Raw genomic sequence first — 144,179 nt, forward strand, 5'->3', positions numbered from 1 at the left:
TGGCTGAGGGTTTGAAATGCTGCTGCTTCAGATGAAAAGGGACCATGGACCTGGACTGAGGCCTGCCTTGGGCATGGGATTCCAGCCTCATCTGGATCACCCAGCGCCATGTGTGAATAGCATGGACAGATAGAACAGAGACTCGCAGTTCTCATTCAATTCTTTATTTACTCCTGTGGAGTTTTGTTGTACTTTATTAGAGCCAGAGAGTGCTTTTGAGTGTTCCTGCAGTCTTGGCAGCTCAGGGATTGGGGTTGTTCTTGAACTGCTCACAGAGGGTACATTTGTAGTCTGAGGACTCCTCCTGCTCCTCTGCCTCAGGGGCCTCATTTTGGGCCACAACTGAAATGGCCGCCATCATGATGCAAAAATTGGTGTGGTACATAGTCATCACTTAACCATAACCTGGGTACTCTGAGGGGCTCTGGGGCAGTTCCCCTGTGCTATCCCTTTCAGCAGTAGCGGGGGTAGAGATGTGGCCTTGCTGGATGTGCCCTCACCACTGGGGCTGCCCTGCTCGCTGGGGAGATGGTTTGCCCCAGCCCACATGGCTACACTGCCCATAAACATAAGGACACAGAACAGAAATGAACACTGGCCAGGGATTCCATGAGCAGTTGGTGTTCTCTTCTGGGCCTTCTTATCAGCATTTTTGTGGACTTGTGATGGAATCGAGGAGAGTGTCTGGTCGCCACTGCATGCTTCTTTCTCTTTGGGTTCATTGTTGCACCGATGATGGGCTGAGCAATTTTTCTGGGGTCACCTTTTCTCTGGATGTTCTGCAGGAGTAGAGGCTTGTCTCTCTGAAAGTTGGAGTTGTGATAGATCTAAAAGGAAATTAATCACTTCAGCCATCTTTGGGGAGAATAGTTGTTCCTCGCTGCCCTCCTCACTACCACTGTCCAGACCTTGCCTAACTATGAAGACAAGGTCTCTTCACTCCTGGCAGGTTATGAGGCCCTAACAAGTGTGCTCCCTAGAACTCCCCTGGGGCCAGCCTCGCCTTGAGGTGTTACTGGCACTCCCTGACATCAAGTGGCCTCTTAGGGTCTGGAGTCACCCCTGTGGATCCTGTCTAAGGGGGTTCGTGGAACACAATAGGCCCTGCTTTCGCCTCTTTCCTTTACCGGTCTCTCACAAGAAAAAAATTCTCCTAAGAAATGAAATCTGTCCAGCACTTGGCTCTTCAAGTCTAGTCTCCCCGGAAGGACTTTCTACATTACCATCATCTTCTTCTTCCCTGCAGAGCAACCCAAAGGGTGAATTTTACTGAACCCGTACAGGATCAGTTCACGGATGAAGCTCTTGATGCTGTCTGTCTCGAAGGTCCTGTTTGCGCCTATGCACTGGAGGACCTCCGTCTAGAACAGATCAGCCCTGATGACCACCGTGTCTCCCTCATCATTCCAGTGCACAGAGATGAAGTCTGCATCCTCCACGATCATCCAGAGCTTCCTGGGGAAGGACAGCCTGAGGACAGCATTGTTCTCTTCCTCACTGGCCCTTACTGGGTTCAGGCCCTGTTGGGGTGGGTTGTCTTGGGAGCCTGGATCTGAGCCCACGGGTTGCTCCCTCTGCTTCTCCAAAGCCTCCCCTGAATCGATGTTTGGATCTGGGGGAAAAAAATAATGTAAGAGGCTGTTCATCTCTCACCAAGAGAAAACTCCTGTAACATTTCAGCAAAAAGAACAAACAAACAAAAAACCCTTAAATATCTTATTTTGCAAGTTCTCGTGGGTTATACCAAAATTTTTCTCTTAATATGCAGTTGTTTTGAAAAAAATAAAAAATATAGAAACTAAAACTCATCCATAAATGTGTAAGGAACACCAATTACTGCACCATCTGGCCACCACACACAGGAATGCACGTGTGTGTTTTTCTTCTATGAAAGCTTTCAGTCTCCACCCACCTTCCCACCCACCTCTGTTTTGCTCACCATGAGCATTGGCCTCATGAATGGGGGGTTTCTCTTGAACTCAGAGGGAGGTGGAGGAGTGGGACTGTGAGGTTGTGGGCACCGTCTGGCCTGAAGTGAGGAGAAGTGCGAGTGCTCCCCCTCTGGGTCCAGTTATTTCAGGGACCTCAGGGGAGATGCCCATGAAGAAGCCTCTCAAACACCTTCCCTGCAGTTTCCACACTTACAGCACGTCCCAGGTCTCGGGTTCAGCTGTTGGTTAACAAATCCTCTCCTGCTGGACAAGAAAAGTGTTTCCACAGAGAACCTGCCCAGATCTTGGCCTCAGTTGGTTCGCTTGTTGGACATGAGAAGTGTTTCCACAGAGAATCTCTCTGGGTCTTGGCTTAGTTTGGTCCTCTTGTTGGATGTGAAAAGTGTTTCCACAGAGAATCTGCCTGGATCTTGGCCTCAGTTGGTCCTCTTGTTGGACATGAAAAGTGTTTCCACAGAGAATCTGTCTGGATCTTGGCCTCGACTGGAACAGATTTAACAGGCAGTATGTTCAGGGTTCAGGAAAGTTAGTTCTCAAGTGTAATTTAGGGCTACAGCACCTCCACCCCTCCACCCCTCCTGTGCTCATGGAGCCTTCTCTTCAAGAGGAAGGTGTTTGGCAACAACAGCCACAAAGACGCATACTAAAGAGGAGAAATGCCATGGCAGATAGGGCTGGGTATCCTTGGGGGAGCAGAGGGGCCTTGGACTCTCCATGCTGGACCCCTGCCCCACCTGCTTCTCCTTCTTCTAGCTGCTCATGCAGCTATCTACTCCTGAGTGCCTGCCAGCAAGGGGCTCCCAAGACACCTCAAGCTGGGGATGGAGATGGGAGAGCTGGATGCCAGGGAAACTGAACCCTGCTGCAGGTCAGCACACTATGGACAAGGGCCCGCCTCACTGAACAGTTAGGCCCTGTCCATTCAGGACACCCTATCTGGACTCCAGGTGGCAGTACTGCTGCCCCCAGTGCCCACCTGGCTCTCAGGAGATGGAAGAGAGACTGGGTTGTAGTTTCCACCTCCTGCCCAGAGAATGACAAAGGCCAGTTCCCCAAAGTCAGAGCAGAGTGGTCAGAGTGAGTGCTTGGGTCTCACAGGGTCCCTGTGAAGAGGGGTTTACTCCTGACTGGATCCTTATTGGCTGATTCTATTTCTTTTTTGTCTTCACATCAAATCTCACAAAGACAAGTAGTCCAGGTGCCCACAACATCACTCACCTAGGTGCCGACAACCCTTCTTATTTATCATGGGCACGGAGACAGGCTGGCTGGAATGAAACTCCCCTGGACCAGAGAAGAAACACCCTAGGTTATGTCACTTTTACCTCCTGTGACCCAGGTGGGCACTGGGGGCAGAGCACATGAACCTGGGGTCTGGAGAGGGTGTCCTGAATGGACAAGGCCTAACTGTCCAGTGTGGCTTCAGTGGGTACGGGCAAGAGGGGCACTAACTCCTTTATAAATATTTCAGACAACGACTGAGTTCCTTTTGGTTTTTGGTCTCAGATCTTTTTGATATGGTCCATTTTCAGTCTTTATTGAATTTGTAACATATTGCCTCCATTTTATGTTTTGATTTTTTGACTGCAAGGCATGTGGGATTGTTACCAAGTCCAAGCTCGCCCTGCTTGCCTCACAACAGGCCAATTAATCAGAGGTGAGGTGCTGAGGCAAGGAACATGACTTTACTTGGAAAGCTGGCTGACTAAGAAGATAGAAGGCTAATATCTCAAAGAAACCATCTTGTCAGGGTCTGGATGCCAGTATCTTTTATAGAACACAGAGCTGGGGAGGTGAAGAAATAAAATAAAAAGGACATTTATCTGGCAAGTATCTCCTGGAATGGACAGTCTCGGGAGGAGATGTGTTACTTTATCCCTTCCTGTAGCCATCCACAGGTGGACAGGTACTGAACAAAGGCAGAGGGGCAGGGTTTCCTGAAGCAGGCCATTATGTATGGACAGTATCCCTGTAGAAAACAAACCAACAGGAAACAAAGGTTAAAGTAAAACATTCAACATGGAGTCAGATTTTGATTTTCCCTTTAACAATTCCCCAGTGTCAGTGTCCATTCCACAATCCTATTGAAAAAGGGGTCATGACTATTCTAATTGCTCCATTAGTTGCATATTTTTGGGAGTGTCCACCACTGGTGTCAGTGTACCAAATGTTGAGATTTGTCTTCTTTTGTTTTTCTTTGAAAGTCTCTACTTCATATGTGTAAACATAAAAATATTCATAATCTGGGTGTTGAGAGTTATGTTTTATTCAGTAAGAATCTTTTAGGATTTCAAAACCAAGAGGCAGCATCTAAAGTTTAGGAATTTAGAACTTTTCTATATATGGGAAGATGCACCAGCCATCTTACTGAAATCAATTGCTTTGATACCCACCTTACCACCTGGGACCAGTATCCTGTCTTCTTCCCGAGTTTCTTCACGGCTCACCATGAAAAGTGGCTGAACCTTGGTGGCTTCTAGAGGGAAGGTATTCTCTTTCCTGAGTTTCTTCAGGGATCACCATGGGGAATGGCTGCAGTCTGATGGCTGCTAGAAAGCAGGTATTCTTTTCCTTCCCGAGTTTCCTCAGGGCTCACTATAGCAAGTGGCTGCAGTATGATGGCTTCTGGAGAGTAGGAGGGGGGACCTGAATCCCCACAGAGATCATCTCAGCAGAGACAGCAAGCACATCCTGTGACTCCAATCTTCCAATGTTCAGGGTTCAGCATTCAGCCCACAGGATGCACAGCCATCAGCTCAGCCACCACGCTCTGCACTTAGTTGCTATGTAGCCCTGAAACCTACACTGCAGGAGGCCCTCTAAATGTGGCATCCTGTCCAGCAAACTCTCGGTCACATTCTCCAAGCCTAGCCAAGGCCCAGCTTTGCTGAGACGATCTCACTGGGGACCCAGGTTCCCCCTCCTGCTCTCCCACATTCCATACCTGAGTGGGGAGATGGCAGGGGATGGGGGCACAGTTCCTCCAAGCAAGTACGGCACAAGTTCTCCCACCATCTCTTGTGGTCCATCCCTGGGAGCACCATCTTGTGTCACTTCTAGAGGCAGGGGACACGTGTCCCCAGCTCACGCACTCTGTCTAGAGGACATAAGCAATGAGCATTAATGTAGCAAACCCCGAATGACCTGCTTAACCTGGAAGACTAGTTCCTGGGATGAGACATAAAGTAGGAAAGTAGCTTCTTGGTGGGACTGGCATTCGCCAGACCTAGCTTGGGGGCAGCAACAGTAGGCTAAGGGGCCCACAGCTGTGGCAGCCACACAGTGCCTCTCAACAGCCCTGTGGTAACTGTGTGGCCAGAGGGACCATGCATCTGCACTCAAACAAGGAATGGCCTCTGGGAGGTCTGTGACAGAACAAAGTGACCATGAGCCTGCATTCACCCAGTGGACAGCCTCTGAGAGGTCTGTGACAGGCCAGAGTGACCATGAGCCTGTGCTCAACCAGCAGACAGTCTCTGAGAGGTTTGTGACAGACCAGAGTGACCATAAGCACGCATTCACCCAGTGGTGAATTCTTGTCTGGAGAATCCCATGGACAGAAGAGCCTGGTGGTCTACAATCCATGCGGTCGCAAAGAGTCAGACACGAGTGAGCATGCACACATGAAACAGAAATGGACTCATGGACAGAGAGAACAGACTGGTGTTCTCCAAGGTGGAGAGGGCGGTGGGGGGATGGTGTGGGAGGTTGGGGTGAGCAGATGTAGCTTTTAAATAGAATGGATAAACAAGGCCCTGCTGTACAGCAGAGAACAATATTCAGTATCCAATGATAAACCATAAAAGAATGTTTTTTAAAAAGAATGCATATATGTGTGTAAGTGTATCCCTGAGTTGTGCAGCAGAAATTAACACATTGTAAACCAACCATACTTAAAAAAAAAAAAAAATCCTGATTAAAAGAAAGAAAGAAAGAAACAACAGACCCTAGCCAATTACAACAGAAACTCAACCCAGGAGCACAGACTTCTGAGCAGTCAGAACATGGACCAACCAGTCAGAAGAGGGGCCAACAGGAAATGGGGTCTCACAGCAGGCCACAGGCTGGCTGTGAGCCCCAGGCACCATAAGCTATGAGTGTCACTGGAGGAAATGAGAACTCTATCCACAGGACTCCTCTTCCAGCTCAAAATGAAGTGGTTCTGCTTCCCCTGACCACATAACTGAAGGGGCCCTGGGACGCCCTGGCTTGGTGCTGGGAACAGGAATGTACTGGTGAGATCCCAATCCAGGGGGAGTCTGTGAGGCCAGCTCTGGTGCACGGTGAGCCAGGATGAGCGAGGAGGGCAGCAGCTCAGCCAGTTCCTCGAAGGTTGGGCAAAATAGAGTCCAGGAGGCCAGAAAGTGTTCTAATGGAGGGAAGACCCCCCACGTTCAGTGCCTCCCCTCTGACTGAGGCCCAGTGCTGCCCTCCCTGTGCCGGTCTGCAGCACATTCTGCACACATCCTGACAGCTCAGCTGCTGAGCCCCAAAGTGAAGTCTTGTGATCGCAGCCATGTCCACAGGCACCAACAGCACCAACCACCTGGCTCTTAGTCCAACTGCGAGGTCTAGCTGAGACCAGCGGACACGTTGTTAGCTGTGCTCTAGGGTGGCCCACGTGTCACCTGTAAATGGCAGTGTCACAATGCAGGCCAATAAGACTCAGTCTGGAGGATTGCTAGAATCAGTGGGCACACACCAACCCATGAACACTCCTGGTCCTGGGCCAGGACCTGAGTAGAGTTTTTGCTTCCCAAGGACTGAGGTTATTGTCTGTCTCCTCACAGCTGTCCTGTGCCTGGAACACGACCTGGCCTGTCTACCTGAACAGGTAGACAACTGCAGAGAGGAGAGTCCATGGACCAGATGAGGTGCATCCGTCCCCAGGCAGGGAAGGGGCCCCATCTCAGGGGGAGCCCTTGGGATCCCCCAACTTAAGCATAACGAGGCTTCAGGCACAGGTGTTGGAAACAGACTCGGAGCCTCTTTAAGTCATGCAGGGCAGGACACACAGGTGAGTGAAGGCTGGAGGGAATTTACCATAAAAAACAGAGTGTCTGGGAGAAAGATGGGCTTGGGTTGAGCTGAGCCCAAGGGGGCTGGGAGTCTCGGCTTAGAAACCCTGTATGCCTCTCTCCCGTCTCTGTCTCCTAATCTACTTAACCCCCACTCTGCAGCCTGATGACCTCTGTCCTGTGCATCTCCACACTCAAGACTGTTCTCACTCATTCCCAGATACTTGTTTAGAACTTGTCTCTGGCCAGGTTGTGTTCCAGGCACAGGACAGCTGTGAGGAGACAGACGATAACCTCAGTCCTTGGGGAGCAAAAACTCTACCAGAGGCCAAATGCACCCCTCCTGTGGCCGTCGCCCCCAGCCTTGCCCTCCTCAGCCCACCGGCCGGCCCTGCTGGAGCTCTGGCCCCTGGAAGCAGTTCTGTCTGAAAATTCTCCCTCCTCCAAGAAGACACTTCTCTGGATGCACCGCCCGTCAGCCTCTGCCACCTTGTGCCCTGTGTCCTTCTCAGCACCTACCACCATCTGAAATGGCCTCCCCGACACCTGCATCACCTCAGTGTACCTGGCTATGGTAGGTCCTCAGTGCAGGAAGGTCCCAGCTGCCTTCAAGCCCTTTCTGTTAAGTTCCCACCATAGATTCCCATCACGGTGGCCTGGAAGGGCTCTCCAGATGGGTGTGGAGCAGTGGCTTGGCAGGGTCCGAGAGGGTGGACCCACCTGGCTGCTCCAGTGGTCAAGGTAGGCAGGGACCTCCCAGCACTGGCTCATACCCGGAAGGCAGGCAAACCAGCATCCTTCTCCCTGTAACCATAACGGGGTAAGTCTCTCGTCACTGCTCAGGGTCATAGCTGCCCAGAAGGACTGTCAGTTCCATAGTACTGAGCACCCTGTGTGCTGTTACACATTTTACCTGTGTGATCTCAACTCCCTCAGCCAGAATGCTTTGGGCTACATGCTTGGAAGAGTCAACAGGAGTGGTTTAAGGTCACTCGAGGTAACACAATTCAGAGACAAAAGGCCCCACCACCCGCCAGGAGGCCCAGGGACAACATCTGAAAGGGAGCTGCTTGTCTCATGACTTGTTTAGCATGAGTCGTGCCCTCCTGGTGCCTGGGGGGCTTCTGTGCCTCCAGCATCACATCACACAGTCATAAGGGGGTGGGAGAAGGAAGGCAAGCTCAACAACAGAGCTTCACTTTGCTCCCAGGAGCCTGAAGGTGCTGTGTAGCAGCTACCACGTGCGGATCACAAGGTGAGCATGGCAAGGCTGGCCCTGGAACTATTAAGCTGGATCCCCTGCCTGGCCTGCTCTTAGTCAGGTCACTGCCCTCTCAGATACCTGGTGAAGCCTGCAGGATGGGCAGGGACCCTGGTGAGGACACAAGCAACTGTGGTAACACCCTGCCCTGCACTCTCCCAGGACTAGGTTCCCTCTTAGGGTAGAGAAGGCGTCAGGGTTCTAGATGGAGGAGGTGACAGGCAGCCACCACAAAAGGGCTGATTTTTGTTTTTGGTAGCTTGCTTCTGACACTTGAGATTATAATACTGGAATGGGTTGCCATGGCTTCCTCCAGGGGATCGTCCCACCCAGGGATTGAACGCAGGTCTCCTGCATTGCAGGCACATTCTTTACTATCTGAGCCACCAGGGAAGCCCAAGAATATTGGAGTGGTTAGCCTATCCCTTCTCCATGGGATCTTCCCAACCCAGGAATTCAGCCAGGGTCTCCTGCATTGCAGGTGGACTCTTTACGAGCTGACCGAACAGGGAAGCCCAGAGGGAAGGTTGCAGAGTGAAAATGATCAGCCCATTGACATTGCTCACCCTAGACGTGGTCCTGGCATCACTCTTCTGCGTCCCACACCAGAAGGTGTTCCAGCACACAGCCCCTCTGCACCTCAGCTTTGGCCTCTTGGACAAGGGGACTCTGACAGCTGTACCATGAGCCTGTGCTGGTGAAGAGGTGAGCGAAGCCTTCTAAAGGATTGAAAGCTGCTGCAGATTCAAACCACAAAGCTATATTACCGCTCCCCAAATTACCAACTGGTACTCACTGCTCACCTTACACCACCAAACAGCTCACTCTCTGCATTCAGCTGCACAGCTGCCAGTGTGCAGAAATTGTCCCTGATGGTGGCAGTATGCTTCTTTTTGGTCCTCTCCCCATGTTGTTGTTCCGACTCTTTGCGACCACATGGACTGAAGCACATCAAGCCTCCCTGTCCATCACCAACTTCCGGAGTTTACTCAAACTCATGTCCATTGAGTCAGTGATGCCATCCAAACATCTCATCTTCTGCCGTCGCCTTCTCCTCCCACTTTCAATCTTTCCCTGCATTAGTCTTTTCTGATGAGTCAGTTCTTCATATCAGGTGGCCAAAGTACTGGAGTTTCAGCTTCAGCATCAGTCCTTCTAATGAACATTCAGGGTTGATATCCTCTAGGATGGACTGGTTGGATCTCCTTGCAGTTCAAGGAACTCTCAAGAGTCTTCTCCAACACCACAGTTCAAAAGCATCAATTCTTCTGTGCACAGCTTTCTTTATAGTCCAACTCTCACATCGGTACATGACTACTGGAAAAACCATAGCTTTGACTAGACGGACCTTTGTTGGCAAAGTAATGTCTCTGCTTTTTAATATGCTGTCTAGGTTGGTCGGAGTTTTTCTTCCAAGGAGGAAGCATATTTGAATTTCATGGCTGCAGTCACCATCTGTAGTGATTTTGGAGCCTCCAAAAATAAAGTCTGTCACTGTTTCCATTGTTTCCCCATCTATTTGCCATGAAGTGATGGGACCGGATGCCATGATCTTTAGTTTTCTGAATGTTGAGTTTCAAGCCAGCTTTTTCACACTTCTCTTTCACCTTCATCAAGAGGCTCTTTAGTTCCTCTACACTTTCTGCCATAAGGGTGGTATCATCTGCATATCTGAGGTTATTGATATTTCTTCTGGCAATCTTGATTGCAGCTTGTGCTTCATCCAACCCAGCGTTTCTCATGATGCACTCTGCATATAAGTTAAATAAGCAGGGTGACAATATACAACCTTGACATACTCCTTTCTCAATCTGGAACCAGTTTATTGTTCCATGTCTGGTTCTAACTGTTGCTTCCTGACCTGCATACAGGTTTCTCAGGAGGCAGGTAAGCTGGTCTGGTATACAAATCTCTAAGAACTTTTCATGGTTTGTTATGATCCACACACTGAAAGGCTTTGCATAGTCAACAAAGCAAATGTTTTTGTGGAATTCTGTTGCTTCTTTTATGATCTCACAGATGTTGGCAATTTGAACTCTGGTTCTTCTGCCTTTTATAAATCCAGCTTGAACGTCTGGAAGACCCTGGTTCAATTCCTGGGTTGGGAAGATTCCCTAGAGAAGGGATAGGCTACCCACTCTAGTATTCTTGGGCTTCCCTGGTGGCTTAGCTGATAAAAAATTTACCTGCAGTGTGGGAGACCTGGGTTTGATCCCTGGGTTGGGAAGATCCATTTGAGAAGGAAATGGCTACCCACTCCAGTATTCTGGTCTGGACAATTCCATGGACTCTATAGTCTATGGGGTCACAGAGAGTTGGACTGATCAACGTTCACTTTATAGCAATGGTTAAAGGGCAGAGTTGTTGTTAAGGAAGAGGGTGTTTATAGGGTCCGAACTCCCTTCAGCTGGCCTCAGGTGATCTCTTGGTGAGCTTCTCTGGAAGGAAGAATGCTACAATTTTCCATTTTGCCAGAGACGGTTAGAGTTTAGAGATATTTTCATGTGTATCCCTTTTAAAAGAAACAGGACCCTTACCCAAGACAAAATACTCTTTCTTGACTGCTCTTTCCTTCTCTCTGCATGCCCTCCCTTCCCTTATTAGCACCTCTTCCAATCTGCCCTTTGGAGCTCATGGTAGGTTATGGAGCTGGGAGTCTATTCCCAGCAAAAAAAAAAAAACAGGGGACATAGGAAAGGCTTCTGGGTGCAGAAGCTCCACAGGGTCCTGCTTGATTCCACTACTGGGCCCTGACCCTACACTAACTATGGCCCTAAGCTGTTTATGATGGCCTGAGTTTTCCCAAACTGTCCTCTTAAATCTCTCCCTAACTAAGGTCGTGATGCTGGTCCTAACGAAAACCCTGACAGTGTCCCTGGGACACTAAAGTGTCTTTTACTTAAGGTCTTCGAGTTTTCTCTGAGGCCCTGACACTATCCCTAATTAAGTCCTTAACTCCATCTTTGTGAAGGCCTGATGCACTCCCTCACCCTGGCACTGATACTCTTACTAAGGCCTTAAAAAAGCCTCTACTGAGGGGCTGATACTGCCTATAAATAATTCTCTGACTCTTTCCCCAACTAACATGCTCATTTTGCCTCTAAATAACACCCTGAGACTCGACTCGTTCTAATGCCATGATGATGTTTCTAATAGCCCTTAATATCCCTACTTTTGCCATGACCCTGTCCATAAATAAGGCCCTGAATATGTACCGAAGTAGGTGTCTGATGCTGTCCCTAACTAACACCCTGATGCTAGCCTTATTAAGGTCCTGACATGCAGCTCAGTAACAGCCTGAACTTCTTTAAGGCCCTCAAGTTATCTCTAACTGAAGCCTTGAAACTGTGTTTAACTAAGACCCAGAAACTGTCCCTAGCTAAGGCCTGAACTATGCTTTATGAAGGCCCTAAGCCCATCCCTAACCCTGACGCTGTCCCTAATTGAGGCCATAATAATGTGCCTTATACCTTAAGCTGTCACAAAATAACATCCTGATACTATTACAAAGGCCCTGACAATGTCCCTAAGAAAGTTACTGAACTACATCTAACTAATAGCCTTAACTATCTCTTACTCAGCCCATGAAGTTATCTCTGAGGTCCTAACACTGTTCCTAATTAAGGCCCTGTTGCTGGTCCTAAATAATGTCCTGCTGCTGAATCTGAGTCCCTGATGCTCTTCCTGTTGACCTTTGCCCTGCTAACAGAGTTCTGCCAAGAGAACACACTGGTCATAACAAACACCCTCTTCCAACAACACAAGAGAAGACTCTACACAGGGACATCAAAGATGGTCAATAATGAGATCAGATTGATTATATCCTTTGCAGCCAAGAAGCTTTACACAGGCAGCAAAAACAAGACCAGGGGTTGACTGTGGCTCAGATCATGAACTCCTTATTGCCAAAATCAGACTTATATCAAAGAAAGTAGGGAAAACCACTAGACCATTCAGGTATGACCTACATAAAATCCCTTATGATTATCCAGTGGAACTGACAAATAGATTCAAGGGATTAGATCTCATAGACTGAGTGTCTGAAGAACTATGGACGGGGTTCATGACTTTGTGCAGAAGGCAGGGATCAACACCATCCCCAAGAAAAAGAAATGCGAAAAGGCAAAATGGTTGTCTGAGGAGGCCTTACAAATAGCTTAGAAAAGAAGAGAAGCTAAAGACAAAGGAGAAATGAAAGATATACCTATGTGAATGCAAAGAATAGCAAGGAGAGATAAGAAAGACTTCCTCAGTGATCAATGCAAAGAAATACAAGAAAACAATAGAATGGGAAAGGCTAGGGATCTCTTCAAGAAAATTAGGGATACAAAGGGAATATTTCAGGCAAAGATGGGCTCCATAAATGGCAGAAATGGAATGTACTTAACAGAAGGAGAAGATATTAAAAAGAGTTGGCAAGAATACACAAAAAACTATACAACAAAGATCTTCACAATAACAATGATGGTGTGATCACTCATCTAGAGCCTCACATCTTGGAATGCAAAGTCAGGTGGGTCTTAGGAAGCTTCACTATGAACAAAGCTAGTAGAGGTGATGCAATTCCAGTTGAGCTATTTCAAATCCTCAAAGATGATGCTGTGAAACTGCTGCACTCAATATGCCAGCAAACTTGGAAAACTCAGCAGTGGCCACAGGACTGGAAAAGATCAGTTTTCATTCCAATCCCAAAGAAAGGCAATGCCAAAGAATGATCAAACTACCACATAACTGCACTCATCTCACACCCTAGCAAAGTAATGCTCAAAATTCTCCAAGCCAGGCTTCAACAGTACGTGAACCTTGAATGTACAGATGTTCATGCTGGATTTGGAAAAAGCAGAGGAACCAGAGATCAAATTGCCAACATCCGCTGGATCATTGAAAAAGCAAGAGAGTTCCAGACAAACATCTACTTCTGCTTTATTGACTATGCCAAAGACTTTGAATGTGTGGATCACAAGAAACTGAGGGAAATTCTAAAAGAGGTGGGAATACCAGACAACCTGACCTGCCTCTTGAGAAATCTGTATGCAGGTCAGGAAGTAACAGTTAGAACTGGACATGGAACAACAGACTGGTTTCAAATCGGGAAAGGAGTATGTCAAGGCTGTATATTGTCACCCTGCTTATTTAACTTATATGCAGAATACATCATAAGAAACGCTGTGCTGGATGAAGTACAAGCTGGAATCTAGACTGTCGGGAGAAATAGCAATAACCTTAGATATGCCAAAGACACCAGCCTTATGGCAGAAAGTGCAGAAGAACTAAAGAGCCTCTTGAAGAAAGTGAAAGAGGAGAGTGAAAAAGTTGGCTTAAACCTCAATATTCAGAAAACAAAGATCATGGCATCTGGTCCCATCACTTCATGGCAAATAGATGGGGAAACAGTGGCAGACTTTATTTCTCGGGGCTCCCAAATCACTGCAGATGGTGACTGCAGCCATGAAATTAAATGACACTTACTCCTTGGAAGGAAAGTTATGACCAACCTAGACAGCATATTAAAAAGCAGAGACATTACTTTGCTGACAAAGGTCCATCTAGTCAAAGCTATGGTTTTTCCAGTAGTCATGTACCGATGTGAGAGTTGGACTATAAAGAAAGCTGAGCACCAAAGAACTGATGCTTTTGAACTGTGGTGCTGGAGAAGACTCTTGAGAGTCCCTTGGACTGCAAGGAGATCACACTAGTCAATCCTAAAGGAAATAAGTCCTGAATATTCCTTGGAAGGATTGATGCTGAAGCTGAAGCTCCAATACTTTGGCCACCTGTTGCAAGGAACTGACTCATTCAAAAAGACCCTGATTCTGGGAAAGATTCAAGGCAGGAGGAGCATGGGACGACAGGGTATGAGATGGTTGGATTGCATCACTGACTTGATGGACCTGAGTTTGAGCAAGCTCTGGGTGTTGGTGTTGGACAGGGGAGCCTGGTGTGCTTCAGTCCATGGGGTCGCAAAGTGTTGGACACGACTGAGCCGCTGAACTGAACTGAAGCTTTTCCTAAGGTCTTGATGATGACTCTACCTAAGGCCCAGACACTGTCATTAATAACCTAACTCTTTACTTATATAACACCCTAATTGTGGCCCTAACTCATGACCTGACAATGGTCCTATTTCCCTGACCTTGTTCCTTCATAAGGCCAAGAACCTCCTCTTCACTAAGGCCCTGACATTGTCAGCAATAATCACCTGACTTTTTCCCTATGTAGCACCCTGATTTTGTCACTAACTAATGCCCTGCCACTGGTTCTAATTACAGCCCTGCCACTGGTCCTATTGAAAGCCCTGAGATATCCCTAAGGAACAACCTTAAGTGAAGACTTGACACTGTCCTTAGCTTTGGCTGTGATGCTATCCCTAATAGTCTATGTTGTCACTAAATATCCCTCTGATCCTGTCCATAACCAAGACCCTGAATATGTCCCTAAGAACGTCTCTGAAGTGTCCCTAATGAACAGCCTGAACTGACTCTTGCTAAGGCCCCTAAGTTATCTCTAAGGCCCTGATGCTGGCACAAAATAATGACCTGACACTGACCCTTACTAAGTCCTTGCCCAGGAGTTGTCCCAGGGTGCTGGGCAACTTTCTGTTTTCCTCATCTCTTGCCTGCTGCCTGCCATTGAGCAATCTAAGATTCTGTGATGCAGTGGTCCCACATAGGATGTGCTTGAGGAGGCTTAACTACAGGAGGATGATCATGGCCATCCACCCTCCAAAGGACAGTGGCTCAGGGTGGTAGTCTCTCAGCCAGTGTCTGACCTCAGGTTTTGTGTCCCTGTTTGTTGTAAAACCCTCAGAGTTACTTCAGTAACATTTTTAAATGGATCTCCCCCTTGGCATATTTATAAGATAAATTTTTACTGAATTAAAATTGAGGAACAATATTATTAGAATGAGCAGGAAGACACAGGATGCCCTCCAGTGATCTATTACTTGGAGGATTTTACAATTCTCATGAGAAAACACTCACTCTCATCACCCTCTAGGCATCAGCATGAAGTAGGAATTATCTGCATTCTTTATTTATCCCTCTGATTCTTACAAAACCTTTCCTTAGGAGAAATCTCTGGGCTCTGCAGGAACTGTGAGTGGTGACTATCAGATAAAACTGAGACTGAAAAGCAAGAGGAAAAGAGGAGGTGAGGAGATGAGAATTCTTGATGGAGAAGCAGGGGCATCCATGTTCAATCTCAACCTGAGAGTCTGAGTTGGTATCCAGTGAAAGGAAGGACCACCAGGACCTGGCCCCATTGGCCTTGTCACCTGGTGTGGGGACTGGAGACACCCAAACTGCCCTGGCAACTTTCAGAGAAATAAACAAGGTAGGAGAACACCACAGGAGCCACACTGGAAAAGGTCCCTGCGATGAAGTAAGATGCAATTTTCAAGAAAGTGAAGGATGGTCTCTTGGTTCTCAAAGACTTGCAAAGACTCTGTGTTCTTCTGGAGACACGTTGAAGCCTCCAGTCTTTGAGGACAGTGATGAGAAGGAACCGGGCTCAAAATCATCCAGCACTCACTCCTTGAGGGTTCTGAAGATGACCAGTGTCCAGCTCAAGGGTGTTCTGGGGCCTGAAACCCCCTTATCACCTGCGACGGGAGAGGCTGCATGGGCACCCGACTGGACCAGCAGGGGGTTTGGCTGGTAGGCTACAGACCTTCATCAGCTACATTATCTGCAAACATGTTGTGCTATTTTAGATGGTGGATCTCTTTCCTTACTCCTTTTGTACACAACCAATTCACCTCTTTTGTCTTTTTTTGTTTGTGCTTTTAGTAGCACATCAAAGAAATCATGATCAAATCCAAGGTCATGAAGTTTTTCTCTCATGCTTTCTTCTTCAGGGTGTATAATTTTGGTTCTTATATCTAGGCCTTTGATCCATTTTGAGTTGATTTTGTATATCAAGGGAAGTAGGGGTCCAACTTTGTTCATTTGCATGTGGGATCTGGTTGTCCCAGCACCTGTGCTAATTACTGAGGAAAAATATTTGCAAGTTATGCCACCAAAAAGGTCTAATTTCCAAAATATACAAACAGCTTACACATCTCAAAAAAAAAAAAAAAAATGGGCAGGTCTAAATAGACATTTCTCCAAAGAAGACATACAGATAATCAACAGGCACATGAAAAGACACTCCACACTGCTAATTATCAGAGCAATGCAAATCAAAACCACAATGAGCTATCACCTCATAGTCATCAGAATGACATCAATAAAATGTCTACAAATAACAAATGCTGGTGAAGGGGTGGAGAAAACGAAATCTCCTACACTGTTGGAGGGAATTGGTGCACTCATTGTGGAAAACAGTATGGAGGATCCTCAAAAAACAAAAGAGTGTTGCCATATGAATGAGCAATCCCACTCCTGGGCATATATCCACACGAAGCTATAATTCAAAAAGATACATTCACCACTATGTTCATAGCAGCACTATTCACAACAGCAAAGATGTGAAAGCAACCTACCTGTCCAAAAACTGGTGAATGGATGAAGACGTGTGTGTGTGACTGTGGTGTGTGTGTGTGTGTATGTGAGTATCTCAAATGCATGCATGAGGTACACACATTATTTAACTTATTTGTGCGACTATGTGAAAGTAATTAATATCATAAAACTGTATACTTAAATGAATTAAATGGTTAATGCCATGTTTTGTATTTTGAATTGTATTTTGAATGACAATGAGAAAAAAGTGTAGTGGCCATAACTGTTATAACATAAGTGAATATTAAAAACATCCTTAGTGAGAAAGGCCATACCATAAAAGGCCACCCAGATCCCATACTCATTTTGTCTGCTTTAAATCCGTCAAAGCTGTCCAAATGAGGGGAAAACACAGTAATGGTTCCAGGAAAAGACACTGGATCAGGATGGAAAAATATATCTTCACACAGTTGGGACAGCAGGTGAAAGTGGAAGTGGGCCTGCGTACTAAATTATAACACAGAATTCATGATTTCCTCACAGGGAGGGCTAGGTGTCATTTCCTCAGGAGAGTGTCACTGTTTTGGTTAAAACACACTGAACATTTTGTGTGAATTGGCAAATATGAGTACTTTTTGCCATTATTAAAAGCTTTCCGTACATTTTAAATTAGTGGAAAGTGAGTTACTTTTCAAAACAACCATGATAATACCATTCAAGAAATCAGATAAGACAGGCATCAAACTTTGTTATACAGGCCAAGACTTACCAGACCAAGTGCAACCAAAGTTTTGACACTTATTTCCCTTGTAGGAGCCCATATGATATTACTATTAAAAAGCATTGTGGGAAGAGGGTGTTAGTAGCCACTAAGTCATGGGTCCTGTGGATGATCTGGATTGCAGGAGAAACAGTGAGACAGTGAGGTTTTAGCTTCACAATCTTTTACATTACTTCAAAAATATGTTGAAAGATAAATTCAGCAGTTGCAAAAAGTGGAATACACACAAATCAATTTTGTTTCTATACATGAATAACAAAGCATCAAAAAGAATAAGGAAAACAATTCCAATCACAACTCAAGAAAAAAAAACTATATAGGAATAAATTTAACCGAAGACATAAAAGACCTATAATCAGAAAACTATAGGGCGTCAATAAAGAAATTGAAAACAGAAAAGAAAAATATCCTATACTCATGCATCAAGAGAAATATTTTAAAAATATTTTCTACTGGGCCCAAGAGCCTAGAAGCCCGTGCTCCACAGCAAGAGAGGCCACTTCCAAAAAAAGCCCACATACTGTAACTAGGAGTAGCCCCACCACCACAACTAAGCAAAGCCTATGCACAACAAAGACACAATGGAGCCAAAACTAAAAATAAATTAAAAAAATAACTTTTAATAAACAAAGTCTATCAACAAAAGAAAAAAATAATGTGGACTTAACAAAATTAAAAATTTCTACTCTATGAAAGACCTTATTCAGAAAACCAAAAGACAATGCACATACTGCATGCATGCTCAGTTGCTTCAGTCATGTCCTACTCTTTGTGACCCTATGGGCTGTAGCCTTCCAGGCTCCTCTGTCCATGGGATTCCCCAGATAAGAATACTGGAGTGGGTTGCCACACCTTCCTCTAGGAGATCATCCGAGCCCAGGGGTCAAACCCACATCTCCTATGTCTCCTGCCTTTGCAAGTGGGTTCTTTACCACTAGTGCCATTTCTAAAACACACATCTGAAAAGGGATCTGACTCAAATTATACCAAACGACCTCATTAAAATTTGGTAAAGATTGAAATACACACCTGGCCAAAGAAGATAAAGAGAGAGTAAACAAGCACACAAGAGGTCACTCAAGAAGCTGGTGGAATGCATGAACAGTCAACTTTGGAAGACAGTTTGGCACTATTCTCCAAATCTAAACAGTCTCATCTTAGGATCCAAGAAGTGTACCTCTTGTATTTAGACAACTGCTTTTCAAAACTGTGAAGCAAATAGCCTCAAGTAAAGTACAGGAACTCTATTCATAATAGTTAAAAACTTAAAGATATTAGGATGTCCTTCCACAGATACATTCATAAGTAAATTAGGACACAAACATGTCAAGGGGAGCACAAAACAGGACACCCAAAATATGCCCATTTGACAAAAGAATCATTTTGGACTGATTAATTAAAAAAAAACAGCAGCACCAGGAGAATCTTGGAAAACCAAGTAGAAATGCCATTTTATGAAGCAGATTTACATTTATTAATGATATCTCCATCTGTAAGGGTGTGTCCCTCTCTGAGTTAGGAATTGGATGATGACAAAATATCAAGAAAGCTTGTCTAAGGAATGGACCTGAATGTTAATCTTCAAAACCACCATACACTTATTTACTGTGCTTTACCTAATAATCTCCCTTAAATGGCTTCTTCCATTCCCTAACCTCCTCCTTTCATTCTTAGTTGATGACAGCATTTAAAGCAAAGTCTTGGGCAGTTTCTTGGATCAGTCTTGGAATGAAAAAGTCAAGAGATACCTAGAGTAACAGGCAAACTTGGCCTTGGAGAACCAAATGAATCAGGGCAAAGGCTAACAGAGTTTTGCCAAGAGAACGTACTGGTCATAGCAAGCATCCTCTTCCAACAACAGAAGAGAAGACTCTACATATGGACATGACCAGATGGTCAATACTGAAAACAGATTGATTTTATTCTTTGCAGCCGAAGATGGAGAAGCTCTTTACAGTCAGGAAAAACAAGAATTGGAGCTGACTGGAGGCCAGATCATGAACTCCTTACTGCAAAATCCAGACTTAAATTGAAGAAAGTAGGGAAAATCACTACTCCATTCAGGTATGACCTACATCAAATCCCTTATGATTATCCAGTGAAAGTAAGAACTAGATTCAAGGGATTAGATCTGATAGACAGAGCGCCTGAAGAACTATGAATGGAGATTCGTGACATTGTTCAGGAGGCAATGATCAAGACCACTCCCAAGAAGAAGAAATGCAAAAAGGCAAAATGTTTGTCTGAGGAGGTCTAACAAACAGCTGAGGAAAGCAGAGAAGCTAAAGGCAAAGGAGAAAGGAAAAAAATACCCATTTGAATGCAGAGTTCCAAAGAATAACAAGGAGAGATAAGAAAGCCTTCCTCAGTGATCAGTGCAAAGAAATAGAGGAAAACAATAGAATGGGAAAGACTAGAGATCTCTTCAAGAAAATTAGAGATACCAAGGGAACATTTCATGCAAAGATGGGCACAATAAAGGACAGAAATAGTATGGACCTAAAAGAAGCATAAGATATTAAGAAGAGGAGGCAACAATACACAGGAGAACTATACCAAAAAAGATTTTTATGACCCAGATAACCACGATGGTATGATCACTCACCTAGAGCCAGACATCCTGGAATGTGCAGCCAAAGGGACCTTAGGAAGCATCACTACAAACAAAGCTAGTGGAGGTGATGCAATTCCAGTTAAGCTATTTCAAATCCTAAAAGATGATGCTGTTAAGGTGCTACACTCTATATGCCAGCAAATTTGGAAAACTCAGCCATGGCCACAGGACTAGAAAAGATTGTCAGTTTTCATTCCAATCCCAAAGGACAATGCCAAAGAATGTTTAAACTATCGCACAATTGCACTTATCTCATATGCTAGCAAAATGATGCTCAAAATTCTCTAAGCCAGGCTTCAACAGTACATGAACCATGAACGTCCAGATGTTTAAGATGGATGTAGAAAAGGCATAGGAACCAGAGACAAAATTGCCAACATCTGTTGGATCATCAAAAAAGCAAGCGAGTTCCAGAAAAATATCTACTTCTGCTTTATTGACTGCACCAAAGCCTTACACCAGTTGATGCTTTTGAACTGTGTTGTTGGAGAAGACTCTTGAGAGTCCCTTGGGCTGCAAGGAGATCCAACCAGTCCATCCTAAAGGAAATCAGTCCTGAAGATTCTTTAGAAAGACTGATGCTGAAGCTGAAACTCCAATACTCTGGCCACCTGATGTGAGGAACTGACTCATTTGAAAAGACTTCGATGCTGGGAAAGATTGAAGGAGGGAGGAGAAGGGGATGACAGAGGATGAGATGGTGGGATGGCATCACTGACCAGATGGACATGAGTTTGAGCAAGCTCTGAGAGTTGGTGATGGACAGGGAGATATGGCATGCTTCACTCCATGGTGTTGCATAGAGTTGGATATGACTGAGTGACTGAACTGAAACACAGAAAATCTACATGACCTTGGGTTTGTCCTGCGTATTATGAGCTTTGAGTTTTAACACACAACCTGTCAGTCCATAAAATAAAAATATTGTGGACTTTGTAAAATTAAGGAGATCTATTCTGAAAGACTTTGTTCAGAAAATCAAGAAAATAATCCCACTTAAAATTGCATCTCCGAGCAAAACTAGGAAGTCAACCAAGGACTTCAAAGACCTACAAGGTAAAAACTGCAAGACACTGATCAATGCAACTGAACAACACAAAGATATATCCCCAGCTAATGGGTGAAAATTTCTTTAAGATGTCCATTCTAACCAAAGCAATGTACACATTCATGCGATCACTACCAACATTTCAGTGACATTTTTCACATAAACAAACGCAATCTTAACATGTGTGTGGAGTCACAAAGGACTCAGAAAAGCCCAAGTGATCCTGAGAAAGGGGAACAGGCTGGCATTATCTCCCTCCTTGACTTCAATCCACATTACGCACCTAAAGGTACCACAGGATGTGTGGAATTGGCTCAGAAACAGGCAAAAAGACCAGAGAGCTCAGAAATAAATCTATAGGCAAGGCATGTGGTTAGTTAACTCACAAGAAAGGAGTCAAGAACATACACCCAGGAAAGGGCAGTCCCCTCAATAAACTGCTGGGAAAAATGGATACCACACACCAAGAACAACACTGGATATCATTCTATACCACAGACAAAAACTGAAAAAAAAAAAAAAACCACAACTTTACACATCAAGCCCTAATAGTCCTGGGTCCTCTGAAGACAGACAGTCAGCAACAGCCACACACAGAAAGCTTCTTCCCAATTTTCCTCACCTTTTCCTTCAGTGGCACCACCTCAGGTCCCGAGGAAATCAGACTCCTGTCAGACTCGACGGAACCCCACAATGTACCAAAGATGAAGCCCCAGCAGGTCCTGAGGAAACCAGGCTCCTGTCAGCCTGAACTGAAGCCCACAATGTCCCAAAGCCATAATGGGTCCTGAGGGGCCAGACTCCCATCATCCTGGATTGAACCCCAAAATGTATCAAAGCTGAAACCCCAGTGGATCCTGAGAAGATCAAACTCCTATCAGCTTGAACTGAACCCCACGATATACCAATGCTAAAGCTCCAGTGGGCCCTCCATGGCCAGACTCCCATCTCTCTGAACTGAACCCCACAAGGTCCCAAAGCTGAAACCCCATTAGGTCCTGAAAAGACCAGACTCCTGTCAGCCTGAACTGAACCCCAGAAAATCTTAAAGCTGAAACACGAGCAGGTCCTGAGGAGACCAGACTCCCATCACCCTGGATTGAACCCCCAAATGCATCAAAGCTGAAACCCCAGTGGGTCTGGAGAAGAGCAGACTCCTGTCAGCTTGAACTGAACACCGCAATGTTCCAAAGTCTAAGCCCCGGTGGGTCCTCAGTGGCCAGACTCCTGTCTCCCTGAACTGAACCCCACAATGTCCCAAAGCTGAAATCCCAGTGGGTCCTGAAAAGACCAGACTCCTGTCAGCTAGAACTGAACCCCACAAAGTCCCAGAGCTGAAGCACCAGCAGGTCCTGAGGAGACCAGACTCCCATCAGCCTGAGCTAACCCCACAATGTCCCAAAGACAAAGACATAATAGGTCCTGAGTGGCCAGACTCCCATCACCATGGATTGAACCCCAAAATGTATCAAGGCTGAAACCCCAGTGGGTTCTGAGGAGACCCTTCTCCCATCAGATTGAACTGAACCCCACAATGTCCCAAAGCCAAAGCTGCAATGCGTCCTCAGTGGCTAGAACCCCTCAACCTGAACTGAACCCCACAAAGATCCAAAGCTGAAGAACCAGCAGGTCCTGAGGAAACCAGACTCCTGTCTCCCTGAAGTGAACCCCACAGTGTTCCAAAGCCAAAACCTGAGCAGGTCCTGAGGAGACCAGACTGCCTGTCTCCCTGAACTGAACCCCACAAAGTCCCAAAGCTGAAGCACCAGCAGGTCCTGAGGAGACTAGACTCTTGTCTCCCTGAACTGAACCCCACAATGTCCCAAAGCTGAAACCACGTGGGTCCTGTGGTGACCCATCTCCTGTCAGCCTGAGCTGTACCTCACACTGTCCCTAAGCTGAAGCCCCAGTGGGTCCTGAGGAGACCAGAGTCCTATCAGTGGCAACCCACAGCCACTGGAAGTGCTCCAGCAGAGTGGGGAGTTCCCCTAGGGGTGAGGGGAGTGTCACGGACGCGGGCTCTGCATTATCATGGACAGGCATGATTAAGCAGGTTTGCAGGGGCCAGGACAAGGGCGAGGGAGACAAGCACCAGCTCCGAGTATTGTAAATCCTCACTTTCTGAGACTATGTGACCTAGGTGATCCAGACTTTGCAAGAAGCAAGCTGAGTTACAGAGGCAGTAGGAGCAGGAGGTGATGTAAAATTTTAACATTTCCTCTTCAGGTTCAGGAACACGGAGGCCTCCCAGGTTCCTAGTTCCTTGTGTCCCAGTGACTGTCAGCTCCTCCTCCAGGGCACATGGCCAACTCCCACACTAAGTCCACTCTATACCCAAGGCCCTGGCCCAAGCCTAACCCCTCCATCAGGCCCTCATGAAGCTCCCTGCCCCCACGGTGCATCTCACATCCCACTGCAACGTGGTCTTTTTGAAGTCTGAACAAGACCATGCCCCTCTACTCCCTGTGATTCCCCTCACCTGATGAAGCCAGGCCTTCATCCGTTCCAGGGGACTCCAAAGACCTCATTCTCTCCAGACCCCACCTGTGTGGCCGCTGTCTGTGCCTGTCTATATGGGCCTGTGGTGATCTCCTAAAATGAGGGTTATTTTATACAGAGAGAATGGGGTGAATGATGGCCAACAAAGATGTGTCCCCCCAGAACAGGGCCATATCTGGACAAAAGTTCTTTGTAGATGTAGTTAAGGATCTCAATGTAAGCTCATGTAGGGTTAGGGTGACCTTCAATCCAACTGACGGAGTCCTTCGAAGAGATGAAAGAGGACACAGAGGGGAAGCCTCTTAAAGGCGGAGGCAGGGATGGGAGGGAGGGGGCCACAAGCCCAGGGTGGCAGTGAAAATGAAAAAAGAGAAATGATTTTATTTTCTTTCCTGAGAGCAAAGAAGATAAAGAGAACAGTGAGCAGGCCAGATCCCTCCTAGATTTTCCTTACTGCTCCTAATTTGTACTCTTTAACTAAGTTTGCTTTTCTGCCCCCTAATTCTACTTGACCAACACCCTGCACTTATTCTCCTTTAACCTCATGCTACTTACACCATGGTGCTTGCCTTTCCCACCCTTGTAGTTTTCCTACCCTTGTAGGCCACCCTTTGTAGTTTTCCTTCTTTTTGGATTTCATAAAGAAAGCAGCAGTGCAATGAACCAGAGACAAACAGACCTAGTTACCAGGCTACCTGATACCAGCTCTGCTTTTTGTGGAGTTTTATTGCTGTTGTTATTTCATAATTCTGTTTGTTTATTGTCTATTTTTGGCTGTGCTGGGTCTTAGTTGCTGCATGGACATTCCTCTAGTTGAGGAGACTGTGGGCTTCTCCTGTTGCAGTGTGAGGGGTTTCTCATTCAACTACTGAGCCTGTGCTTGAAGCCTGGGAGCCACAACTGCTGAGCCCATGTGCTGTAACTATAGAAGCCCACACATCCTGAGCCTGTGCTCCACAAAAAGCACACACACCACCATGAGAAGCCCTCACACTACAAAGAAGAGTAGTCCCCACTTGCTGAAAATAGAGAAAACCTGGGCACAACAACAAAGACAGTACAGCCAAAAATAGATAAGTGAAATAAAGAAGTAAAATCAACACTTTAAAAAATGAAAGTAGTGCCCATCTTTAGATACTACATAATGATCAAAGGATCATTCTAAGAAGAAGATATAACAATTATAAATATATATGCACCCAACATAGGAGCACCACAATATGTAAGACAAATGCTAACAAGTATGAAAGGGGAAATTAGCAATAACACAATAATAGTGGGAGACTTTAATACCCCACTCACACCTATGGATAGATCAACTAAACAGAAAATTAACAATGAAACACAAACTTTAAATGATACAATAGACCAGTTAGACTTAATTGATATCTATAGGAAATTTCACCTCAAAACAATGAATTTCAACTTTTTCTTAAGTGCACACGGAACCTTCTCCAGGATAGATCACATCCTGGGTCATAAATCTAGCCTTGGTAAACTAAAAAAAACTGAAATCATCCCAAGCATCTTTTCTGACCACAATGCAGTGAGATTAGATTTCAATTAAAGGAGAAAAAATGTTAAAAAAATTCCAACATATGGAGGCTGAACAAAACGCTGCTAAATAACAAAAAATCACAGAAGAAATCAAAAAAGAAATCAAAATATGTATATAAATGGATGAAAGTGAAAACACAACAACCCAAAACCTATGGGACACTGTAAAAGCAGTGCTACGGGGAAGGTTCATAGCAATACAGGCTTACCTCAAGAAACAAGAAAAAAGTAAAAAAAAATAACCTAACTCTACACCTAAAGCAACTAGAAAAGAAAGAAATGAAGAACCCCAGGGTTAGTAGAAGGAAAGAAATCTTAAAAATTAGGGCAGAAATAAATGCAAAAGAAAAAAAAAGACTATAGCAAAAATCAACAAAGCTAAAAGCTGATTCTATGCGAAGATAAAGAAAATTGACAAACCATTAGCTAGACTCATCAAGAAACAAAGGGAGAAGAATCAAATCAACAAAATTACAAATGAAAATGGAAAGATCACAAGAGACAACACAGAAATACAAAGGATCATAAGAGACTATTATCAGCAACTATATGCAAATAAAATGGACAACTTGGAAGAAATGGACAAATTCTTAGAAAAGTAAAACTTTCCAAAACTGAACCATGAAGAAATAGAAAATCTTAACAGACCCATCACAAGCACAGAAGTTGAAACTAATCAGAAATCTTCCAACAAACAAAAGCCCAGGGCCAGATGGTTTCAGAGCTGAATTCTACCAAAAAGTTAGAGAAGAGCTAACATCTATACTACTCAAACTATTCTAGAAAATTACAGAAGAAGGTAAACTTCCAAACTCATTCTACGAGGCCACCATCAGCCTAATACCAAAACCTGACAAAGATGCTACAAAAACAGAAAACTACAGGCCAATATCACTGGTGAAAATAGATATAAAAATCCTTAACAAAATTCTAGCAAACAGAATCCAACAACATATTACAAAGATCATACGTTATGACCAAGTGGGCTTTATCCCAGGGATGCAAGGATTCTTCAATATCTGCAAATCAATCAATGAAATACACCATATTAACAAATTGAAAGATAAAAACCATATGATTATCTCAATATATGCAGAGAAAGCCTTTGACAAAATTCAGCATCCATTTATGATAAAAACCCTCCAGAAAGCAGGAATAGAAGCAACATGCCTCAACATAATAAAAGCTATATATGACAAACCCACAGCAAACATTATCCTCAATGGTAAAAAAATTGAAAGCATTTCCCTTAAAGTCAGGAACGAGACAAGGGTGCCCACTCTCATCACCACTATTCAACATAGTTTTGGGAGTTTGGGCCACAGTAATCAGAGTAGAAAAAGAAATAAAAGGAATCCAGATTGGAAAAGAAGAAGTAAAACTCTTACTGTTTGCAAATGACATGATCCTCTACATAGAACACCCTAAAGACTCCACCAGAAAATTATTAGAGCTAATCAATGAATATAGTAAAGTTGCAGGATATAAAATCAAGACACAGAAATCCCTTGCATTCCTATACACTAACAATGAGAAAACAGAAAGAGAAATTAAGGAAACATTTCCATTCACAATTGCAATGAAAAGAATAAAATACTTAGGAATAAATCAACTTAAAGAAACAAAAGACCTATATATAGAAAACTATAAAACACTGGTGAAAGAAATCAAAGAGGACAGAAATAGATGGAGAAATATACCATGTTCATGGATCAGAAGAATCAATAAGTGAAAATGAGTATACTACCCAAAGCAATCTATAGATGCAATGCAATCCCTATCAAGCTAACCTAGAACAAAAAATTTCACAATTTGTATGGAAATACAAAAAACCTCGAATAGCCAAAGCAATCTTGAGAAAGAAGAATGGAACTGGAGGGATAAACCTGCCTGACTTCAGGCTCTACTACAAAGCCACAGTCATCAAGACAGTATGGTACTGGCACAAAGACAGAAATACAGATCAATGGAACAAAATAGAAAACCCAGAGATAAATCCACGTACCTCATTTTTGAAAAAGGAGGCAAGAATATACAATGGAGAAAAGACAATCTCTTTAACAAGTGGTGCTGGGAAAACTGGTCAACCACTTGTAAAACTATGGAACCAGAACACTTTCTAATACCATACACAAAAATAAACTCAAAATGGATTAAAGATCTAAATGTAAGACCAGAAACTATAAAACTCCTAGAGGAGAACATAGGCAAAACACTCTCCGACATAAATCACAGCAGGATCCTCTATTACCCACCTCCCAGAGTATTGGAAATAAAAGCAAAAATAAACAAATGGGGCCTAATTAAAATTAAAAACTGCACAACAAAGGATACTATAAGCAAGGTGAAAAGACAGTCTTTAGAACGGGAGAAAATAATAGCAAATGAAGCAACAGACAAAGGATTAATCTCAAAAATATACAAGCAACTCCTGCAGCTCAATTCCAGAAAAATAATCGACCCAATCAAAAAATGGGCCAAAGAACTAAACAGACATTTCCCCAAAGAAGACAACCAGATGACTAACAAACAGATGAAAAGAAGCTCAGCATCACTCATTAGCAGAGAAATGCAAATCAAAACCACAATGAGGTACCATTACACGCCAGTCAGAATGGCTGCTATTGAAAAGTCTACAAGCAATAAATGCTGGAGAGGGTGTGGAGAAAAGGGAACCCTCTTAAACTGTTGGTGGGAATGCAAACTAGTACAGCCACTATGTAGAACAGTGTGGAGATTCCTTAAAAACTGGAAATAGAACTGCCATGTGACCCAGCAATCCCACTGCTGGGCATACACACTGAGGAAACCAGAATTGAAAGAGACACATGTACCCCAATGTTCATCACAGCACTGTTTATAATAGCCAGGACATGGAAACAACCTAGATGCCCATCAGCAGACGAATGGATAAGAAAGGTGTGGTATATATACACAATGGAGTATTACTCAACTGTTAAAAAGAATTCATTTGAATGAGTTCTTGTGAAGTGGATGAAACTCGAGCCCATTATACAGAGTGAAGTAAGCCAGAAAGAAAAATACCAGTACAGTATACCAATGCATATATATGGAATTTAGAAAGATGGTAACGACAACCCTGTATGTGAGACAGCAAAAGAGACAGAGATGTATAGCACAGTCTTTTGGGCTCTGTGGGAGAGGGCAAGGGTGGGATGATTTGGGAGAATGGCATTGGAACATGTATATTATCATATGTCAAACGAATCACCAGTGCATGATACAGGGTGCTCGGGGCTGGTGCACTGGCATGACCCAGAAGGATGGGATGGGGAGGGAGGTGGGAAGGGGGTTCAGGATGGGGAACACATGTACATCCATGGTGGATTCATGTCAAAGTAAATAAATAAATAAATAAAACTGAAAAAAAAATCAGTCCTACCAATGAACACCCAGGACTGATCTCCTTTAGGATGGACAACACTTTTTAAATTGTTTCCAGTATACTGGGTATAAAGTGATAGCTCTTTGTTTTGTCTAATTTTCGTTCCCTGACAACCAGTAAATTTGAACATGTTTTCTTGCAATTAAAAAATAAATTAAAAAATAAAAAATGAAAGTAAAATTGATAATCAACAAGGACCTAATGCAGAGCATAGGCAACTACACTGAACCCTTTGTAATAACCTATAAGGGGAAAGATGTCGGGGTAGAAGGAGGTGCAATCATCTTGTCCTGCGAGAACTCCAAAATTGCAACTCGCTGCTAAACAACCATTGACAGGATAATGTGGATCCCACCAAAAAAAGATACCCCACGTCCAAGGGCAAAGGAGAAGCCCCAACATTATGGTAGGAAGGGAAAAATCGCATTTAGAATCAAACCCCATGCGTGCAAGAGACGCCTGGAAGACTCAAACAAAACCTTGTGTGCACCAGGAACCAGAGGCACCACAGAGACTGACCAGACCTGCCTTTGAATGTCTGACTGTCTTCTGCATAAGCACGGGTCAGCAGTGGCTCGCTGCATGGAAAGGGGCTCTGGCTGAAGCAAACCTGGGGCACATAGCATGTGGCATAAGCTCTCTTGGAGGACGTTTCCATTAGCTCCACCACAGAGCCGCTGAGCAGAGGACCCACAAACTGCAGAACAATTATACCAAAGAAATTCTCGCACTGTGAAGAAAATTCTAGGATCCACAACAGATTTCCCAACCTGGGGATCTGGCAATGGGACTGAGAACCTCCAGGGAATTAGACTTTGGAAGACAGAGGGATTAGATTACAGAACTTCCACCAGACTGGGGAAACAGACTCTTGGAGGGCACAAACAAAACCTTGTGTGCAGCAGGAGCCAGGAGAAAAGATCAGTGTCCCCACATGTGACTGAGTTAGAATTGCCCGTGAGAATCCAGGAGCCTCTGGTGGAAGCGTGGGTCAACACTTTGGCCTCAGGCCAAACAATAGGGAGGGAACACAGCCTCCCCCATCAACAGAAAATTGGATTTAAGATTACTGAGGATGGCCCCACCAATCAGAGCAAGGCCCAGTTTCCCTCACAGTCATTGTCTCCCATCAGGAAGCTACCATAACTCTCTTATCTTTATTCATAAGATGGCAGACAGAATGAAAAACAAAATCAGAGAAAACTAACCAAACTGATCCCATGGACTACAGCCTTATCTAACTCAATGAAACTGTGAGCCATGCGGTGTAGGGCCACCCAAGTTGAACGGGTCATGTTGGAGTGTTCTGACAAAACATGGTACACTGGAGAAGGGAATGGAAACCACTTCAGTATTCTTGCCTTGAGAACCCCATGAATGGTATGAAAAGGCAAAAAGATGTGACACTGAGAGATGAACTCCCCAGGTCGGTAGGTGCCCAATATGCTACTGGAGAAGAGTGGAGAAATAACTTCAGAAACAATGAATAGACAGAGCAAAAGTGAAAACAATGCCCAGTTGTGAATGTGACTGGTGATGGAAGTAAAGTCCGATGCCAGAAAGAACAATATTGCATAGCAACCTATAATGTTAGGTCTATGATCACGGTAAATTGGATGTGGTCAAATAGGAAATGGCAAGAGTGAACACTGACATTTTAGGAATCACTGAACTAAAATGGACTGGAACGGGCAAATTTAACTCAGACGATCATTATATCTACTACTGTGGACAAGAATCCCTTAGAAGACATGCAGTAGCCCTCATAGTCTACAAAAGAGTCAAAAATGCAGTTCTTGCATGCAATCTCAAGGACAGAATGATTTCTGTTCATCTCCAAGGCAAACCATTCGACATCACAGTAATCCATGTCTATGCCCCAACCACTAATTCCAAAGAAGCTGAAGCTGAATGGTTCTATGAGGACTTACAAGACCTTCTAAAACTAATACCAAAAAAAGGTGTGCTTTTCATCATAGGGGACTGAAATGCAAAAGTAGGAAGTCAATCAGACTATACTACAAAGCTACAGTCATCAAGACAGTATGGTACTGGTGCAAAGAGATAAATATAGATCAACAGAACAAAACAGAAAGCCCAGAGAAGAATCCCTGCACCTATGGACCCCTTATCTTTGACAAAGGAGGCAAAAATATACAATGGAGAAAAGAAAATCTCTTTAACAAGTGGTGCTGAGAAAACTGTTCAACTACCTGTAAAAGAATGAAACCAGAACACTTTCTAAGACCATATACAAAAGTAAACTCAAAATGGATTAAAGATCTACATGGAAGACCAGAAACTGTAAAACTCCCAGAAGAAAACATAGGCAGAATACTCTCTGACATAAATCACAGCAAGATCCTCTACGACCCACCTCCACAGTAATGGAAATAAAAGCAAAAATAAACAAGCAGGACCTAATTAATTGTAAAAGCTTTTGCACAATGAAAGAAACTATGAGCAAGGTGAAAAGACAGCCTTCAGAATGGGAGAAAATAATAGCAACTGAAACAACTGACAAAGAATCAATCTCTTAAATATACAAACAGCTCACGCACCTCAATACCAGAAAAATAAGTGACCCAATCAAAAAATGGGCCAAAGAACTAAACAGACATTTCTCCAAAAAAAGGCATACAGATGGCTAACAAATACATGAAAAGATGCTCAACATCACTCACTATCAGAGATATGCAAATCAAAACCACAATGAGGGACCATCTCACCCTGGTCAGAATGGCTGCCATCTGAAAGTCTACAAACAATAAATGCTGGAGATGATATGGAGAAAAGAACCTTCTTACACTGTTGGTGGGAATGCAAACTAGTACAGCCATTATGGAGAACAGTGTGGACATTTCTTAAAAACTGCAAATAGAACTGCCATAGAACTAAGCAATCTCACTGCTGGGCAAACACACCGAGGAAACCAGAATTCAAAGAGAGGTCCATACCACAATGTTCATTGCAGCACTCCTTACAATAGCTAGGACATGAAAGCAACCTAGATGTCCATAGGCAGAAGAATGGATAATAAAGTTGTAGCACATATACACAATGGAATATTACTCAGCTATTTAAAAGAACACATTTGATCCAGTTCTAATGAAGTGGATGAAACTGGAGCCTGTTATTCAGAGTGAAGTAAGTCAGAAAGAAAAACAATGATACAGTATATATGCATATATATGGAATTTAGAAAGATGGTAACACCAAACCTTTGCCAACAAAGTTCTGTCTAGTTAAGGCTATGGTTTTTCCAGTGGTACTGTATGGATGTGAGAGTTGGACTGTGAAGAAAGCTGAGCACCGAAAAATTGATGCTCCAACACTGTGGTGTTGGAGAAGACTTTTGAGAGTCCCTTGGACTGCAAGGAGATCCAACCAGGCCATCCTAAAGGAGATCAGTCCTGGGTGTTCATTGGAAGGACTGATACTGAAGCTGAAACTCCAGTACTTTGGCCACCTCATGTGAAGAGCTGACTCACTGGAGAAGACCCTGATGCTGGGAGGGATTGGGGGCAGGAGGAGAAGGGGACGACAGAGGATAAGATGGCTGGATGGCATCAACGACTCAATGGACATGAGTTTGAGTAAACTCTGGGAGTTGGTGATGGACAGGGAGGCCTGGTGTGCTGCGGTTCATTGGGTTGCAAAGAGTTGGACATGACGGAGCGACTGAACTGAAATGAACTGAACACCAACCCTAAACACAAAAGCAAAAGTGACACAGATGTAAAGAACAGACTTTTGGACTCTGTGGGAGCATGGGAGGGTATGATGAATTGACAGAATAGCACTGAAACATGTATATTACCATATGTGAAATAGATGACCAGTTCAAGTTTGATGCATGAAACAGGGTACTCAAAGCTCATGTGCTGGGACAATCCAGAGGGATGGGATGGGGAGGGAAGTGGGAGGGTGGTTTGGGACCGGTGGACAAATGTACAACCATGGCTGATTCATGTCAGTGTATGGCAAAAACCACCACAATATTGTAAAGTCATCATCCTCCAATTAAAATAGATAAATTATTTTTTTAAGTAGGAAGTCAAGAGATACCTGGAGTAACAGGCACGTTTGGCTTTGGAGTACAAAATTAAGCAGGGCAAAGGTTAACAGAGTTGTGCAAATAAAACACACTGGTCATAGCAAACACCATCTTCCAACAACCCAAGAGAAGACTCTACATGTGGACATCACAAGATGGTCAATACTCAAATCAGATTGATTATGTTCTTTGCAGCCAAAGAAGGAGAAGGTCTATGGAGTCCACGAGCAAACCCAAGACCACGAGCTCACTGTGGCTCATATCATGACACCTTTATTGCAAAATTCAGACTTCAATTGAAGAAAGTAAGGAAAAACCCTAGGCCATTCAGGTATGAACTAAATCAAATCCCTTATGATTATACAGTGGAAGGGACAAATAGATTCAAGGGATTAGATCTGGTAAACAGAGTGCCTGAAGAACTGTGGACAGAGGTTCCTAACATTGTACAGGAGGCCATGGTCAAAACCATCCACCAAAATGAAATGCACAAAGGCAAAAGTATTGTCTGAGGAGGCCTCACAAATAGCTGAGAAAAGAAGAGAAGATAAAGGCAAAGGAGAAAAGGAAAGATATACCCATGTGAATGCAGAGTTACAAACAATAGCAAGGAGATATAAGAAAAACCTTTTAGTTGAACAATGTAAAAAGATAGTGGAAAACAACAGAATGGGAAAGACTAGAGATCTGTTTAAGAAAATTAGAGATACCAAGGGAACATATCATGCGAAGATGGGCACAGTAAAGAAATTCTATGGGCCATTTCTGAAGCAGTAGATATTAAGAAGAGGTGGCAAAAATACACAGAAGAACTATACAAAAGAGATCTTAATGACCCAGATAACCACGATGGTGTTATTAGACTCCTAGAGCCAGACATTTGGGAATGCGATGTGAAATGGTCCTTAGGAAGCATCACTACAAACAAAGCTAGTGGAGGTGATGGAATTCCAACTGAGCTATTTCAAGTCCTAAAAATAATGCTGTTAAAGTGCTGCACTCAGTATGCCAGCAAATTTGGAAACCTTGGCAATGGCCACAGGACTGGAAAAGGTCACTTTTCATTACATTCCCAAAGAAAGGAACTGCCAAAGAATGTTCAAACTATTGCACAATTGCACTCATCTAACATGTTAGCAAAGTAATGCTCAAAATTCTCCATGTGAGGTTTCAACATATGTGAACCAAGAACTTCCAGATGTTCAAGCTGGATTTAGAAAAGGGAGAGGACCTTAGATCGAATTGCCAACATCCACTGGATCATAGAAAAAGTAAGAGAGTCCAGAAAAACATTTACATCTTATTTATTGACTATGCCAAAGCCTTTGACTGTGTGGATTACAACAAACTGTTGGAAAATTCCCAAAATATGGGAATACCAGACCACCTTACCTGTCTCCTGAAAAATCTGTATGAAGGTCAAGAAACAACAGGTAGAACCAGAAATGGAACGACAGACTGGTTCTAAATTAAGAAAAGCATATGTCAAGGCTGTATATTGTCACCATGTTTACTTATGTGCAGAGTACATCATGCAAAATGCCAGACTGGATGAAGAATAGCTGGAATCAAGATTACCAAGAGAAATATCAATAACCTCTGATATGCAGATGACACCACCCTTATGACAGAAAGTGAAGCAGAATGAAAGAGCCTCTTGATTAAAGTGAAAGAGGAGAGTTAAAAAGCTGAGTTAAAACTCAACATTCAGAAAACAAAGATTGTGGCATTCGTTTCCATCACTTCATGGCAAATAGATGGGGAAACAATGGAAACAGTGAGAGACTTTATTTTCTTGGGCTCCAAAATTCCCTGGAAATGGTGACTGCAGCCATGAAATTCAAAAACGCTCGCTCCTTGGAAGAAAAGCTCTAACCAACCTAGACAGCATATTAAAAAGCAGAGACATTACCTTGCCGACAAAGTTCCATCTAGTTAAAGCTGTGGTTTTTCCAGTAGTCACGTATGGAAGTGAGAGCTGGACTACAAAGAAAGCTGAGTGCCGAAGAATTGATGCCTTTAATCTGTGGTGTTGGAGAAGACTCTTGAGAGTCCCTTGGACTGCAAGTAGATCCAACCAGTCCATCTTAAAGGAAATCAGTCCTAAAGATTCATTGGAAGGACTGATGCTGAAGCTGAAGCTCCAATACTTTGGCCAGCTGATGCAAAGAACTGAATCATTGGCAAAGACCCCAATGCCAGGAAAGACTGAAGTTGGGAGGAGAAGGGGATGACAAAATATGAGATGGCTGGATTGCATCACTGTCTCTATGGACATGAGTTGAGCAAGTTCTGGCAGTTAGTGATGGAAGCCTGGCGTACTGCAGTCCTTGGGATCACAAAAAGTCGCACACGACTGAGCGACTGAACTGAACTGATAAGGGGAAAGAATACGAAGAAGAATATATATACATATAGATACCAGACCAGCTGGAATGTAAGGGATGCTGATGGTGACTAATTCTGACTCTCAAGACTTCAATCATCTGAAGCTTGGAGTCTCCCACAGCCCAAGATCCTTAATGAACATGCCTATAAAGGTAAAGTGTTAGTCACTCACTCGTGTCTGACTCTTTGCAACGCCATGGACCACCAGGCCCCTCTGTCCATGGGATTCTCCAGGCAAGAATACTGGAGTGCACTGTCATGCCCTTCTCTGGGGATCTTCCCCACCTAGGGATTGAACCCGGGTCTTCTGCTGTGGGTGGATTGTTTACCGTCTGAGCTACCACGGAAGCCTGAACATGCCTGTTCCCATAGATTAAAGCTTCCCCACCTTTGCAGTTTAGAGAGACACTGCTCTGGAAAGCTGCATGGTGTTCTCCATGGTCCTGCAAGTAATACCCTTTTCCTTCCCATGAGCTTTGGCTGGATTTTATCTTCTGGCTGAACACCACCAAGAGGTAAACTCACTTTTCTGGTAACATTTCTCCATCCAGACTCCCAACCACCACTTGATACTAATTCTACAGTCAGTCCTCTTGCTTCTAATACATGGAAATCACCTTATTTTTCTGTGAGCAATATAGCTAAGGGCCAGAAACAGTGTCCCTATTTTATCTTGAGAAACCAGTAGGTGTCAAGCAAATTCATCTCTGTGGATCCACTGTCCTCCACTTCAATGCCTCATTTTTCAGAAAACACTTGCAAGGGTGTGCGTTTTTATTTATACCTTATTTCTGAAGGCTTTTGATACCTACATTAAACATACAGACTACTCATCAGTGCCACTTCTACTTTGAGATTAAAAATCCTCCAAGTTTTTTCTAACATACTTATTCCATGTGTTGCATTTAAATCTTTGACCATATGTTGTTTATCTTGTGTCTCATCAGAATTTAGTTAATTACACAGTTTTCCCCTGAATAATACAGTACTCACCACAAAGAGGAGAAGGCAATGGCACCCCACTCCATTACTCTTGTCTGGGAAATCCCATGGACGGAGGAGCCTGGTAGGCTGCCGTCCATAGGGTTGCGAAGAGTCAGACACGACTGAGCGACTTCACTCTCACTTTTCATTTTCCTGCATTGGAGAAGGACATGGCGACCCACTCCAGTGTTCTTGCCTGGAGAATTCCAGGGACGGGGGAGCTTGATGAGCTGCCATCTATGGGGTCGCACAGGGTCAGACACGACTGAAGTGACTTAGCAGCAGCAGCAGCACCACATAGAATTCTTCCCCAAACTAGATTTGACCAGGTATGGCACAAGTGGACCTAGGAGAAAATCCGGGAGGATGACTACAGTCTGGTGGAGCCGAGATTCCAGTTGAGGGCACTAGAAGGAAACATCCAGCCTGAGGACAAGCCACCCACTTGAGGATCCAGTCCTAAGAGGCCATGCCTGAAAACAAAGAAAGAAATCGGCCAAGATGCGCCTGCGCACTGGATGCTTCTTAATAGACACGCCCCAAGAGCAGCCATTCCTCAGCTTTTGGGTGGGGTCCACTTCGCTCTCCGCACCCTCCCGTTGCCTATTGGCCAGACTGCCTCGCTCACAACACTGATTGGTCGCTTGTGCCTGGCACCTTACAAGACGGCTGAGCCCCATACGCTCTGCCTCAGCGCGGGAGGACTAGTTGCTGAGCGGGAGTCGGAAGCACCGCAGGACAGCAGAGAGACTGACTGGAACGCACCGTGCACAACCCTCTTAAATCCTCAGAGTGACGTCTTCTAATTCCAGGGTGAGAGGCCCCAAATCCCATCAGCTTTGGGGAACCTAGGTCCTAACCGGAAGAGAGCTTGCAGCTCGTCAGCTTCAGGGACTACAAGTCCCTTCACTGGCAGAAACACTGAATCCCCTAGTGCTGCAACTCTCAAATACCTAGAGTAACCCCAGTTTCCCTCAGCCTGCAGCATCCTCAAAATAGCACCTGCAGAGAGACCAAATTTCCTTAACCTCGCAGACCCTGAATACCTCAGCCTGGGAGCCCTTAAAACTCTTTGTCCTCAAGACCCTCACTGTCCTGCTTGTCAGAGACCTAAAGCCCCTTAATAAGAAACCTCCGATTTCCTCAGCCACAAAGATCCCAAGTTCTCTCACCCTGCACATTCTACATCAGCTGAAAGATCCCCAGTCCCCTCTGTCTGAGGATCCCAGTTCCTTCAGCCCCTGTGTCCCAGATCTCCTCGAGCTGAACGAATTGTCCCTTAAACGTAGAACCCATGTTGGCCCAGATTTTTCCGAATCCCCAGGCGGAAATCCTCAAAACACTTCTTGGAGAAATATTCCCTCTCCTGCAGTGGAACAGAGCCCTGATTTCAGCCTGACCCTAGGCCAACAGTTAGGGGCTTCCTGGTCTTCTCAAGACTCCCTCTGTCACCCACAGACACATCCCTCCAAGTGCCTTTCCTCAGAGGCGCTGAATTGTAGGGCAACCAAGAAACAAAATCTAGTTCACATTAGGGTGGCCTGTCATAGCTGGTCAGGATCTGTCCACCCCAACACCTTCATTCCAACTTTTCCCACACCTTCCTGCCCTGGACACTCCACCCAAGGAAGAAAGACCAGGCTTTGGATAGTGGTCTGGGCTATCCCAGCATCTTCTCCTTCCACAGGCACCTTGGCATTGAGGCATTCCCAATGGCCATGAGCCAAAACAGGTCTCCAGAGGAGAGCACTGAGGGAGATGCTGGGAGAACAGAGTGGAAGCCCACGGTGAAAGGCAGAGGTGGCAAAGCTAGGCTCTAATCCAGCTCTATAAGGAAGGACACGGCACTCGTCCCTAAAGGACAACAGACTGCTTGCCTGGGCAGCTGAGTGAAATTCTCTGTGAACGGACACAGGATGGAAATGCCTGGTCCTGTCTGAGATGGTGGTGTGGAGAGGGACTAAACAGGACACTAGCATCATCAGCTGCTCTGTGTCCAGCAAGAATTAGGAAAAATGCTCAGTGTTTGTTCAGTTAAGTAGGACACAGGCGGGAAGGAAAGTCTTTATCCCTGTCTCACAGAGAACATCCAGTAGCTTCAGGCTACCCCTTGCACAAAAGTTGGAGGAGAAGTCAGCTCTAAGATCTGACTTATATTAGTAAGTCCCTGATTAAATCTATTATTTTCCTTAAGCCAAAGATGCTTTCAGACATTTCCATATACTTCTCCAAGGAAGAATGGGCAGAGATGGCAGAACGGGGAAAAATCTGATATAGGAATGTGAAAAGGAACTACGAAGTGCTGATTGCTATAGGTAACAGGAAGTGCTGGGTGCCTGTGAGCCTGGGCAACATGAAACAGGTCTTCACCCTCAGTGTTCACTTGGCCCGCTCTTAGGTGGTTTCATCTGCTCACAGTTCCCTTTTGTGTGGAGACTAAACTGGAGGAAATGTTTACAGTTTTGTACCAAAGTGGGCCAAAGTGGCAGAGCAGAGCTCACCTCTTGCCTTGTCCTACATTCTCCCAGCCCATCCTACTGATTTCCCTGACCTTGTGACACTTCCCATTGCTTCTGTGCTTAGTGCCTCCTTCTTAGAATGTATATTTTGCTTCTTTCCAGGTTTCAGAGCCACTCGACCAGCTCTCATGCATCACCGCAGGCAGGTCATCAAACCCAAGGTACATGACACTGACGATTCTGATGAAGAATGGACACCAAGGCAGCAAGGTGAGGGGCCAGGAGGATGTAGTTGTGTCTTCTTGAAACCAGCCTGGGCTAAGGTATTAACTGCATCTCAGCCATTAGCAAAGAAATAATTTTCAGCATTCTGAAGTGGTTGTGGCTGAATATTGACATAAGCCTGAATGAAGATGAATGTATAGGCTTTCCAGTGTAATTCTCAAAAGTTTTTTGTTTAAAATTTATGATTCTTTTTAAAAAGAATTATTTTTGCTAAACATTCTTTTTTTTATTTTATTTTTATTTTTTTTCAATTATTTTTATTAGTTGGAGGCTAATTACTTTGCAACATTGCAGTGAGTTTTACATGTAACTCCATGGCTGATTCATGTCAATGTATGACAAAACCCATTGCTAAACATTCTTAATGAAAGGCAATTAAAGATAGCTTAGGCTATAAATTCACCAAAGAGATTTCTAATACTAATCTCATAATAATTCGGTTATTGGAGTAAATCTCTTAGAAGAGGAAATCATTAATATATTATGTCAAGATACATTATTTATGTGTGTATAAAAAATAACACCACGTGATCTTCTTACCCTAAGGTGAAACTATTATTTGTTTTGATTCTGGGAAAGGGTTTGAGAGAACTATTTATTCTCCCTGATCTTTCCCACATTTCACTGATCAGACAACCTCAGGTAAATGAAAATGAAGTACACTCATTGTAATATAGAAGTGAGCAGCTCACTTCCTCTTCTGCTGCTCAGAGAGCTTAGAAGAGATATTCTGCTTAGATTGAAGAAAACAATTTAGATAGTTCTAGGATTCTCCATCGATGGATTTCTGCTCCCAGATTTTTAAAAATTATTTATTTAATTTTGGATGTACTGGGTCTTCGCTGCTGTGCAGGGGCTTTCTCTGGTTGCAGTGACTGGCTTCTCATTTCAGAGCACATGTAGAATCAGTAGTTTGTGACACACAGGCTTAGTTGCCCAACAGAAAGTGGAATCTTTCTGGACCAGCGACTGAACCTGTGTCCTCTGCATCAGCAGGCAGATTCTCATCCACTGTGCCACCAGGGAAGTCCATCTGTTCCCTTGGGTTATGAAAAGTAGTGTAAGAGACATGAAAACCAAAGGTTTTGACATGGAGAGAGATTTTTCATAGGGAATACATACCCCAAGGTTCACCATACCTCTACTGCTGCTAAGTCGCTTCAGTCATGTCCGACTATGTGCGGCCCCATAGACAGAAGCCCACCAGGCTCCCCCATCCCTGGGATTCTCCAGGCAAGAACACTGGAGTGGGTTGCCATTTCCTTCTCAAATGCATGAAAGTGAAAAATGAAAGTGAATTTGCTCAGTAATGTCTGAATCTTAGAGACCATATGGACTGCAGCCTATCATGCTCCTCCTTCCATGGGATTTTCCAGACAAGAGTACTGGAGTGGGGTGCCATTGCCTTTTCCCACCATACATCTACACATCTTTATTTACCTTCTTAATTTCTGAGTGTATGGTACACTATTGCTAACTATGTACACCTTGCTCTACAGCAAATCTGTAGAACTTTTTCATCTTGCATGACTGAAGCCTTACACACACTGAGCAACAATTCTCCAATTCTTCCTCCTCATAGTCCTTGGCAACCACAATTATATTTTCTGTTTCCATGGATTTGATTAATTTAGGTACCTCACAGAAGTGGAATCATGCAATATTTTTCTTTTTTTTTTTGATTGGTTCATTTCACTTAGCATAATATCATCAAGGCTCATCCCTGAGGTTGCATATAACAAAATACTTTTTTAAGGCTTCAAAACTTTCCATTGTGTGCATGTGTATATAATATATATGATATATATAATCTTTATCTGTTTATCCACCAATTAACATTTAGATTGCTTCCACATCTTGCCAACTGGGAATAATGCTGCAATGACCATAGATGTGCACACAATTTATTCAAGATCTTGCTTTCAAATTTTTATGGAAATATACTCTGTAGTTGGATTGCTAGATCATACAGTAGTTCTAATTTTCTGAGGAAACTCCATACTGTTTTCTGTAAAGGTTGCAAAATTTTACATTTCCAACAATAGTGTATAAGGGTTCCAATTTCTTCATATACTTAGCAAACTTGCTATTGTCTTTTTATTTATATTGGCCATTACAGAAGGTATGAGATAATTTCCATTGTGGTTTTAATTTGTATTTCCCTATTGATTAGTAATATTGAGCATCTTTTGGTATGTTTATTGGCCATTTGTGGATGTTCTTTGGAGAAATGTCTATTCAGGTCCTTCTTCCACCATGTTCGTCAGCTCAGGCTGCCATAATGAAACAGACTGCATGGCTTAAACCACAGAAATTTGTTTTCTTCCAGTGCTGGAGCATGTAAGTTTGATATCAGGGTGCCATCGTGGTCAATCAGGTTCTACTCCTGGCTTACAGGTAGCCTTCATATTGGTGTATGCTTATTAACCCCTTATCAGATACACATTTTACAAATATTTTCTACCATCCTGTAGGTTGTCTTTCACTCTGTTCCTTTGTTTCACTCTATTCGTCCATTTCACTTTGTGTCCTTTGCTGCACAGAGGTTTTAAGATTAACATAATCTCATTTGTATATTTTTACCTTGTTACTAATACTTGTGCACTTGGTATCATATCTAAGAAATCATTGCTGATTCAATGTTATGAAGCTTCACACTCATTTTCTTCTAAGAGTCTTATCAAGTCTTACATTTAGGTCTTTAATCCATTCTGAGTTGATTTTTCTTCATGATGTAAGATCTTAATTGTTTTGCATATAGATATTTTGTTTCCCCAGTGCCATTCATTACAGGGATTAAGCTTTCCCTGTTGTCTTGACACCCTCGATAAAGATCGTTAGACCATGTATCCAATAGTTAATTTCTGGCTGTCTGTTATGTTCCATTGATTGGTACATCTGTCTTTATGCTAGTGGGCTTCCTTAGTGGCTCAGCAGGTGAAGAATGTACGTTCAGTGCAGGAGACACAGGAGATCCGGGTTCAATCCATGAGTTAAGAAGATCCCCTGGAGAAGGAAATGGCAACCTCCTGCAGTATTCTTGCCTGAGAAATCCCCTGGACAGAGGAGCCTGGTGGGCTCCAGTCCAAAAGGTCACAGAGTCAACACGACTGAGCAACTAAGCATGCACTTTATGCCAAAACTACACTTTTGGTTTACTGTACCTTGGTAATATGTTCTGAAATCAAAGGCCTCCAGCTTTTCTGTTCTTTCTAAGATTGTTTTGCCTATTTGGGGTCCTCTGAGATTCTGTATTAACTGTAGAATGGACTTTCTATATCTAAAAAAAAGTTCCATTGGGATTTTAATAGGAATTGCATTGAATCTTTAAATTTCTTTGGGTAGTATGAGCAGCTAAATAATATTAAGTCTCCAAATCCATAAATGTGAGATGCCTTTCTATTTACTTCTATCAGATTCCTTTTGGCAATACTTTGTAGTTTTCTATTTTGTGTTGTTGTTTTTTTTTTTTAATTTAAATTATTTATTTATTTTACTTTACAACACTGTATTGGTTTTGCCATACATTGACTTGAGTCCGCCATGGGTGTACATGTGTTCCCCATCCTGAACCCCCCTACCAACTCCCTCCCCATCCCATCCCTCTGAATCATCCCAGTGCACCAGCCCCAAGCATCCTGAATCATGCATTGAACCTGGAATGGCGATTGATTTCACATATGATAATTTACATGTTTCAATGCCATTCTCCCATATCATCCCGCCCTTACCCTCTCCCACAGAGTCCAAAAGACTGTCCAATACATATGTGTCTCTCTTGCTGTCTCACATACAAAGTTATTGTTACCATCTTTCTAAATTCCGTATATATGCGTTAGTATACTGTATTGGTGTTTTTCTTTCTGGCTTACTTCACGCAGTATAATAGGCTCCAGTTTCACCCACCTTATTAGTACTGATTCAAGTGTATTCTTTTTAATGGCTGAGTAATATTCCATTGTGTATATGTACCACACCTTTCTTATCCATTCGTCTGCTGATGGGCATCTAGGTTGCTCCCATGTCCTGGCTATTATAAACAGTGCTGCAATGAACATTGGGGTACACGTGTCTCTTTCAGTTCTGGTTTCCTCAGTGTGTATGCCCAGCAGTGGGATTGCTGGGTCATATGGCAGTTCTATTTCCAGTTTTTTTAAGGAATCTCTACACAGTCTTCCGTAGTGGCTGTACTAGTTTGCATACCCACCAACAGTTTAAGAGGGTTCCCTTTTCTCCATACCTTCTCCAGCATTTATTGCTTTTAGACTTTTGGATAGCAGCCATTCTGACTGGCGTTAAATGGCACCTCATTGTGGTTTTGATTTGCATTTCTCTGTTAATGCGTGATGTTGAGCATCTTTTCATGTGTTTGTTAGCCATCTATATGTTTTCTTTGGAGAAATGTCTGTTTAGTTCTTTGGCCCATTTTTTGATTGGGTCGATTATTTTTCTGGAATTGAGCTTCAGGAGTTGCTTGTATATTTTTGAGATTAATTATTTGTCCATTGCTTCATTTGCTATTATTTTCTCCCATTCTGACAGCTGTCTTTTCACTTTGCTTATAGTTTCTTTTGTTGTGCAGAAGCTTTTAATTAGGTCCCATTTGTTTATTTTTGCTTTTATTTCCAATATTCTGAGAGGTAGGTCATAGAGGATCCTGCTGTGATTTATGTCGGAGAGTGTTTTGTCTATGTTTTCCTCTAGGAGTTTTATAGTTTCTGGTCTTACATTTAGATGTGATCTACTCTGGAGAAGGTTCCGTGTGCACTTGAGAAAAAGGTGAAATTGATTGCTTTGGGTGAAATGTCGTATAGATATCAATTAGGTCTAGCTGGTCCATTGTGTCATTTAAAGTTTGTGTTTCCTTGTTAATTTTCTGTTTAGTTGATATATCCATAGGTGTGAGTGGGGTATTAAAGTCTCCCACTATTACTGTGTTATTGTTAATTTCCCCTTTCACACTTGTTTGCATTTGCCTTACATATTGCAGTGCTCTTATGTTGGGTGCATATATATTTATAATTGTTATATCTTCTTGGATTGTTCCTTTGATCATTATATAGTGTCCTCTTTGTCTCTTTTCACAGCCTGTATTTTAAAGTCTATTTTATCTGATATGAGTATTGCGACTCCTGCTTTCTTTTGGTCTCCGTTTGCCTGAAATATTTTTTTCTAGCCGTTCACTTTCAGCATGTATGTGTCCCTTGTTTTGAGGTGGGTCTCTTGTAGACAGCATATATAGGGGTCTTGCTTTTGTATCCATTCAGCCAGTCTTTGTCTTTTGGTTGGGGCATTCACCCCATTTACATTTAAGGTAATTATTGATAAGAGTGGTCCCGTTTCCATTTGCTTTGTTGTTGTGGGTTCGCGTTCATACAACCTTTGTGTGTTTCTTGTCTCGGGAAGATCCTTTAGCATTTGTAGAAGAGCTGGTTTGGTGGTGCTGAATTCTCTCAGCTTTTGCTTGTCTATAAAGCTTTTGAATTCTCCTTCATATCTGAATGAGATCCTTGCTGGGTACAGTAATCTGGGTTGTACGTTATTCTCTTTCATTACTTTAAGTATGTCCTGCCATTTGCTTCTGGCCTGAAGAGTTTCTATTGAAAGATCAGCTGTTGTCCTTATGGGAATCCCCTTGTGTGTTATTTGTTGTTTCTCCCTTGCTGCTTTTAATATTTGTTCTTTGTGTTTGATCTTTGTTAATTTGATTAATATGTGTCTTGGGGAGTTTTGCCTTGGGTTTATCCTGTTTGGGACTCTCTGGGTTTCTTGGACTTGTGTGACTATTTCTTTCCCCATTTAGGGAAGTTTTCAGCTATTATCTTCTCGAGTATTTTCTCATGGCCTTTCTTTTTGTCTTCTTCTTCTGGGACTCCTATGATTCAAATGTTGGGCATTTCTTGTTTTCCCAGAGGTCCCTGAGGTTGTCCTCATTTCTTTTGATTCTTTTTTCTTTTTTCCTCTCTGCTTCATTTATTTCCACCATTTTATCTTCTCCCTCACTTATCCTATTTTCTGCCTCCATTATTCTACTGTTGGTTCCCTCCAGGGTGTTTTTGATCTCATTTATTGCATTATTCATTTTTAATTGACTCTTTTTTATTTCTTCTAGGTCCTTGTTAAACATTTCTTGCATCTTCTCAATCCTTGTCTCCAGGTTATTTATCTATAACTTTATTTTGTTTTCAAGATTTTGGATCATTTTTATTATCATTATTCCAAATTCTTTTTCAGGTAGATTCCCTATCTCCTCCTCTTTTGTTTGGCTTTGTGGGCATTTTACCTTTACCTGCTGGGTATTTCTCTGCCTTTTCATCTTATTTAGATTGCTCTGTTTGGGGTGGCCTTTCTCTATTCTGGTAGTCTGTGGTTCCTTTTTATTGTGGAGGTTTCTCCCAGTGGGTTGGGTTGGACGATTGGCTTGTTGAGGTTTCCTGTTAAGGAAACTTGCGTCGGTGTTCTGGTGGGTGGAGCTGGATTTCTTCTCTCTGGAGTGCAATGGAGTGTCCAGTTGTGAGTTTTGAGATGGGTCTATGGGTTTGGTGTGACTTCGGTCATCCTGTATATTGACACTCAGGGCTATGTTCCTGCATTGCTGGAGAATTTGTTGGGTATATCTTACTCTGGAACTTATTGAGGGTGGTGGTTGGTTTCAGTGTAGGTATGGATGTTTTTGGATGATCTCTTATTAATTAATGTTCCCTGTAGTCAGGAGTTCTCTGGTGTTCTTAGGTTTTGGGCTTAAGCCTCTTGTCTCTGGATTTCAGTCTTATTCTTCCAGTAGCCTCAAGACTTCTCCATCCATACAATATTGATAATAAAACTTCTCGGTTAATGGTGAAAAGATTCTCCACAGTGAGGGACACCGAGAGAGGTTCACAGAGTTACATGAAGAAGAGGAGAGGGAGGAAGGAGATAGAGGTGAGCAGGAGGAGAATAAGGGGGATTCAAGAGGAGAGAGACAGATCTAGGCAGTACTCTGTTCCTTAAGAGTTCTCCGCAGCCCAGAACACCCAAAGAGATTCACAGAATTGGATAGAGAAGAAAAGGGGGAGGCAGGAAATAGAGGTAATGTGGGGGAGAAAAAGAGAGTCAAAAGGGGGAGTGAGTAGTCAAACCAGTAATCACACTCCTGAGTACAAATGGGTACTGAAGTTTGGATTCTTAAATGTCCAAAATTGATATCAAATACTGAAAAACAAAGATTAAAATTCTAGAGTAGAGGTTAGACTCTTAAAAATACAATAATAAAAAAAATTTAAGGAAAACGTATGAAGTTTGATTTAAAAATAGGGTCCTTTTTTTTGCAAGGTTATAGTGGGTTATAAAATGAAAATTAAGGAGTAATAGAGGAATAATAGAAGACTTTAAAAAAAGAAAAGAGAAAAATTTTTTTATTAAAAAAATAATAATAGTAAAAATATCTAGGAATTTCTCTGGAGCTGTTGTGGGCAGTGTGTGTTCGGTTCAGTTTCAGATAGTTCCTTTTTCTAGCTTATACTTCTCAATATCTATAGGCTCCTTCCAGTGCAGTCGTTGTTAACTACAGGGATTTTAATCTGTTGCACCTGTCACTTCTAAAGCGATTCCTTTTGTTTATTTGGCTTCTGTTTGCAGGTCTCTACAGTGTCTAATTTCCGCCCTGATACAAGGGGGCGGAGGTGGTCTCTTGTTTAGTTTTGCTTGTTCAGTCGTGCTGTGGAGAGGGAGGGGCAGTGTAGACAAATATCTCTGGCGTGTGTGGGGAGCACTCACAGTGTTTCGGCCACACTGGGTTTGCCCCCACTCACCGCATGTGTGCTTTTCCCGTCTACACTGCTCAGGCTCCAGGCTGCTCTACATGAGCGGGCCCTGCGTTGTGTGCACTTCCCAAGTCTAAGACGCTCAGGTTCAGGTTTTCAGGTATTCCACAAAGGCACAGGCTCCGTTGGGTCTGTGTTTTGTGCCTTCCCCGGCCAGAGCAGCTCAGGCAACCAGCAGCTTGATGAACACCCTCTCTCCAGGTGCAGTGCGCCTTATCCCTTCCGTGGTCCCAGCCTCAGTTTCCGGTGCGCTGGTCCGGTGCATGTTGTGTCTCTTCTGGGGAGCTGATCTCTGACTGTGACCCTCCTGGCAGATGTCAACCATCCAGAATCTCAGGAAGTCTTTGGTTAGAGACTGGAGGCCTGTTTGCAGTTTGGTAGGGGATGCCGTCTCTGGGCATGAGTTTGCCCCTTTCCCCTCCCCACTGCCTCCTACCTCTGGCGGGGGATGGGCCGGTCCTCAGCTGTCTAGCTCTTCTCTGGTATTTGCTCCGTCCTTTGTTCTGGGAACTGGCGGGTAGTGCTTTAGTTTAGGGCTTTTTGCAGGTTAGTTCTCTCTCTCTTGCTATCCCACAGTTTAAGTTGCTATCTCACGTTAGCTCCCTCCGATTGCCCTCAGGGCTTTCAGGCCCAGTCCTTACCCTAAGCAATGCTGCCTCCTCCTCTCCGTTCAGCCCCCACTTGCTGGTGGTAGATGTGAGCGCCTGGGGTACTTTTCTGCTGGGAGTTGCTTTTAGGCATGTAATCTGTGGGTTTTATTTATTTTTCCTCCTGGTTAGGTTGCCCTCTGAGATTCGAAAACTTCCCCCAGACCTGCCAGTGAGAGGGTTTCTTGGTGTTTGGAAACTTCCTCTATTAAGACTCCCTTCCCAGGAGAGATCTCCATCCCTAACTCTTTTGTCTCTCTTTTTATCTTTTTTTTTTTGCAAGTAACTTAAAAAAATTTTTTTTAATTTATTTATTTTTTTCATTTATTTTTATTAGTTGGAGGCCAATTACTTTACAATATTGTAGTGGTTTTTGTCTCTCTTTTTATCTTTTATATTTTGTCCTACCTCCTTTTAAAGACAATGGACTGCTTTTCTGGGTGCCTGATGCCCTTTGCTGGTGATCAGAAATTGTTTTGTGGAGTTTGCTCAGCGTTCAAATGATCTTTTGATGAATTTGTGGGGGAGAAAGTGGTTCCCCGTCCTATTCCTCCGCCATCTTAACTCGTCCCCCCAACTTGTCTCTTTTTTAAGACTGCCTTCCCTGGATGGATCTCCTTCCCTATCTCTTTTGTCTCTCTTTTTATCTTTTATATTTTGTCCTATCTCCTTTTGAAGACAATGGGCTGCCTTTCTGGGTGCCTGATGTCCTCTGCCAGCGATCAAAAGTTGTTCTGTGGAATTTGCTCGGCGTTCAATGTTCTTTCGATGAATTTGTGGTGGAGAAAGTGGTCTCCACGTCCTATTCCTCTGCCATCTTAGGACCGCCCCCTACTTTATAGTTTTCAATGTATAAGTCTTTCATCTCCTTATGTTTACTCCCAATTATTGCACTCTCTTTGATCCTATTATAAATAAGAGTATTGGGACTTCTCTGGTGGTCCACTTGCTAAGACTCCACACTCCCAATGTGGAGAACTTGGGGTCAATTCCATGTCAAGGAACAAGGTCCCACGTGCCACAACAAAGACCTGGTACAAATAAATATATAAAAATAATTTTTTAAAAATTCAAACTTAGCTCTTGACTACAGCTTTAAAAAATAAATAGGATTGTTTTCTTATTATCCTTTCTGGAATATTCGTTGTTCATGCATGGAAAGGTATTTGAATATTGATTCTGTACTGTGCAACTTTCTGTGCAGGTTTTTTTTTGCCTGTGGAATCTTAAAGATTTTCTGCACGTAAAATCATGTCCTCTGTGAACAGACATAATTTTACTTCTTTCTTTCCAAATGGAAGTCCTTGGTTTCCTTTAAATATTATGTTGAATAGAAGTGTTGAGAATGGGCATCCTTGCCTTCTTTTCCTTGATCTTAGAAGTTTTCAGATTTTCACTGATTACTGTGATGTTAGAGATTGACGTTTCATATGACTTTTATTATACTGCAGTCACTTCCTTCTACTTCTACTTTGTGGAATATATTTGTCATGAAAGGCTAGTAAATTTATTAGATACTTTATGGACCTCAGATGAAGCACAAATGGAGTTTCTTTTTTTTTAATTTTAAGAAAATTTTGTAATGCTCCCAGTGGAAGCATAGGAGTTGATGATACAGAAATCAGTTTCCGTTTCTCCTTTGCTAAATCCTTGTCCTTGTCACTCTCTGGCTCAGAATTCTGTGTCCTTAATTAGAATGCCCAGAGGTTGGAAACATTTACCAACCAAAACACTGTTTCTCACCATTTTCTAGGTAAATCTTCTAGGATGGCCTTCAGGGTGCGGCACAGTAAACACCAGAAAGTGAGTATTTCCCAAATCCTGTTGACAAAAAAATCCTTCTCATGGACCCAGTCACAGGTGAGAATAGCAGTAAACAGAGATCCTGGAGACTACTGCCTTCCTGTCCTGAATCTTTAGCACAATGTCTGATATCATCACCATCTTTATAGTTAGTAAGAATAGCAACAACAGTAGGCTGTTCTATTTGTTACATTATTTTCACAGTATTTCAGACTTTAAGCATTTTATGTGAATAAACTTACTGAAACCTTAAAACAATCCTACAGTACCTATAAGTAGGTACATAGCTATCACCATTATAGATCAAGAAACTGAGGTAAAAAAAAATGTTTCATTATGTATCATTGGTAGTGCAATCTAGTCCAAAGGACCTTCTCTAAAACCCTTATAATCTGGTTAAAACTTTCATAGCTTAATAAAGTTTATTCATACATCTTTATATAATTCATCTGAAAGATGTTTTCAACCTCAGTTTTTTTGTTCTGTGCTAGTGAGGGTGGACTCCGGCAGTTGGTGATGGACAGGGAGGCCTGGTGTGCTGAGGTTCATGGGGTCGCAAAGAGTCAGAGACGACTGAGCGACTGAACTGAGTGAGGGATATGTTAAGACATCTGACTAAGGGAAGCCTTAGGACATGTTGGGCAGTTTGTAGAGTGGGCGGTCCAAGATGGAGAAGGTGAAGGACATGTTGGACAGTTTGTAGAGTAGATGGTCCAAGATGAAGAAGGTGACAGACATGATCCCTATCTCAGAGCCTCCCACTCCAATAAGAGGAAGCAACTCACAGCCATGACAAACCTCAGGTTTATGACTCAAAAACAATAAATAAGAAAATAACTGAGGGACTTCACATAGGTTACCTGATTTTGAGTAGAAACTCATCTGTGTTTGGACATGATTTCAAACACTCATTCTTGTAGGAGGAAGTAACAAGGCATTCCTCTGAGCTTTGATTGGGCAACTCTCTCGTTTGGAATCATTTGTTTAGCTTGCCCCTGTGTTGTGAGCTTTGAGAGTCTACCCCATACCCATTAATTCTCAGAAGTCGAGGCTCAGCTCAAAGCCCCCCAGGGCCCCGTGAATGTTTTGTGAATGACTGACTCCACATTTAAACATTAATCTAGGAATAAGAAGGTCAAGGAATGCTGAAGATAGTATTTGTGAGCTAGACTTCAATTATAGAGGCAGTTGAGGGGATATATTGACGGTAAGGGTGTACGCTCAAATTCATACTCTATTAAATAGCACACACAACGATTTGTTGAAAGTTATTAAATTTCATGTCCACTGTAACATTGAGAATTAGAATGTATACCTATTTACGGATCAGGAAACTGAGGAGAACCAGCTCGTCGTACAGCCTTCTTTAAGCAGGATTGATGAGGCCAGCTATTTTAATTCTAACATTGTTTCTAAGACATGGCAACCTGCAACATTCAGCTCATTTTCTTTATTGTCTAAATGTGCTTCTGCCGATCGTCTTTTCTTTTCTCAATCTCACTGCTTTGTTACCTTACTTTCCAGATGTGTTTTGTCCCCTCTATAATTTTTCATACTTCTTTGACCATCAAAGATCCACTAATTAATAGAAAAAACCCAGGATTTCTCTATGAGCCCTTACCTTCTTCTTTCCCTGACCACCAGCTATGCTCCCTGCCTTGCTCTTACTTTTACACAGAATGTTGAAGGGGAAGAACCTTAAGATATGAATTCTAGTTTTGATTCATTACCCACTTAGGTCCTTGTTTTACACTCCAGTGTTCAGACCTCCCCTCCACCAGGTATTTCCAAGAATTGTCAAAGTATTAACTAAAGTCATGCATGTGAAAACACTTCATACAGTCCTAAAGAACTAAAGAAATGCATGTTGTCTTTTACTCACACGGAAGGGAATGTCCCGGGGACCATTAAATAAGGTGTCCAGTTTGAAGAAATTGCCGGGAGCGGCAAAATTGTTGAAGAAAAGTGGCTCCAAGTGGGCTCAGAAACCAGTGTACACTCTCCAAGAAACAAGGACCCCTGGACAGCACTCCAGACAAAAAGTCGGTAAGAGAAAATTTGGGGAGTTGCTTTAATTAGTTCCTCTAATCCCTGTAGAAAAGGTAACAAGTATAGCCTAGGTGTATGGTGTGGACTTTGGGTAGGCATGGGTTTAAGGTGGATTGATCTGAGACATGAAGCTAGCAGTGGGGCCTGAGGAAAATCTTATACATTTTCTGAGGTCCTGATTGTCCATCTGTAAAGTGAAGATAAGGATACATAACTCATACAGTGTTTGAAAGCATTACATTAAATGCAAAACTGCTGACACATACAAGTGGTTCAATAAATCCAGCTGTGATAATAGGTACCATGCTTTGTTAGTGTTTATGCCCAGACCTCTGCTCAATGCCTCATGTGTCATGTGCCCTTACCATTTATCTTCTGAGTAGATGTGTCAGTGAGCTATTTCTTAAGTAAGAAGTTTGGCAATTAAAAGCTACTAACAGGAAGTACAGGAAGCTAACACTGAACTGGGCATCTGTGTAGCCTCAGTCTCCTGAACCAGTATTTAAAGACAGAACAAACAAAGTATAGAGAAGGGATTTCCTGGTGGTTAAGTGGTTAAGACTCCATGCTTCCACTGCAGGAGGTGTGGGTTCCATTCCTCGTCAGGGAACTAAGGTCCCACAAGTCATGCAGTGTGGCCAATAAATAAATAATGTAACATCAAACAAAAAAATACAAAAGTAAAAGTTTGAAAAATAAATGGAAAAAAAAGGTTTTGACAAAGTGTATAAATGGACAAGTATGAGATCTCACAGTTTCTGATAAAACCATGACTAACTCTCCATACCCCACCAGCCTTGCTTAGCTTCTGTTCTCCATCTTAGAACTCAGAAAAAAGGAGGCTGGAGTGAAGAGGTACAGTTTACGGGAAAGAAAGGACCATGTGTACAAAGAGGTCAGCGAGCCTGAGGATGATGACTACCTCTGTGAGTGACCCCGCTGGCCCACTCACGTAGAAGGGGTTATGAGGCCTTGATCCAATAAACTTACTTCACCATTTGGTTCCCCAATCATTCCCTTCTTCTATGACTTGGGGTACAGGATCGAGGCCAAATTCCGTGAGTGCCCCCATTCTTTCTGAAGGTCTTTATGACCACCAGCATCACTATACCTCCCCTCATCCCTGTTGCTCTTATCTCCAGATTGTCAGGAATGTGAGGACTTCTTCATTGACCACTGTGCTGCCCACGGCCCCCCAACTTTTGTTAAAGATTCTGCAGTGGAAAAGGGGCATGCCAACCGCTCAGCCCTTACTTTGCCCCCTGGGTTAAGTATCAGACTGTCAGGCATCCCTGAGGCTGGGCTTGGAGTATGGAATGAGGCATCCAATCTGCCTCTGGGCCTGCACTTTGGTCCCTATGAAGGCCAGATCACAGATGATGAAGAGGCCGCCCACAGTGGATATTCCTGGATGGTGAGAAATAACCCTCTTTCCCTGTCCTCTGGCCGCTAATTGCTTGTGTGTGGTGGGAGTGCTTCATATCTACATGCAAGGATGTGGATGGTGATGACATGGTCAGCAGTGACACAATCAGCCCTGTGTACTGTGTGCACTGGGCATGAACACAGATTCAGTTCAGTTTAGTTGCTAGTCATGTCCGACTCTGTGACCCCATGAACCACAGCACGCCAGGCCTCCCTGTCCATCACCAACTGCCAGAGTCTACCCAAACCCATGTCCATTGAGTCGGTGATGCAATCCAACAATCTCATCCTCTGTTGTCCCTTCTCCTCCTGCCCTCAATCTTTCCCAGCATCAGGGTCTTTCTAAAAGAGTCAGCTCTTCACATCAGGTGGTCAAAATATTGGAGTTTCAGCTTCAACATCAGTCTTTCCAATGAACACCCAGGACTGATCTCCTTTAGGATGGACTGGTTGGATCTCCTTGCAGTCCAATGGATTCTCAAGAGTCTTCTCCAACACCACAGTTCAAAAGCATGAATTCTTTGGCACTCAGCTTTCTGTATAGTCCAACTCTCACATCCATACATGACTACTGGACTACATGAACACAGGATTTCTATCTAAAGATCAGAGGAGAAGTGGGAGACAGTGGTACAGGCATACAGAAGTGACTCCTCCCTTGTGGAGCCCTTGCCTTCAATGTGCCAATAGACTCAGACTTAAAATTATGATTAAGGAGCTTACCATGTGGTATGACTGGCAGCTGAATCCATGCAGGCTGAGGAACAGAATGACAGCAGAGGGAAATAGTTCTTCTATTACTTCTACCAAATAAATAAATAAATAAATAAATAAATAAATAAATAAATAAATAAATAAATAAATAAAAGAGAGACAAAAGCTTGTATCTCTTTTCTGACACTCAGATCACCAAAGGAAGAAACAACTACGAGTATGTGGATGGAAAGGACACGTCCTTGGCCAACTGGATGAGGTGAGTGAAGTGAGTCTGCAGTTCCTAGACATCGCTCCTCCCTCAAGCCCACACTCGTTTCCTTCTGAACCCGTCTCCTCAAATAGCTTTCACATCTTCTTTTCTCTTTTCCCTCCATATCATGCTCTTTCATTTCAAAATACATTAGAAAGAAAGAAAGAAAAATATAGCATGTGTCCTCAAAATATAAGTCTATATGCTCAACAAAACTGAGGTGCTTGAAAACAACTTGTGGAGTCTAGATTCACCAGGGACACTTTAACTCACTTAGTTGACACTTACCTAGCACCTTATGTCCCAGGTTAGACAGTGAACTTCATTATTGAAGCAGATCACACAACCCATGTCCTTTTGGAGAAAATACTGAAGACAGGCATGAACCAGTTGATTTTAGGGATAGTTTCCTTAATTTTTCTATTTTTGAATAACTGCACAGCACCAGGATAACCTAACATGGGAGACTTTGAGTCCATGTGGGCAACAACCTCCCTAGGCTCGGTCCCAGTGAGAAGTGGGCCCTGAGGCCTGGGAAGGAATGTGGGGCAGGATGGCTGTGAGCATGCTCCTTCTCTGAGGGCCTCTCCTTTCATCAGGGCAGGCAGAAAGTGAATAAACTTTTACTGTTGTGTGTCTCAAGCTATGTCAGAACACTCTGCAAGTTTCCATGGGAGGGGGTGGGCAAGTGAATAGGACCCTGGATACACATGGGGAGATTGGAGAAAAGCCTTGGGAGAAAAAGCAGGTTGGGGTGAGTGCTGAGGGGTGCATGCTAGCCTAAGAGCACCAAGTCCTGTGGAATGAAAGAGAACTTAATTCAGAGTATAGAGGAGCTGGAGGTCACCTGTCTTACAGATAGTCCAGGTGGACACAAGTCTGGAACTGGGCTCTGTACAATGGCTAATTAGGTAAGGAGAGAAAAGCATTCCAGCCAGGAAGAGGACCAGAAACAGGATCTGGACATAGGAATTCACACGCCATGGTCAAAGGTGTGAATAGATGGTCCCCATGAGGGGTGGTAGGAGCCATGGTGGCCTCAGAGCCTGAAGGCAAGGAGCTGGGCATGGTCTGGCAGTGGAGGGGACTCATCACCTGTGGTTTCTTTCCCTTTCCCGGCCTCGACCACAGGTATGTGAACTGTGCCCGACACTATGAGGAGCAGAACCTGGTGGCCTTCCAGTATCACGGGCAGATCTTCTATAGAACCTGCCAGGTGGTCAGGCCTGGCTGTGAGCTGCTGGTCTGGTACGGGGATGAATATGGTGAAGAACTTGGCATCAAGCGTGAAAGCAGGGGGAAGAGCATGCTCGCAGCCGGGAGAGGTGAGGGCCACCCCTCTTCCAGCACCCCACCCCATCCTGGGGAGCTTACCTGGTCCAATTCTGAAGCATAGTACAAACCAGTTTAAAGTCAGTGAAGTCGCAATTAAATGTGTCAGAATTTGGTTCATTTCATATGACTGTTATGAAAAATATTTATATTAAAAATGTTCTAATTTTCAATATTTCATGCAAAAAATATGTAATATCACCTTCTGCTGGAAGGCTTAGAAGCTAAAAGCAAGTTTTCTAGCACCTACCAGCTCTCTCACCTTTACCTGTTTCTTCCTCATTTCCTCCACATTTCTAAGTGACGTGTACAGTAGTTTGTATTCAGTTACTTTTTCAAGTTGTTGTCATGTGAGTTCATACTCTGTGCCAGACAGGGCTTCACGCACTGAAACGGACAGAACCACTGTCTTGGGGCAGCATGGGTTCATACCAGACAGGAGCTGGTGCTCTGAGCAAAACTGGTGCAGGAAAAGTGCCTCAGATTAGCATGAGCAGAGGGTGGGGTGTGGAGGAGAATGGTGGAGCAGGATCTCTGCAGAGATAACACCTCTGGGAAAGGACTTCATGCAGGGGAGCAGCCAGTGCTGCAACCCCAGGGCTGGGAAGAGAGGCCATGGCAGTGGTCATAGGAAGAATACAGAGGGAGAGAAAGGAGGCTGGAGAGAACACCAAAGCCTCAGTGCCCGTGTCCATGTGCAGGCCCCAGGGGTGTTCCTGGGTGGCACAGAACAACCATGTGGCTTTCAACTGCAAGCAGTATATTCTTTGTGCTAAGATGATGATTCAGTTCATTTTTGGGAAGAGACAGCAGCGGGGAGTCCCCTCAGAGGTCAGTTCATCACCAGACATGAGGGGAGAGTGGGCTGGCTGAAGATGTATGGGACTGAGGGTGTGAGGAGTCTGGCTGGAGATGTATATTTAACCAGGGCTTCCTAGTGCATGTTAAATGGTCTAAGACTGAATCAAATAAATGAACCTTCACCCAGCAGTCACCCAGCACATGGCCTCTAAGATGTCTATGACAGACCAGAGTGCCCACGAGCCCACAATCACCCAGCAGACTGCCTCTGAGAGGTCTTTGACAGACCAGAGTAACCACGAGGCTGCATTCCCACAGCAGATGGCCTCTGAGAGGTCTATGATAGACCAAAGCGACCATTATTCTGCATTCACCCAGTGAATGGTCTCTGAGAGGTCTGTGACAGGTAAGAGTGACCACAACGCTGCAGTCACCCATCTTCTTAATATCCCAGCCTTAAGGAGAGAGTTTGCCCAGTGGTTAGTGGTACAAACAGGCATGTACAGCTTTTTAGAGCACATGGCACGCCAGGGGATAATTAAAGTAAGCAGGACACACCTCAGTGATTGGCGTCCTCAAGATAATATCCATCAAAGAAAGACCCCGTGGAAAGAGTCACCCATTGAAGCCAAGTGGATCAAAGTCATTGAGTCTCCACCCTCAGGAGTGTGGGTCCAGGTGAGTAGGTGACAGACTACCCAGCTCATCTCGATGGTAGCCAGTGGTGTCCCTACTGCCCAGAAGAAGTTTGGCCCAAGTCTAAGAACTTCACAGGGGGCTACCAAATCACTTCATGTGTGGGACCTCAGGTAATGTCCCTGATTTATGGCTGGGAAGTCTGAAGAGGGGGTGCACTCAGAGTTTCTGGTCCCCTCCGGCATTTGTCACTCAGACTCACTGTCCCTGTCTGAGAAAAGCTGAGATCTGGGTAACAGTGCTAGCAGGACCCATGCATGCAGGAGCTCTGTCCCCCAACTCTTTCAAAGGGCATGTTTCACAAGGTGCTAGTAAGGCTTTCAAGAGCAGAGAATGTTACATGCTGAGAGTCTGGCCTGACTCAAGAAGAAAACTCAGAGCGACCCCTTGTCCCCAACACAGTCAAGACAAAGTGCTTGGAGCTGAGAGGAAAGGGAGAGCGAGGGCCAGGCTCCAGGAGAACTCAGGGGCTGGACCCCGGCCCTCCTCCTTCTCTTGGTTTCAGCCCTCCCAATAATCAGATGTGGGTTATGTAAGATCCCCTGAGAGCCACATGCACCCAGTTCATGGCTCTAATTCTGTGCAAGGACATATGGGGGTTCTCAGAGTACCAGCGAGTGGCCAATGGGCAGGGAATCCCAGAAGATTTAGTCACCACAGAGTGAGGGCCCATGACAACACTGCCTTAACCTGGGGCTCCAAGACCCAGGGCTCTTGTCTGAGTCACACTTGTGTGGTGTCTGCTGTCTGCAGGCTGCACTGCATCTATGTCCCCACAGGCCAAGCTCTGACAGAGCTGTGGGCTTGGCCGGGGAGCTGGGGATGCTCAGTACAGAACAGACGGTACCAAGGTCAGAGCACTGCACAGGAAGTCTCTGTGAGTGGTTGAGAAAGGCCAGAGCCCCACCTGCCCCTGCTTGGAGGACATGGATGTTCACCTGAGAGACCAGAGAGGACCCCACACCTCTGACAATGGCCCCAGAGGACAAGCTAGCAGCACACTGCCAGAACAAGGGTCGCCCAGGACACCAGGCAGGATGTGCACTGGGCAGTGGCAGCAGAGACTCCAGCCACAGGCAAGCCTAGTGACCCTGGGCAGGCATAGATGGCTTCAGACTGTGTCAGCACCCTGACTTCAAGATCAAGGGGCTCCTGCATGAGGGAAGGGTGGGGTCTCCCAGCACCTTTCAGACCTGGGCCAGCTTGTACTGCAGATCCTTTATGGTGCTGTTCTTCTATTCCAGAATGACTGAGAAGAGGAAGGTGTCAGGGAAGTGTGGCCTGGCTCCACCACAGGGACATCCACACAGGAGGGACTGCCGTATGAAGGCTTTGGAGGGAGACACTGGTGTGTGTCCACCCCCAGACCCCGAGGGGACCTAGCCTTGGGGCTGGCTGCCTCAGGTCACCTAGCTGGCCAGGACCCCAGAGCCAGGCCTGACCACATCACCCACTCTTTCTGTGACAGCTCCCAGGTCAGAGGGCAGAGAGACGAGGTCTGGCTCCAGGCAGGGTCTCTGCCAAGTGTGGTCCGGCCTTCCAGCTCCTGGGCACTGAGGCCTCGTCTGTCCCTTCCCAGCAGTGCCCAGTGACTGAGACACTCCAGCCCAGGGGAATGCCACACACCACCACGGACACACCAGGGAACAGATGCTCAGCCTGTGACCAGAAGTGCCTCCCAAGGAAGCCTTCCCAGCACCCACCACACAGGCCACTGTGGGCCTTCCTCTCCTGCTGTGGCCTCTTCCAGGTCATCTTAGTGTCCAGGCAGACAGCGGCTGTGGCCTTGGCTAAGAGGCCAAGCTGCAGTGGGCAGTGGGCTCAGGCTAGGACGGCTGGAAGGCCAGGGAGGGGCTGGGGAGACCTTGAAGACACAAGAGCCAGGAGACCACGGCACACACAGGCCTGGGTGCTCTAGCCAGGAAACCACCACTGCCCCTCCCCGAGGCTGACTGAAGGTCTGCACTACAGGGATGGAGCCCCAACTGCAGCCCTCAAGGCCTACCTCCAGCTTATGGGACATGAGTGTCAGGACTGAGGGGTCCAGGTTGGAGGCCGCCAGCACCTTGCTGAACTGCACCTCCTCCTTCGAAAAGGCGGTGGCCCGTACCTAGATCTTGAGCTCCAGGATGAGGTCCTTAGGCCTCCCTTCTGTTGAACCTCCAGGATGCCCACAGTGAACATCCAGGGACCCTTTCTTCCTTCCTTCTACATAAACACAGAAATCCATATCTCTAACCCAGAAATGTGTAACTCTAGGAAAGCATCCACAGAAATAATATTTCATTGTACACACAAAACCTGAATCTCACATGCATAATCCACAAGGACCTGATACTCAGCCATCTGCTTGACTTCTAGGGCCAAAAATCTAGGAAAGGGTATAGATCTCCCATAGATTCATTATACCTGAATCAAGTGGCTGTATGCTGACAACAGTCACAGCATTGCAAATCGACTATACTGTAACAGCATAGGCGTGATATTAAAGAGAAGGAAAGAAAACCAGTCCCTACTTTATTCCCCCTGGCTTCCTGAACTGGGGCTGCTACCCCATCCCTGGAGCGTAACCAGGCTTGGATCCCACTGCTTGACTAGGGTGGGTTCGGGAGAGGCTGGCAGGGTACCCAGCATTGAACCCTTTTTAAACGTTTACTTTCTGCTTTGTTCCGGCTTGGACCAGCCTCCCCAGTGGGATCCAGGCCTCCAGGGACTTGGGAAAAAACACGTGCCTTGGTGCTGGGCATTCCAGCTCAAGCCTCCTTCCCAGAAAACTGTCACCCCTCATTTTTTTGAAAATGAAAAATACCTTCCATGAAGTTGTGATGCTGTGTGTTGGAAATATAACTGAAAATTCTGTGATAAATGTGCTGATTATGGAACACACTTAATCCAGCTTTCTATGAAACACCAGTGACAACAATACTTTACATTTGTTTCACACTTTAGTTTACATCAGGTTTTTGTTTGTAGTCTTTTCAGTGCTGCTTCCTAATAACCAATTTCAGAGGTTTTTCAAGAAATCCTCTGCGCTCCTTCTTCAGAAGCTCTGGTCTGGCCTCTGGCCCTGGGACCGATGGCCTCAGCTCCTTGGAGCCAGATTAACCCCAGCCTTTTGGTCCACTTTCCAGAGTTGTAACCAGTCATTAAGAGCACTCCACATCTCACACACACCTGCAAGCAGACAGCTGTGTCTAGAGCCCAGCAAGTACCACAGTCTAGACCCCAGCACTCCTGGAAAATGTGGAGCAGGGCAGACAGACGGCAGGGAGAAGGGGTGTTGGGCAGTGTCCACAGCCAGGCCTGGGGACTGTGGTTCCTGCCCAGACCTCATGTAAACCTGAAGCTTTCTGACCCTCATCCCATCCTCGTGGGCCTTCCCATCCCTCTGTCCTCAGAGGTCTCTGTCCATGTACTGTTTCCCCAAACCTGGCTTTTTTGTGTGTGTGGCGGGGGGCGGCGGGGGGGCTTGGAAATCTCATGGATAGAGGAGCCTGGTGGGCCACAGTCCATAGGTTCACAAAGAGGCTGACATGACTTAGCCACTACTCTACAACAACGAGTAGATGAGAAAGCGAAGGAAGGTTAAAAAGAGAGAGAATACAAAGCAATGAAAAATCCTGTCACTATCTTTAGTAAGTAATTTAGGACCTGCCATCAACCGTAGAAACTCTCAGATGAACACACAGTTGGAAAGTGTACTGTGTTCCTACATCCTACCATACACACTCCTGCTATAATCTTGACAGCAAAGACTTGTGAAATAAGAACAATAATCATCATGATAATCAATCTCTGCTATTCATGACTATACTCTTCATTTTCAACATGTATTTGTTGGATATAATCAGTGTTAGGCATTCTCTAGGGGCTTCCCTGGGGGGCTCAGACAGTAAAGAATCTGCCTGCAATGCAAGGGACCTGACTTCGGTCCCTTGGTGGGGAAGATCCCCTGGGGAAGGAAATAGCTAATGGCTAATGACTCCAGGACTTTCGATCACTAGAGAACTCCTGGCCCCATAGAACATTAATAGGTGAGTGCCCTCCCATAAGCCTCCATCCCAACACTAAGACTAAGCCACACCCAAAAGCCAGCAAGCTGTAGTGCCAAACACCCCTCGCCTATCCTTCAGCCAAATAGGGGCACAACCTTGCACATCAGCAGACAGGCTGCCCGAAGCCATACTGAACCCATAGACACCCCAAACCACACCACTGGACCCAGCCACTGCCTTGCAGAAAGACAAAATCTAGCTCTACCCACCAGAACACAAATAAAAATTCCTCCACCCAGGAAACCTTCACAAGGCATTTGTCCAACCCCACTCAGGTCAACACTAAGACCACACCAGCTTTGTCCATGCCAGGTCAGCACACCAACATCCGACCTCTATTCATACCAGGTCTTCACACAGACGACCCAATGTCCATTTGTGCCAGGTCAGTACACAGACCACCGAACCTCCATCCATGCCAGGTCACCACTAAGACCACCCCAACTCCATCCATGCCAGGTCAGCACACAGACCACCCCACGTCCATCCAGCAAGGTCAGCTTACAGACCACCCGACCTCCATCCATGCCAGGTCAGCACTCAGACCACCCCACATCCATCCAGCAAGGTCAGCTCACAGATGACAGCACCACTATCCCTCTGACTGATAATGATAAGAGGCTTATAGAAGCTTCCTCATGGGAGAGACTCACTGTAGGGGAAACAGGGTCTTGTTTTGATAGGTGGGGCTATGCTTAGTAAATCTAATCCAAAGTGACAAAATGGCAGAGTAGAAGGGCATGTGCTCAACTTCTCCTGTGGGAACTCCAAAATACAACTCACTGCTGTACAACCATCAACAGGAGAATATTGGGTCCCACCAAAAAAAGATACCCCACATCCAAGTGCAAGGGAGAAGCCCCAGCAAGACGGTAGGAAGGGTGAAATAGTGTTTAGAATCAAACCCTATACCTACCAGAGAAACTCAGAGTGCTCAAACAAAACCTTGTGCAATCAGGAGACCCCACAGAGACTGGCCAGACCTACCTTTGAATGTTTGAGTGTCTCCTATGGAGGTACGGGTCAGCAGTGGCCTGTTGCAGTGGCAGGGGCTCTGGGTGCAGCAGTCCTGGGTGTGGCATAAGCTCTCTTGGAGGAGGTCACCGTTAACCCCACCATAGAGATGCCGAGCAGATGACCCAAAAACTGCAGAACAATTACACCAAAAAAATTCTTGCAGTGTTAAGAAAGTTCTATGACCCACAGCAGATTTCCCAACCTGGGGATTGGGCAAAGGGACAGAATCCCCAGGGAATTTGAGTTTGGAGGCCAGTGGGATTTGATTACAGAACTTCCACAGGACTGGGGAAACAGACACTTGGAGAGTACAAACAGAATCTTGTGTGTACTAGGACCCAGGACAAAGGAGCAGTGTCCCCAAAAGAGACTGACCCAGACTTGCCTGTGAGTGTCTAGCAGTCTCTTGCAGAGGCGTGTGTCGGCAGTGGCCTGAGGCACTGAGTGCAGCAGTGCGTGCATGGGATCTTTTGAAGGAGGTCGCCATTGTCTTCATTACCTTCACCATAGTATGGTCTCAGGTCAAACAACAGGGAGAGCCATAGCCCCAACCATCAACAGAAAGCCATGTTGATGGGCATTCAATATTCACAAGGTCCAAGGGTTTCTAAGTAAACAACTGATCTCCTGGAGTCTCCTGGGGAGTCATCAAAAAGAATTCATAACTGGGTAGACCACCACAAAACCAATTTTAACAGGTACCTTTAACTCACACATTAAAAAAGAAAAATCACATGAAAAGATGTCAACACTGCTAAATATTAGGGAAGGGTGTTCAGTCTCACATCACACCACCAATCAAAATGGTGACTGTCAAGCACTCTATGAAGGTTAAATCCACCAGATGCCATGAAGAAAAGGGAACCCTCCACCTTCGTTGCTGGAAATTAAAATAGGTGAAAGCCACTATGGAGAAGAGCATGGACGTGCATCAACAATGAAAATGAGAGTGAAATTAGAATATCCCTCAAACCATACACAAAAGTAAATGTCAAAGAAGATAAAGATCTAAATGTAGGATGGATACTATGCAAATTTGAGGACAATATGGGGGGGCAGGCTGTAACCCCCGTCAGGAGGGGTCAGAGCCATCACACGTCTGTTATTTCCTCTTGGGCTACTGGGTTCTTCTGCCTCCCAGACAAGCTACCACATGTTGACAGGATATTTTACTGTGTTTTAGAATTATTTTCTAAACCAAGTTTTACTTCCATAAATAAATCAAAAGTCTCAAAGGTAGAAAGCCTTAAAGAAGAATTAACAGAAGCCCTCCTCCCATCCAGGTGCCCCATCTTTCCACATCAAAGAAAAGTGAAAGTGTTAGTTGCTCAGTCATGTGGGACTCTTTGTGACCCCATGGGCTACAGCCCACCAGGCTCCTCCATCCATGGGATTTTCCAGGGAAGAATACTGGAGTGGGTTGCCATTTCCTTCTCCAGGGGATCTTTCCAACCCAGGGATCCAACCTGTGGTCTCCTGTATTCCAGGCAGATTCTTTACTGTCTGAGCCACCAGGGAAGCCCAGATCTGCATCAAATGTCCTCACAAAATATGTACCTTTGTATTTCATCCCTCCCTTCCTTCCTCTTATGTTTCCCTCCAGAGATTTTTTTTTTTGAGTGCACATACAACATTTTATAGAAACGTATTTTTTTTAGTCCCAAGTTTTTGCACAAATGGTAAAATACTCTATGTACTATTTTACACTTTTTCACTTAAGGATATGTCCTGGAGAGCTTTCCAGATCAGTAGAAAACTGCATTTTTTCCTTTTAGCCAAACATTTCATTATAGTACCATCGTTTGCTGTACATTTCAAGTGGCTGCTTCCAAACTTTTGCCATTATAACGTGGCAGTGAGTCATCTTGTGTCACACAGCTGTAATGGGTATCACTTGCAGGGTGATTGCCCCACAGTGGAACTGCCAGGTCAGAGGGTATCAGGCTGGTACTGATAGGCAGTGCCAGGCTGCCCTCCATAAGGGCTGTGCCAACTTTAATTTAAATAACCCCTGCCTTTCCTGTTAGTTAAAAACAAATACATTGGATTTCCTTAAGAAAATTTCAACCTCACAGAAACAGAGGCAACAGAGGGCGAAGAACCACTGTGTACAGTCTCCATAACGCCTCTGGAAGGACCTTGTTTAGGTCTGAAAGGCCTTTTCACATTATCCCCACCTACCCCTCTCTGCTTGTCTGGTTCCCTCCACCTCACCCTCCAGGCTGGAGCTGCGTGTCCCCCGCCACACCCCCTGACTGACATCCCCACTGGAGTTGGAGGAAAGGGTGAGCCTTCATCTCAACAGCAACCCTACACAGAAGGGCCTGTGCTCAGGGCATCAGAGCAGCCAGGTGTGCAGGGCAACTGGCGCGTGGGGCTGGTGTCTACTCTCAACCCTGACACGTGAGGCCTGGCAAGGCCTCGGCCATCAAGGATGTGCAGAAGACAGAGGCAACACCAGGACAGGGCTGAGGGTAAAGACGGTGGCCTGTGCTGGTCACGGTAAAAAGGGCAGCTGTGGCCTAGTTGCTCACGCCTTCATCCCTCTCCTTCCAGCTCGGGGCACTGCCTGGCGCTGTATATGCATCGTGCTAGAAATATGCCCCCAACACTGGAAAACCAGGAGAGTTCAGAGAGAAATCTGGCTGTTTGGTTCCTTGCAAAAACACCTGCTGACCCTGGGCCCACAGACCCAAGGCAGCCTGGGTTGCCTGACCCCACCGCCCCTTGGCCTCACCACACAGCCACTGTACCCCAGCCTGCCTTGGAGCCATCTCAGCATGCTGCTAGGCACTGACCTAAGGCTCTGGACACTTCCTCTTCCCACACGCCCTCTGTCATCCCTGGGCTGAACCACAGCAGTTATCTGAGTGTCTCCCTGTGTCAGGTGGGGCACCATGGAAACAAACCCCATGTAACCTCTGCCTGCTCTGGTGCCACCATCCAAAAGCAAGCAGCTCAGCTCCCAGGGCTGTTGATTTACAAACCCGGGCCACAAGCCAGTGCCCCGCACATGACACCTTGACCCACGAGGGAGGAGGCAGGTGTTTGCTGAGCGAGGACTTGTTCCATTAGCAGCTCAGTCAACCAGGGTGTGCAGGGCCAGCACTGGGGTCTCCTCCACACACCTGGGGGACTGTCTTTAGTGATAATTGATAATGTTCAATGAGACCAGAGAGCTGATGTGGTCCGCAAAATCAGCACCTCCACAATGAGCAAAGGCAGTGCCTCACTCAGTGAGCAGAGCTTCAGGCTGAAGACTGCCTGGACTGAACTAAGACAGTCCAGAAAAAGTACCCATCCCTCCCATGACCTACCGCGATACCACATGCACACTTCCCAACTTCATGGCCTGCTGGCTTTCCATTCGGCTGTGCCCATGACTTTGGCCCACCTGGAGCTGACTTTGTATTCTGAAAGAAGGAAGGGAATGAGAACAGGGCCAGCCCAGCAGCCTGCTCTCCACGCCCCGACCATGGCAGAGCAAGGTGCCCCAAGGCTACACTGCTGTACCCACTAACACCAGCCAGGCAGGACCCAACCACACGTGGTTGCCACATAGCCCTCCACTCAGGAAGCAGCCCGGGCTCAGGAAGCACTGGCCACATGACAGATGAGGAGAAGGCCAGAGGGAAAGCAGCCAGCCCAGGGTCACACCCTGGAACAAGTGCCACCACAGAGCTCTTCTATCTTGTTCCAGGGACAGGACCAGACCCCAATTCTAGTGCATGCTTTAAAAACTGTGCTGCTGCAAAGAGAACACGTGTGGGAAAGCTAACATGCCTGCTGTGTTGCTGGCCAGCCCGGCACCACTTCCCACGGCTACTGTCATCCTCCAAGGCCCAACTCTGCAAGCCCAGCCTTCCGCTCCCCCCTCATCTGGGCTCGCCAGCTTGGCGCAACTTTGCTGAAAGCTCCCTACATGCAGGCCAGTTTCCAGGCACACTGGGGTCACCTGGGTTAGACACTTAGCTAGGGAGGGAGGACCAGGACTTGTCCCCACCCTGCTTGGGTCCAAAGTCCCTTCAGGTCCCCAACCACTTAGCTCAGCTGCCTCTTCCAGCAACATGCCTTAACAACTGAAGATAAAGATACACAAAACCGAGCTGATGCAGCAAGACGTCTCACCACTTACTGGACTGGATTCCAGATCAAATAATTCCCTCCTCCCATCCTCCCCTGGTTGCCACCTCCACTCACACTCAGGGCAGACAGCGGTCTCTCCAGCCTTCAAGGCAGAGCTGACCGGGAGCAACAACACATTTAACATAGACTTGCCCTGAGTAGCCTGGAATGCCCACAGGCCCTGGTGGGGATGAAGAGCTGGGAATGCAAGGGTGGGCCCCCAGACCAGGAGGCAGAGGCCCCGGGTCACTGTTATTCCACACCCACCCCTTGGGGTCTGCAGTCACAGGACCCCTGGCCCTCACCCACCAAGGGCACTAAAGTGGAAGAGAAGGCCTACGGGGCCAGCCAAGGAAGGCTTAATTACTATGCCCAGAGTCGAACTGCCTCTGAGATGAGGTTTCAAAGCTAGAAAACAATGGGGGTCTCTTCCCGTCACCATCTCTGCAGGCCAGGAAAACCAAAGCACCAGTCTAGGGGCCATGGGTTGACTCCAGGACAGGGCCTGATCCGACTCCTGACAGTCCCATAGAACCCGTTCTCCACAGGAGGCCAGGCCCTGTGTGATGGGGACACAGTGAGCTCATCTCTAACAGACTCACAGAGCCAGCTCTGATGTAGAGCCAGGGCTGCAGAAACAACCAAGACCCCTTAACCGCACTAGGTTTCAAATCTGGGCAAGAGACACAAACTCCACGCTACCCACTAATTCACAGGCCCCAGTGGACTTAGGCCAGTGAACATGGAGTCTCACACACATGTGGGTGTTTTTCTTCTTCTTTTCCTTTGACTGGAAAGCACAGTTCAGTGTTGGCTGGAGGAGGGTGTCCCTCTGGCAAAGCCATGAATGATCCCCCCAGAGTGGTTCTTTTCTAGAAAGCCAGTGAGTGCCCAGTATCTGTCCAGATTTCTAGCTATCACCTGCTGGCCTCTGTAACCCACAGATGCTAACAGACCGAGTACAATACAAGCTCTTGATTAAACCATGCCTTTCTGTTTAGAGAGGTGTCTGAAATGCATGGAGAAATGAAGGATTAGAGCTCAATAGTCCACACAGCTTGTTCTGAGAAACACTAGTCCCCAGAGATAGTCTGTTAAAAGATATTTCCAATGACAACTAAATTTGGGGACTGCAGTCCACAATGTCCTTCCCCTGGAGACCCACAGGACACACCAGCATACTGAAGACACAGAGAGAAAGTCTGACACTAAGAAAACCCAGTGAAGGTGCCTGCTTTGTTTCATTTTCCAGACTCACCAGACTGTTGAACCTCCTGTGGCCTAATGCTGGCTATCTCCTTATGGCTCTCGCTCCCAGGGAGACACTGAGGGCCCCGATTTAGCATGAAGCTGCCCAGGTTACTCACCTTGAGCTATGCCAACGGGAGTCAAACTAGACATCTACATTCTATCCTGAATCTGGGGTCTTTCTTGAAAGTCATTCTTCAGGTTGGCCTCTGGAATGGGCACCTCACATGGAGCCATCCTTCTCAGTGATGGTGTCCCCAGCACCTACCTCCTGACTGATCGACTGTGTCGGCTTCTGCAAATTGGAGACAGATTTCTGCAAACCTGGCTGTGGCAGCAACTCCAGTGGCTGAGAGGCCATCACACTGGAACTGGTCAAAGGCAGGACACACGTGAGGATCAGACAGGCCATGGCCTCAGGGTCCCTCCACATTCCAACCTCCTCTGGCGGATAAAAATGCCTCCCCCCAACAGACTACTAGGCTGGCCAAGTGAGTGAGAAACTGGACAACATGTGAGGTCTGCTCACCGACCCCTAACAGGACTACCAGTCTTTTGCCTTCCTGCAGAGCCCTCTGCCTGCAAAGACTGAAAGCTCACTGTGAACAGCAAATGGGTGAACAACAAAGTGAAGGAGGATCTCCCATGAGGGTGGCTATAACAGTGGGTGGAAGGGCCCCAGGCTCTCCCTCCTGATCAAGGGTTCACAGCTCCTCAGGGGCTGACCACTCTGAAACAGGAGACTTTTTTTTAACCTTCTTTTGGTTTATGAAAAAAAAATATATGCTCAAGGTAAAAATAAACACATACAACACAGAATGTGTCACCATCTCATCCTCCAGAGAGAAACTCAAGTAGATTTTTTCTACACACATCAGCATAGTAACACCACCCATACACCTCAGTAACTTGTGTTTTACTCAATCCCCGACATCTTTCTATGACAACACACGTGAATCCACCGCTTTCTTCTAACAACACAGGAGGATGGCCTAGAATGTGCCAATCTCCAGATTCTCTTCCATGACAGATAAAACCACAATGGACTTTTCTGTGTACTTCTCTGTGTACACTGTGTGTAAGCAGTCCTGCAATCTAAGTTTTCAGAAGCTGGACAGCTGGATTGAAAGACATATTAAAGTTTACAAGATTCTGTGGGGCTGCCCTCCAGCAAAGGTGCCTTATTTTTTGAGTGATCAACACAAAAAGGTTCTGAAGGAAGGTTTCTGCTGACTTGTGGCCATCTGGTCACTCTTTCTTTTCAACCTTCTACCCGACAAGCTTCAAGGAGGGTAGCGAGCCCCTGGCCAAAACTCCACTCTGTGCTGGTGGCTCATCTGTAAGTCAAAGCCAAATTCTAGGCAAATCCAAGGTTACTCAGCCCAGTCATCACCACAAGTGAAGGCCAGGGACGCTCTGCTCACATCACCTTCTATCTGAAATAGACACTTCATTGTGATGTCACTTCTGGGTTCTCCAAACACGGAGTGCAGCAGGTGAGGCCCCCCCACTGGGCCACTTTCCACACCGCCAGGGAGGGGGCAGCAGAAACACAGTGCCAGCATCTGCTGCTGCCACTAACGCTCTTCACCTCTTGCTGGCAAACAAGCTTTAGCACACTGGCCTCATTCAAGTTGCCTGATGCTATGCTGATGGTGCGTTAAGACTGGATACAAGGAGAGAGCAAGGTTTTATCCTCTCTCTCTAGAACCAGCAGTAGCAGAGGTATTTCACTGCTTACATGGAAACATGTAGCATCAGTTTCATTAGAGGCTGCAGTGTCTATGATTGACAGGAATGACAACAGTAACACTGACATCTGCCATCCACCAGTCCCTGGGCGAGGCCCCGTGCCAACCATGTGACCGTGTCTTCTCATCCATTTCCTGTAGCCACCCCTGGAGCCAAGGGTTATTTGTACTTCACAGGAGGACACTGATGGTCAGAGTCAAATGGTTCCCCAGCTTCCACAAAGCTAATAAACAGCCTGGCTAAAAATCACACAGCAGTGTCTGATTCTACAAGTCACACTATACCATGAATCATGACGATCCCTATACAGACTGTTAGGAAATGTTTACAATTTTTGGTCATTACTGATCAATCACCTGGATGAATTATCTGTTCATTCTCTACATCTTGTCTGAAGTAACTACAGGAAGCTTTGGGCCATTTTCAATTAGAGAAAAGGACCCTGGTTGGCAGGCGGTGATCTGGGCCACCTTTACTTTCTGGGTCCAGAGTATCAGCAGACGGACCTCAGGGACACAGGGCACAAAGGTGGATGAGGCCAGACTGCTCCATTTCCACAGTCTTCACATGGCGTCTCTCTCTCTCTGTGTTCACATGGCTTTCTTATAAACACACCAGTCATTGGATTATAGTCACTGTAAAACAGTGTGACCTCATCTTAACTAATTATATCTGCAAAACCCTAATTCAAAATTAAGTCATATCCACAGGCTCCAGGGGTTGGGACTTCAACATCTGTTTTGGGGGGACACAATCCAACCCACAGCAACCCTCCACCACCTCCCACTTCACTCTGAGCACAAGCCCTCAGCATGTCCCGAGGCCCTACACATTCAGTACCTGTCAGCCCTCAGGCCCTGTACTGCTGCTCTCTTCTTCACTCACTCTGCTCCAGCCACACTGGTCTCCTCACACTCCCAAACCTCCTTCAAGTCTTCACTCAGTCTCTGCTTCACAATGAAGCCGACCCCAACCACCCGGTTGAAAATGGAAAACCTCTCCTCCCCGTGCTCCCTCTCTTTTCTCCTGCTGCACTTCCAACCAGATTTCTCACCACCTTCCCATAGGCTACCTAGTGTAGTTGTTTTTTTGTTTCTTGACAGTCTCTCCCAGTTGGATTGGAACCTCCATGGGAGAATGGAATGGTGTCCAGCAAACAATGTTCCTTGAGTTACCAAATAAATAGAACTACTATACAAAATGTAGTAAAATATCCTTGTAAGTTAGGAGCAGGGAAATACTTCCTAAATATTGTTTCAAGCCCATAACAGATTAATATCAAGAATATACCAATATTTTAAATAATCTGCTGATCATCAAGAAGATAACTACAATTCTTAGCTTTGGAAATGAAAAAAGGATACAAATAGGCTAGTTATAGAAGATAAAATCCCCAAAGGTCGCAGGATATGGTAGGAGTTCAGATGGGTGCAGCGTGCCAGGGAGCAGCCAGGCACAATTGAATCCAGTAAAGCCTGCACATCCCTGAACTCCAGCAGTTCTGCTCCTGGGAAACTGTGACCAGTCCCCTCAGTGGGGGTGTATGAGGGTGTCCTCACGGTGTCACCTGTAAAGGTGGGAGTCAGAGCCACCTAGACGTTCCACTGACTGTCCTTCTGCCCTAATATCTGACCCTCAGGTGAGTCTGCTCAATTCATGAGTTTCCATTTATGTATGGATGACAGCAGAAGTCAACATGCTAGACCCTTGCTCGGTACTTTCTTTGGGCTTTCCTCGCACATGTCTGACCAGAATGTCCACACCTACTCTATGTACCCATGTGACTGTGGTTTTGCCTTGACATGGTGTTTCTCCAGGGATGATGGCGAAAATCTATTAATATTTGCTAAATCTACAACTAAAACCATTAACAATGTGTGCTCATGGTTCCCCCTTTGTAGCACCCACAGGAGAACCTGGGACAGAGAGCTCATTTAGTCATCTGTAAGCAACTGCAAGGCTTTACTTCCCACTTGCCTTTCATATAGGATCCTTAGCCCAGCGCCACACTGCCCTTAACATGGAGAAGCTGACCTGCTCTCTGCTCATCATGTTGACTTTATTTATATATTTTTGTCTGTGCTTAGTGTTTGTTGATGCACATGGCCTTTTTCTAGTTGTTGCCAGGGGCACCTACAGTCTAGCTGCTGAGCACAGGCCTCTCATTGTGGTGCATTCTCTTACTGCAGAACATGGGCTCTAGAGCACAGGCTCAGTAGTTGTGGGGCATGGGCTCAGTTGCTCCGTGGCATGTTGGATCTTCCCAGACCAGGCACTGAACCATGTCCTTGCACTGGCAGGTGGATTCCCATTCACTTAAACCCCAGGGAAGTCCTCCTCATGTTTTATCTTGCTCTGTCATGAACTGTAACCACTTCTCTAACCTCTGCTTTCTCCTAAATTAAAAGTATATGTGTGTATGGACTCAATCGTGTCTGACCCTTTGCGACCCATGGACTGGAGCCCACCTGGCTCCTCCGTCCATGGGATTTTCCAGACAAGAATATTGGAGTGGGTTCCCATTTCCTTCTCCAGGGGATCTTGCCCACCCAGGGACTGAACTTGTGTCTGTTGCATTTCTTGTGTTGGCAGGCAGATTTTTTACCACTAGCGCCACCTGTCTTTCGAAAGCCTGAACTAAACTGTGTGGCTTTATAAACTGGACAACCTGAATCATTTCCTCTACAAGTTCACTGAAACCATCCACTCACACCAGCTGTAAGTCCTTTCCCACTCCTTTCAAAGCGGTCCAGCTAAGCATCTGCAGCCTTTGACACATCCCACTTGACATGTGTTTCAACCTAAATATCAGCTTTATTACTGATGAAACTGATTGGGAAGAACGTGGCTTGGACTTCTGAGCCAAGTCAAGTTTCTGACTTCCTCCAGACTGGCTGAGACCTGGGGATGGCTGACCTCAGGGAAACATGGGCCCTGAGGATTGATCCACCTTTCCAGGCTGCTGCCTCCCATGGTCAGCTTCATTCCCTGTCACACTCTGACATGTGTGAGAGACCCATTTTTTTCCCATACATATTATCTCTCAGATTTGCTTTCTCATACTGAGTCAGATTATCTGTCACATGCACCCTTTCTGTCGTATTCCCATGTCACTCTATAATGCTTTTTCCATCACATTTATTCTCTCTCACACCTGATCTCTCCTAGATTCTGACACTCTGTGTGCCACACACTCATGCTGTCATGGTATCTGTGAGAGGGTTAACTTAGGTTGCTAGGGAGACCAAGGCTCTTTAAGGAGGAAGTGAATATGAACATTCTTTGTTTTTCACATTCTTTTTCCTAAGACACGGAGGCGTGGTAGGCAGCAAAATCTCTTGCTCAAGGACATGCTCTTTTGAGCTCTGAATGTATGTTATGGGAGAAGGTCTGGGTAAAACTTCCATGGCTTTGAGCTCTGGGTTAACCCATTTCTTCTGGTTAATATCCTGCAAATGTCATCCCAGGATGTATGTTACAGAAAAGGGTCTGGGCAAAATTTTCATATCCTTAAGACATTATTTCATCTGTTCTCAGCAGCTAGCAGAAAAGTATATAATGCTCTGCTTATACTAGAGAATACTGGAGTGGGTTCCCATTTCCTTCTCCCAGGGATCTTCCCCACCCAGGGACTGAACCTGTGTCTGTTGTGTCTCTTGCATTGGCAGGCAGATTCTTTACCATCAGTGCCACCTGTCCTTTGAAAGCCTGAAAGAAAGTGTGTGGCTTTTCAAATTGGACCACCTGAACCACAGGTACTATTTCTGTCCCGTTCTGATATCTATGTCAGAAGCTTTTCCTATCATTATCACTAATAAAATTTCTACTAAACAAAGCTCTGAGTGACTGAAATTGTGTCTCTTTGTCTGGGAATTAAATTGTGTCTCTTGGTTCCGGAATTAAATATTCTCCTTTGGAGACCACGAATCTGGTGGCAGCGTTCACCATTCACTGTACACGATAAGTTATCATCTATCATCTTGGGGGCTTGCTACCACTATCACTATCATCTGCATCTTAGTCGCTTCCCATCATACTCTGTCCTTTGAAATTCCTGTCCCAATCATACATCCCCTGTCACACTCACTCAAAACCATCCACCTGTCACCATGGTAAACTCCCTGAGAAAGTCATTCTATCATACACTGTCTTTCCTTCATACTTATTTCACTCTCTTGTCATACATATTATTTGTCATTGGCATTATCATTTTCCTTTGCAGATCTCACAATTCAGACACAACTTAAGTCCCATGCCTAATGGAGCACTGCAGTCATCAGTTTTGAGAAATGGAGAAGCCAAAACGCACAAGACTTTGAGCCACTGGTGTTGGTGAATGAGAGGGTGTGTGTGATTCGTGTGGAAGAGAGTCGCATACCAACATGGCAATACTGTCTGAAAATTGACTTGATGGACGAACACATGGAGAGCACATGCATGGACTGTAGCAAGTGTGAGCTATCACTATGAATGAAGAGCACAGGTACAGATGTGGAGTAGGCAGAAGGAGGACACTAGTGGGTTGTTTGTCTTGACCTCTTGCCCTCTACCCCATTGTAGTCTAGTGAACTCCCTTCTATAGCACGACTATCCTTACAAATGTCCCCCAAGCCTGGCAGTGGGGCCCCTGAGGGAGAGATGTGTCCAGGCCCCCTGCTGGAGTCCTCGTGGCCACAGAGCAGGAGACAGACACAGGCAGTAGACCAGGTCTTCGCACATCCTAAAACTGACTGGGACTCAAAATCGACAAAAACTGGGAGGGTGGGAAGGTGGGACAGGGACTTCCCACCCACAGGGAAGGGTCAGCCACTGCTGATGCCTCTCCCCTTCCACTAGGGGTTGGGGAAGGCTGCTGGCCTTGGATTTGGAGGGCCGAGAGGACTCTCCAGCCAGGGAGTAGGGGTCTGGGGCCAGATTGAAGTGCAGCCCCTGATGCAGTCACCTCCTGTGGCACCAGTGGTCCCTGGCAGATGTCCCCCATGCCCAGGCAGTGCTGCCCCAGCCCCGTCGTCACTCCTGGATGTACCTTGCCTGTTGACTTGACCCCCTTCCAGACCCAGAGGCAGACCAGCACCCAGCAGGCCAACAGAAACGGGGTCACCTCCCAGTTGAGGGCCCCTGGCACCTCCAGCCCTCTGGAGAGCCTCAAGTCTGTTCCTGGAGAGGGAAAGCCCATGAGCATTGTGCAAGCAGAGGGCAAGAGATTGGGCAGTGTTTAGGGGGGCCCTTCCCTCAGCCCTGGAGTCTAGCCAGTTCCTCCGGTGCTTCTGAGGGGCTCGGGGCATGCCCACAGCCTGGAGTCCTTGCAGTCTGTGTGCCCAGAACCCCAGGAGGCCCTGCCCCATGCCATCCTCAGTGGGCCCAACAGCAGTCCCTGCCTCCCTCCCCAGGTGGGCAGGCACAGCCTGCTCTGCATCCCTGGTCTCAGGACTCCAGGGCCGGATCCCGGTGCACACCCATGTGCATGTACCTTTCTACCGACTGACTGCTGAAGACGATGGCCAGCTCTGAATTTCCATCATTTCCTGTCTCAAGCAGCTTTTCCTGTTGCTTGGGATCAACCAACCAATTACAGGGCACTTTGTGCCCCTGGTTATCCCTAAGCCTAGGCCAAGAAAGAGCACCTAAGATTAACCTAGGCAGTGCATCCTTCCCCAGGGCATTGATTTCTACACTGGTTTCTGATTTATTATGGGGGCCTAACTGTTTGCTTATATTGGCCTTTGGTCACTCTTGGCCCTGTTGTTTTTCTTTGGCTGGAGGAGGAGGGTGTTTCAGTATTTCTTATAGCAAAAAATAAAGCTGAACTATCATTCTGTGTCTGAATATATTTTCAAATATTGCACCTCCACAGTTTGCTGCCTTTTTCCTTGGTTTCAAGGGAAGGTTCTGGGTTTCAGATAGTCTAGTAGTACACTGTAATTGAAGACAACTTAAGAAATGGGAGAAAATTAAAATGTACTATGTCCTGTCATTCAGTATTAACTGCTGTCAGTATTTTGGAACATTTTCTTAGTTTTATAGTGGCATTTATATGTAACAATAATTAATTTTTGCAAGTTCAGGATGAACTTTTTCATGAATTATTTTTATTTAACATATAAGCTTTTTCTAAAATTTCTTCAAAAACAAGTACTTAAGTGCATAAAAGAAGTTTCATAATTTAAGAGTTAAATGGTTAATGTTTCCATTTTTCCCTATTAATGATTCAGTGCAATTCTTCTGTATAATCCTCTGCCTGACTGGTTATGTCCTCAAGATAGATTGCAAAGGGTAGAATAACTTAGTTAAAAATTCACTTTTCTACTGATTTTTTAAAAGTCTATTGGTCTAGAGTAGGTGGTTGCTACTCAAAAGTGTGCCCTCCCACCAAAATTCTAGTTTGCCCACCACCATTTACCAGTAGGTCTGATTCCTCCCAAAGTAAAAATCTTAACTTGCAGAAGGTCAAACAACTCAGAAACACTAGAGCTGTAACTTTATGGCCTACTGATCTTGTTTCAGATCAATGTAGAAAAGTTTGGGGACAATTAGTTAAGTCTTTGGGGGAGGATTTAATTCCCACCAATGTTAACTGTTTCCTGCTACCTCACCAAATTTGCTGGTAATTTTAGTAGTTCTGTGAGCTACATCATATTATCTACATATATGATCAGGTTATCCCCTGAAGAAGGGGGAAAGGCTACCCACTCTAGTATTCTTGCCTGGAGAATTACATGGACTGTATAGTCCACGGGGTTGTAAAGAATAGTATTAAAAGGTAAAAAGCTAGGACACTGAAAGATGAAATCCCCAGGTGGGTAGGTACCCAATATGCTACTGGAGATCAGTGGAGAAATAACTCCAGAAAGAATGAAGAGAAGGGGCCAAAGCAAAAACAACACCCAGTTGTGGATGTGACTGGGGATGGAAGCAAGGCCCGATGCTGTAAAGAGCAATATTGCATAGGAACCTGGAATGTTAGGTCCATGAATCAAGGCAAATTGGAAGTGGTCAAAAGGAGATGGCAAGAGTGAATGTCAACATTTTAGGAATCAGCGAACTAAAATGAACTGGAATGGGTGAATTTAATGCAGATGACCATTGTATCTACTACCGTGGGCAAGGCTCCCTTAGAAGAAATGGAGTAGCCCTCATAGTCAACAAAAGAGTCCAAAATGCAGTACTTGGATGCAATCTCAAAAATGACAGAATGATCTCTGCTTGTTTCCTAGGCAAACCATTCAGTATCACAGTAATCCAAGTCTATGCCCCGACCACTAATCCTGAAGAAGCTGAATTTGAACGGTTCTATGAAGACCTACAAAACCTTCTAGAGCTAACACCCAAAAAAGGTGTCCTTTTCATTATAGGGGACTGGAATGCAAAAATAGGAAGTCAAGAAACACCTGGGGTAACAGGCAAATTTGGCCTTGGAGTACAGAATGAAGCAGGGCAGAGGCTAACAGAGTTTTGCCAAGAGAACACACTTGTCATAGAAAACACTCTCTTACAAGAACACAAGAGAAGACTATACACATGAACATCACCAGATGGCCAACATCAAAATCAAATTGATTATATTCTTTGCAGCCAAAGATGGAGACACTCTATTCAGTTGACAAAAACAAGACCGGGAGCTGACTGTGGCTCAGATCATGAACTCCTTATTGCCAAATTCAGACTTAAATTGAAGAAAGTGGGGAAAACCACTAGACCATTCAGGTATGACCTAAATAAAATTCCTTATGATAAAACAGTGGAACTGACAAATAGATTTAAGGGATTAGATCTGATAGAGTGCCTGATGAACTATGGACAGAATTCTGTGACATTGTAGAGGAGACAGGGATCAAGACCATCCCCAAGAAAAGAAACGCAAAAAAAGCAAAATGGCTGTCTGAGGAGGCAGTACAAATAGCTGTGAAAAGAAGAGAAGTGAAAAGCAAAGGAGTAAAGGAAAGATATACCCATTTGAATGCAGAGTTCCAAAGAATATCAAAGAGAGATAAGAAAGCCTTCTTCAGTGATCAGTGTGAAGGAATGAGGAAAAAAACAGAATGGGAAAGACTAGAGATCTCTTCAAGAAAATTAGAGATAGCAAGGGAACATTTCATGCAAAGATGGGCTCAATAAAGGAGAGAAATTGGATAATAAGGAGAGAACATGGACCTACCAGAAGCAGATGATATTAAGAAGAGGTGGCAAGAATATATAGAATAACTGTACAAAAAAGATCTTCAAGACTCAGATAATCACGATGGTGTTATCACTCAACTTGAGCCAGACATCCTGGAATGTGAAGTCAAGGGGACCTTAGGAAGCATCACACAGAACAAAGCTAGTGGAGGTGATGGAATTCCAGTTGAGCTATTTCAAATCCTAAAAGATGATGCTGTGCAAGTGATGCACTCAGTATGCCAGCAAATCTGGAAAACTCAACAGTGGCCACAGGACTGGAAAAGGTCAGATTTCATTCCCATCCCAAAGAGAGGCAATGCCAAAAAATGCTTAAGTTACCACACAATTGCAGTCATCTCATATACTACTAAAGTAATGCTCAATATTCTGCAAGCCAGGCTTCAGCAATATGTGAACCGTGAACTTCCAGATGTTCAAGTTGGCTTTAGAAAAGGCAGAGGAACCAGAGATCAAATTGCCAACATCTGCTAGATCATTGAAAAAGCAATAAAATTCCAGAAAAACATCTACTTCTGCTTTATTGGCTATGCCAAAGCCTTTGACTGTGTGGATCACAATTAACTGTGGAAAATTCTGAAATAGATGGGAATACCAGAATATTTGACCTGCCTCTTGAAAAATTTGTATGCAGGTCAGGAAGCAATAGTTAGAACTGGACATGGAACAACTGACTGGTTCCAAATCGGGAAAAGAGTACTTCAAGGCTGTATATTGTCACCCTGTTTATTTAACTTAAATGCAGAGTACATCATGAGAAACATTGGGCTAGATGAAGCACAAGCTGGAATCAAGATTGCTGGGACAAATATCAATAACCTCAGATATGCAGATGACACCACCCTTATGGCAGAAAGTGAAGAAGAACTAAAGATCCTCTTGATGAAAGTGAAAGTGGAGAGTTAAAAAGCTGACTTAAAGCTCAACGTTCAGAAAACTAAGATCATGGCATCTGGTCCCATCACTTCATGCCAAATAAATGGGGAAACAGTGGCAGACTTTATTTCTCGGGGCTCCCAAATCACTGCAGATGGTGACTGCAGCCATGAAATTAAGTGACACTTACTCCTTGGAAGGAAAGTTATGACCAACTTAGATAGCATATTAAAAAGCAGAGACATTACTTTGCTGACAAAGGTCCATCTAGTCAAAGCTATGGTTTTTCCAGTAGTCATGTACCGATGTGAGAGTTGGATTATAAAGAAAGTTGAGCACCAAAGAATTGATGCTTTTGAACTGTGGTGATGTAGAAGACTTCTGAGAATCGCTTAGACTGCAAGGAGATCCAACCAGTCCATCCTAAAGGAAATCAGTCCTGAATATTCATTGGAAGGACTGATGCTGAAGCTGAAACTCCAGTACTTTGGCCACCTGATGTGAAGGGCTGATTCATTTGAAAAGGCCCTGATGCTGGGAAAGAATGAGGGCAGGAGGAAAAGGGGATGGCAGAGGATGAGCTGGTTGGATGGCATCACTGATTCAATGGACATGAGTTTGGGTAAACTCCAGGAGTTGGTGATGGACAAGGAGGCCTCTTGGACAATTCTGAAGTGACTGAACTAAACCGAGATGATCAGGTTATCTGCAGATAAGGTGTGCTCACTCAGTTGTGTTAGACTCTGTATAACCCCAAGGATTATAGCCTTCCTGGCTCCTCTGTATATGGAATTTTCCAAGTAAGAATACTCGAGTGGGTTGCCATTTTTACCTCCAGGGCATCTTCCTGACCTAGGGATCAAGCTTGTGTTCCCTGCATTGGCAGGCGGATTCTTTACCACTGTGCCACCTGGGAAGTGGTGCAGTGTTAAAATTGAAAGAAAGTAAATGTGCATCTTCACTGATTAAAGGTTCAGTAAATCAGAGTAAGCACATCCCTTGTTGACTCAGGGGTAAAGAACCCACTTGCCGATGCAGAAAACTCGGGTTCCATCTCTGATTCTGGAAGATCCCCTGGAGTAGGTAATCCACTCCAGTATTCTTGCCTGGGAATCCCATGGACAGGATTCTGGTGAGCTACAATCCATAGTGTTGTGGGGTAGAACACAACTAAGCAACTAAACAACAAAACAATAAAAGAAATCATACACGTTGATAATCCGTGTGAGGATATGATACATTCCTGTTCTTAAGAGTATGTTCACACCATGTGATTGTGGGTATTACTTTTGACACTTAAAAAATTTGACTGTGTGGGTCTTAGTTGCAGCATGCAAGATCTTCAGTGAAGCATGTGGGCTCTTATTTATTAGTTGCAGCATGTGGCATCTAGTTGGCTCACCAGGAATTTAAACTGGGCCCCCTGCATTGGGAGTGTGGAGTCTTAACCACTGGACCACCAGGGAAGTCCCTGACATAAGTATTTTCTTTATTTTGGAAAATAATAGTCTGCACTATTAGATTAATGGGCTTCCCAGGTGGCACAATGGTAAAGAATCCACCTGCTAATGCAGAAGATGAAAGAGATGCAGGTTCTGTCCCTGGGTGGAGACGATCCCTTGGAGAAGGAAATGGCAACCCACTCCAGTATTCATGCCTGGAAAATTCCATGGACAGAGGAGCCTGCTGGGCTATAGTCTATGGGGTCTCAAAGAGTTGAACATGACTGAGTGACTGAGTATGCACACACTGTTAGGTTAAGAAATAATCTTTCCCAGTCTTTTTCCTTTAAACATTGGAATCTGATTATGAATTTGATGAAAAGTCTATACCACTGTCGAGGACTTGTATGGGTTTTGTAACCCAGTGTCCATTTTCCTTCTCTTTGTACTGATATACTGTCACTCTGGAAAATTGCCCCTTTCCTTTTCTCTAGGCCATTGTGATTCTGAGAGAGTTGACTTCACATTTGATTCCAGAAGTGTGCCTGTGGCTCAGGCCTGGTCATTGGAGGACCACTTTCCTCCAGTTGTGGTGATATCAACCAACCAGTGACATTGTGGTTCTCTAGGGGACGCAGGCTGGCAAAGGACAAAGGGGGAGTTGGAGCAAGAAGGCAAATTTCAAGGACAAAATTCTGGATTCCAGCCATGCCAGAAGACAGTGGCTGTCAGAAGGACAGACAGCTGAACTTCACCTCCCAGGGCTTCCAGGGCCTCATGTGGCTGTGGATACACAGAACCACAAAGGTCAGGAGCCTGACACAGAAGCCTCCAAGCTCACAGACTGTGCCGGACCTCAGCCCCACATGGCCGAGCATCCTCCAAGCCTGCTGACACAGAATGTGGAGGGGGGGGTCAGAGAGGTCTGGCTCTTTCCATCTGTCTCCACGCAGTCCACTGATAGGGGGGTGGCGACCCAGAGGACCCGTCCATCACATGCAGTCTGTGGGGAGGTCAGCAAGGAGGAGGAAAGGACAGCGGGAGAGAGGCACGTGGTGAGTTCCAAGTCACAGGGCACCAAAACCCTGGAAGCACTGAGGAGGGAGGGTGGGTTCCCTGGCTTCACAGTGCAGTGACCAGGCTCTGGTTCTCTCCCAGTATAGATGGGCACTGTCCTGGGCTTGGCTTCACCCATCCCCAGTCCCCGCCCCACCCCTCAGCTCCCGTGCCCATCCCTGTCATTCCAGGCATCTCTGGAAGTGCCAGGGCTCAAGATGAGGACCTTGAGAGAGGACACAGGGCATCCCAAGGTCCCAGAACCTGCTGTCATCCCAGGGCAACTCTGGTGGCTGCATGAGCACAACGTCTCAAGGACACTGGAGACTTGATATAAGGGGCAGGGCCTCAGAGACTGGAGAGGAGATTCTTAGGTTCTGAAGCAGTTTAGGTGAGGACCCGGATGGAGAACTTAGGGGACCCCTCAAGAGGAGACTTTTAAGTTGCCTGTGTCAAACCATCCTGGGTCTGACCTTTCTTGGCCAAGGCCCATGGTCCTGATCTGTTCCCCTGTGTCACTCCTGTCTGTGGTTTGATCCCAGGCATCATGCTTGTGGTCGAGATGAGTGACCCGAGTAAGCCAAGCAAGGCCAAGGAAGACCTTCAGGACCCAGGCGAGGCCCAGGGCCCTGTGGAGGTGTAGCTCTTGGGGTTTGAGGCAGTGGAGGCTGCATCCCCCTCAGCCTCCTCTGCCCCTGGGGAGGGCAGCCACTCTGCCTGCTGTAAGTTCCTGTGGGGTCCGCAAGCCTAGGCAGAGACCAGCAACTGGCAAGTCATGGTGTTTCTGCTCAGAGTCAAACAAAGTGCTTTGGGGGCCTTCCCACCCCTGTCTGCAGTGGTGACAAGGGAGGAGGAAAAGGGGGCCTGAGTCAGAGCAGCAGCCAGGCGATCCTTCCCTCTGTGACTGAAGACTGAATGGATAGCCTCCTCAGAAGTGAGGGCCTGGGCCAGTTGGCAGAACCACTGTGTAGCATCTTTGGGTTCCTATTCTCTACAATGACATGGAGATTCGTCTCTGCTTTCTTTAAAAAATTTCCAAACTTTGATAGTTTAACAGAAGGCTAAATAACCTTTAATGTCCTAGTTTGTGAATGATGAGGATCAAAATGTGTTTGTGGTTACCCAGTTCAAGTACAAGAGTTTTGCTCTTTTGTAAAAGAGACTGGGCACTCTTCCATTTTGATTTGTGACCCTGAAAGGGGTACATTGGAATTGGAATTAGAACTGGTTTGGAAACGTGAGCTTACTTAGTAGCAATATTGATGGGGAGAGATTTAGATACTAATAAAGGTGATCATAGTGAATTCATGTTACTGTCCTTTTTGGGTATCAGTCTCAAAAACTAAGTTATCTCTGTTTCTTTGGATTTGTCTGGGTTATTTAAGGGCATAGCAGACAATTAATCTGAGCCCTGTGCCCACTGGCTCATTTATTCCGAAGACTTTTGCTGAGCCTCTGCTCCCTGAAAGGCCTTGTTAGCAGTGGGGACACTAGGAGAAGCAGGACACGCCCCACTCCTACAGCAATGGTCTAGGAGCCAGAGTCACACGGGGAAGTTGGAGAGACATCCCCTAGTCCCATAGAACAAGGCAACACAGGGCAAGGCGGTGGGGCTACAGGAGGGACACCCTGGGGTTTGTGCTTGAGCCAGGGTGGTCTGGGGCTTTGGGAAGCTGGGTTCCTTCTGTGGGATGTGATTGTGATGAGGTTGGGTGGTGGCACCCCTCAGTACTGCATTGTGTCTTGGGGGTGATGGGAACGTCTGAAATGGATCATTGCTGTGAGGTGTCCTTTTGCATCTTGGATAAAGCCCAGAGAGATCTCTTTCTGGGGCAGGAAGGAAGGGGCCCTGGCTCTCGTCACATTGCTGTTGACCACAGGGGCAAAGGATGTGTTTTCCACCCCACATCTGCAAGGAATCCTGCAGAACTTTGGTCACACTCCCTTGAAGTGATGCCCCAAAAAATCCATGGAACTGCCCTCTCTTTCCTGGTACCGAGGATCCAGAACCTAAGGTGTTATTGAGCTTTAAATGATCTCTTTTTGTAATTGGCCATTAATCAACAACTTGATCTTTGTTGGGGCTGCAATGAAGGAATTTAATGGTTTGGATGGAGGACAGGCTGGGACAGAGGCAAAGAGTGGCTCTTGCTTTTCCTGGAGCAGCTTTCTCCTGCTGGAACACTCCTCAACAACCAAATGTAACAAGCCCTCTAACTGGAAATGGGGCTGCTGGGGTAGCTAAAAGGATAAAAATCTGCTTGCATTGAGGGAGACCTGGGTTCAAGCCCTGGGTCAGGAAGATCGCCTGGAGAAGGGCATGGCAACCCACTCCAGTATTCCTGCCTGGAGAATTAATTGCAAGGACAGAGGACACTGGTGGTCTACACAGTCCATGGAGTCTCAAAGAATTGAACACAACTGAGCTAATAACACGATGGTCCACTATGGTCTAACTGGAAAAGTTAACTAGTTTTATTTATGAATCATGATGTTTGGCTGATTAGCTATTCCACATCCTATTGAAGTGCATATTCTCTGACATGGCCTGGACCACAAAGCAATCAACCACTTCCCACAGTGGGGAGTGGAGGAGTGTCTGCAGGCAACAGTGTGAGAGATTCGTGCCCCACCATCACAGTGCCAACAAAGGCCAGGCCCTGCCAGCTGCACTGCGTCCCTCAGGCGTACCCTGCAGCCCAACACATGGGGCTCCTCATACCAGCTGTGGTGAGGGTGGGGAGCAGCTGGAGGGCCTCTGGGCTGGGGACATCAGAGTGGGGACGCCAAGGGCAGGGGCAGTAGAGCGAGGCTGAAAAGGGCAGGCCCTTGACGTCATGAGGGCTTGTGTGTGCACAAAGCATGTGTCTGAGCCACAGCTGACAAAACTACTTGGTGCCACACAAACCCACTGCCAGGGCCCAAATGGTGCCTGGAGGAGGGGGACCAGAAAAGGCAGCTTCCTCTGGACCCAGGGAGTGAGGAGGGGCCCCGAGTTGGGGGGAGTGGGGGCAAGAAAGGCCATCTAGCCAGGCTGCAACAGATACCATGGTCTTCGGTCCCCTTCAGAGGAGCCAGGGTCCCCCACTGATGATCACAGCCTTTAGGGTCGTGTCCCAGTCAGATGAACTGACCTGAAGGAATGCTTTGTCAACCTGTTTAGCAGTGCAAAGGCAAGGGAGCAAGCACCAGTCGAGGCCTGCAAGCTCCATTCTGATCTCCAGTCCTCAGGCTGAAAGGCCCCTGGGCGAGCCTCTTACACACCCTCTTAGCTCTCCCCTTTCAGACACCAGGCAGTGGCCCTTACACTGGGCAAATGACCCTGCTGAGCAGCAGAACTTGGAGAACACTGTCTCTAGGGGGACAGTACCATAGGGTCCTCACACACGGGCCTCTCCAAGGTGCCGGTCTGTTCCCTACACAGTGATTTTGAAGAACAGTGTCCCACCAAGGTCAGAGAACACACATCTCCAAACCCACTGCCCTATCGCCCATGTGCAGTGAAAACAGGTGACTCTCACTGGAGTTTTGTCCACTCCCACACCTGGGCTCTCATCCATTTTCAAATACAGGTAGACAGGGGCTTCCTCTGGTCACATCTAGCTCAACAATCAGACATGTCTCTGGGAGTGAGTGTCTGCAAAGGACGCCCCTTGAAAGGCACCTAACCAGTGCCAACAAAACCATTCGATGTACCTGCCATCTGGGTAAGGGAGAACAGGTCCACAGAGACAGGGGCAGGGGCGGAGAAATCAGAGCTGGCTTTGGAGAGGACCAGTGAAATGCTTGCTTTCAACAGGACAGGCTGTACCTTGAGCCCCGGCTCAAGTCCTTCAAGGGGCAGGTATCCACAGACACCCAAGTTGGACATGGGAGGCCAGGATCAGGGGTAGCAGAAGCCCAGGCAACCCATTGATGAAGGAAACAGTAATTTTGAGGCAGCCTCCAAGGAGACTGAATTTGAGGCTCTGGGCAGGGGATAGGAGGAGCACACACACAGGTGTTCCCAAAGTGAGGACTCTAGGGCCAGGAGAGCAGTCTTTATGGGAAGAAATGGAAACTGAAGACAGCAGCCTGTGATCTGCAGTGGGATGGTATCTGGGGGTGGGCAGAGCTCGGGAAGCCGCAAGCTCAGCAGAGCACCTGGCTGTGCCCTCCTACAGGGCGTCCTGGGGAGTCTGTGTCTCAGGTGCTTGGGGAACAGTCAAGTGGAACCTGAGGTCCCTCTACTGTGCTCGAGCACAGCCCTACTCTGGGGAGAGCTCAGCTTGGGTGGCAGGACAACAGGACTCTGACTTTGGGGCCATCTGAGCGGGACCTAACAACTGGCAGCACCAGCCAGAAGACAACAAAGCCAGAAGAGGGGCAAGGCCATGGCCGGTGGGGTGGGAAGATGGGACCACCAACACAGGCTAGGCTAACCAGCCTGCTATGGATCCCATCTTCTGGGAGGGACAGCTGCCAGGGGCCCATCTGACCCCTGGGATCTCTCTCGGTGGTGGCCAAGCCGGGACTCGCCAAGGCCTGGCCCTTAAGCAAAAGCCAGCCACAGGCCTGCCCATTGGTAGGGAGGGGGGTGGGGCCAGGGGGACGTTTGTCAACCCATCCAGGGCCTGGCCCCCTGAAACAAAGCACCTGGCAGCAGATGGGAGCCTTTCCAAGCAACCTGAAACATACTTTTCTGTACTTTCAGACAAGAGATCAGCCGGGGATCCCATCTCTGTCACCAGATCCCCTCACCCACACTGAGACAGGGTTGCCTCTCCACATCACCTCTGTGACATCATGAAACTGTTAAGGAAGCTGACCACTTAATTGGCTGCCTGGCCCATGACCCAGATTCTAGGATGTCCAGAGAGTATTTAGGCCTGAACCCTGGCCTGAGCCCCTTCTGCCCTGAGCATTCACTGCTGGGGTAGAGAATGCTCCTGAGCTAGACTGGTTCCATGGCTAGTCAGAGTTCCCATGAGTCACACACGGCCCTGCTAGCCCCATTAACTTATGGGGAGCCCACAACAGGAGACCCCTGTGATTCCTTCTCAGATCCAAATGTTGATTCAGGGGAGGCTTTGGAGAAACAGGGTGACCAACCCGAGAGCCCAGATCCAGGCCTCCATGACAATCTGCCTCCACAGGGCCCGAAGCCAGAAATGGCCAACAAGGAAGAGAACAATGCCGTCCTCGGGCTGTCCTTCCCCAGGAAGCTCTGGAGGATCGTGGAGGATGCGGCCTTCACCTCTGTGCGCCGGAATGATGAGGGAGACATGGTGATCATCGAGGCAGATCTCTTCCAGACAGAGGTCCTCCAGCGCAGAGGTGCAGACCAGATCTTCGAGACAGAAAGCATCAAGAGCTTCATCCGTGAACTGAACCTGTATGGTTTCAGTAAAATCTCCCCTTTGGGTTGCTCTGCAGGGAAGAAGATGATGGTAATGTAGAGAGTCCTTCTGGGGAGGCTAGACTAGATAAGCTGAGTGCTGGACGGGTTTCATTTCCCAGGGGAACATTGTTCTCGTGAGAGGGTGGTTAAGGAAAGAGGAGAATACAAGGTCTGTCATGTTCCACCACCCCCCTTAGACAGGATCCACAGGGGTGACTCCAGACCCTGAGGGACCACTGAATGTCAGGGACCGCCAGTAACACCTCAAGTGAGGATGGCCCCGGGGGAGCTCTAGGGAGCAACATGCTAAGGCCTCATAACCTGCCAGAATGAAGAGACCTTGTCTCTATACATAGCCATGGCCAGGATGGTCATGGGGAAGAGGGCGGCGAGGAAGGCTTCTTCTCCCCCTTGCTGTCTAAAGTGATTCATTTTCTTTCAGATCTATCGCAACTCCAATTTTCAGAGGGACAAACCTCTCCTCCTGCAGAACATCCCAAAGAGAAAGAAGCGACTGATGGCGACCAGACACTCTCCTCAACTCCATCACAAACAGTGCACCCAAGAGGTGGGCAAGAAAGTCCAAAAGGGAACCCCACCTGCTCGCAGAACCCCCAGGCGACGATCATCTGGGCTCTCTCGCATTTGCTCTATGTGCAGTGTAGCTGGGCAGGCCGGGGTAAAGCATCTCCCCAGCGAGCAGGGTGGCCCCAGTGGAAAGGGTACGTCCGACAGTGCCATGTCTGTACCCCCAGCTACCTCTGGGAGGGAGAGTACAGGGCAAATGCCCGAGAGCCCCCTAGAGTACCCAGATTATGATTCAGTGATGGTTCTGTACAACACCTGTTATTCCATGCTGACAGCAGCCCTTTCCAGCAGAGCCCCAAATGAGGCCCCTGAGGCAGAGCAGGAGCAGGGAGAGTTCTCAGAGGTCCTCTGTGAGCAGGTCAAGGACAAGCCCCATCCCTGACCTCCCAGGTTCCTAGGGACACTCTAAAGTACTCTCTTGTAATCAAAAATTGATTTTTGGCTCTAATAAAGAGGTGCAAAACTACACAGGAGTAAATAAAGAATCGAATGAGAATGACCAGCCTGTGTTCTTTCTGTCTGTTCATGCTATTCAAACGGCACAGGGTGAGCCAGATGAGGCTGGAAGCCCATGCCCCATGCGGGCTTCAGTCTGGTCCACGTGGTCCCTTCTCAACAGAAGCAGCAGCATTTCATATGCTCGACCAAGGGTTTGGCTCACTAGCCGAGTGCTGAGGCCAGCCCAGGATGGGCTGGTCACTGGGCCTTGCCTGCTGCTCAGCAGATGGCTCAGCTGGGCTCCTGACCTTGGGGGTGTCACCTTTCATGAGTCATGCACCCTGAAGCAGAAGGGACTCTTCCTGGGTCCCCAAAGATGCCACAAGTTTCTGCTCAGCAGCTGAGCATCTCCAGCTGTTGATCCAGGGGCCTCCCTCAAATAGGCTGACCAGAAAGCAGGGTCACCCAACCTGCCAAGGGCCTTGCAAACACATGACCCCAAACCCAAAGACAAGTACAAGGTTTCCACAAGGTGAACACCAGCCCTTGTCGCTCTGCCCTCACAGGTGTATTTAGGAGCCTGTCTTTGGAAGTGAGGCAGCCAGGCACTGCATCCAACACACATGCTTTGTGAGCCAAGGGACACATTAGAAAAGGGCAAGGGTCACTTGCAAGGACAAACCACAGCCTGTTTATGGGCCTGTGGGCATCTCTGCCTGTCAACACTCAGCCAATCCCCCAGCCTTCCCCATCACCCTCTGGTCACTGTTCCAACATCGGGGAGTTTGGACCAGAACAGAAAGGGAAAAACACTAAGCGGTTTCCTAACAACACATTTCTCTCAACCATCCAGACACAGCAGGGCCAAAACGAGTGGCAATGCCATCTTATCGTGAAGGTCAAAGTCCTGGATATAGGGTTATCGTTATCACCTTTCTAAATTCCATATACATGTGTCAGTATGCTGTAATGTTCTTTATCTTTCTGGCTTACTTCACTCTGTATAAGGGGCTCCAGCTTCATCCATCTCATTAGGACTGGTTCAAATGAATTCTTTTTAATGGCTGAGTAATATTCCATGGTGTATATGTACCACAGCTTCCTTATCCATTCATCTGCTGATGGGCATCTAGGTTGCTTCCATGTCCTGGCTATTATAAACAGTGCTGCGATGAACATTGGGGTGCACGTGTCTCTTTCAGAGGAATTTAGAAAGGTGATAACGATAACCCTATATGCAGAACAGAAAAAGAGACACAGAAATACAGAACAGACTTTTGAACTTTGTGGGAGAATGTGAGGGTGGGATATTTCAAAAGAACAGCATGTATACTATCTATGGTGAAACAGATCACCAGCCCAGGTGGGATGCACGAGACAAGTGCTCCGGCCTGGTGCACTGGGAAGACCCAGAGGAATCGGGTGGAGAGGGAGGTGGGAGGGGGGATCGGGATTGGGAATACATGTAAATCCATGGCTGATTCATATCAATGTATGACAAAACCCACTGGAAAAAAAATAATAATAATAATAAAAATTAAAAAAAAAAAAAAAGTCCTGGAGACTCACGCTGAGTTCCGAGCAGCACCGCATGAGGAGTGTCCCAGACCCCCAACCTGCACCAAGTTGGCAGCACACCCAAGAGTGGGGCCAATTCAGATGGAATTAGATGGGCACATCCAGGGCGCAGCTGTGACTGGACAGTGTCACCATGTGCAGGTCTCTTGGTCACCTTCCTCTCAAGAGACCAGCCTGGACAGGTCTCCTGCCCAAAGGGGATCAAGTGCTAGGCGATGTCCACCTGAAAGATGTCCTTCCCACCCCTCCCAGGGACGGGCTGCAGCAGCCGGTGGGGCTTGGCAAACACAGTCAGGTACTTCTGGAGAAGGTCGGGTAGCAGGGCTTGATCCTCCAGCTCCTCTACCGCATTGGGATCTAGGTTTTCTGGGCACAGCAAAGTGTCCCCAATTTCCACGAGACCTATGTGCAAAGAGAAGGAGGACACAGAAGGAGGACAAGGTGATTCAAAGTCATGCCTGCTGGAGACTAAGACCATATCATGGAGGAAGCCCGAGGTGAACTGGGTCTTCTGGATGAGCATTTTCAGATGGGCTCCCCTTGGTGAAGGGAATTCAGTGTGAAGCCAAGCCAGTGAGGGAGCAAAATAAAAGGGAGAGGCCTGGTGCTCCACAAACCCACCAGGCCACGGGCAACTCTCAGTCTGACCACTGCAGGCCACAGGGACAGAGCAGGAGGGCTCTGGTGGGAACCAGCAGACATCAGGTTCCCAAGGGATTTACCAGCAGAGAAGTGCTGCTTTGGGGCCTTACCCCTGGGGAGTCAGGGGTCTTGCTCAGGCCTGGCTGCTGGCAGTGTGGGTATTAAACCCAGGCTGGGTGCTTTACTGACTCTCATGGTCTCTGCCGGGCACACAGACACACGTGGGGACACACACACACACACACACACACAAAGTGCCATGTGCAGACCTGGATCCGCGTCTGCTCAGAGCACAAACGGGGACTGAGGCCAGGGAGGTGGTCAGGCACCTCATGCCATTGTCTCCCAGCCAAGGGACCCTCACTGTTCCTCTGAAGAAATCTCAGCCCCTCCCCCACCAACTGGTTCAACGGAAAACAAACGATCGTTTGGGAAAGCAAGCTGAGATCCAGGGCAGCACCGGGGGGCATGCAGGCAGCGTGGGGCAGGGCCTCACTTGCCCGCGATCACTCTAAGGCCGAACTTGTCCCTGTCCTGCAGCAAGGCCTGGATCTGGGTGGGGCTAATCCCCAGCCTCTGCTCCAGCAGCTCCTTTCAGGCCACATCCACCCAGTCCCAGTGTGCGTGTGGACGGCCAGGGTTCAGTGCCAGTGGTCACATAACACAGGCTGCCACTGCCTCTCCAGGGGCTTGACACCATTTAAGATGAAACTTGCATAAGGCTGTCAGAAGAACAGACAGCTGCACTTCACCTCCCAGGGCTTCCAGGGCCTCACATGGCTGCAGATACACAGAACCACAAAGGTCAGGAGCCTGACACAGCAGCCTCCAAGCTCACAGCCTGTGCCAGACCTCAGCCCCACATGGCCGAGCATCCTCCAATCCTGCTGACACAGAATGTGGAGGGGGGTGGGGTCAGAGAGGTCTGGCTCTTTCCATCTGTCTCCACGCAGTCCACTGATAGGGGAGTGGTGACCCAGAGGACCCGTCCATCACATGCAGTCTGTGGGGAGGTCAGCAAGGAGGAGTGCAGGACAGTGGGAGAGAGGCATGTGGTGAGTTTCAAGACAGAGGGCACCAAAACCCTGGGAGCACTGAGGAGGGAGGGTGGGAGGGTGACCAGGCTCTGGTTCTCTCCCAGTATAGATGGGCACTGTCCTGGGCTTGGCTTCCCCCACCCCCAGCCCCTAACCCCAGCCTCCACCCCATCCCTCAGCTCCCGTGTCCATCCCTGCCCATGCTCTGCATATCTCCCATCTTAGACCAGTGCTGATGAGGGTAGATCTGTGATAACCAATATGTCCTCAGTCCTGGGGCTGCCCTGGACCTCAGACTGCCCTGCCATGTACCTTTCTCATGCCTTTGGAAACCACCTTCCTCCCAGCCATTCTCACACCAACGCCTCCACTGTCATCAGATGCCCTGCCCACTGCCCAGAGCATAGAGAAAGAACATCTAAGAAGAGCAGGAACCTCAGGATGGGTGCACTCCCTGTCCTCTCCAGGGCCTGGGACAGCACCATGCAGGGATCCCAGAATTCAAACCCCATATAACCCACTAGGTTACTGTCACCTCGTTCGATACCTGAGGAGGCACCAAGGGATAGAGAGATACCCCATGACTGTAGGGGAGCTGACCACACACACCTCCATCCTCACTTCTTTCCTTGTACCTGGAGGGGGTTCCCTGTTCACTGGAGGGGGTTGGATGCAGAGGAGCAGAGCCATAGGCCTGAACCTCATCAGGGTCTCAGCACCTGGATGGAAGCCTCTGTTTCCACGTGGCTGTGAGGATGGGGACATGGTCCCAGAGGCACCCAGCCCAGAGCCTCCCAAGCCTTTCCTTCTCTGAGCACAGCAAAGCCACAGTTCTCACAGGCCCACGAGGCCCCACGTGGTCTCACTCCTGCCCTGGCAGCCTGCTCTCCTTGCCCCTGGATTCACCCCTGGCAGTCATGAAGGCCGTCCTTCCATCCTTGGAACATTCCAGTCTGTTCCTACCTCTGAGCCTTTGTAGGGTGTGAGGAGTCACATCATGTCCCCTAAAATTCAGGTGCTGGAGTCTCAATCCCAAGTACCTCAGTGTGACCTTACAGACAAAGGAAAGGTCTTCACAGAGCTGATGGGGGTCAAGTGAGCTCAATAGGAGGGACCCTCCCCTAATAGGACAGCTGTCTTCATACAAAGGACATATTTAGAGACAGACAGGCACACAGGAGAACTGGGGTGAAGAGGAAGGCGGAGCTCTCCAAGCCCAGACACTCTCACCATGGCCAGCAACGCCCTGGAAGAGAGAGGGGAAGAGATGGGACAGACTCTCTCCACAGCCCTCATGACAGCCAACATCAGCCTCGACCTCGGCTGCCGGCCTCTTGAACCAAGATTCGTACTTTGAGCCACCGGGTGCAATCCTGATGTGACTGCTGGCAAATGAATACAGAGGGTCAGTACTGTCTGGACATCTCTCCGCTGGGGCAAGAGGGGAGTGGGGGGATGTCTTCTTCAGTCCCAGGACCTTGGGCACATTCCTCTTTGTCTGCACAACTTCATGTGTATGTTTTCACCTTACACGGTGTCTGTTTTCATCTCACAGTTTCAGGGATCCAACAAGTTACCGATGCTTCCCCCTGATGGAAGGGAAGTGAAAACTCATTTTGCCAATACAGCCACTCATCATGACCACACACTCACTGAAGAGCCATGCAGGAGGAGGCCTGGGGCAAAGAACGCACACCCGAGGTACTGACACACACCAGCAAATGGCCTTCTGCAAAGGCATCCCCCATTTCCACTCCACCAACCACAGGCAAGGGTGTCATGTCCTCATGCCATGGCTGGCCCTGGGCGTCATCATTTGGTTGAACCTTTGCCCACCTGCTGGGTGACAAAGGGTCACACTTTTCACTGGGTCTGACTTGGTTCCCAGGGAGCCTGGCTGGCCCCTGGGGCTTGACCAGTGCTATGTCTTCTACTGGGGTATGTGACTGGATCCCAGGCTTGCCCAGTTTCCACCATTCAGTTTCTCAGCCAACCCATCCCCTCTTGGGTGCCTCCAAATCTCACCAATGTGGGTGGAATCCCTGAGCAAGAAGGGGCTCAAGTGCTTCTACCACTCAAAGCAGAGGGTTACTGTTTGGTGGCCAGAGGAGAAAACACACTTCCGCCTGCTTGACTGGGCACCTTCACCTGCACGAGGACCAGAGGAACAGGAAGAAAATCACGTGACAAAACACCAATCTTGGACAAGCCACCACGGTCTTCTCCTCAGCAGAGGCCTCATACCATAGGGACCCAGGAGGGCCCAACTGATGTGAAACACACATGCAGGTTCCCTCAGGGTTGGTTCTGCTCATCACAGCAGCTGGCCTGTCCTCACATGGCTGGGCAGGGACCCCATGATGCTTCAGCCCACAGCACAGAAACCCATCCCCCAGGAGTGATGGTGATTTACAGCCCAGGAGACCCCCACAAGGAACCAGAGAAAATGACTCCTCTCCTGTCACTGCCACTCTGGAAGGATCCAGGGGTCGCCGTAGTCAGTCAGCTGCCCTCCATGGACTCCTGGTTGGGCCCCACCAGGAGGGGAACCGTGAGCAAGCAGCTGAGCCCTGCAGGGTCAGGCCTGGGCGGGGGTGGCTCGTAGCGGGTGGGTGGGGCTCGCATGAGGTCACAGTCCAGGGGTGGAATAGGAGCCTGGAAGGAGGTCGAGGACACCCTCACATGTGTCCCAGGGCATTACCAGGACACACAGGAGGAAAGAAAGCAGGTGGGGACTGTGGCCATAGAGGGGACCTGGAGGTGCTGCTTGGCCACCTGGCAGTCGCTCCTGGTCCCAGAGCCTGGAAACCCCTGCCTGGAGGTACCCTCCGTGCATGAAACAGGTCCCCCCTTCCTGCAAACACAGCGAGTCGCAGGTGTTTTAGGATGGCTGGGCTGCAGCCACTAGGCAGGACAGTGGTCCACCACTGGGACCGAGACTGCTGACAGCGTCGGCTGGCCTCAGTTGCATCGTGCCCACAAACACTGACACCTGTCATTTCCGGTGTGCACGGCTGCCCATACACATACAGGTACGCATACACGCATTTTCGTAGTCACGTACGTACGCAGACACGCACGTATGAACAAAGGTGCATTCCCTCACTGGCCCTGTATGCTAGGAGACAAAACAGGACCTGCCACACTCTGAGGCACCTGGAAGGTCAGGCCAGGAGGAGCCTCCAGACCGGCGGCCGGGAGCAGGACCCAGAGGAGGACCAGGAAATGAGCGGCCGGGCAGAAGAGAGGGGCAGAGGCAGGAGGAACAGGGCAAGGAGTCTGGGGCTGAAGTGTGGGAAAGACCTGGATGAGGAGGAGCTTCTGAAGAAGGAGGCAGGGTGGGGCGGGGCTGGGGCGGGTGGAGCCACCGGAGGCGGGGTGGGGCTGACAGGATTGAAGTTGTGGGCCCAGGGAACCCGTGGAGAGTGGGCCTGTCCAGCTTCATGGCGGAGGCCAGACTGTGCCCTTTTGAGTCCTTGCCATAGGCATCCAGTCCGTGAGATGGCGAGAGTCAAAGTAACCACGACCCAGGGTCTTCAGCAACTGCATCTGAGCTTCAGAGTGGAACCCAGGGGCCAGTGAAGCAGGTAGAGGCGCAGCCTCTGGGTGCAGTTTCCCAACTCTGGGCTGAAAGCCCACGCTGGCTCCCCTCCAAGACACCCTGTGACTGCCGGCCCAGTGCTGAGCAACAGTCTATCTGTTTTTATTTTGTTTTGTTTTGTTTTTGCAGGTGTGAAAGAAAATCCTCACTGTGTTTCCTGCTGCCCCTGGGACCTGAGATGTCTCAGAGAAAGGCAGTTTCACCTTCAAAACCGTTTCCTGTCCTCTTCCTCTCTTCTGGGGGCTCAGCCCACCCAGGGCAGCCACCTGACTCTGCTCCTGAATGCCGCCCTGCCTGCTGTGTCCCTGCCTCCCCAAGTGCCTGATCAGAGTAAATGCTCCTTTTCCTGTCCCCACTGCTACTAGCTGAGCTCAGGCCTCATGGCCTGGGGCTGGTGCTGTCAGCTTACGGCTCCCTACTGGTCTGGACCCCTCTTGTCTCTCCTCCTCCAGCCACTATTGCACACACCATTGATTCTGTGTCACACCACAAGCACATCTGTCCTCAACTCCAGATGGAAAGCACAGCGGAGCCCTCTCCTATTTAAACCCCCAACCCATCCGTGGTACCCTGGGGTGCTTCCAGTGGTCCCAGGTCTCCTTCCTTGTTGCCCAGCACTCTGGTGGCTGTCCTGGTCCTGGGCTCTGTGCAGAGCTCATCCAGGACCCCACACTTTCTCATGCAGTTCTTCCCCTGGACTGCTGACTCCTCTTGCCCTGCCCCTGGACCTCTGGCTCCTCTTGTCCTGACCACCTACTGTCCTCCTTCCAGGCACAACTGTAACACCCCTTTCTCCATCTGCCTGAGTGTCAGGCATTCTCATCTGGGAGTTCTGGGGCTCCCTACATCTTCCTGCTGCCAGCCCTTGCCCCCCTCTTCCTCCCAGACTGTGGCTGCTGTGCACAAGTCTGGACTCCCAGAGGGTCGCCAAGACCCAGGAAGGCAAGGTCAGTGTCTCCCTCGTTCCTGTTAGCTGGGTACCCACACAACTGCTGCTGCGGGAATGTTGAGATGGGGCAGTGCTTTCCCTTCCAGCAGGTAGCCTGCTGTCTCCTTGCAGAAGCCTCCCGGCCACAAGTTGAGGGTCAGGGGCTGCCACCTGAATTGGAGGCCTCAGCACTGTGGGGACCCAAGTGATAACCACACCCAACTCACTCATGCTGGCGCCCCACTCCTCGCCTGAAGACTGGTTACCAGCTGCCTCCAGACACCCCAGGCAGATCTGAAATGGTTTCAGATCATGAGGAAGGGTCCTATGAACAGTGGGTGGGCTGCTGCTGTTCCTCCCGCATCCTGGTTTTGAACTAGACCTTGCCTAGTGAACTGGACACCTATGAAGTGTGGCTAGTGATGGGGGCAGCTGTGAGGCCCTGCTCCATGGCATTTCTCTGCACCTGTCCCTTCCCTGCTGCTGACCCCAGCTCTCCTCACATGCCAAGATGTGAGGACTGAGCCATGGAGAGTGCTGCCTCCCACCCCACCTGGGTCTCTGAAGCTTGATGCATTTGTTCCTGCTGTACTTTTGCAGGCAGCACTGACCTGGGACAGGCTCAACCCAGATTCTCGGTTTCCCTCGTGTGCTCCTTGGACGATGTGGTTTCCTCTCTGAAATGCCTGTTTCCCATCTCTCCGCTGAGCTGTGTGTCCTTTCTGTGCCGAGTTGTGGGCACTTCTTGTGGGGTCTGGGTGCTCATCCTGCCCTGATGTTTGTATTGCAGATTTGTCATCTTCTCTTTGCAAGCTAGCTATGGACTCAGTATTTACCTGGTGTCTCGGAGCCATAAGTACCCCACAGGTCAGCCTGTGTCTGTCAGGCCCTCCCACTGGGGGCCACCGTCCATCCCCAGGCTTGGCACCTGGGGCGAGCAGTCCCTGAGGAGATGCTGCCCTGGTGTCCAGCACTCCGCCCGTGAGAGAGGGCTCCTTTACATCCGTGTCGGTCCCTCGGTACCTGCCTAGCTTTGGTTCTGGGCCCTAGACCCCACATGCAGGACAAGCCCAGGGGCAGCCATGTAGCTCTGGGAAGTCAGCCAGACCTACTTCTCCTCTGTCCCCAGGGTAGCTCTTGTCGACTGCACCCCTCTCCATATGGCCCAGAAGGAGGGGCCAGCCTGAGAGCTGGATGTGATTCTGATTTCATCTCAGCTCTGCTGCAATTCTTTGAGAGGACGTGGCACGCATGGGTCCTGCGGACACGGGTGGCCACTCTGCTGCCACTCCTCAGGGTGCTGACTGCCCAAGGGATGGGGCACCACCCAGGGGGACTGGGAGACCTTCTGTGAGCCTCTGATGGTGCCCTGCTCGCTTTCACATCACAGGCCTTTATATCACGTCTGACCCGGGAGTGGGAGATGCTGGTTTCCACGTGTCCATCACTCCCAAGCTCTGGGGTCTACATGCCCTTCACTGTCCTCCATCTCGGCAGGTTGGCCACAACCCTGGTGCCACAACCTCCAGCACTGGAGGTGTCTTCTGGACACCAGACTGCAGCCCACAAAATGGATCCAGCTGTTTAGTTTGCGAGAATGAGGAGCAGGGAGGGTGGACTGGAGTGTGCATTGCCATCCCATACTCATGGTGATGAAAGGTTGTTGCTGAACGATAAGACACCGGGATTCTTGGCCTCCGGAGGAGACGAATTCAATCCAAGGCCAGAGACGAGGCTGGATCGCTCAGAGCTTTTGTGTAATAAAGTTTTATTAAAGTATAAAGGAGATAGAGAAAGCTTCTGACATAGGCGTCAGAAGGGGGCAGAAAGAATACCCCCCCCCCCAGTCTTTAGCTGTAAGTTATATCATCACTCACAGTCTGTTAATGAAAAGAAAGGAATGTCTTAGAATTTAGAATGGCACCAGATAATTCATCCCTGGCCATAAAATGATCGACTTGAATCTTGTAGAAGGGCAGATTACCAAACAAATAGTTTTGTTTACATAGATTAGGGAACAATATCTGAGTAAGTAGGTTGGACCATTTGGCGGAACTTACAGAGTCTGGGGTAAATTAATATAGCTTTATGATAAACATTTCCATAAAAAAATGCATTGGTTAACTCAAGGTTTGAGAATAGTTAGCGTCAGATGAAACCCGGTGTCATGGCAACACAGCATTTTAAGAGAAACCTCCTTTTAAATTTGTATAGAGAAGGAAAAACATATCACTGGTTTGTTTCCTCCTGCCGCTTAAGAGAGATAAAAATGTCTGGCACTTGCAGCCTATTTCCTCTGTTTGGAGACCCCTAGCCTTCCTGCCTGTTACCCTCTCAGTGAGAGGACTTCAGTGAGTGGACTCTCATGCGCTGGGCAGGAGCCCCATCCGGCTACCCTGTGAGAACTTGTGTGCCCACCGTGGTGACTTGGCCAAGCACAGAGATGGTGTGAGGAGTCAGGAGCAGAGGCCGCCCATGAGGCACCACCAGAGGTGAGAAGATTCTCCAGGTCATGAGTAGGGCGAGTATCCCCCTCTTTTTCTGTGTGTATATATCACTAATGGTTTCCCAGGTGGCACTAATAGTAAGGAACCTGACTTCTAATGCAGAAGTCATAAGAGATGCAGGTTCGATCCATCAGTCAGGAAGATCTCTTGCAACTAGGCATGGCAACCCATTCCTGTTTCTTCACCTTGAGAAACCCATGGATCGAGAATACATGACGGGCCACAGTCTGTGTGATGCGGAGTGTCAGGCAGGAGTGTAGTGACTTAACACATGAAATATCACTTTAACAGATTGCTAATATGTATAGTACACCTGTCCCTTTCATATACTGTCATTAACATGCTCAGCAAAACAGTTGGTACAGTACAGCATAAAAACATATCCAGTTCTATGTGCTTCTTTATGGACAATGTGATTACCAATTCAACCTTTTTTTATGAGTCTATTCATTTTATCCAGTTTTTAAAATTGTTTTAGTCACTCTATTATTCTAGCAATTTGACTGCTTCACATAGCTTGAGACTTTTGTTGACAGAAATATCTGTCCTAAATACCTACAATTCCTCTTTATTTAGTACGTCTAATAGCAATGGCATCTTATTTATTCTCATTTCAGTAACTAAATCTTCTTTTTGATTGTTTAATTTACCTAATATTCTTTTTACTAATTTTGTATTTTTGTTCAATCTTCTCTATTCTTTTATTATATATATTATTGTATACCCATACAAATATTTGTTGATTTCCTCTTTCTCCTTGCTGTGAATTTAGATTTTTTTTAAGCTTCTGAGGAAGACATTAGCTTCTTCACAGGATTGGAGAGCTTTCTTTTTTGTAAGCTTAAATTTATATGGGTTCTTCTTTTGCTGTATCTGATGACCTGCTACATTGTGTTTTCATTTTGATTCACCTCAGAATATGTTTTCATTTCCCCTGTGAGTTATTCTTTGCCTCATCAGGCCCTTTGGAATGTGTTGTTTAATTTTCCACACATTGCATTTTTCAAATTTTCCTCCCATTGTTGATTTCAATTTACATATTTTACATGCCAGAGACCATATTTGGTATGAGTTAAATTATTAATGGTTGTCTCATGGCTTACTATAAACCCAATTCTCGAGAATATTCTGGAGAATATTCCAAGTGCAGTTGAGACAGATGTGTATTCTTCCATTCTTTTTGAGTGGAATGTTCTGCACATCTGTGTTTGGTCCATGGGTTTGTATTGTCATTTAGGTTTTCTCTTTCCTCAGCGGTCTTATGTTCTCCTTAAATTATTTGGATATTTATTGTTGAACTATGCTTCTTGCTCATGTTTTGCAGTTTTTACATGTCATGTTAGCCTAAAGGTAGAGAAACAATTCAAATATTAGGTAACTCTAACTCTTTGATGATGTGAACTTGTGTGTGTGTGTGTGTGATAAACACATATATCATTAATATAAAATATGACAAAATATATAATTAATATAATCATTAGAATGACCGATGCTGAAACTGCAACTCCAATATTTTGGCCCCTTGATGTGAAGAACTGACTCATTTGGGATGACTCTGTTGCAGCGAAAAATTGAAGGCAAGAGGAGAAGGGGACAACAGAGGATAAATGGTTGAATGGCATCACCGACTGAATGGACAAGAGTTTGAGTAAACTCTGGGAGTTTGTGATGGACAGGGAGGGCTGGTGTGCTATAGTCCATGGGGTGGCAAAGAATCAGATATGACTGTGTGACTGAACTGAATATATTTAATGTCATTTGTTTCATATCATTTTTTATTTAAAGTCTGTTTTCTCTACTATTAGTATAGTAACTATGGCTCTTTATTGCTTATTATTGCATAAAATTTTCCTTACAATGAAATGTTGAAAATCTATTCAAATGTAAGATTTGTCCCTTTGACAGTCTATAGTTTCCATATTAAAAAAAATCCTTTATCCCATTTTCTAGTATACCACCTTATTGTGTTGGAGTTTTTTGTTATTTCTTTTACTAAATAGATTTTAGAGTGATTTTAGGAAGTAGCTCTTAAAATATTTTGATTGCTGTTGACATTTTGATATTTCGATTGCTGTTGTTCACTCATTTAGTCATGTCCAACTCTTTTGTGACTCCCTGGACTGCAGCACAACAGGCGTCCCTCTCTTTCGTTGTCTCCCATAGTTTGCTCAAACACATGTCCATTGAATTGGTGATGCCATCCAACCATCTCATCTTCTGTCACCCCCTTCCCCTCCTATCCTCAATCTTTCCCAACATCATGGTGTTTTCCAAAGAGTTGGCTCTTTGCATCAGGTTGGCAAAATCCTGGAATTTCAGCTTCAGCATTAATACTTCAAAAGTATATTCAGGGTTGATTTCCTTGAGGATTGATTGGCTTGATCTCCTTGCTGTCCAAGGGACCCTTAAGAGTTTTCCCCAGCATCACAGTTTGAAGACACCAGTTCTTAAGCTCTCAGCCTTATTTGTGTTCCAATTTTCACATCTATACGTGACTACTGGATAAACCATATGGGTTTGTGACTGAGGGGACCTTTGTTAATAAGCTGATGTCTTCTTTTTAATACAAGGTCTAGGTTTGTCTTAGCTTTTCCTCCAAAAAGCAAGTGTCTTTTAATATGATGACTGCAGTCACCATTCGCAGTAATTTTTGAGCCCAAGAAAATGAAGTCTGTCACTGATTGCACGCTTTCCCCTTTTATTTGACAAGTAGTGATGGGACAAGATGCCCTGGTCTTGGTTTTTTGAATGTTGAGTTCTCAGCAGGGTTTTTCACTGTCCTCATTCATCCTCATCAAGACACTCTTTACTTCCTCTTCACTTTCTCTTTTTACAGTGTTACCAGCTGCACATCTAAGGTTGTTGAAGTTTCTCCCAGAAACCTTTGTTCCAGCTTATTACACCCAATGAGGCATTTTGAATAGTATACTCTGCATATATTTCACATAAGTAGAGTGATAATCTGCAGTCTTGTCACTCTCCTTTCCCAGTTTTGAACTGGTCAGTTGTTCCATGTCTTGTTCCAACTCATGCATCTTGACCTGCATACACATTTCTCAGGTGACAGGTAAGAAGGTCTGTTACTCCTGTCTCTTTCAAGCTGTCCATGGTTTACTGTGATACACACAGCCAATGTCTTTAGTGGAGTCACTGAAGCAGAAGTAAATTCTTTTCTGGAATTCCCTTGTTTTCTCTAGGATCCAATGAATGTTTCCAAATTGTTCTCTGGTTCCTCTGTTGTTTCCAAGTCTAGTTTTCACATCTGGAAATTCTTGGTTTATGTACTGCTGAAGAATTTTGAGTATTTCCTAGCTAGCATGTGAAAGGAGCCAAAGTGCACGCTTGTTTGTATGTTCTTTGGCATTACCCTCCTTTGGTGTTGGAATGAAAACTGACCTTTTCCAATCTCATAGCCGCTGATGAGTTTTCCAAATCTGATGACATGTGAACACACTGCCCGAGTTTAACAGCATCATTAACAATTTAGCAGTTTCATGTTAATGAATGCTCACAGTTGTTGCTTAAAACATTTGCTTTCTCCTTCATATCTGAATGAGATCCTTGGTGGTTTTAGGTCTGGCTCATTCATCATTTTGTGAATGTGCTACCATCTCTACTGGCCTGAAGAGTTTCTATTGAAAGACCAGCTGCTTTTCTTATGGGGATCCAACTGTATATTATTTGTCTTTCCTCTTGCCGAACTTAATGTTTGCTTTTTGTGCTTAAATTTTCAGTGTTTGATTAATATGTGTTTTTGGGGTATTTCATGTTGGATTCATCCTGTTTGGGACTCTCCAGTGTGTTGGGATTCAGGTAGCTATTTCCTTCCCCATTTAATGGAGGTTCTCAACTTTTATCTCTTCAAGAATTTTCTCAAGGCCCGCCCTTTTTTTCTTTTTCAGTCTTCTCCATTTGGACACCTATGATTCTCATGGTAGGGCATTTAATATTGTCCCAGAATTCTCAGAGCTTTTCCTGTTTTCCTTTTTTTTTTTTTTTTTGCACACCCCACTGTGTTTCATTTATTTCCTCCTTTCCACCTCCACCTAATTAGTTCTTTCTCTGTCTCAGTTATTCTACTGTTGGTTCCTTCCAGAGTGTTGTTAATCTCAGTTATTGCACTGATCATTACTGTTTGACTCTTCTTTATTTCTTCTAGATCCATGGTAAACATGTTTATTTCTTCTCAGTCTGGGCCTGCAGTGTATTTACAGGTGATTCCACTTAGCTTTCAAGATTTTGGTCATCTTTACTATCATTATTCTGAATTCTTTTTCAGGAAGACTTCCTATCTCCTTTTCTATTGTTTGTTTTGGTGGGGTTTTTTCATGTACCTTCACCAGCTGCATATTTTTCTCCCTTTTCATTTTGTTTAGATTGCTGTGGTTTGGGTCTGCTTTCTGCAGGCTGGAAGGTTATGGCTCCACCAGCTGTGGAACCTGATCTTTGTGTGTGGGACTGGACCAGTAAGCTGTCAAGGTTTAATGCTTGGGGTATCTTGTGCTTATGCTCTGTTGGGTGGAGCTGGATCACTTCTCTATGAAGTGCAATGAATTGTCCTGTAATGCACTTTGTGGTGTCTGTGGGTTTGGTATGGCCTTGGGCAGTGCCTTTTGTAATATTCATTTCTGAGTTCCTGCTTTGCTGGAGAATAGGTGTGGGTGTCTTGCACTGAAATTGCTGGCTTCAGCTTGGGGCTTGATTTCCATGTAGGCATGGAAACTTTTGTGTTTCTCTTTTAATGTTCACTGGTGCCAGGAGTTCAACAATGATCTAAAGATCTGGAATTGACCTCGTGGCCTCTGGGTTTCGGCTCCTGAGTGACAGTAGCATCAAGAATTCTGCATCCAGAGAACAGAAGGTAAAACCTAAGGTTAATGGTGAAGCAATCCTCTGTGGCCAGAAACAGCCAAAGGATTCACAGAATTATACAGAGCAGAGAAATGTGAGGAGGGAGATAGACGTTTCTAGGAGGGAAAAAAAAGGGAGATTCAAAAGGGGGAGAGCACAGCTAACTCAGGAAATAAATCTGTAAGTAAAAATGGATTCTAAAGATTGAATCTTTAAAGGTAAATACATTGATAAAAAAAATAAGTTTCAAAAAGCAAACATTAAGAACCTAGAATAGAATTTAAACTACTATAAATACTGGAAAAAAAGATAGAAGACAAAATAGCTCTCAGGCTTATAATGTAGATACAGAAATGAAAGTAAAGGAATTGATAAGGAACAAAACTGTTTAAATTAAAAAAAAATGTGAAAATGATAAAGAATAATCTAACAATTTCTACAGAGTTGCTGTGAGTTTAGTGGTGTCAGATCAGTGTCAGATAGTCTCTTTTATCTGCTTTTCAGTTCAGTTTAGGTCAGTCCTTCAGTCGAGTCCGACTGTTTGCGAACCAATGAATCACAGCACGCCAGGCTTCCCTGTCCATCACCAACTCCCAGAGTTGACTCAAACTCATGTCCATCGAGTCGGTGATGCCATCCAGCCATCTAATCCTCTGTCATCCCCTTCTCCTGCACCCAATCCCTCCCAGCATCAGGGTCTTTTCAAATGAGTCAGTTCCTCACATCAGGAGGCCAAAGTATGGAGTTTCAACTTCAACATCAGTCCTTCCAATGAACACCCAGGACTGATCTCCTTTAGGATGGACTGCTTGGATCTCCTTGTAGTCCAAGTGACTCTCAAGTCTTCTCCAACACCACAGTTCAAAAGCATCAACTTTTCGGTGCTTGGGTTTCTTCACAGTCCAACTCCCAAATCCATACATGACCACTGGAAAAACCATAGCCTTGACCAGACAGACCTTTGTTGGCAAAGTAATGTCTCTACTTTTTAATATGCTATCTAGGTTGGTCATAACTTTTCTTTCAAGGAGTAAGCATCTTTTAATTTCATGGCTGCAATCACCATCTGCAGTGATTCTGGAGCCCCAAACAATAAAGTCTGACACTGTTTCCACTGTTTCCCCATCTATTTGACATGAAGTGATGGGACCAGATGCCATGATTTTAGTTTTCTGAATGTTGAGCTTTAAGCCGACTTTTTCACTCTCCTCTTTCACTTTCATCAAGAGAATTTTTTAGTTCCTCTTCACTTTCTGTCATAAGAGTGGTGTCATCTGCATATCTGAGGTTATTGATATTTCTCCCAGCAATCTTGATTCCAGCTTGTGCTTCTTCCAGTCCAGCGTTTCTCATGATGTACTCTGCATATAAGTTAAGTAAGCAGGGTGACAATATACAGCCTTGATGTACTCCTTTTCCTATTTGGAACCAGTCTGTTGTTCCATGTCCAGTTCTAACTGTTGTATCCTGACCTGCATATAGGTTTCTCAAGAGGCAGGTCAGGTGGTCTGGTATTCCCATTTCTTTCAGAATTTTCCATAGTTTACTGTGATCTGCACAGTCAATGGCTTTGGCATAGTCAATAAAGCAGGAATAGATGTTTTTCTGGAACTCTCTTGCTTTTTTGATGATCCAGTGGATGTTGGCAATTTGATCTCTGGTTTCTCTGCCTTTTCTAAAACCAGCTTGAACATCTGGAAGTTCATGATTCACGTATGACTGAACCCTGGCTTAGAGAATTTTGAACATTACTTTACTAACATGTGAGATGAGTGCAATTGTGCGGTAGTTTGAACATTCTATGGGATTGCCTTTCTTTGGGATTGTAATGAAAACTGACCTTTTCCAGTCCTGTGGCCATTGCTGAGTTTTCCAAATTTGCTGACATATTGAGTGCAGCACTTTCACAGCATCAATTTCAGGATTTGAAATAGCTCAACCAGAATTCCATCACCTCCACTAGCTTTGTTCATAGTGATGCTTTCTAAGGCCCACTTGACTTCACATTCCAGGATGTCTGGCTCTTGGTGAGTGATCACACCATTGTGATTATCTGGGTTGTAAAGATCTTTTTTGTACAGTTCTTCTCTGTATTCTTGCCATCTCTTCTTAATATCTTCTGCTTCTGTTAGGTCCATACCATTTCCTTCTTTTACCGAACCCATCTTTGCATGAAACATTCCCTTGGTATCTCTAATTTTCTTGAAGTGATCTCTAGTCTTTCCCATTCTGTTGTTGTCCTCTATTTCTTTGCACTGATTGCTGAGGAAGGCTTTCTTTTCTCTCCTTGTTATTCTTTGGAACTCTGCATTCAAATGGGAATCTTTCCTTTTCTCCTTTGCTTTTGACAGCTATATGTAAGGCCCCCTCAGACAACCATTTTGCCTTTTTGGATTTCTTTTCCATGGGGATGGTCTTGATCCCTATCTCCTGTACAGTGTCATGGACCTCTGTCCATAGTTCATCAGGCACTCTGTCTATCAGATCTAGTGCCTTAAATCTATTTCTCACTTTCACTGTATAGTCATAAAGGATTTTATTTAGGTCATACCTGAATGGTCTAGTGGTTTTCCCTGCTTTCTTCAATTTAAGTCTGAATTTGGCAATAAGGAGTTCATGATCTGAGCCACAGTCAGCTCCCAGTCTTGATTTTGCTGACTGTATAGAGCTTCTCCATCATTGGCTGCAAAGAATATAATCAATCTGATTTAGGTGTTGACCAGGTGGTGATGTCTATGTGTAGAGTTTTCTCTTATGTTGGTGGAAGAGGGTGTTTCCTATAACCAGTGCATTCTCTTGGCAAAACTCTATTAGCCTTTGCCCTGCTTCATTCTGTACTCCAAGGCCAAATTTTCCTTTTACTCCAGGTGTTTGTTGACTTCCTACTTTTGCATTCCAGTCCCCTATAATGAAAAGGACGTCTTTTTTGGGTGTTAGTTCTAGAAGGTCTTCTAGGTCTTCATAGAATCATTCAACTTCAGCTTCTTCAACATTACTGGTCGAGACATAGACTTCGAGTACTGTGATTTTGAATGGTTTGCCTTGGAACCGAACAGTGATCATTCTGTCAGTTTTGAGATTGCATCCAAGTACTACATTTCGGACCCTTTTGTTGACCATGATGGCTACTTCATATGTTCTAAGGGATTCCTCCCCACAGTTGTAGATAATTATATCTGAGTTAAATTCACCCTTTCCAGTCCATTTTAGTTCGCTGATTCCTAGAATGTCAACATTAACTCTTGCCATCTCCTGTTTGACCACTTCCAATTTGCCTTGATTCATGGACCTAACATTCCAGGTTCCTATGCAATAATGTTCTTTACAGCATTGGACCTTGCATCTATCTCCAGTCACATCCACAACTGGGTATTGTTTTAGCTCTGGCTCCATCCCTTCATTATTTTTGGAGTTATTTCTCCAATGATCTCCAGTAGCATATTGGGCACCTAGTGACCTGGGGAGTTCCTCTTTCAGTATCCTACCATTTTTACCTTTTCATACTGTTCATGGGGATTTCAAGGCAAGAATACTGAAGTGGTTTGCCATTCCCTTCCCCAGTGGACCACGTTCTGTCAGGCCTCTCCACCATGATTAGTGCCTCTTGGGTGGCCCCACACAGCATGACTTAGTTTCATTGAGTTAGACAAGGCTGTATTCCATGTGATCAGATTGGCTAGTTTTCTCTGATTATGGTTTCAGTGTGTCTACCCTCTGATGCCTTCTCGCAACACCTACCATCTTACTTGGGTTTCTCTTACCTTGGACATGTGGTATCTCTTCACAGCTCCTCCAGCAAGGCACAGCCGCTGCTCCTTACCTTGGATGAGGGGTATCTCCTCATGGCGGTCCCTCCTGACCTTGAACATGGAGTAGCTCCTCTTGGCCCTCCTGCACCTGCTACTTGTTGTCAAATGCTATTGCTGTCCCCGAATTGAAGTTTCTGCATTAACTTCAGAGTTTCAATTTGTTGTACCTGTCACTTCTTGGCCAGTTCACCCTTCTTTGCTTATTTTTACTTCCTCAGTTTGCAATTTTCTTCCATGACTAGTTCACACCTGACTAGTTTGCACCTTAACACGAGTGGACAGTGGGCCTTTATTCAACCTTACTTGCTCAGGGGTGCAGTGGTGAGGGTGGGGACACTGAAAACCAATACCACTGGGATATGTGGGGGTGCTGGAGGTGGATGGACCACAGTGAACTTGCCACTGCCATAGGTGACATGTACTTTCTTGGTCCACCCGGCTCAGGTTCCTGGCTGATCTGTGAGGGCACTGTCCAAAGTGGGTCCTGTGTTTCATGCACTTCCAAAGTCTAAACCACTCAGGCTCTTGGGTGTTCTGCAAGGGCACTGACCACAGTCGGCTGTGTGCTTTGGTCCATTCCCAGGTCCAAGCTGCTCAGGCGACTAGGTGGTAGGCAAGGCACTGTCCCAGGCAGGCTGTAGATCTTATGTGTCTGGCAGGTCCCAGCCACTTGGTTTGTTGGCTTTGTTAGAAGGGCAATTTGCAAGAGTGCTGTGTGTCTCTGGAGGGGTGCTGAACTCAGGCTTTGACTTTCCTGGCCTATGTGAACTGCGCATGAACCCAGGAAGACATGATTAGCAACTGGCAGCCTGCTCAGAGCTTGGTGGGAGATGTCATCTCTGGGGCTGATATAACAGCAGCTTCTTGCCTTCTGCCTCTGGATGATGCCAAGATTCCTCTCTGCCTTCATGGAGGAAAGGGTCAGAAATGGCAACTAGCTTGTACACCTTTGATATTTTGTAATGTTCAATCTTTTGTTCTGTGAGTGTGCCAGTTTTCACTATGTGGCCTTAGAGACTTCTCTCAAGAAAGGTCCTTTTTTGCATTTTTGTCTTTGGTATTCCCAAAGTTTAGCATGCTACATAACCTTAGCTCTGTCAGATTGTCCTCAGCGCATTAAAGCTGGGATCCTTACCATAGGGCAGAAGATACAGCCCAAGCAACCCTCCCAGGCTCACATCACTGATGGTGGCTGGGAGCATCTGAGCTTCTTTTCTGCTGGTAATTGCAGTTAGGGACATGTGTTTTTGTTTTTCTTTCCCCTGGTTATGTTGCTGTATGTGATCCCAGAGTTCACCACTGTCACCGATCTGAGAGGGTTTATTATTGTCTGTAATCTTCTCCTCCTTTACAACTTCCTCTTCGAGACGGGTCTCAACCCCTAAATACTTTATCCCTCTTTATGTCTCTTTTATTTTGTCCTAACTCCTTTTGAAGAGACTTGTTTGACTTTCTGTGTATCTAGGGCCAGTCAACAGTGTTCACAATTTGTTTTCTGGAAGTTCTTCTATGTGTAGTCGATCCTTAGATGAATTTGTGGGGGAGAGAGTGATCTTTGCCTCCTATTCTTCTGACATCTTGGGACCAACCATCAACCTACAAGACCCATTTTATTAACTGAAATGTTGTTGTTCTTCAGCCACTAAGCCATGTTTGACTCTTTGTGTCCCTTTGAACTGTAGGACATCAGGCCTTTCTGAACCTCACCACCTCCTATACTCTCCATGAGATCATATCCTTTGAATCGCTGATGCTATCCAAAATTTTCATCCTCTCTCACTCTCTGCTCCTCCTGCTTTCGAGATTTCCTAAAGATCATTGTCTTTTCTAATGAGTCAGCTCTTTGCCTCTGTTGAACAAAGCTTTGGAGCTTTATTTTCAGAATCAGTCCTTCCAATGAATCTTCAGTATTGACGTGAACCGTGAACATCCAGATGTTCAAGCTGGTTTTAGAAAAGGCAGAGGAACCAGAGATCAAATTGCCAAAATCTGCTGGATCATCAAAAAAGCAAGACAGTTCCAGAAAACCATCTATTTCTGCTTTATTGACTATGCCAAAGCCGTTGACTGTGTGAATCACAATAAACTACGGAAAATTCTGAAAGAGATGGGAATACCAGACCACCTGACGTGCCTCTTGAGAAACCTATATGCAGGTCAAGGTGCAACAGTTAGAACTGGACATGGAACAACAGACTGGTTCCAAATAGGAAAAGGAGTATGTCAAGACTGTATATGGTCACCCTGCTTATTTAACTTATATGAGGAGTACATCATGAGAAACGCTGGGCTGGAGGAAGCACAAGCTGGAATCAAAATTGCTGGGAGAAATATCAATAACCTCAGATATGCAGATGACACCACCTTTATGGCATAAGGTGAAGAAGAACTAAAGAGCCTCTTGATGAAAGTGAAAGAGGAGAGTGAAAAAGTTGGCTTAAAGCTCAACAGTCAGAAAACTAAGATTATGGCATCTGGTCCCATCACTTCATGGCAAATAGATGGGGAAACAGTGGAAACAGTGGCTGATTTTATTTTTCTGGGCTCCAAAATCACTGCAGATGGTGACTGCAGAAATTAAACCAAAAGATGCTAACTCCTTGGAAGGAAAGTTATGACCAACCTAGACAGCATAATAAAAAGCAGAGACATTAGTTTGCCAACAAAGGTCCGTCTAGTCAAGGCTATGGTTTTTCCAGTGGTTATGTATGGATGTGAGAGTGGGCTATAAGGAAAGCAGAGTGCTGTAGAATTGATGCTTTTGAACTGTGGTGTTGGAGAAGATTCTTGAGAGTCCCTTGGACTGCAAGGAGATCCAACCAGTCCATCCTAAATGAGATCAGTCCTAGGTGTCCTTTGGAAGGACTGATGCTGAAGCTGAAACTCCAATACTTTGGCCACCTGATGCGAAGAGCTGACTCATTTGAAAAGACCCTGATGCTGGGAAAGATTGAGGGCAGGAGGAGAAGGGGACGATAGAGGATGAGATGGTTGGATGGCATCACCAACTCGATGGACATGGGTTTGGGTGGCCTCAGGGAGTTGGTGATGGACAGAGAGGCCTGGCTTGCTGCGTTTCATGCGTTCACAAAGAGTCGGGCACGACTGAGTGACTGAACTGAACTGATTTCCTTTAGAATTCACTGGTTTGATATTCTTGCAGTCCAAGGGACTCTCACAAGTCCTCCCCAGCAGAGCAGTTCAAAATCATCAATTCTTCCATGGTCTCACATCTGTACATGTCTACTGGAAAGATGAAATATGTGACTCTATAGGCCTCTATTGGCCAAGTAATGTATTTGTTTTTTAAAACACTTCTTAAATTTGTCATAGTTTTTCTGCCAAGAAGCAATTGTCTTGTAATTTTAAGGGTGCCATCACCATCTGCAGTGAATTTAGAGCCACAAAAAGTGAAACCTGTCACTCTTTCTGAATTTACCCCTTCTATTTGCCTTGAACTGGTGGGAACAGATGCTATGATCTTACTTTTTGTAATACTGAGTATTCAAATGTACTGTTTAGCAAATGTTTCCCTATAAACAGTGACAATTATTGTTTTCTTGTAACTTTGTTTTCCCTCAGTGTTTAGGATAATAAACTATTCTCTAAGTGTTTTCTAAGACTATAGCTACTCATAATATACTCATACTATAGCTATGTAATACTGATGGTTTTAATTTTCTTGCTGGAAGCATGTGTGCTATGCTTCTGTGACAACTGGGTGAAATGTTGATAAAATACCCAGCTTATAAAATATTTCCACATTAACATAATGTCTTGAGCCTGTTCAAGACATCTACTTAGTTTTCCCCTAATATGGAAACAAATACAAAGGATGACAAAGGCAAGAAACAAATACAAAGGCAAATACAAAGGATGACAATACCAAGAACATATGATATGGAGAGGGGGCAGGCAGCTGAACTACCATGGCACGAAGGGACAGAAGTTTGGCTCATCAATGCTTTCTATTGTAATATTTGAAACAAAAAGTTAGTGATGAAGGGAAATTTTACCTACTGAGATATGGGGAAGAGATTCTGATTTATACATCATTTAATTTCAATGTTAGGTTATTCAGAATAGCCTGATTATAACCTATGCACTATGAACTCTGCATATGTTTTACCCATTAAAGGGAAATATATTTTTAATAAGTGGGGTAGCTCTGGTCCCAAATGCAACTAGTTGACCACTGGGAATATTGTTCAGATATGTTCCTGTGTTACTGGAACTTGAATTTTTAAAATTTTATCCAATGTAAGAATAGCAGCTACTTTCTTATAACAATATCTTTAAGCACCTAACAGTTGCAATTTTATTGGCTCAAGATGTCATCAGATGTATGAAACCCATCTCTTATTACAGAAAGAATAGCAGAAGATGAGCCAGATTATGGCATAGCCTTTCAGCAAGAGGACCTAAATTGTTCAGCCAGAAAGTTATTAACAAATCTTGGGTTGCACAAATAGTTCATTTACTCTATTGGGAGTGCCAATTGTTTGACCACTTTAATGAAGATGCTATAAATAATATTTTGACAAAAAATACAAAAACAAAAACAAAAAAGTTGGAACAAGATACAAGTCCTGAAGCCATTTAAACTGATATTTACTGTAGATTTATAACATATTATGCTTGAGGAGCATAAATTCTACTAATATGTAAGTTTTTAAAACTACAAATGGATGGGGATTATTTGATGCTATTAACTTTGTATGATTAAAGTAATCAATTTTTATAATATAGCTTTGTTTTTCTGATTTACCTGGGTTTAAAAAGTTACTAAATAATTTTCTCCTTTGGTTTCAATTGCAGCTCTATCATAATCCAAATTTTGAATGAGATTATCCCCAAATTTGGTAAGAATGAAAAGAAGAGTTGGGAATAAAAATGCCTCTACAGTATCTTCATTAGTCCGAGATTATAAGAAGCATATTAAGCAAGGGGCAATGTGGATGATCATAACTCTGACTTTCATCTTGAAACTAGAGGAGCGAACGCATTTTCAGGCTGCACAAGTTTAAGTATGCCATTCCTACCAAAGCCTTCTGCCATCCAGACAGTTGCTGATACAATTGCTCCAACTCAAAATGTTTTCTCTTCTCCATCATCAGTATCAGTTAGACCACAGAAGCATATCGTGATACATCAACCTGCAACTGTTGTTGTTTTTAATTGAAGGGTAATTGCTTTACAGAATTTTGCTGTATTCTGTCAGACCTCAAAATGAATCAGCCATAAATATAAATATATTCCCTCCCTTTTGAAACACCCTCCCATCTCCCTCCCTATCCCACACTCTATGCTGAGCATTTTTCATGGGATATCACATAGCAGCTCCACTAAATCAAATGGCCCGAATGAGAATTTTGCAGCTATGTCTACTTCTATTTCTCAGTACCGCTTTGTATCTCCATTACAGAACAGGTATTTTGGACTGATGGTGGAGACTTCTACCTTTCCAGGCTTGTACAGTAATACATCAGCCCATGACGGTCCTTTTCCTAAACTACAACAGGCAGGCAATTCAGGTTTCCCAGTGCCAAAGATCCCTGATACATCTGCTGCCTCTCTTTCAAAGTCAACTCATCAACCATCTTCATTATTTGAAAATCATCCTAATACAACTGATCTACCAAACAGGTGTCAGATTATGCACGATAATGAAGATTAGAATTAACGTTGGGAGATATCAAGAAATTCCTGCAATTCTCTTATTTGAAGAATAAATTTACATGGTGTCAATTTCTATTTTGAAATAATTGAGAGCAAAATGAGTCTTTATTTCAGTGCCTGGCTATTTTACTGTGCTTTATTATTATTATTTTTTTACTGTGCTTTAATGTAAACTCTTCTGTTCAAGGAAACATTCAATATGCATCCTATGTAAATTACACCTAATGAATTATTTGAAAAAATAGAAAATTAGAGCAAAGTGAAAATATGAAATGTAAACAAAATGATTTTGAAATCATCCAGGCTGAATTGACTGGGTGTCTAAGTTAGGATGGTATGGGAGAAGGAACAGATACAAATCAAATTTAGAAAAAAGCAAATGAAGAGTGTGTACTTCAGTGCTTTCTCAGTTTTATTACATTATGTCAGTTATCAGGAAGAAAGCTAAGAGGTTAGACAGCAGATTGTCTTCATTAAACAAAAATTTGTTTTGTACTTGAAAATGTAGATGTAGCATACTCAGTAACCATGATAACCATCATACCATCACTGGAATACCAACAATAACATGACATAGTCAAAAATTGCACCACAGTCAGCAAAACATAGGTATTTTACAGGTGGTATTATAAATTGTCATTTTTTGTTCTGCTCTCCTTTTATCATGCTTTTATTTCATCCAACCAAGACACCACCCTGTATTTCCTAATGTATATTTTGATGTTGCTTTCCTGTTCCTGAAAGACAGACTTAAATCCTTGTGGTGAATGCAGCATCTCAGCATGGTTAACCAGTTCTTGGAAGACATGACATCTGTTTCCCTTAGTAGCTTCATTATCTATCTGTTTCACTGAACTTCTAGAGCTACAATCAGGCTAAATATTTTCAGTCATGCTAAGCCACATTTCAAAACTTTTCCTAAACTCCCCCTTGGGACTGGAAAGAACCTGTTTGCCTACCTACCAAGTTAACCATAGATATCAGGTTCTTCTATATGTTTTGTGTCTACCCAAGTTTCCTTATGTATCTTGCACATCAGTTAAGACTTAGTGCCTGCCAAATGATGTATTTTATGTACTTACTGAATTAGCAATAAAGAGATGTAATAACCAATCAAAAGCTATATACCTTACTCAACAACATCATGTTTCTCCCAACAACCTTGATGCCAGCTTGTGATTCATTCACCTGGTATTTTCATAGTATTCTCCGCATATGTTTCACATAAGCAGAGTTATGAACTAGTTCGTCACTCTCCTTTTCCAGTTATGAAATGGTTAATTGTTCCATGTCTGGTTCCAATTCTTGCATCTTGACTCATTTAAGGGTGGTTTCAACTTTTACCTCCTCAAGAATTTTCCATGTACCCCCACCCCCTTTTTTATTTTTTGGTTTTCTCATTGTGGGGTATTTATTATTGCCCCAGATGTCTCAGAGCTTTCCGTGTTTCTTTTCCTTTTATTTATTTATTTTTGCATACCCCACTGTGTTTCATTTATTTCCTCCTTTCTACCTCCAGCTAATTAGTTCTTTCTCTGTCTCTTTTACTGTATTGTTGGTTCCCTCCAGAGTGTTGTTAATCTCAGTTATTGAATTGATTATTACTGCTTGACTCTTCTTTATTTCTTTTATATCCATTGGAAACATGCTTATTTCTTCTCAGTCTGGGCCTCCAGTGTATTTACTGGTGACTACTCTTAGCTTTGAAGATTTTGGTCATCTTTATTCTCATTATTCTGAATTCATTTCAGGAAGACTTCTTGTCTCCTCTTCTTTTGTTTGTTTTGGTGGGTTTTTATCATGTACCTTCACCAGCTGAATATTTCTCTCCCTTTTCATTTTCTTTAGATTGCTGTGGTTTGGGTCCCCTTTCTGAAGGGTGGAGGGTTATGGTTCCACTTCATTGTGGGACCTGACCTTTGTGGGTGGGATTGGACCAGAGATTTGTCAAGGTTTAAGGCTTCAGGGAATTTGTGTGTGTGCACTGCCAGGTGGATCTGGATCTCTTCTCTCTGGAGTGCAATAAATTGTCCAGGATTGTGCTTTGGGGTGTTTGTGGGTTTGGCATGGCTTCAGGCAGCCCCTTTTATCATATTCACTGTCGTGTTTCTGTTTTGCTGAAGAATAGGTGTGGGGTCTCTTGTACCAGACTTACTGCCTCAAGCGTGGAGCTTGCTTTCCATGTAGGCATGGAAACTCTGGGGTGTGTGCCTGTCCTTTAATGTTCCCTAAGGTCAGGAGTTCTATGGTGATCTAAAGTTCTGGAATCAACGTCCTGGCCTCTGGGTTTCTGTCCCCAAGTTACAGTAGCATCAAAAATCCACATCCACACAATACAGAAGTTAAAATCCCTAGGTTAATGGTGACACAACTCTCCTCATCCAGAAACAGTCAAAGGGATTCACAGAGTTACATAGAGCAGAGAAAAGGGAAGAGGGAGATAGAGGTGCCTAGGGGGAGAAAAGGGAGAGTCAAAAGGGGAGAGAGCAATCTACTCAGGAAACAAATCCCTAAGTGAAAACAGATCCTAAAGATTTTGTTCCTAAAGTTACAAAGTTGATAACAATTTTCGTAAAGCAGAAATTAACAACCAAGTATAAAATTTAGACTCGTTTAAATAGTGTAAAAAAAGAGGCCAAAATCATTCTCATATATATAAAAGAATGTTTAAAAAATAGATTTATGTTTATTTTTTAGAAAGGTAATAATAGTCAATAGAAATAACAGTTCAGGGAATAATAAAGAACTAAAAGTTTTAAAAGTTGAAGAAATCATAATTATAGAAATAGATCTGAGAATTTCTAAGAAGTTGTTGTGTGCTTTATGGTGTCAGTACAGCATCAGATAGTCTCTTGAAGCTTGTACTTATCAAAGGCTACTGTTGTCCCTCAAGCGAACAGTCTTGGCATTAACTGCAGACTGTTGTTCCACTGAACCTGTCACTTCTGGGTTGGCTTACACTGCTCCGCTAATATTTTCTTCTTCTATTTGAAAGCCTCTCCCTTGTCTGGTTTTCAACATGAATGAGGGTGTGGTAGCCTCTTATTCAACCTCACTTGCTCAGTGATTTGGTGGTGAGGGACAGGACACTGAAAACAAATACCACTGGGATATGTGGTTGTGTTTGAGGTGGATGAACCACATTGGACTTGCCACTGACAAATGTGACATGTCCTTTCTGGGTCCACCCATCTCAGTGTCCCATTTGCAACACGAGGGCACTGTCCCAAGTGGGCCCTATGTTTCATGCACTTCCCAGGTCTAAGCCAATCAGGCACTTAGGTGCTCGGCAAGGGCCCTGACCATGACTGTCTATGTGCTTTGTGCTCTTCCCAGGTCCAAAAACTCAGGTGACTGTGTGGTGGGCAAGGCACTGTCCCAGTTGGGCCATGCATCTTATGCAGCTCTCTGGTCCCAGACTCTCATTTTGCTGCCTGTGCCAGAGGACACAGTCTCAGCTGTGCCGTGTGTCTCCTCAGGGTAGCTGACCCCAGGCTGTTACGATCCTGGCCTGTGTGAACTGTCCATGAAGCCAGGAATTCATGGTTAGCAACTGTCATCCAGCTTAGAGCTTTGTGGGAGATGTTTTTGGGGCCAAGATACCACTAGCCTATTTCCTTCTGCCTCTGGCAGTCGTGCACATTCTTCTCTCCCTGCATGCAGGAAAAGGTCTTAAATGGAAGCTGGCTAGGTCTCCTTTGGTATTTTCTAGTGCACAGTCTTCTGTTCTGTGAGTGTGCCATGGTTCACTACGTGGCCTTAGAGCCTTCTCTCAGGAAAAGTCCTTTTTAAAATTTTTGTCTCTAGCGTTCCCATGGTTTAGGATTTTATGTCACCTCAGCTGCGTCAGATTGTTCTCAGGGCACTAAAGCCTGGTTCTAACCAGAGTGTGTTTGATACAACCCAGGCCTCCCTCCCAGGCCCCACTGTATGATGGCGGACAGGAGCATCTGAGCCACTTCTCGGTCGGTAACTGCAGTTACTGGCATAATCTGTGTTTTTGCTCCCCCCCCCCCCACAACCCACAGTTCTGTTTCTTCCCCCACTGGCACCTATGAGAGAGGGTTTCCTATTTTGCCCAAATTTCTCCTCCTTTATGACTCTCTCTCCAAGATCGGTCTCCATCCCTAAAAACTTTTCCTCTTTTTATATCTCTTATTTTGTCCTACCTCCTTTTTAAGAGACTGGTTTGCCTTTTTCGGTTTCTAGGGCCCATCAACATCATTCACAAGTTGGTTTCTGGAAGGTGTTCCATGTGCAGTCAATCCATTGATGAATTTGTGTGGGAGAAAGTGGTCTGTGCCTCCTATTCCTCTAACATCTTGAGACCTAACCACGACCCTGAAAGATCCATTTTATTAACTGAAACCTTGTTGTTGTTCAGTCAGTAAGCCATGCCTGACTCTGTGAGCCCTTGGACTGCAGCCCACAAGGCCTCTCTGTCCCTCAACATCTCCCAGAGTCTGCCCAAGATCATGTCCATTGAATGGGTGAAGCTATAGTACCTTCTCCTCCTCTCTAACCCACTTCTCTTCTTGATTTCAATGTTTTCTGAGAATCAGGGTCTTTTCTAGTGAGTCAGTTCTTTGCTCAGGTAGTCAAAGCTTTAGAGACTCAGCTTCCGCATCAGTGATTCTAACGCATCTTCAGAGTTGATTTCCTTTATGTTTGATTGGCTTGATCTCCTTGCAATCCAATGGACACTCACAAGTCATCCCCAGCAGAGCATTTTGGTGTTCTCACATCTGTACGTGTTTACTGGAATGAACATAGATGTGATTCTATGGACCTCCATTGGTCAAGTCATGTCTTCACTTTTTAACATGCTTCTAAATTTGTGGTAGCTTTTCTTCCAGGAAGCAACTGTCTTCTAATTTTATAGCTGCCATCACCAACTGCAGTGAATTTAGAGCCACAAAAGAGGAAATATATCACTGCTTTTAACTTTTCCCCTTCTATTTCTCATGAAGTGGTAGGACCAGATGCCATGATCTTACTTTTTGTAATATTGAGAATTAAAATGTACTGTTTACCAAGTGTTTTCCTATCAGCGTTGACAATTATTGTTTTCTTGTATCTTTGTTTTCCCTCAATGTTTAGGATAAGAAATTATTTTCTAAGAGTATTCTAAGATGATAGTTACTCATATATTATACTGATGATTTTAAGCTTCCTGCTGGAAGCAGCTGTGCCATGCTTCTGTGACAACCGGGTTAAATGTTGATAAAATACACAGTCTATAAAATATTTCCCAATTAACATAACATATTGAGCCTCTTCATGTTATCTAGTTAGATTTTCTCTAATGTAGCAACTATAGAAATACAAAGGAGGACAAGATCCAAGAGATATAATGTGGAGAGGGGGCAGGAAGCTGAACCACTGTGGCGTGAAGGGAGATAAATTTTGATCATCAATGATGACTATTGAAATATTTCATACCAGAAGTTTAAAGTGATGAAAGAAAATTTTACATACTGAATTATGGAGAAGTGATTCTGATGTCTACATTATATAATTTTAATGTTCAGCTAGCCAGAAGAGCCTGATTATGATCTATGAACCGTGCACTGTACATCCGTTTTACCCATTAAATGGGTAGCTGAACATAGTGCATGTGGTTCAGACATGTTCCTATGTTATTGCAGAAATGAATATTTAAAATTGTATCCAATGTGAGGATAGCAACAGCTTTCTTAGAATAATATCTTTAAGTAACTGAGAGTGGCGATTTTATGGGCTCAAGTTGTGCTCATAAGTATGAACTCCATCTGTTATTACAGAAAGAATAGTGGAAAATGAGCTAGATTAAGGGAGAGCTTTTCAGCAACAGGATTAGAATTATTCAGCCAGAAAATTATTAAGTAATACTGGGCTTCCCAAACAGTTCATATAGGAACTTGGGGGCAAGCAAAGAGTTTGTTCAACTAAATAAAGTTGCTTAAAATTATATATATATATATATATATATATACACATACATACAATATATATATATACATACAATATATACACACACACACACGTGTGTGTGTGTGTGTGTGTGTGTATGTGTGTGAGTATAAAAAATAGCACAATGGCTTATAATTCCTGTTAGGTATAACAACAATGGAAAAAATTAAAACCCAAAAGTAGAATGATTCAAAAGCCTACTTGATTACAGAATATATGTAAAGTGGAAATACTTCAAAATGTGTTTTCTTGGCCACATCTAAAATATGAGGACTTTTTATATCACTCCCCTCTTTCCTTTAAATGAATATCTACCAATTTTCAAATGTTTGTCCAGGTTTAATGACAAAAATAGACAGATATACTGTTTGCATAACAGAAAATATTGATACCAAGCTTAGATCTCAGGATTATTTCCAACTCCAAGCTTCATTTAAACAGGAAATAACCAATGTTGTTGACTCAAACACTCCAAGAGCTGGGGAACCTGAAACAGAAATCGAACCTGCAACTGAGATTTTCTGTCACATTTATGATCAACCTTTAAGTCCAACACTTTATTTCCTTTCTTGTTCTGAGCAGTCTCTTCTTTAGGTTGAAAAGTATGAAAAAAGAGAGAGAGACATAGGGGACTGTAGACCTACTCATGTTCCAAGAGTAATTTTAATCAGAGAAGTTAGAAAAGGCAGAAACAAAAGGAAATAATCAAGCAATATAAAATAATAAGGATTTAGCCATTAAGCAAAGTCAAGGATCTTTATTTCCTCCTCAAGGGCCATAGATAATATTCTGAGCAATATCCTGTGAGCAGTTTTAGAGATGCTAAAGCCCCAACCAGACTGAAATTTAAGTACATAGACCACAGAGTAGATGGAACTAGCTGGTCAATGATGTTGTCTCTTAATATCCTCAGTAAGAGGCCATCCCTGAAAGCATTTGGGAAGTGTGGGTCTTTTAATCACCAGCTGCTAGGACGCCTTGCTTGGTCCTACAATAAATACTACACTTGCTTTCACTGCAACACACAGTCAGTTGATTGACTTTATTGCACAGAAGCGAGCAGACCCAAGTATGGTTTGGTAACAGTACTGAATAATAAGGATGTGTGTATAGAAGGGTGATAAATCACTTTTTTTTCAGGAACCAAGTAGATTTGTTGATGTGATTTTTCTGTGTAAAAATTCTTTAGGAATGAGATTTTGCAGGTTTCATATTTTTGGTTACTATTTATGTAAGCAGCCTGTATTTAAGTTGATACAGAAGTAGACACTGGTTGAACATTACCCTTCAATTGCTAGGAGACCAGTGACTTTGTGATGTCACAGTTACCCTTCAATTGCCAGGAGACCAGTGACTTTGTGATGTCACAGCTTTTTGACTTTGAGAACCACTGTGATGGTCTAGAGAATTCATCTCTGTAGGCCAGCCAGGCAGCATTTGAAGTTGCAGTGTGTAAAATCAGACAAATGAGAAAAGTATCTGAAGAAAGATTTCTTTGAGATGGCACATATTTCTTCAGAAATTCAAGATGTGCCTCCTAAAGATGAAGCAACTGGTTCAGAAACCTCCACTGGATCTCCTTTGTGTGATTACACACTTACTGAGGACTCAGTTTTGAGATCTATGATCGAAGAAGCAGCTTTTCAGGCTTTGTTTGAGGAAGTTGTGATAAAAATGCCACGTTACACATTTTCTGTCTCTGAAACAGATGGATTGAACAATTTTCTTTCACTCAATTTTCCTCAAAAACTTTGGAAGATAGTTGAAAGTGATCAGTTTAAATCTATTTGGTGGGATGAGAGTGGCACTTCTATAGTGATCAATGAAGAAGTCTTTAAGAAAGAAGTCTTAGAAAGAAAGGCCCCTTTCAGAATATTTGAAACTGATAGTATGAAAAGTTTAGTTAGACAGCTTAACCTTTATGGGTTTAGAAAAAAGCAACAAACTTTTCAAAGATCTGCTTCACTAGCTGACTTTCTGGAAGAAGAAAACAATGTCTCTGTTTTGAGCAAGGTATTCCAAACTTTTCACTTATTATTGGCAATATGTAAGATTAAATCATGTGACCTAGAAAACATGTTCACATATGTAGCTAAAACTGAATTTAAAATTGAGATAACAAACTGTTGAAAAGTTTTATTTTTTGAAGTTGAGAACAGCTAGAGGTTAAAATATTTGATATTTAACAAACATTACTAGCAACTTGAAACCAGATACAAGTCCTGAAGCTAATTAAAGTGGGATTTACTATATATGTTTACAATATATTTTTACTTGGTATTTACTGTATTTACTGTATATGTTTACAACATATTTTTACTTGAGGATCATAATTGCTTCTAACATGTAAGGTATTTTTTTATAGTGCCTATGCTTTTGATTTCTCCTTCATATTTGAATGAGATCCTTGCTGGATATAATAATCTGGGTTGTAGATTTTTCTCTTCCATCACTTTAAGTATGCCCTGCCATTCCCTTCTGGCCTGAAGAGGTTATATTGAAAGATCAGCTGCTATCCTTATGGGAATCTCCTTGTCTCTTATTTGTTGTTTTTCCCTTGCTGCTTTTAATATTTCTATTTCTGTTTGATCTTCGTTAATTTGCTTAATATGTGTCTTGGGGTGTTTGCCTTGGGTTTATCATATTTGGGACTTTCTGGGTTTCTTGGACTTGGGTGGCTATTTCCTTCCCCATTTTAGGGAAGTTTTCAACTATTATCTCCTCAAGTATTTTCTCATGGCCTTTATTTTTGTCTTCTTCTTCTGGTAGTCCTATGATTCAAATGTTGGGGTGTTTAACATTGTTCCAGAGGTCTCTGAGGTTGATTTTATTTCTTTTAATTCTTTTTTTCTTTTTCCTCTCTGCTTCATTTATTTCTACAGTTCTATCTTTTACCTCACTTATCCTATTTTCTGCCTCCATTATTCTACTGTTGGTGCCCTCCAGAGTGTTTTTGATATCATTTATTGCATTATTCATTATTGATTGACTCTTTCTTATGTCTTCTAGGTCCGTGTTAAGCATTTCTTGCATCTTCTCAATCCTTGTCTCCAGGCTGTTTATCTGTAACTCTGTTTTGTTTTCAAGATTTTGGATCATTTTTACTATCAGTATTCTGAATTGAATTCTTTATCAGGTAGACTCCCTATCTCCTCTTCTTTTGTTTGGTTTGTTGGGCATTTATCATGTTCCTTTACCTGCTGATTATTTCTCTGCCTTTTCGTCTTGTTTAGATTGCTATGGTTGGGGTGGCCTTTCTGTGTTCTGGCACTTTATGGTTCCTCTTTATTGTGGCTGTTTCTCACTGTGGGTGGGTTTGGTCGGGTGGGCTTATCAAGGTTTCCTGGTTAGGGAGGCTTGTGTTGGTGTTCTAATGGGTGGAGCTGGATTTCTTCTCTCTGGAGTGCAATGAAGTGTCCAGCAGTGAATTTTGAGATGTCTATGGGTTTGGTGTGACTTTGGGCAGTCTATATATTGAAGCTCAGGGCGATGTTCCTGCATTGCTGGTATGTCTCGCTCTGGAACTTGTTGGCTCTTGGGTGGTGCTTGGTTTCAGTGTAGGTATGGAGGCTTTTGGATGAGCTTTTATCGATTAATGTTCCCTGGAGTCAGGAGTTCTTTGGTGTTCTCAGGTTTTGGACTTATGCCTCTTCCCTCTGGTTTTCAGTTTTATTCTTACAGTAGCCTCAAGACTTCTCCAACTATACAGCACTGATGATAAAACATCTAGGTTAATGATGAAGAGCTTCTCCACAGTGAGGGGCACCCGGAGAGGTTCACAGAGTAACATGGAGAAGGGAAGAGGGAGATAGAGGTGACCAGGAGAAGAAGAGGGGGACTCAAAAGGGGAGAGAGAAAGCTATCCAGTAATCAATTCTCTATGTACTCTCCACAGTCTGGGCACCTCAGAGAGTTTCACAGTTATACAGCAAAGAGAAGAGGGAGGAAGGAGACAGAGGTGACCAGGAAGAGAAAAGGGGGAGCCAAAAGGAGAGAGACAAACCCGGCCAGTAATCAGTAATCAGTAATCAGTTCCCTAAGTGTTCTCCACAGCCTGGAACACATAAAAAGATTCACATAGTTAGGTAGAGATGAGAAGGGGGAGGGAGGAGATAGAGGCGACCTGGTGGAGAAAAAGGAGAGTCAAAAGGGGAAGAGCACAATCAAGGCTGTAACCACACTCCCAAATTAAAATGGGTACTGAAGATTGGGTTCTTAAAGGTACAAAATTGATAATAAATACCAAAAAGCAAAGATTAAAAATCTAGGGTAGAGGTTAGACTCTCAAAGATGCAATATTAAAAAAAAAAAAAAAACAATGTCACAAAAATTATAAAAAATATATATATATATGAAGTTTGCTTTAAAAATAGGGTCTTTTTTGCAAGGTAATAGTAGGTTATAAAAATGAAAATTAAAGGAGTAATAGAGGACTTTAACAACTTAAAAATAATAAAAGTAAAAATATATCTAGGAATTTCTCTGGAGCTGTTGCAGGCAGTGTGGGGTCAGTTCAGTTTCAGATAGCTCCTTGATCTGACTTATACTTCTCAAGATCAGTAGGCCCTTTCCAATGTAGTCGGTGCTAACTACAGGGTTTTAATCTGTTGCACCTGTCACTTCCAGAGCGATTCCCTCTGTTTATTTTAGTTTCTTCTATTTGCTGGTGTCTTTAGTGTCTAATTTCCACCCTGACACAAGGGGGCAAAAGTGGTCACTATTTAGGCTCACTTGTTCAGTTGTGCTGTGAGGAGGGAGGAACACTCTAAAGAAATATCACTGGCATGGGAAATGCTCGAAGACTCGGCCGCACTGGGTTTGCCCCAGCTCAGGGTGCGTGCACTTTCCCAGTTTATACTTCTCAGGATCTATGTTGCTTCTGCTAGTGCACTGTCTGAAGCGGGCCCTGGGTTGCGTGCACTTCCCAGCTCTAAGCCGCTCAGGTAAGGTTCTCGGGTACTCCACAAAGGCGTGGACTCGGTTGGGCCTGTGTTTTGTGCCCTTCCCAGGTCCCAGCGGCTCAGGCGACCAGGTGCTTGTAGTAGTCTCCCCAGGTGGGGAGTGTATCTTATCACCTCCCAGGTCCCAGCCACTTGGTTTCCTGGGTGACAGCGGACGTGCCTGTCTCAGGTGTGCCGTGCGTCTCTTCTTGGGAGCTGATCTCTGGCTGTGACCCTCCCGGCGGATGTCAACCATCCAGAATCCCAAGAAGTCTTGGTTAGCAACTGGGTGCCTGCTTGCAGTTTGGTAGAGGATGCCTCCCCGGGCCCGATATTGCCCCTTTCCGGCTCTAGCTGCCCCTGCTTGCCTCCCCGTCTCCAGGGGTGATGGGATGGTCTGCAGCCGGCTAGCTCTCCTCTGGTATTTGCTCAGTCCTTTGTTCTGTGTGTGGGCCCCGCCGTGCCTTAGGTTAGGGCTTTCATGGGATAGTTCTCTCTGACTCTCTCTCTCTCTCTCTCTCTCTGGCTATCCCACAGCTGTGGTTGCTATCTGATGTTAGTTCCCTCAGATTGCCTCAGGGAGTTCAGGCCCTGTTCTTACCCTAAGCAATGCAGCCTGCACCTCCCTGTTCAGCCCACACTTGCTGGTGGCAGATGCGAGCACTGGGAGTTGCCTTTAGGCATGTCATCTGTGGGTTTTATTTATTTATTTATTTATTTATTTATTTATTTATTTATTTATTTTTCTCCTAGTTATGTAGCCCTCTGAGATTCCAACACTCTCCACAGACCCACTGGTGAGAGTGTTTCCTAATGTTTGGAAACTTCTCCTCTTTTAAGACTCCCTTCCTGGGACAGATCTCCATCCCTACGTCTTTTGTGTCTCTTTTTATCTTTTATATTTTGTCCTACCTCCTTTCAAAGACAATGGGCTGCCATTCTGGGTGCTTGATGTCCTCTGCCAGCATTCAGAAGTTGTTTTGTGGAATTTGCTCAGCTTTCAAATGTTCTTTCAAAGAATTTGTGGGGGAAAAAGTGGTCTCCCCGTCTTATTCTTCTGCCATCTTCAGAACGCCTCTCTCTAACATGTGAGATGTTAAAACTACTAATGGAGGTATTTTATTTGATGCTATTTCATTTGTATCATTAAAAGAATAAATGCTTATAGTTTAGTTTTGCTTGTCAGTTTTACCTTGGTTTATAAAGAAACTAAATAATTTTCTCCTTTGATTTTAGTTACGGATCTATCATAATCCAAATTTCAAAAGAGGCTATCCCCAACTTTTAGTAAGAATGAAAAGAAGAGTTGGGATTAAAAATGTCTCTCCAATATCTTCATTAGTTCGAGATTACAAGAAGAAGCATGTTAAAGCACGGGGCAACATACATGATCGTAACTCTAATTTTCTTCCTGAAACTAGCGGGGAGAGTGCATTTTCAGCCTCGACAAGTTTAAGTGTGCCTTTCATACAAAAGCCTTATACCAGGCAGACAGTCGCTAATAGAAGTGCCCTATCTCCATGTGATTTTCCTTCCCCATCATCAATATTAGTTAGACAAACAGAACAGATTGTGATAGATCAACCTGCTGTTTTAAACCAGTTGAGCATTTTAAATTGGCACTCACATAGCAGCTACACTCAAGCAAATGGCTGCATTGAGAACTTTGCTACTACAATTACTTCTGCTTCTCAGAACCACATCGTATTTCCATTACAGAGCAGTTATTTTGGACTGATGGTGGAGCCTTCTAAATTTCCAGTTAGGTACAGTGATATGTCAGCCCATGACAGTCGTTTTCCTAACCTGCAACAGAGGGGCAACTCATGGTCCCCAGTGCCAAGGATCCGTGATACATCTGCCTCCTCTCTTTCAAGGTCAACTCATCAAGAATCTTCATTATATGAAAACCATCCTAATTAAAACTGATCTATCAAATATGTGTCAGATTATGCAGCATAAAAAAGATTAAAATTTATGGTGGGCGATGTCAACAAATTCCTACAGTTCTCATATTTGAACAATAAAGTTACATGTTCATCTTCATAGTTTCATTTTCTATTTTGAAACGAGTAAAATGAGGCCTTATTTCAATGTCTGGCTATATTGATATGTTGTTTTATAAACTCTTTAGTTCAAAGAAACATTCTTTATGCATCCTAGGTAAATGACAGCTAATCAATTGTTTGTAAGCAAGAAAACGAGAACAAAGGGAAAAGAGGTAAAGAATGTAAAAGTGATTTCTGAAATCATCCCTGCTGAAATGAATGGGTGTCTAGATTATGATGGTATGGGATAAGGAAGGGACACAAATAAAATTTAAAAATGCAAATACACAGTACATACCTTAGAGCATTCTCAGTTACATCATATTCTATGAGTTACTGGATAGAGTCTTAAGAGGTTAGACAGATTGTCCTCATTATAGAAATTCACTTCATACATGAAAATATAGATGTTGCAGCATATCCAAAATCATGATTGCCATCATACTATCACTGGGATACCAAAGATAACATGACATAGTCAATGATTGGCCCATGGTCAGCACAAGATTGGTACTTTACAAGATAGGTATTTTACCTTTTAATACAATGTATTATATAGGGTCATTTTTGCTCTGCTCTCCTTAAGGCATGCCTTTATTTCCTCCCACCAAGATTCCACCCTATATTTCCTAAAGCATATTTAGATGTTGCTTATCTGTTCCCACAGAGACAGAATAAATTCCTTGTGATGAGTGCAACACCTCAGCATGGTTAACAAATTCTTTGAAGACATGATATCTGTTTCCTTTGTTGTTTTATTATCTTTCTGTTACACTGGGCTTCTGGAGCTACAATCACACAAACTACTTTCAGTCATGCTAAGCCCCACCTCACAACTTTGCCTCAACTCTTTCTAAGGGTTGGAAAGAACCTCTGTTTGCCCTCCTATCAAGGTAAGCACAGATAACAGGTCTTCGACGTGTTTTGTGTCTACCCTCTTTTCTTTATGTATCTTTCACATCAGCTAAAATGTAGAGCCTGAAAATGACACATATAAGTACTTACTGAATTATTAATAAAGAAATGTAATAACCAATCAAATGCTATATACATTACTCAACAACATCCCATAACCTGCACTAGCATCAGAATTGACCTTTCCTATTTACTGAGAATTTTTTCCAAGTTGATAAATATTTATTATATTTACATGAATGTCACATGTGGTAATTCAAATTATAAAATGATTGCTGCTCTTATGAAGTTTACAGTCTATAACAACCCATTCTAAGAATGTTGCTTCAGGACACAGTACCCTAAAATTCAGTAGTAGTTATAGAGATATGTATTTTTTTAAAAAAGAGGAATCATTCAATTTAATCATCTAGAAAAGTCATGGAAGAAGCGGAAATCAAAATAAATGGCTAATCCTTAATACATTTCACAATGAAATACTCTGAGCAGACTGTACTTGTTGGACTATCCAGATTGTCATGAACACTACCTAGGAATCTTGGCAATCTCAAATTTGTGGCCATTCCTTTAGACAGTGGTGGCATCATCAAGTCATGTCCCTGTTTTATTATGATAATCCACATAGGACAACACAAAGTTAAGTTCACCGTTCTCATTCTTGCAGCCAATGGACAGTGAAATCTGTGGAATATTTGTGTAAATAAGGGGGTTGTCCACACAGCACACTCTTTTTCTTTCACTGAAAACTTTCATTAAATATAGGTGAGAATACCATGCTTTAGAGAGGTAAGCATTTTACAGCAACTGTAAGAGCTATTGAAATTGGTGTCATTAGTTATCACTTCAAGCACAAAGTCCAATGGCCTTGTTTTATATTTCAGGCATCTTAGTAGGTAGTCAAACTTGCTTGCTTTGAGAAATATCACCTTAAATGTGATTATATCTTCTATTTCATTACTATACACTGATTATTCCTTCTCACTCCCTTTTAGCTTCTTATCATGTTCTGCTTTGAGTGTCAGGCCCTTCTCAAAAAGAACAGGATTAATTCACTTAGTCCTCTGTGATAACTTAGGAAAGACATGGACAAGGACATCTAATATATCATGTTTAAAAACTGCTGTTTTTGTTCCCTCCTGAAAACATATTACTAAATTGTACCTCAATTGCCCTACCAAAGGAAGCCTGGTTACATAATACATTGCCTTGGTGATCAATTCCCATATGGCTTTAACATATCAGTACCTTTAATTATCAAAAGCTTATAGAGAATATAGCTCAGTACATTAGATAAACATTGTACATGAATTCAGTTTACTTTCCTTTAATTTTTTATTTATTTTATAATTGGTGCCTAAAATAGTAAAAGTGAAATTGAAAATTTAAGTGAGGTAAATGCAGAAGATTGGAGCAAAAAGTAGAAAAATTGACAGGAGAAGGTCAGAGGATGGAATCGGATGCTTAAAGTGTAACAAGAAATGTGTAACTGCAGGGCCTAAAGAGGTCACTATGTCTTCAATATTGTTACCCTACAACATTATTTTCATTTTAGCAAATCACAGAATAGTCTTACATACAAAATATTCTAAGATCCCCTGGAATGCAGAACAAAGTTATATCTTTTAAAACACTCTGATTTAAAATGTCCCTAGAGTGAAATCATTCAACTACAAAATAACTTCCAACATTAAGCCTACAAACAAGTTACAGAGAACTTCTGTGCAGTTCATAGGTGTCCTTCAGTGAGTCCTTGGGTTTTCTTTTCCTTTTGTTAATTGTGTTTTGAGCAGGTAAGATGGTGACTGTGCTTGTGTGTGTCCATCAGAGTAAGAACGTGTTTGTGAGTGTATGCCTGGGTTTTCTTCTTGACTTTTATGTTAGAGATTTCGGCTAAAGAAATGGTTAATTCAAAAATACAAGAGGCACAAATTAAAATGCCCATTCAAAAGTCTAGTTTCTCTTTTCAAAGTGCAAGACAAACGGGTGAGTTTCAAAGGTTGAAAGCATTTTGATAATAACCAAGCTACTCCATCCAAACATAGTTGAAAACTATGGTACTCTCCCAATCAGCCCAGCAAAAGTTAAGTGGGACCTTAGATGTCTATTATGTCTGGCAATAGCAAAACACCCACCTTCTAATATGGCAGTACCAGAGAAGGCTTAGTAGATGCCTGGGGTTTCAACCAAGTCCTTCCTGTAAGAGGATACTACCTTCCTTCTTAGCCAGGAATGTACTGTGAAGAATTAATGGGGAGCATGGAGGCTGCACACTCACCAATAACGAGGAACACTCTTAGGAATCAAATGACACTAAGGATGAAATCTGGAATTCTGTTCCCACATGGTGGGAGTTGCCTTCCCCCTTTCCAAGTGTATCAGACAGACAGTTAAAATAGAAGGAATAACATATAACATGGCCCACATTCTTCTTACCTAATACCTTAAATGTCCAAGCCCCACCACACTGCTAAGATGCTGACTATACAGGACTTCAGGGTTTCAACTCTGTGTGGCAACCATCAAATAAAATTTTTATGAATATTTGAGATGTATTGATAGTGCAAATCTATAAAGCCAAAAGTCTTGAGATCTGATTCAAAGAGGAAAACTCTGTATTCCCCGTCATCAGTTTTATGGGGCTTTCACATGCATTCACTCACTTCCACAATCCTCAACCTTCATCTGAAGACACAAGGTGTGACATTAAGAGAAGAGGAATGGTTTGTTCACAGAGAAGGCGAGTGGCAAAGTCAAAATGGATCCAGTCACCTACCAGCTTCCATGCTCAGTAACGTAACCCCTGTAAGCATTCCTAAGGGTGACTAGGATGCACAAATCAAAGATGCTGCTCACTGGATTACAGAGTTTGACTGAGAAGCTATAAGTTTGTTTACCACTCACCCCATTTTTAAGATCACATGCCATGCCTGTTAACACATCAGAAGATGGGCAGCTCTAGCAGACATTCAGAGACAGTGCCTGCTTCTGTCTAAGACCAAGGTTGTTGGTCCAAGGGGCATGTGGGCTAAGGTTTCCATCTCAGGATACCACATGACTCCACAGGAGTTCTTCTCTGGAAAGTTCTCAAAAGGCATTGTGAGAAGTACATTTTGAGGGAGGAAAAGAAGGAAACTGACATTTGCTGTGCTCTTTCTAATTGTCCTCAATCTCACTTGTCATCCCAGGTACAACGACAGAGTTAACATGCTATCAGAACCATCTCCCAAGCACTGCCAATACCAATTTTTTGATGCTGTTCAGTCACTCAGTCTTGTCTGATTCTTTATGACTCCATGTACAGCAAGAACCCCGGGCTTCGCTGCCCTTCAAATTGCCCACAGTTTTCTCAATCCCATGACCTTTGAGTCAGTGATGCTTTGCAGCCATCCTGTGCTCTGTCGTTCCCTTCTCCTGCCCTCAATCTTTCCCAGCATCAGTTTCTTTCCAGTGATTTTGCTCTTGGCCTCAGGTGGCCAACATACTGGCTCTTCAGATTCAGTATCAGTCCTTCCATGAATAGTCAGAGTTCATTTCCTTCATGCTTTACTAGTTTCAACTCCATGCTCACCACGGAGCTGTTACACATCTTCTCCAGCCCCACTGTGGCAAAGCATCAGTATTTTGGCGCTCAGTTCTTGTGGTCCTGCTCTCTCCTCCATACATTACACCTGAAAATTAGTTTTGACTGTTTGGATCTTTTTCAGTAATCACTCTGCCTTTTAATATGGTGTCTATATTGGTCATAGGTTTTTGTCCAAGGGGCAAGTGACTTTTAGTTTCATGGCTGCAGTCACTTCTGGCAGTGTTATCGGAGGTCAAGAAAGTAAAACCTGTCACTTATTCAATTGTATCCCATCGATATATCTCAAAATGGTTGGACCAAACTCCATGATCTTATTTTTTGTGTTTGTTTGTCTGTTTTCATACTGATTTTTAATCCAGCTTTTCCGCTCTCCCCTTTCACCTTCATCAAAAGGCTCTTTAGTTCCTAGTGTTTTTCAGCCATTTGTGTGGTGTCATCTTATAATTCAGTTCAATTCAGTTCAGTCCCTTAGTCGTGTCCAACTCTTTGCAACCCCATGAATCACAGCACACCAGGCCTCCCTGTCCCTCACCAACTCCCAGAGTTTACTCAAACTCATGTCCATCGAGTCGGTGATGCCATCCAGCCATCTCATCCTCTGTCATCCCCTTCTCCTCCTGCCCCCAATCCCTCCCAGCATCAGTGTCTTTTCCAATGAGTTGACTCTTCTCATGAGGTAGCCAAAATATTAGAGTTTCAGCTTCAGCATCAGTCCTTCCAATGAACACCCAGGACTGATCTCCTTTAGGATGGACTGGTTGAGGTTATTCATATTTCTTACACAGTAATTTTATTACCAGCTTCAAATTCTTTCAGCAAGTTACTTTCCATGATATATTCTGCACAGAAGTCAAATAAGCTGGATGACAGTATATAGCCTTGATGTATTTCCTTCCCAATTTTGAACCAGTTCGTTTTTCCTTGTCCAATTGCAACTGTTGTGTCTTGACCTGTATGCACATTTCCCAGGAAACAGGTATGGTGGTCTCGTATTCATATCTCTTTTAAAAATTCCCACAATTTGTTGTGATCCACACAGTCTAAAGGCTTCCCTGGTGGCTCAGATGGTAAAGCATCTGCCTGCAATGCGGGAGACCCAGATTCCCAGGGTATGGAAGATCCCCTGGAGAAAGAAATGGCAGGTTACAGTCCATGGGGTCACAAAGAGTCAGACACGGCTGAATGACCTCACTTTCACACACAGTCTAAGCTGTTAGCAGAGACAACAAAGCAGATGTAGATGACTTTATCCCCTTGCTTTTTCTGCGATCCAAACACCAATTAAGGTTTACCTATTAAAACTAAATGACTAAATACACATTCCTATTTTTTTTGTATTATTTTTCTTTCTCTCTTTTTCAAGCTATCGTCTACCAACTGTTACATTCCTGGGCACTTGCCATCTTCTTATACAAGAATTAAATATGTCCATGCCAGTCTCTGACCTTTGACACCCACTTAAACAGTTAAGTTTCCAGAGTAGAAATAAGCAATCTGTGCTCTGGGAAAATGTCAGGACCGTTTGACGAATAGCTAGATTTTTTTCAGGAACTGACTTTTGAGCCCAATTCCTGTATCATCTCTTATCTGGAAAAGAAATACATTTCTTCAAGCTGATGAAAATTCCTCATTAGCAGAAATTTCAGGAAAAATAAATGTGCTTGTCTGCATGTTCAAAGTCAAAGATGTACCAGTTATGTGTGTATGTGTGTAACCTCCAATCAAACAGATTAATTCATGTCAACTAAAGTTTGTTGTTTTACTGGCATGCAGAAAGGAATTACAGAGCTTGCCTAGAAAGAAAATCAGAAGTTCCCATTTTAGCCTCCAACTAATAAAAAAAAAAAAAAAAGAAAACTGAGAGGACTTTGAGTGCAACTCTCTCCATGGAGGCATGACAAATAATGCTTCTATAAAGACAACAGTTTCCCCAGAGCATCAGATTAATATTAGCAGAAGATCTTGCTCAACAGAGAGGACTACATGGAATCTAGACATAACTGGGAAGAATTGAGGGAAGATGGTAGAAGGAGGACGAGAGGGAAAGGATCAAACCTGTGTCTTGTGCTGGGAAATCAAGAAGCACGGAATAGTTTGAGGATTCAGGCAAGTCATCTCACTATACCTTAAATTACTTTCTATTAAAGGGGAGCAAAGTGAAGAAGCTGATGAAATAGAGCTTGTATAGAGTGAGAATCAGAGAATGTGTGGTGTGGTCCAGAAGTTTCTGTGGGCCAGAAACTGCAATGCAGGTCAACCAGTGTGCATAGGGCCTGGAAGATGAAACTTGGTGTTAGAAAGCCAACCTGGGAGGGAACTTCTTATAACTATGTGGAGATGGAATGATGGATCTGGGACAACAAAGTGTGTAGAAGGAATGCCTTTCGAGAAATCCCAAACTGACTAAGAAGCAGGACCTTAGGGCTCAGTCACACGGAGGAGGTGGTGACACCTTTGAATCCCCCCTCTTCCCACATTCTAAGACCTACTATCAGGCAACAGAGAAAGACTAGCCAGACCACCACTCATGCTGCTGCCACCACAGGGTAGAAAACGTTCTCATTAGGGCCATAACTTTTCTGCCCATGGCTGCTGGCTCCTCAGCAAAACTGACACCACCAGGGCTCCTACAGTCCAAGAAGCTGTACCACTTCCGCCAGTGTTCAACAAGGCAGACCCACGTGTTCCACAGGAGTCTTGGGGTAGGCTCCTCTCGTGACCATATGGAGAGGTTTTCATAAAACTACATCTGAGACCCAGGGTCAGGGAAACTAACAAAAAGGATTGAAAACTTTCCCACCAGCTGAGCAAGCTGCAGATTAAATCCACACAATCAGTTGTGCAGACTTTTTGTCTATGGGATACATAAAAGGACACTAGATTTCCAATGAATGAAAATGTCCAGGCTCTGGCAACTCTAAGAACAAACAGGAGTTATCCCAGATTAGAGTCTGACCTGTCCCTACTTCAGATCCAGAGTTCAGTTCTCCCCACATTTGGGAGAGCTTTCTGGAGATTTGGAACTATGTTGTGGCTCATGTTGAGACCAGAACACTGACAGCAGGAACCTTAGGTAACATTCATTATATTTATGATGTTTTGCTATGTAGTGTGGTCGGTTCACTCTTTTTGTCAGTTGTAGGCTTTCTTATTATTCTTGCTTATGTGGTGTTCTAAGATCGTTTAAATCATATATTTATTTTTTGTATGTATATATTGTGTATTTGTTTTCCTGCTATCTGTGCCTTTTGTTGATGTTGTTTCTTGTCATTTTTGTTTTAATAGCTATATGTTTCTATATTAACTGTGATTTTCTGTTGTTCTGTGGGAAAGCTCTTGTCATTTTTGTTAGATTTGTTTTCTTTATTCTTCAGGTGGCACTCTGCTCTGGTGTTGTTTTATGTCTTGCAAGTTATTTGCTTAGTTCTATTGTTGATTCTGTGTTATTCCCTATTGTGATTATTGCTTGTGTTATTTTACTTGTTGTTTGATTTTGGTTTCTTACCATTATTCTGTTTCTTTTAATCATCTGTCTAATCTCTTCCTATGTGATCATGGTTCTCTGACCTGAAGTTGGGCCTGATCATCTAGGGTTTCAGTGCTGTATCGAGGATCATATACCACCAGAGAATTCCTGGCTCCAGTGAATATTAGTTGGTGAGAGTCCCTATGAAGGCCTCCATCTGAAACTAAGAACCAATTCTGCCCAAAAGCCTATACTATCCAGAACTGATGCCACATACCATGCAAAAAGCAAGACAGAAACACAAGCCAAATCATCCTCAGATGGGCTGCCTGAAGTCAGATTAAACCTGTACATACCTGCAAAAGACACCACTGACATGGTCCCACAATGAGAGAGAGAAGCCTCAGCTGTGGCCACAAGAATATAGTTGCCAGGCCCTAAACCTCCAAGGACACACAACCACTGGACCACACTTTTCCACTCAAGGCACAGACCAGAAGCAAGAATTACGACCCTGTACCATGGGGAGAAAAGACTATTAACATAGTGAGATAAACAAATGTGAAGACAGTAAAAAATGTGTTGCAGGCAAAGAAACAAGGTAAAAACACACAAGACATAATTAAAGAGGAAATAGAAAGTGTCACTGAAAAAGAATTGAGAGTAATGATAGTAAAGATGATCAAACATCTCAGAAAATAAATGGAGATTATGCATGAAACTTTTAAGAAGGGCATGGAACAATGAAACAACAACAACAAATGATTAACTGCACAATAACTGGCATAGGTATACTGTAGGCTGATCCATGCTTTTGTACAGAAGAAGCCAGAACAACATTGGAAAATAATTATCTTCCAATTTAAAATTGAAGTATTAAAAGAAACACAAGCTTTAAATAACACAACAGATCTGACAATTTAATTGATACTTAAGTAGATTTCATCCAAAACCAGCAGAATGCAGTTTCTTCTCCAGGGCAAATGAAATATGTCCAGGATAAATCACAAGCTGGATCACAAATCAAGCCTTGGTAAATTTAAGATGATCAAAAATGTATCAAGCATTTTTTTTTACCACAATGTTATGATTTACATGTCAGTTATGTGGGGAGCAAAGCAAAAACAAACAAACAAAAATATCAAGCAAAAAACCAAAAAACACCAATACATTGAGGCTCATGTATACATCTCTACATGGCTGAAAAATCAATGAAGAAATCAGAGAGAAGAAAAAAAAATATATGTGTGTGTGTGTGTGTGTGTATTTACATTCATACAAACAAATGACAATAAAATGTGATTGCATAAAGCTTATGAAACAGGGAAAAACACTAAGAGTAAAGATTATAACAAAGGAATATCTCAAATAATCAACCTAACCTTACAACTAAATCAATTAGACAAACACAAAAAACATACAAAATGCAAAATTAGTTTTGGGGAAAAAAATTTAGAGAATAAAACAGAAGAAGAAAGATGAAAACAATAGCAAAGATCAATATTACTAAAAGAGGGTGCTAGGAGAGCATAAAGAAAATACATAAACCATGAGCCAGCCTCATCAACAAAAAAGGGAGAACACTCAAATCAATAGTTAGACATGAGAAAGGAGACGTTATAAGTGACACCACAGAAATATCACAGGATCATAAGAGACTTAAACAAACATCTTTAAGCCAATAAAATGTAGAATCTGGAAGTCACAGACAAATTCTTGGAAACTCAACTAAGAGGAAAGAGAAAATATGGACACGATAACAAGGACTAATATTGAAACTGTAATGAAAAATTTTCCTGTTAACAAAATTCAAGGTCAGGATGGCCTCAAAGGTAAGTTTTATGAACCATTAAGAGAAATGTTAACACACACACTTCCGAAAATCTTCCAAAATACTACAGCAGTAGGAAAACCTGCAAACTCATCATATGAGTATAGCATCACCCTGATATCAAAGTTAAAGATAACACAGAAAAGGAAAATTATAGACCAATATCTGTGCATGCAAGAGCAGTGACCATGGCACAGGAGCGGCACACATGCAGACAGCCAAGAAGAGAGACCCCACATCCAAGGTGAAGAGTGGCGGCCCAGAGGAGCTACCCCACGTCCAACATCAGGAATGGCGGCTGTGAGGAGATACCCTAGGTCCAAGGACAGGAGCAGTGGCTGGGAGGAGATATCCCATATCCAAGGTAAGGAGAAGCAGTTGCACTTTTCTGGAGAGGCTGTGAAGAGATACTGCACGTCCAAGGTAAGAGAAACCCACGTAAGATGGTAGGCACTGAGAGAGGGCATCAGAGGACAGACAGACTGAAACCACAATCACAGAAAACTAGCCAATCTGATAACACGGACCACAGCCTTGTCTAACTCAATGGGGCCAAGACAGATCGGTCATGGTGCAGATGTCTGACAGAATGTGGTCCACTGGATAAGGGAACGGCAAACCACTTCAGTATTCTTGCCTTGACAATCCCGTGAACAGTATAAAAAAGCAAAAAGATAGGACACTGAAAGATGAACTCCCCAGGTTGGTAGGTGTGTGGAGAAATAACTCCAGAAAGAATGAAGGGATGGAGCCAAAGCAAAACCAACACCCAGGTGTGGATGTGACCGGTGATGGAAACAAGGTCTGATGCAGTAAAGAGCAATATTGCATAGGAACCTGGAATGTTAGGTCCATGAATCAAGGCAAATTGGAAGTGGTCAAACAAGATATGGCAAGACTGAACATCGACATTCTAGGAATCAGCAAAAAAAGATGGACTGGAATGTGTGAATTTAACTCTGATGAACATTGTATCTACTACTGTGGGCAGGAATCCCTTAAAACAAATGAAGTAGCCATCATAGTCAACAAAAGAGTCTGAAAGGTAGTACTTGGAAGCAATCTCAAAAATGACAGAATGATCTCTGTTCATTTCCAAGGCAAATCATTCAATATCACGGTAATCCAAGTCTATGACCCGGCCAGTGTTCCTGAAGAAGCTGATGTTGAATGATTCTATGAAGATCTACAAGACCTTCTGGAACTAACACCCAAAAAAGATGTCCTTTTCATTATAGGGGACTGGAATGCAAAAGTAGTAATCAAGAAACACCTGGAATAACAGGCAAATTTGGCCTTGGAATACAGAATGAAGCAGGGCAAAGTCTAATAGAGTTTTGCCAAGAGAACACACTGGTCATAGAAAACACCCTCTTCCAGCAACACAAAAGAGGACTCTACACATGGACATCACCAGATGGTCAATACCAGAGTCAGACTGATTATATTCTTTGCAGCCAAAGATGTAGAAGCTCTATACAGTCAGCAAAAATAACCCGGGAACTGACTGTGGCTCAGGTCATGAACTTCTTATTGCCAAATTGAGACGGAAATTGAAGAAAGTGGGGAAAACCAGTAGACCATTCAGGTATGACCTAAATCAAATACCTTTTGATTATGCAGTAGAAGTGAGAAATAGATTTAAGGGACTAGATCTCATAGACAGAGTGCCTGAAGAACTATGGATGGGGTTCATGACATTGTACAGGAGACAGTGATCAAGACCATATCCAAGAAAAAGAAATGTGAAAAATCAAAATGGTTGTCTGAGGAGGCCTTACAAACAACTGTGAAAAGAAGAGAAGCAAAAAGCAAAGGAAAAAAGGAAAGATATACATATTTGAATGCAGAGTTCCAAAGAATAGCAAGGAGAGATAAGAAAGCCTTCCTCAGCGAGTGATGCAAAGAAATAGAGGAAAACAATAGAATGGGAAAGACTAGAGATCTCTTCAAGAAAATTAGAGATACCAAGGGAACATTTCATGCAAAGATGGGCTCAATAAAGGACAGACGTGGTATGGACCTGATAGAAGCAGAAGATAAGAAGTGGTGGCAAGAATACCCAGAAAAACTGTACAAAAAAAGATCTTCATGACCCAGATAACCACAATTGTGTGATCACTCTCCTAGTGCCAGACATCCTGGAATGTGAAGTCAAATAGGCCTTAGGAAGCATCATTATGAACACAGCTAGTGGAGGTGATTGAATTCCAGTTGAGCTATTTCAAATCCTAAAAGATGATGCTGTTTTTGAAAGTGATAGACTCAATACACCAGAAAATTTGGAAAACTCAGCAGTGGTCACAAGACTGGAAAAGGTCAGTTTTCCTTCCAATCCCAAAGAAAGGCAATGCCAAAGAATGCTCAAACTACTGCACAATTGCACTCCTCTCACATGGTAGTAAAGTAATGCTCAAAATTCTCCAAGCCAGGCTTCAGCAATATGTGAACCGTGAACTTCCAGATGTTCAAGCTGGTTATAGAAAAGGCAGAGAAACCAGAGATCAAATTGCAAACATCCGCTGCATCATCAAAAAAGCAAGATAGTTCCAGAAAACATCTATTTCTGCTTTATTGACTATGCCAAAGCCTTTGACTGTGTGGATCACAAGAAACTGTGGAAAATTCTGAAAGAGGTGGGAATACGAGACCACCTGACCTGTCTCTTGAGAAACCAGAATGCAGGTCAGGAAGAAACATTTAGAACTGGGTATGGAACAACAGGCTGGTTCCAAATAGGAAAAGGAGTTCGTAAAGGCTGTATATTGTCACCCTGCTTATTTAACTTATATTCAGAGTACATCATGAAAAACGCTGGGCTGGAAGAAGCACAAGCTGGAGTCAAGATTGCCAGGGGAAATATCAATAACCTCAGATAGGCAGATGAAACCAACCTTATGGCAGAAAGTGAAGAAGAAATAAAGAGCCTCTTGATGAAGGTGAAAGAGGAGAGTGAAAAAATTGGCTTAAAGCTCGACATTCAGAAAACTAACATCATGGCATCCGGCCATCACTTCATGGCCTGTAGATGGGGAAAGAGTGGAAACAGTGGCTGGCTTCAATTGGGCGGGCTCCACAATCACTGCAGATGGTGATTGCAGCCATGAAATTAAAAGACGCTTGCTCCTTGGAAGGAAAGTTATGACCAAACTTGACAGCATATTAAAAAGCAGAGACATTGCTTTGCCAACAAAGGTCCGTCTAGTGAAGGCTATGGTTTTTCCAGTGGTCATGTATGGATGTGAGAGTTGGACCATAAAGCTTAGCACCAAAAAATTGATGATTTTGAACTGTGGTGTTGGAGAAGACTCTTGAGAGTCCCTTGAACTTCAAGGAGATCCAACTAGTTCATCCTAAAGGTGATCAATTCTGGGTGTTCATTGGAAGGACTGACGTTGTAGCTGAAACTCCAATACTTTGGCCACCTGATTTGAAGAGCTGACTCATTTGAAAAGATCCTGATCCTGGGACAAATTTAGGGAAGGAAGAGAAGTGGATAACAGAGGATGAAATGGTTGGATGGCATCACCGACTCAAGGGACATGAGTTTAGGTAGGCTCCAGGAGTTGGTGATGGACAGGGAGGCCTGGTGTGCTTGAGTTCATGGGGTCAAAAAGAACTGGACACGACTAAGGGACTGAACTGAGCTGAACTGATACCTGAATTGTCTTGTGGTTTTCCGTACTTTTCAACTTAACTCTCAACTTGTCAGCAAGGAGTTCATGATCTGAGCCACAGTATGGCCCCTGTCTTATTTTTGCTGACTGTAGAGAGCTTCTCCATCTTTGGCTGCATAAAATAAAATCAGTCTGCTTTTGCTGTGGACCATCTGGTGATGTCCACCTGTAGAGTCTTATCTTGTGTTGTTGGAAGAGGGTATTTGCTATAACCAGTGAATTCTCTTGGAAGAATTCTATTGGCCTTTGCCTGCTTCATTCTGTACTCCAAGGCCAAATTTCCCTGTTACTCCAGGTGTTTCCTGACTTCCTACTTTTGTTTTCACGTCCCCTGTAATGAAAATGACATCTTTTCTGGGTGTTAATTCTCCTAGGTCTTGTAGGTCTGCATAGAACCATTCAACTTCAGCTTCTTCAGCATTACTGGTCTGGGTATAGACTTGGAATACCATGATATCGAATGGTTTGCCTTGGAAATGAATGGAGATCATTCTGTCGTTTTTGAGATAGTATCCAAGTACTGCCTTTCGGAAACTTTTGTTGACTATGATGGCTACTCCATTTCTTCTAAGGCATTCCTGCTCACAGTAGTAGATATAATGGTCATCTGAGTTAAATTCACCTATTCCAGTCCATATTAGTTCGCTGATTCCTAGAATGTCAACGGTCACTTTTGCCATCTCCTGTTTGATCACTTCCAATTTGCCTTGATTCATGGACCTAACATTCCAGGTTCCTATGCAATATTGCTCTTTATAGTATCAGAACTTGCTTCTATCATCAGTCACATCCACAGCTGGGTGTTGGTTTTGCTTTGGCTCCTTCTTTTCATTCTTTCTGAAGTTATTTCAACACTGATCTCCAGTAGCATTTTGGACACCTACCGACCTGGGAAGTTCATCTTTCAGTGTCCTATTTATTTTTTTCTTTTCATACTCTTCATGTGGTTCTCAAGGCAGGAATACTGAAGTGGTTTGCAATTCCCTTCTCCAGTGGACCACATTTCATCAGAACTCTCCACCTTGACTGAGAGGAGAAGGGGACGATAGAGGATTAGATGGTTGAATGGTATCAGCGACTCACTGGACATGAGTTTGAGTAAACCCTGGGAGTTGCTTATGGACAGGGAGGCCTGATGTGCTGCATTCTATGGGGTCACAAAGAGTCTGGTTCAGTCACATGAGTGAGTGACTGAACTAAACTGAACTGTGGGTTTTTAACTTTTTCCTTTGCCTGCAAAGTATTTCTCTGGTTTCACATTTCTTTACCTTACTATGTTAATCGTCTTTTCTTCCCAGGGTGCAGGGCTGTAGTTCTTACTTCCGATCTGTACCCCAAGTGGATAAGTCTGGTTCAGTGGCTTGTGTGGCCTTGGACGGAGAGGGAATAGAAGCTATGTTATTGTGGCCACAGCTGAGGCTGCTCTCTATAATGGCAGAACCATGTCAGTTGGTTTCTTTTGCAGGTGTGTATGGGTTTAGTCTGACTTTAGGCAGCCTGTCTGCTAATGATTCAGTTTGTTTCTGTCTTGCTTTTTGTGTGGCGTGAGGCATCTGCTCTGGGTAGTTCAGGCAATTGGGAAGAATTGGGTCTTAGATTCAGGTTCAGACCTTCATGGGGACTCTCATCAAATAATATTCACTGGAGCCAGGTATTCTCTGGTGGTCCATGATCCTGGACTCAGTGCTGACACCCTAGAAGATCAGGCCCAACTTCTGGTCAAAGAAACAAGATCCCAGAGTAAGAGATTAGAGAGGAGACAGGGGAGAAGGAAAACACAATTGGTAAGAAAGCAAAATCAAGAAAAATAACACAACCATTAGTTACAATAGTGAAGAAGACAGAATCAACAAGAGAACTAATCAAATAAATCAGAAGTCCAAATAACATCAACAGAACAGAGAGCCACCTGAAAGATAAAGAAGACCAATCTGACAAAAATGATAAGAGCCTCCTCAAAAAACAACATGAAATCACAGTTAATATAGAAATGTATATCTATTAAAGAAAGAGAAAAGCATCAACAAAAAGGCACAGAAAGTAGGAAAACGAGGTAAATTTAGAAATATATATATACAAAAGTAAAAATATGATTTAAAGAGCCTTAAAAGACCAAATAAATAAGAATAATAACAAGAAAGACTACAACTGAGAAAAGAGCGAACTGACAACAGAACAAATCAAAACATTTTAATTATAATAAATGCTACCTAGGGCCTCAGCTGTCAGTGTACTACTGGTCCGCAAGATAAACCACAACAAAGCTTCACGTCTACAGGAAGCTCTCCTATGCTGGGGAGATCTGGACACTGGATATGCTATAGGGACAGCTCAGACTCTAATCTGGTTTAACTACTATGTGTTTTTAGAGAAGCCATAGCCTGGGCATTTTCTCTTGTGGGAACGCCAACTGTCCTTATATGTATTCCATAGATAAAGAGTCTGTGTAGTTGATCATGTGGATTTAATCTGTAGCTTGCTCAGCTGGTGGGAAATTTTTCAATCCTCTTTCTTAGTGATGCTGCCCCTGGGTCTCAGATGTAGCTTTATCACTACCTTTATATGTGGTCACTAAAGGAGTCTTCCCAAGCCTCTTGTGGAACACTTGTATCTGCCTTGGTGAGCACAGGCAGAGGTGGTACATCTACTTGGACAGCAGGATTCCAGTTGTGCAGAGGAGCCAGCAGCCATGGGCATAATCGGATCCTTTTCTAGCCTCTGGAGGCATGAGTGTGAGTGGTAGTTCTGGCTAGTCTTTCTCTATTCCTGCTAGTAAGTCTGAGAATGTGGGAACAAGGGGGATACAATGGTGTCTCCACATGCTGTGTGTGACTCAGCACTAAGGTCCTGCTTCTTTGGTAGTTTGGAATTCTTCAAAAGGCATTCCCTGCAACATACTTCCTCCTCCTTGCTCCATCAGAACATCTCCACATAGTCAACTGAAGTTCTCTCCCAGGATGATTCTCTAAATCCCATATTCCATCTTCCAGGCCCTGTGCACACTGGTTGACCTGCATTGCAGTTAGGGACATGTAGGGGCACACCACACATTCTCAGTATGATTCTCACTGTATACTAACTATGTTTCATCCGCCTCTTCACCTGGCTTCCTTTCAGTCCAAAGTAATTTACCTTTAGTGAGTTGGCTTGCCTGGATCCTAAATCTCTTCCCTGCTTCTCCATCTCCCACCCCATGGCACACATTTGGCCCTGTTTCCTCTTGTCCTCATTTTCCCATCTCAACTCAGTTCTTCCCAATTATGTCTAATAGCCACACAGGCCTCTCTGTTGACCAAGGTTTTCTCCTTGTATTCAGCTGATGCTCTTGCTGAACTTTTGCCTCTATAGAAGTATTATTTGTGATGCATTCATGGAAAGAGATGCACTCAACGTACTCCTACCATTCTGGCATCTTGGAACGTCTGATTTTTCTTCCAGGCAAGTTCTGTAATCCCTTATTGAATGACAGTAAAACAGCAAACTTAAGTTGACATGAATTAATATGTTTGATAGTAGGTTACATGCATACACACATAACTGGTAATTCTTTGACTTCCAACATGCAATTAAGCACATTTTCCCCCAAAATTTCTGCTAATGAGGAATTGTCCTCAGCATGAAAGAATATAGTTTTTTTTTCCAGTTTAGAGATGATATAAAACTCTGGCCCAAAAAGACAGTTCCTGAAAATTATCTAGCTATTTGCAGAACTGTCCTGACATTTTTCCAGAGCTCAGCTCCCTCATTTCTGCTCACAAAACTTAACTGTTTTCACTGGGAGGTCAAATGCCAAAGACTGGCATGGGCATAATTTAATTGTTGTAGAAATAGATGGCAATTGCTCAGGAAACCCCCATTTAGTGGTTGATTACTTGGAAAAGATAGAGAAAAAAACAACCAACCAAAACAAACAAAAAAAGGCCTGTGTACTTGGTAAAACTTTGTTGGTATTTCAACTATAAAAAAAGCATGGGAAATCAATAAAATCATGTACATCTGCTTCATTGTCACTGCTAATGGTTTGGAAGGTGTGGTTCACTACAAATTGTGGAACATTCTAAAAGACACATGAATACCAGTCCACCATACCTGTCTCCTGTAAAACAAGTATTCAGGTCAAGACATAACAATTACATTCAAACAAGGAAAAATGAACTGGTTTAAAATTAGAAAAGACATGCATCAACACTATATATTGTCACCCAGCTTATTTAACCTCTGTGCAGGGTACATCATGGAAACTAACATGCTGGATGAGTCTCAAGCTGGAAACAAAATTTCTGTAAGAAATTTGAAGTAACCTTAGTTCTACAGATGACACAACCCAAATGGCAGAAAGGCAATAAGAACTAAAGAGTTTTTTTGATGAAGATGAAAGAAGAGAGTGAAAAAGCTGGATTAAAACTCAATATTCAAGAAGTAAAGTCATGGCATTTGGTCCCACATTTCAAGTCATATCAATGGAGATACAATGGAATCAGTGACATATTTAATTTTCTTGACTTCCAACATCACTGTGGGCAATGATTGAAGCCATGAACATGAAAGACACTTGCCCCTTGGATGAAAACCTATGACCAATGTGGACACAGGTTAAAAAGCAGAGTCATTACTGATAAAGATCCAAAGAGTCAAAGCTATGGTTTTTCGAGAAGTTATGTATGGAGCTGAGAGATGGACAACACAAGAACTGAGTGCCAAATCACTGAGGCTTTGCAACTGTGAGGCTGGAGAAGACTCTTGAGAGTCCTGTGGACAGCAGAGGTATCAAACAACTCAATCATGAAAGAAATCAACTGGGACTCTTCGCGGAGGGACTGATGCTGAACTTGAAGAACCAATAGTTTGGCCATCTGAGGCCAAGAGCCAAATCAACGGGAAAGACCCTGAAGCTGGGGAAGATTTAGTGCAGGAGGAGAAGGGAACCAAAGAGGACAGTTCAGCTCAGTTCAGTTCAGTTGCTCAGTCATGTCTGACTCTTTATGACCCCGTGGACTGCAACACAACAGGCCTCTCTGCCCTTCACCAACTTGCAGGATTTATTCAAACTCATGCCCACTAAATCAGTGATGCCATCAAACCATCTCATCCTCTGTCATCCCCTTCTCCTCCCACCTTGAATCTTTCCCAGCATCAGGGTCTTTTCATATGAGTCAATTCTTTGCATCAGGTGGCCAAAGTATTGGAGTTTCAGATCCTACATCAGTCCTTCCAATGAATATTCAGGACTGATCTCCTTTAGGATGGCCTGGGTGGATCTCCTTGCAGTACAAGGGACTCTCAAGAGTCTTCTCCAACACCACAGTTCAAAAGCATCAATTCTTTGGTGCTTAACTTTCTTTATAGTTCAACTCTCATGTCCATACATGACTACTGGAAAAATCATAACCTTGACTAAATGAACATTTGTTGGCTGGCTTCTTGAGGAAGAATTTTTCCGTGAGAAAATCCAGAGCATTCCGAACAAAGGGAAGAGTCTAACCAAGAAAGAGAAGCATGAAAGAGACTCACAGGTTCATGCAAATACAAGGTGGGGAGACAGCATATAAGGTGGGGGTGCCACCAGGCAGGACAGAGAAGGGCCAGGTTTCTGGAACCTCACACGCCCTGCTCAGGTATTTAGATTTCAGCCTGTAGGTTAATGTTTGCACTGACCTTCATTTCTCATATAACTCACTTAATGGGCTTCCCTGGTGGCTCAGCAATAAAAAATCGCCTGCATGCAGGAGCCACAGGAGACCCGGGTTGATCCCTGGGTCAGAAAGATCCCCTGGAGGAGGAAATGGAAACCCACTCCAGTATTCTTGCCTGTAGAATCCCATGGGAAGAGGAGTCTGGTAGGCTGCAATCTATAGGGTCACAAAGAGTTGGACACAACTGAAGCGAGTTAGCATGCATGCACACATAACTCACTTAACAGAACATGTAATGGTATCTTAAACATTTTAAGATAGATACCAAGCAGATTTCTGGTGTGTAACCATGTGTATCTAGTAATAAAGCCTCATGTGGATGGAGCCAGGTCTGAGGTGGCCAAGCCACTGTGAAACCTTGATCCAGCTGCAGTGATGTGACTGTGGGTGATGTTTACACCATCTCCAGCTGTGAAAATGAAAATAGAGAAATGGTGTTGAGACCGAAATAAAACTCCTTTAACTCTACTCTGTCATTCATTTAGAGTCTAGGTTTTTTTATAGACTGACTATATTGGGAAGTTATAAACTACACTTTAAATTTGGAAAGTGAGTTTATACTAACAAAATATAGCTATTGTCTATTTGACTCATGGGAGTTTAGTGTTGTCTTCTATTTTAAACAGGGTTCTGCTGCTGAGAAATTGAAAGCCCACTCTTAGTGTAGCAGGGAACCAGTTACAAGGTGGCCTCAGCAGGTGCATGACTCAGGGAAAGAATAGCCAGGGGTGAGTGTGTGAGGGTGGACCTGGACATGCCCCCTTTCCCCTGGGCTGTTCTTGTGGTCACAGCATAAGAACAGGACCACATGCGTGAGGACAGCTCCAGCACCATGCCCCACAGCTCGGGCATCCAGCCTTTCTGAGCCTCTGTCTCCACATCTGTGAAACGGCTTGTTTTCTGGGTTGTGTTTATATTTAAGCAGCATCTCCTGCAGCCCGTGAAGTGCAGTTTCACCACCATTAGTTCTTGGACAAGTGACCACAGCCATGTCAACGTCCAAAGCCCTCAGGGA

At 44.4% G+C, this 144,179-nt stretch overlaps 2 protein-coding genes and 2 pseudogenes across 2 annotated transcripts; 3 read left to right on the top strand and 1 right to left on the bottom strand.

Moving 5' to 3' along the window:
- Positions 1-37,724: 37,724 nt before the first annotated feature.
- Positions 37,725-80,664, top strand: LOC133052178 (histone-lysine N-methyltransferase PRDM7-like; annotated as a pseudogene).
- A 4,303-nt stretch (positions 80,665-84,967) lies between these two features.
- Positions 84,968-86,371, top strand: LOC133052279 (heat shock transcription factor, X-linked member 3-like). Its single transcript, XM_061137083.1, has 2 exons — positions 84,968-85,450; positions 85,844-86,371. The coding sequence occupies exons 1-2, from the start codon at positions 84,968-84,970 to the stop codon at positions 86,369-86,371; spliced, it is 1,011 nt and encodes a 336-aa protein (XP_060993066.1).
- Positions 86,372-87,992: 1,621 nt separating this feature from the next.
- Positions 87,993-92,655, bottom strand: LOC133052180 (protein EOLA1-like; annotated as a pseudogene).
- Positions 92,656-118,511: 25,856 nt separating this feature from the next.
- LOC133052447 (heat shock transcription factor, Y-linked-like) lies at positions 118,512-123,874 on the top strand. Its single transcript, XM_061137346.1, has 2 exons — positions 118,512-119,024; positions 123,188-123,874. Exons 1-2 carry the CDS (start codon positions 118,512-118,514, stop codon positions 123,872-123,874), a joined length of 1,200 nt encoding a protein of 399 aa, XP_060993329.1.
- Positions 123,875-144,179: the final 20,305 nt, after the last annotated feature.

This window comes from Dama dama, chromosome X (assembly GCF_033118175.1).
Source record: "Dama dama isolate Ldn47 chromosome X, ASM3311817v1, whole genome shotgun sequence".
NCBI classification, from domain to species: domain Eukaryota; kingdom Metazoa; phylum Chordata; class Mammalia; order Artiodactyla; family Cervidae; genus Dama; species Dama dama.

Excerpts from the sequence above, each read along its gene's own strand:
- LOC133052279 (XM_061137083.1), top strand. The coding sequence starts at position 84,968 with ATGGCTAGTCAGAGTTCCCATGAGTCACACACGGCCCTGCTAGCCCCA. Across the intron at positions 85,451-85,843 it reads CTGCAGGGAAGAAGATGATG|ATCTATCGCAACTCCAATTT; the intron begins GTAATGTAGAGA and ends ATTTTCTTTCAG.
- LOC133052447 (XM_061137346.1), top strand. The coding sequence starts at position 118,512 with ATGGCACATATTTCTTCAGAAATTCAAGATGTGCCTCCTAAAGATGAA. Across the intron at positions 119,025-123,187 it reads ATGTCTCTGTTTTGAGCAAG|TTACGGATCTATCATAATCC; the intron begins GTATTCCAAACT and ends CTTTGATTTTAG.